Below are 132,742 nucleotides of genomic sequence, written 5' to 3' on the forward strand. Positions count from 1 at the left end.
AAAAATTACACCCTGACAACAGAACACATGTGGAAAAGTGCTTCTTCTGTGTGTTTTCCTGAAGTAGAGCGTGGCACTCGCAACACCAACATCACAGGTTCAATTCCCAGCTAACTGAACATGCGTGAACTGATAATAAATAATAATACTTTAATAATTAAGTAATAATAATAAATGCTCATTCATTTTTTAAGGATAACAGCATCTGCCAAAAACATAAATATACTGACATCAATTCATATATATATATATTTTTTCTTGATTAAATTTTTGTTTCTGTGCAGCTGCCTTTGACCATAAAATATCTGGGTCAAATCAACAAACATCACAATCATATTATTAATTTAATACACACATTCCACAACATATCAGAGTGTTGAAACTGTGCTGGTATGTTTATGAGTCAAAATGAGAAAAAGTCTCAACATGGTCTCATAGTGTTTCCCTGAAATGAGCAATGAAATGTTTCATATTGTCGTCTTTCAAACACTTTTAGGTGAGTAACAGTTGAAGCAGGTGTTGTAGAAATGATGAGAATCACTGACAGGTTAAGTGTGCAGATTTAAATGTCATTAGCGTTCACAGGATCAGTTTGAGTCTCTGCTGATGAAGCAGATCTTTAGCTAATGTAATGTGACGAGCTGGTCTGAGGGTTTTGTGTCTGATAACAGGTTTAGAGTGGACTCGGACAGTCTGACCATCACAGACGTCACAGAGAGCGACGCGGGGACGTACACGTGTATCATGAACACCACGCTGGACCAGGACTCGGCCAGCGCTCAGCTCACAGTGGTCGGTGAGTACTGAAGGTTTCCCGCTCTTTGTGTGCTAACCAAGTGACTAGATCAAGTCCCTAACCTGATTCTTTCAGATACGAGGGATTTTATTGACAGAAAAGCCAACTAAGATAATAATAATAATAATAATAATAATAATAATAATAACAATAAAAACAAGATTAAGCAAACCGTTAAATAAACAGATAAATAAATATTGATTTAAATATTTATAAATATTGATTTATATAATTAATTATTTAAATATGTACAATGATTTAAATAAGTAAATCTAAATTAATTAAAATCATTGTTTTAAATATGTTTTATAACAGATTATTAATATAAAAATAGAAAAAAATATAAAAATAGAAAAAAACAATACAATACAAGGAGATACATAAAAAAGGCTAAATAAATAATATAATGATTTATATAAATAAATCAAAATTGGTTTAAATTTGTAAATTAATTAATAAATAAATGACAGTTGAATTAAAATCAATAAATATAAATAAATCAAAATTGGTTTAAATTTGTAAATTAATTAATTAAATGATTTACAGTTGAATTAAAATAAATCAATAACTAAATTATAAGTGACATTTAAAAATGTATTAATAAAAACTGAAATAACTGAAAGCAAATAAACATCAACAGAAAGGTGCATTTTAGAATAATTTTAGCTGGAAGTGTGTAATTGTCTGTAAATTAACACATCTCTTCCTCACTCCTCTAACTCCTCCCACTCAGAGGCCCTGCCCACTCCCGCGGTGATCCACGGTAAACACACAGCACATCACATCCCATAATGCCCTGGGCTTGTGTGTGTGGTGAAGTTTATGGAGCATGCTGTTGTGTGATCACATTGATCTGTCTTCTGATTTGGCTTTGGAAACATTGTGTACTGTTTTTTTGATCTTTGCGTGTTTTCTGTTGTGCACGGCGCAGGTGCACTCAGGGCGTGTCCAAATCCACTTTTGCTAGTTTAACGGCCAGAAAACGGTTGGCGTTCCCTGGCACATGGTCTAAACAGGTTGTCCCTATTCTATTCTCTTAATGAGTAATGGGTGTTTTTTGGCCGCAACGTGCAATAAACCAATCATAGTGTCATATCCCATTCCAACAATGCGCCTGAACACACCTCTTTTTAAGACCAGCACGCCCATGGGCGCACAAATGGGCGCAAATGCATTTGCTATTTAAACAATGCGGCGCATGACGGGGAAATGAGAACTGCGTCGGGCTGAAACTAGCAAAAACACTTGCACCGCGCCTTGCGCTGCATTGCGCCGGGTGTATGATAGGGCCCATTCTCTTGATTTCCACATGAAGGCGTCTGTTGAGTTTGCATGACTCATCATTTGAATGTGCGTGTGCAGACATGTGGCTGATGATGTCATCACGCAGCATGTGCTTGACTGATCATGTGATCACAAGTTGATGCATTGATTCATGCTTGTTGACAAAAGCATGCTGTCATTAACAAAGCAAAGTGTAAATCCAGGACTCTGTTCTCTGAGATCAACAAACTTGTCAAACCACCATCTCTACAGAAACTTCAGACATTTTTCTACATTAAATTTACAATATCTACCAGTCATTCTCTTCATTTGCTCCCCCAGAATTCTCTACTTCCCAGCTAGACTTTTTACTCGCTAATACATCAGAGTTTGAATAGCTGTATAGTATATAGTTAATCAATAGTTAAATTAAACTCTGTAATTGTATTTGGTCCAATTCCAACACACTTTGTCAAAAGCCTTCTCTTTTTACCTATCATGCACACGATAAGCAAATCCCTTGCTACTGGACTAAAAATAGTTGCTATAACCCCAGTGCTTGATAACACACTGTAACTGTAGACCCATCTCCAAGCTTCCATTTCTGTCTGAAGTATTAGAAAAGGGACGAATTTGTCACATTTGGGCGAACACAATCTGAGTCTGGTTTTCATCTTCTCCACAATACAGAGACTGCTCTTTCAAGAGTAAAGAATGACCTCTGACTCTGGTGCCCTCATCCTTTTGCTCCTCTGATCTGAGTGCAGCTTTTGATATTTTTGCCATTCAGTACTTTTATCTCAACTATCTGCTATCAGTAGATCTTCCCATGGTGTACCTCAAGGTTCGGTTCTCGTTCCATTTCTGTTTCTACTCTGTATATTTCTTCTTGATCAGATCGTTCAGCTTTATCTTTTGAACATAGTAATGCTGATGATGCACAAATCTATCTTACTGTCCAGCCCAAATCTGTTTTTCCTCCCCTTTCCATCACTTCCTGTCTACAAGATCTCAAAGCATGGATGGCTGAAAACTTCTTAAAACTGAACGCTGACAAAACAGAAATCCTTTTAGTAAGCCCTAAATCCCTTATTTCTTCCCAAAATGACATCTCCATTCATATAATGGTGGAGTTACAGAAAATTCTTCACCCATTTTCATGGAATCTTCCAAATTATACTTGGAACCTCATATCTGGCAGCTTGTTAAATTTTGGTTTTCAAAATTGTTCATATACAACCTTTGTGAAATCACAAATATGCCGAAACTGTTATCCATGCTTTCCTCGAATCTGGACTATTGTACAGTAACACTCTGTTTGGGTGTAGACCCACTAAAGCCCTTAGTTGCTTGCAACTAGTTCACTACTTATGCCCTTACATTTAACAAGAAATAAGCTCACATCACTCCCTTCCTTCAGCACTGCACAGGCTCCTATTCTTTCTTGTCCTAGTTTTTAAGCCTTCCATTTAGCACCTTCATATCTTACAGAATTACTACACCCCTACGTTCCTGCCCGCACTCTTAGATCCAGTTCTGAGAATTTGCTTAAAATACTCAAGATCACACTGTTGGTAGGGTGTTTAGCATTTCAGCTCCAAAACAGGAAATCTCTCCACTGTCTCCTCACTCCAGACCTTTAAGACTGAACTAAATACTAACTTATTCACAATATGTTTTAATTGGTTGTTTCTTTTCATTGTCATATCGGTTATTTCCTTATGTGTTATATGATCATTGTCTTACTCCCTGTTCACTGTGTTGTTCCTTGATTGTATATCTGTATTATTTGTATGATGTAAAGTGTCCTTGTGTTTTTAAAGGCACTATAGAAATAAGATGTATTATTACATTTTTATTTATCAGTGTTGTTTGACTCTACAGAGCAGCCAGGAGCACCGACCGATCTGGAGCTAACGGACCTGGTAGCGAGAAGCGTTCAGCTCACCTGGACACCTGGAGAGGAACACAACAGCCGTATCAAGAGTATGACACACACACACCTGTGTTCATCCTTTTCCTGTAAAGCTCTTTGAATTACCTTTGTGTGTGAAGTGTAAATAAGCTTGCGTTCTTGCCGCTTCAGAGTTCCTGATCCAGTATGAGGACGCTCTACATCAGAGCGGCGTGTGGCACAATCTGACAGAGGTTCCTGGAACCAAGACCACGGCTCACCTGAAGCTCTCTCCGTATGTCCACTACAGCTTCAGAGTGCTGGCACTCAATAACGTGGGCTTCAGTCGTCCCAGCATGCCCTCGCGCCAGTACAGGACCAGCCCCGCAGGTACGGCCCACCCGTGTTCACGCTCACACGTGTGTTCACACATATCCGCTCGTCTCTAACGTGTCTCTTATGCCTGCAGCTCCTGACGAGAACCCCACTGAGGTCAAAGGTCACGGCACTGAACACAATAATCTGGTCATCACGTGGAAGGTGAGATGCTGATTATGTCTGGGGATTGTGAAGAGTAATCTGGTGATGTCGTGGAAGGTGAGATGCTGATTATTAGTAGGTAGGTGAGATGCTGATTATTAGATGATGTTAACCCATGATGTTAATTAGAGTCATATGAAATCCCTTTTATTTTTCCTTAATTAGAGTCATATGAAATCCCTTTTATTTTTCCTAAATTCTTTTTTTTTTGTTTTTTTTTTTTTTTTTTTTTGTTTTTTATTTTTGTTTTTTTTTGTTTTTTTTATTTTTTCCATTTTTTTTTTCCTGGATTTTATTCTGTCTTTTTTTTCCATTTACATTTACGGTTTCTGTTTTAATGGAAACACATAATTACATATTTAAAAAAATTAATTACATTTTAATAATCAAAAATCATGTCTAATCAATCAAATTAATAAAACATTAACAATTAAAATACAATAACAGGGTATTATGATTTTTTCAGGAATTGTGTGGTCTGTTTAAATTTTTCTGGATTTATAATTTAATACAAATGTATTATCAAAAACAGAGGTAATCAAATTAGGGATGTTCATTTTAGTTATTTTTCCTAACCAACAACCGACGCTCATTAACCGATTATCAACCATCAACCGACACGATTATTTTAAATTAGAATTTAATTAAAAAGGATCAGTGTCTGTGACCCGTTTAAAATACTAACATTTGTTTTCCCGGGGATTAGTTTTACATGCCAAAAAGCAGCGAACAACAGAACATGAGGATTCACAGCATGGTCATATCACATTACGCACCTGCAGTGCTTCTGCAAGCAGAGAAAAACATCATAAAGCTAGGCTATTTATATATAATGAATAAATAGGCCTATATGAGAAATATATTTTTACTTAAATAATAAATTATGAAAATGAATGAAAAACAGTTTTGGTTCATTTTTGTGCTGCGCGAAAGGAAACCAGTCGACAGAAAGTTTTCTTTAGGCTTTTTTACGCACAAAGATTTGTTTTTATTGTGAATGTAAATTCTAGGTAAGATGGCGCCCCCTGAGGCAGACGTGTTTGCTCGCACTGCTCTTGAATGCCGGTTTTTCTTTCTTGTTTGTTTGTTTTCTGTTTTATCTGCTGTGCACAAATGCAGTGCACTGCTAACGTACAAAAGGCAAGAATTACTGGACATCGTCAATTCAGCCAACCATCTTGAATTTACCGGTTTTATACCTCCGGAGCTACAACACATTAGTCGCTCCCACAGTCACTGCCACCACCCCCAGGAAGCCCCCGAAGCACTGAGCTCGAGCGAGGTAGCTGACCCCAGGAGAACACTCCGAAGACGGCAACACAAGCGAGGCAAGAGGGGAGGGCTTCATGCTAAGCTAAAAGTTTGCGCTAGCTGACCACCGCTACCCAGCCTGTTGTTAGCTAACGTGCGATGTCTGGAAAACAAACTGGACGAGCTGAGAGCAAGGGTTACATCACAGCGGGAAATAAGAGAATGCTGTGCTCTGTTTTTCCCCCGAAACCTGGCTCTCAGAGAAAGTCCCGGAATCCTCTGTTCAGCTACAGACTCACTATATGTGTAAACTGTAATGAAGTAGAGATCAGGTAGTTCCTCACTATCTGTGCTGAAGCTGAGATCGTTCGCCAGCTTAAGTGAAAGTTAACGTGCCTAGCATTTTCCACTCACACATTACACGTCACATCCTGATGTCACGTGTCTTTACGGGACCTTTATGGGTTGTGTGTGAACGCACGCACAGATTCCGGGAAATCACTGGCAGTGTGAATGAACCAAAATCTAACGATTGCCAGGACACATTACCTGTGTATTATCTGGAATCTCAGTGTGAAAGGGGCTAGAGCTTGTGCTACGGAGCTGGCTGATGTACTCACTTCCATCTTCAACCTCTCCCTCAGTCAGAGCATCGTCCCCACCTGCTTCAAGACCACGAACGTTGTCCCCCTTCCCAAGAAGAGCCCCCCGACCTGCCTGAACGACTACAGACCTGTAGCACTCACTCCGATCATCATGAGGTGTTTTGAGAGAGTGGTGCTGACTCTCATTCAGAGCAGTATGCCGGACATACTGGACCCACTGCAGTAAGCATATCGGCCCGCAGGTCCACCTCAGACGCCATTGCTGCTGCCCTCCATATTTCCCTTTCTCACCTGGAAGATAAGGACACTTATATCAGGATGCTCTTTATTGATTATAGTTCCGTCTTCAATACGGTCATCCCTCACAAACTCTGATTGTAAAAACTGATTGTACTTGGACTACACCCCACACTTTGTAACTGGCTCCTAGACTTCCTGGCTGGCAGACCGCAGTCTGTTAGGATTGGAAATAGGACCTCAGACACTGTCATAACAAATATTTGCACCCCACAAGGGTGTGTTCTCAGTCCCATCCTCTACACACTGTTCACACATGACTGCGTAGCCTCCCACAAGGACAACATCATTCTGAAGTTCGCTGATAATACCGCAGTGATAGGACGGATCACTGGCGGGGACGACGCGGTCTGCAGGAGGGAGGTGTCCAGTCTTCTGACATGGTGTGAGGATAACAACCTCACCCTCAACACGGACAAGACAAAGGAGATGATAGTGGACTTGAGGTAAAAGAGGAGAACTCACCAATTACTGTTTATCAGAGAGCTTGAAGTGGAGAGGGTGAGCAGCTTTAAATACCTGGGGGTCCGCATCAACGAGGACCTCACCTGGACACTGGGAAGTCGTGGCCTAGTGGTTAGAGAGTTTGACTCCTTGTTGTGGGTTCGAGTCTCGGGCCGGCAATACCACGACTGAGGTGCCCTTGAGCAAGGCACCGAACCCCCAACTGCTCCCAGGGTGTCGCAGCATAAATGATACCCACTGCTCCGGGTGTGTGTTTACGGTGTGTGTGCATCACTGTGTGGTATGGCAGCACTACTGTAAGGGACCGCAAACGTCTGCAGAGAGTTGTGAAGACTGCTGAGAAGATAATCAGGATCTGTTGATAGTATCTGTTGATAGTATCTGTTTATAGTTTTCTCAAATGAAGAGGCTCTGTGGAGATGAAGTTCATGTGTGAATCATGTGTAAGCCGTTCTTTTGGATGCATGTAACACATTTGTGTTTGTGTTGGGCAGCCTCTGACGCCTCAGCAGGCCAACGGTCCCGGCCTGCAGTATAAGGTCATGTGGCGTCAGCAGGCCATCGAGACGTACTGGACGTCGGTCAGCGTGGCTAATGTCTCTAAATTCGTGGTGTCAGGGACACCCACATTCGTGCCGTATGAGGTGATGGTTCAGGCACTGAACGATTACGGTCCTGGACCCAAACCTGGCGCTGTGATCGGATACTCCGGAGAGGACTGTGAGTGACGATTTTAGCAGTTCAAACAATGCCTTTATACGCTTGTCTAGTGGAACGCTGCTGATCCCACAATGCACCTGTGCAGTTCCGTCGGCAGCTCCGGGTGACGTGCGAGTCCTGGTGTTGAACAGCACGCTAGCAGAGGTGCGCTGGAGCCCTGTTCCACTCGAATCCGTGCGCGGGAGGCTCCAGGGCTATAAGGTACAGCTCTCCTCTCATCATGTGACCAGCTGATACTCACACATTTACATTTATTTTACATTTATTGTTTGTTGAATTATATATCTTTTATAGTTTGTTAATATTTAAAACTATATTTTATTTTTATATTTTCTGTTTAGTTAAAGTTTTTTTTTTTTTTTTTTTTTTTACTTTTTTGTGTTTTTATATGTCTATTTTTATTACATTTTAGTTTTAGTTAATTTATTTTTATTTTTGTACATTAACTTAAACTAAACACATGTGAAATGTTGCCTTGGCAACTAGCTGAAAGAAATAAGTTTAATTTTTTATAATATTTTATATTTGAAAATGTTTTTTTTTTTTGTTGTTGTTTATTTTTGTTTTTTGTGGTTTTATTTTTTTTTGGTTTTAGTTTTAATTATCTGCTGTTAAAAAATAGTTTATAAAGTTCTGAACTTTCTGTCATTGAAAAATCATCTTAAATATTTGTGATCTCAGTATTGACCAAAATAATCATGATTTTGATTTTGATTGAGCAGCAGTAACTCACATTCATGTTTACAAAATGTACATAAATCAAAATAAAATACATGCAAGTAAGTAAGTATGGACAATATATGGATAAATAAAAACTCATTAAAATCACGCTCAGACTAGTGCATGCTGGGAGGATATGGAGAGCAGGTGGACGGTAGAAACCCTTTAACTGAGGTTGCACTGTTGTCCGTGTGCAGGTGCATTACCATCGTGAGCGCAGTTTACACCAACACAGCTCTCATTACAACAAACAGAGTACTGAGATCTTCAGCCCCAACAAAACCAGTGGGAAACTGCCAGACCTGCTGCCGTACAGCATCTATAGCCTGCGTGTGACGGCCTTCAACGGCCGAGGAGAAGGTCCCACCAGTGCCGCGCAGCGCTTCGAGACGCCCGAAGGCGGTAAGAGCAGTGTGAACATTTTTACAACACCCAGCAGAGGACAGGATCAAAACTGCAGACTTTTCCATTAAGGGCTGATATTTAATCAATTTTCAGAGGCATTTTGACCTTTATAAAGGCAACTTTTCCAAACGTTTTAAATGGATGTGTCCCTTCTAATTTACATTTTTATATTTATTTCATGAATGCAATTAGATATAAAAGACATTATAGGGCTGATACCAATCAAATGAAATTTAAAAAACAGGTAGCACAGAATCTGTATCTGAAGTGGCATTTAGATGGATTTACACAGACTCTTTACAACTGCAAAAATAATGTTCTAAATACAAAATATATTACATTATAGAAAATAAAATTGTATGAAATATGAAACTAAAACCACCAATAGGTGGCAACACGTCTTAATGAGTGAGTCATTTATTCATCCTATTCCTTCAAATGGTTGATTCATTCAGGAAGGAAGCAAGTGACTGTCTTTATGTATGAGTCACTGAATCTTTCGCTGAATCGTTCAAGATCAAAACACCATTGTGTTGACAGGAGAACTATTTTGGAGCAAAAACAGTCGAAATGGACAATATGTACAAATGTACCTCACTTGTTGTTAGCTTAAACTTATCCTATGTTTGAATCTACGTGTTTATTAATCATATACCATTGGATAAAGTATTAAAGGGGTCATATGATGTTGCTAAAAAGAACACCTCGGTTACATATGGTAACCCTCGTGCCCTGAAGGAGGGAATGGAGACGTCACGTCAGATAACCGACGAATTGGGATCTCTCCTAGAGAGACCAATTCACTTTGAGTGTAAACTAAACAAGCCAATGCACATTGGCATGCGATTATTGCATCCAGCTGCCGCTGATCACAGTGTGAGTATTAGTAGGCAGCAGATGCATTGCATATTCAGGTTTTTGCTGAGGAGCCGAGCCGGTGACCTGGCTGCTCAGCGGTGGTATAGAAACTGTGGTGAATGGATGGGACGTCTCCGTTCCCTCCTTCAGGGAATGAGGGTTACCACACGTAACTGAGACGTTGCCTTTCAGTCAGTCACTCTCAATGTCACGTCGGATGACTGACGAATTGGGATCCCTAACAAAGGGCAACAGGTCCTGCCCCTTCCAGTGTCCCGTGGAAGCCACCTGCGCCCCTACTTTTTGGCGTAGGCCAGGGCTTACCACAAGAGGACCAGCTACTGCTGCTATGGCACTACCCAATGAGTAAGACTGGATAACACTGGGAAAATGTACCTGTACCACTTGGGACAGGGACGTTGCGGAAGCCCAATACATATATGAACATCCCTTTAGGTGAATATGGAAGATTGGAGGTGATTGTAACCCTCTTGGAATGGCAGAAGTCTGCCGGGGAAACATGGCCTCTAAGGCCATACTGTGGATTTTACACATATGGGATCCACTTAGGTCTCTACATATGGAATCCAGCCCTCTACCAGTTCTCACGGATTCATTGAGAGAGGGCCTGGCGCCGGACGCTCCGCCACGTCTGGCTGCCGAGGGGACGGAGGAGCTCAACAGGGTCTACTATACTGACTCTCTGGAGCGGTTTTAGGATGCCGACCCGAAGCTGGGGCCACTCAGTACTGACGGATCTTCCTCCCCAGAAAAGTTGGCTCACCCTCTGATGCAGCAATCGACATCCAGTCATCGGGGAGAGCCTCAAAAGATACAGTTGGTACCCCTTTGGAGGGTCCAGCCTGCTCTCTCGACAGCTCCACTGGCTTCGAAGTGCCGGCGGAAGGAGGAGCCCTCGGAGACCCACTCCGAGACGGTCATCCTCCCACCCACAATGGGAGCATGACTAGTCCATGAAAGCCACCTCAGCTTGCTTAATGCCCAGACATGAGAAGCAGCGATTGTGAGCATCACCCGGTGCCAGGTAACGACCGCATCCAGAAGCGCACGGGTGGAAAGTCATCTTTAAAAATTTTTAGAAAGATGTTACACCCATGAATGCTCTTTTAGAAATGCTCTTTTAATGTGCTGAAGCGCACAGGGGAGATGGCCGCCTGCAACACACAGGGATAATTGCATGCCAATGTGCATTGGCTCGATTAGTTTACACTCGAAGTAGATTGGTCTCTCTAGGCGAGATCCCAATTCACTGGTCATCCGACGTGGCGTTGGGATTGACCGACTGAAAGGGAACATTATTTTGTGTATTTGGTGTAATGAAATGTGTTAATGTGGTTTAAGGGTCAAAAAACACATTATTTTCCACATACTGTACATTATTGTTTCTCCTCTATGCCCCGCCTTCTGAAACGCATCAATTTTTACAAAGCTCATGGTTCTGAAAAGCGAGGTGTGCTCTGATTAGCCAGCTATCCAGTGCGTTGTGATTAGCCGAATACCTCAAGCGTGTGATGGAAATGTTACGCCCCTTAACATACTGTGATGCGTGTCCCGGTCAGAACACCGGCACGACAAGACAAAAACAATAAAACCCATTAGAAACGAGGCATTTGTTCCATCCAGTGGGGACATAATTACTGATTATAATGACTTATACTGTCTTTTTACGCGTTGCATTGCATCATGCCCCGTAAACATAAAACCATGTCTGCATTTGTGATTGAAGAAACGACAAACAACAAGCTCTACTCTACACTGCTCAAAACACACGTTTGAATCATCAGTGGCCAATCCTTTAAATAACGTACTTACAGACTGTAAGTCAGAACAGAACATTGTAGTTTTCTCTCCCAGGATCTGGATACAGTCCTCCATAAAATGTGCTGCACACATCTGAATATTTGGGTTGAACTGTTCTAGAACAGTGTTGTAAATACAACTTAACCACTAATTTCTAGTTTTCTAGTCTCCACGACATGGCGCCGACGGCAACAGCGAGAATCAAAGTTACACCTTCTTTCTTTTTGTGAACATGTGGGCGGTGTTATGCAAATCTTCCCAAACAGTGACGCAGACGTGGGGGCGTGTTTAAACAAGGTGTTTTGGGGGGGTGTGGACGAGTCTTAACTTTTATAAAGAATATCTCTTTGGGTTTGGGACATTAGTCTTTGCAACTTTAGGGATCTTATCTATTCACGAACAGCTTGTAACACTCCAAAGAGAAAGGAAAACTTGAAATCTCATCATATGACCCCTTTAAATAGTGATGGTCTTAGAAAGAGGATGAATGAGTTTCCGGCTGGAGCCTGTGCCAGTATTTAGAAACTGAGGGCTGATGGCCTCACAGGTAATACTATCATTTAACATGGATGCTGTTTGTTTGTGTTCCAGTTCCAAGCGCGCCGTCCTTCTTCAAGGTTTCTACTTTCGATCTGGACTCTCTGATGCTAGAATGGGGACCACCTTATGAAAGGAATGGCCATCTGACTGGATACACCTTCAAATATCAGACCGGTGAGGAAACCTGCCCATTCACACTGGGTACCTTAACTGCACTGCCTGCCAATAAGAGAGATGCACACTGCAATGATGATCTAGTGTTTCCACAAGCTTATGCAACGTCACAAAATTTATCTCCATCAAGAGTTTCATTCACTGATACCGTTCCTCAGTTATACCATCAGTGGTGGAGTGAACTTCAGTATTACAGAGTTAAAACTTCATAGTTATTGTTTTTAGTGTGAATGCGCCTTTATGATTTAAGCAATGTATGATTTTGCATGTGTTGTACGTGTTTATTTGAGTGTTCGTTCTTGTTCCTGTTGCTCGAGTCAGTTTGAAGCAGTGAACAGAGCAAATGGTCTTTAAGTGTAGCTTATGATTTGGAAAAATAATGTGACCCCTCCCCCCCCCCCACTTTCCGCTCCTGTCCCGCCTCCAGTCAACAGCAAAAATGATTTGGGTCTGCTGGAGGAGCTGGATCTGCCGTCCAATCAGAGCAGCTTCACGCTGCACAACCTCCCTCACAGCACACGCTACAAGTTTTATATCAGTGCCAGAACACAGAGAGGAGCCGGTCCCATGCTCACCGAGGAGGCCGTCACTGTCCTAGACAGAGGTACGTACACTAGATAGGGCACACAGCTGTTTCTGCAGTGTGTGTGAGTTTTATGTGTTTTCTGTTTACTCTTCTACTTCGACTCGTCTTTAAATGTCTCATGTTTGTGCGTCTGTGTAAGACAGGAGAGTCTCATCATACCTGTTTAGTTTACGACAGAAACGAGCTGCGTGTTTTCTGTGTTCATAGTATTTACTGCATGACTGATGTTCAGATGTAGATTTTGGATCTGTCTGAACTCAAACACCCATCATACCTGCAATCAGTGAAATATATAGTCTGTCAACTGTGTTTTAGAGTGAAGCATGGCACTGTGTTCGTTTACACCCGAGCAGCTCATGATCCAGTGTTTTCAGCGTCTCAGTTCTCAGTAAATGCAGCGAACTCAGCATGCACCAGTAATGCTTTATTTTCACATTAGCATAACAGATGATTACAGCATCTCACTATTTGTAATGAGATGTGTTTGTAAACCTGTCTCCCTGCATTTTTCCACCAAAATAAAAGCTTGATGGTTTAACTCCTGCTGGTGAAGAAATTGATTTGTTACTAAGTAAAATAACTTGTATACTTATCGTGAAATTTTATTTTATTTTACAGTGCAGTTGTATTACAATTAGGGCTGCACTCGACTAAAAAAATTTCTGGTCGACCAGTTGTCCTTTATGTTAAGCAGTTAGTCGACTAATCGCATTATATTATATTAATAAACCATAAATCATAGTAATGAGGATTTAAATGCCTATGTAGCGCATGAATAAGGTTGGCCACACAGCGCACCAGCATAAGTAATGATTATGAATGCATCAGAAAAAAAAAAGAAAAAAAAAGGAGTCTGCCTTAACATTTTAATAATTCGTTGATAAACCTGCGTTCGCTGTATTTTAGATGAATTGACAATCTCCTCAGTGGATGCGCCTATATGAATGTTTCATACAGATCACATCACCTGAGAATAGTTGTTTTCAATCTGAATTGGTTAGTTTAAGACATTTCGCTTTCTATATATAGGTCTATTTTTATTATGCCTGAGGCAAGTATACACAGAGTTTCGTTTTATTATTTGACGCGCTCAAGTTCAAAGACTGTGAGACGGCAGAATGCACACGCGCACCCTGTTTGCTTTCATTATTTTACAAAATCAAAAAGTTTTTTTTTTTGTTGTTGTTATTTTGACTGCACACGAATAAAAGAACAGTCTTTCAAGCTTACAAATATGTACAACTCCTTTTGTATGACCAAAAAATGTTAAGTGTAAGTGATCACACACCGCACTTCCTCATTCCGGACAAACACTGAAATAGCGCACATTTTTATAGGTTTATGTTACAGCGAGCGGCCATGTGAAGTTGCTACATATAAGGGGGGCAGCCCTAATTACAATTGTCATTTATTTCTGTCTTGGAGATAATGATAATAACAATACTGTAGCAAATTAGCTAAAAAGGGAAATGTATATAAATAATTGATTAATTACAATTATTTAAATGAGCTGCCAGTAGTAACTGTAGCGGAATTAAATTGCCATCAACTAATCTGTTCGTCCAGCGAACATTTAGTGTAATTTCATATAAACTCTAAGAAAGGAAATTTCCGTGGCCACAGAAAACAACCTTCTTACAGTAGCCTAATAATGCATTAGTCTTAGAGTGGATTAATATTGTATTGGGGCATTTAATTTGCATGGCAGAATCAGAAACTCATGTAATTTATGCACAAGAGTTTTATTAACTAAACACTAACACAAACTAGTCTAACAAACAAACAAACATACAAACATACATTCACTCACATGTGCATAGAAAAGGGGAGCTAAAGTGGATGAATGAAACCATCAGGAAAACCAGAGAATGAAGCTATGAAAAGAGTCAGTTAACCACCTGAGTAAAACCATCAGCGCCATTTATAATAGGGTCTACAGCTTATATTAAACCTCTGTTTCGTTTAGTTAAATGTATGATACTTGTGTTGCCTTAGCCTGGAACGAGCGTCCGAATGCAGTCTCGGATGAAAGTCTTGATGGTTTGTAGGTTCGTGGTGTAGGAGTCGCGATCACCTTCTTCCAGGTTTGAAGAGTTATGAATTCTAAAGATGTCCTGATTCGATGGTGATTGGGAGTTTCTTCCCAGTGGAAAGTGAAAAAGAGCTAAGAGAGACATCAGCTGAGATCCTAAGATCTTTGGTGAATGGAAAGTCAAGGCCGAGGCCTGGCAGGAACTAAGGGTGTCCTTAGAAGACTAGCTCAGCATCCCCATCTTCTCAGAATCTAACAGAACCGCAGACTGAAAGCGGGTCACTGATGTGGTCACTGAAAGTTATTTGACATTAAAGGGGAAATCAGATTTTTGATTTCTGTGCACATACTTCGGATGTGTGCGTTTAGAAAACACTATATCATGTTTAAACTAATGTAGCTTTTAAAATGCATGATTTCAGCGCGATACACATGATAATCAAAACCAAACAGATGTTTTTTGGCAGAGTATCTGAGGTATAACCTGTAAAGGCTTCGCCCTGTTCTGGAAGAGGGGGTGGGGAGCAGTAGCTCATTTGCATTTAAAGATACAGGCATGAAAACAGCGTGTTTCTGCTTCCAATCAAAATTATATAAATGATCTGTGGGGTATTTTGAGCTGAAACTTCACAGACACATTCTGGGCACACCTAAGACTTATATTACATGTAGTAAAAAGGGGCATAATAGGTTTCTTTTAAATTGAGTATTAGAACTTTTTTTTTTCACTCCATTGCAAATTGTAAGTTAAATAATACATTGTCAGTATTTCTTTTTGTCAAACTTTTGCCATTTGACTGCTTTTGTTATTTCAATAAATGCATTAAAGCTGATGCATATAATTTGAAAGATTTTTCTTCTTATTTTGTGAAAAAAACCCTGCAATATAAAGTTTTTATTAATATTTCTGAACTCCGCATCATCAAATTAGCCAGCATTAGGCCCCCTTTTTTTTTTTTTTTTTTTTTTTTTTTACAAATGAGCAGGATTTTTTTTTTTCAAGATCTAGGACTATGCTGTTAGTATATTAAAATTATTTGTCTTATGTCACAAAGTCCTTTGAGAAACACTGTACAATGTGTGTTTTCTTTCATGATTCTCATTTTTTTATTTTTCATTTTTATAAATGAGAATAAACGCCCTTCTTCCTCCTAGAGTAGTGACATCATCACTGGCCCCGCCTCTACACACTAACGTCACGTCATTACGCTACTCACGTAGTGTTTGGACCACTTGTAAACAGTGCTGTTCACTGATCTGGAGGTCAGAGGTCACTGTGATGGGCTGATGATGTCTCTCTGTCTCTCAGTGCCGCCGGTTGCGCCTGCGTTTGGGAATGTCAGCTCGTCCATGAGCAAGGATGGAGCGCTGATCAGCTGGGAATACTGGGGCCCCGAGAAACTCCTTTATGTTGAATATATTATAGACAAAAGTAAGAATCCTGCATGTGTGTGTCGTGAGGATGATGATGATGATGATGAAATGCTGAACGTATACATTCCCATGAGTAGAGCTCCTGTAGTAACTAGTACACAGTCATCTACCCCACTGAACAGATCAACCTCCACGCTAGTTAGTGGTGGTGACCCGTCTGTTCAGCAGGGTACACTGCAAAAAAAAATAATGTTCTTAGTATTTTTGTCTTGTTTGTTTTCCAGTAAAAATCTATAAACATTCTTATATCAAGAAGCATATTAAGAAGATATAAAGTCTTGTTGTCTGATAAATTGATCAAAATTAAGTGCATTTATACTTAAAATAAGAAACTACAGGTGAATAGGGTAAAAGTTTTTGCTACTGAATATCATATCACCATACTTCCCCAGTTGATTAATCACAGTATGTTATGTTTTCTGAAATGTTATATTTAAATATGCACTAATTTGCAAATATTTACCCAATTCTGATCATTGCAAAGGCAGGTTAAAAGTTCTTGTTTGAATTTGTTGAAATTTTAGAGTTAAACATTTTTACAGAGGATAATTTGTATTAAATCATAATAACAAAAATATTTTCACCATGTTTTAAGAATAAACTCTTATATAAATCAGTGTAAATGAAATATGAACAAACCCTTCAGTAAAAACCTTCAGAATATAGAGAGGAATAAAACTCTAAGTTTTGGTGTGTGTTGGTGCTGCTGAAGTGGAGAAACAAACTCATTGTCTGTAAATATATACATTTTGATAATGTTTTTAGAATTTTTTTTTTTTTATAAATCAGTATGAATGAAATATGAACAAACCCTTCAGTAAAAACCTTCAGAATATAGAGAGGAATAAAACTCTAAGTTTTGGTGTATTTTGGTGCTGCTGAAGTGGAGAAACAAACTCATTGTCTGTAAATATATACATTTTCACAATGTTTTTGGAAAAAAAAATTGTATAAATCAGTATGAATGAAATATGAACAAACCCTTCAGTAAAAACCTTCAGAATATAGAGAGGAATAAAACTCTAAGTTTTGGTGTGTGTAAGTGCTGCTGAAGTGGAGAAACAAACTTTAAAAAATATGGATTTTAATTGAAATCTTCAGATGCAGATACAGTGCAATAAAATAAACACTTGAATATCAATTTGGACTTTTCATTCCACTAGTCTGAAAAAAAGACATGTTATGGAAGCAAAATAGACCAAAATTGACCAGTGCATGCAGTGTCTCACTTAAAAACAAGGAAAGAAAAAAGCAAATCAGGAGAAAAAATTGTGTTTTCTCTTTGAATTAAGTTTATTTTTCTGACCTCATTGGCAGATATTCCTTGTTTTAAGTTTAAACACAATTTATTTTGACAACATCTTAAAAACCTTCTGATCTTATCTTATGTCATTATACCGTACATGTACCTTATATACTGAAAAACAAGACAAAACCAGTTTTTGCAGTGTAGTTCACCAAAGGGTTGTAACAGTTTAGTTGTTTTTTTAGATTATTGGAGAGCAGAATTAACTCCAGAATGACACAGCAGGTGTAGAGAACTAACTTACCCATATTTAATAGTGAGGACGCTGAAGTACTTCCTGTTGTGCTGGAAATCCTCAGGTGATGAAGACTGGCACAAAGAGAAGGTCAACGGCTCTCAGTTCCACGTTCTTAAGGGTTTGAAGAAAGGTTTGGCCTACAAGGTGCGTGTGGTGGCCCGGGGTCATGATGACCGAGCGGTTCATCACTCTGAGGAGCTGTTGGTTAAGGTCTCAGGTGAGGCTTCATCTCAGCCTCAAGACCTTGTGGGATCTTTGACGGCTGTGATGCATTACAGCCGTTGTGTTGAGATGTTGAAGCGCATGACGCATGTCTGTATGTCCTGCACGAGTCCGTCTGTGCTCATAATGTGGTTCAGTTGTTATTGTTTATTTATCGATCAGCATGATTGATTTTCTTACTCAGGATTTTGGAGTTGTTTTCCAGTACAAGTATCTCAACATTACATTTACTTGAGATGCAAAATTAAGATATCTTGCTTTCTGAAAAATTCTAAAAAATATATCAAAATTGAGTTATGTTGTATATATGAGTTATGTATATATTTCTGATCCCTTTGGCAAATATTTTGTCCTGCTTTCACTGTGAAACATTTCTCAGAATGTCTGCATTATGTCTCAGGTAAATGTATCTTGATATAAGAATGTTCAGATATTTGTACTGGAAAATGAGGCAGAAATGCTGATGAAGAACATTATTTCTGCAGTGCTGGTCGAGTTTCCCTCTCCGTGTTTAAGCTTTGTCTCTCATGACTGTGTTGGTGGCGTCTGATCTTCCGTGACTCGTTGGAGTCTGAATCGAGCTGTTTAAAGCTGAAGAGTCTACACGTGTCTCATGCTCCTCCTCCTCCTCTTCCTCAGCGATGGTGAGTCCGCAGGTGGACATCGCCACTCAGGGCTGGTTCATCGGTCTGATGTCGGCCATCGCTCTGCTCATCCTCATCCTGCTCATTATCTGCTTCATCAAGAGGAACAAAGGTGGCAAATATCCAGGTGACTGTGACTTTATTATCATTAATAGTTTTGATTAATATGTTGAATTTGACTTTATTTTTATATTTCCTCTTCACTTTAATTTTATTTAAAGTTTTAGTAGTTTTATTATTATTATTATTATTATTATTATTATTTTCTTTTTCCAAGTATCCATATGACATACTAATACCATATAGAAATTGTTACATAAACTCAGTTCTTTCTGATGCATTTCTAAGAAAACAATGCTTCTTATCTTAAGTCATTTGAATCTTTAGACATTTACACTAGAAACAAGACAAAATACTGGAAGAACATGTTTAATCTGAGTGTTAACTCATGGGTGAATGATGTGTCTGTGTTGTTTGGACTGTAAATGCCTCTGTGTGACTCTGATGTTCGTCTCAGTTAAAGAGAAGGAAGATGCTCACGGAGACCCAGAGATCCAGCCCATGAAGGAGGATGATATCACGTTTGGAGAGTACAGGTGAGAGAGCACTGTCCTGACCCTTGACCTCTGACCGCACCAAACCCACCGATCCGAGAAGGAGTGCAGATGAGTTCTTCTCCCCAACATCACCTTCATCTTCTCCTCCGATGGATCTGCTCTGCTGCTGGTGGTCTGATGCAGATCCTGCGGGACTCCATCATGTTCTCATCTCCAGGATGATCGGCATCAGTGAACTTGATGATCCAGCAGCGTATTTACTGTATCAGAATATAGTTCTGCATCCTTTTCTTCCTTGATCCAGAATAATCCTGCAGATGTTAGTTTCATCTGAACTGAAGCTGCCAGTTTGCCATTTAAAGTCTATTCCTGCTTTATTCTGCACGCATGCGGGAGACGAATGAATGCACTTTACTCCTGTTGAGCAATATTCTTTTATATTCCCTGCTTCATTAAATTATTTCCTTTTTATACGCTGATTTTGGACATTATTTCAGATGTTGATCTGTCCTCAGCACACAGTGGGAAATGATGTGAATCTGACAGCTGCTCTTCACCTGACACACACAGGAAGTCATTACCGGCATTTTAGGCAAAAATATTTACAAAAAAAATTATAAAATTTAGATTAAATGTATATAAGTCCCCATGAGATTTTAAATGAATATTTCAAAAATATATATATATATATTTTTTAATTTTTACTTGAAAAAAAGTAATCTGATTATGAAACTTGTGTTACTTGTAATGCATTACCGTCACCACTGAACAAATCTTTACCTTGAATGCAGTGTACAGTAAGTCACTGTTTGCCAGATGCAGAATATGTGTGTGGATTACAGGATCGTTCAGTCCTTGAATGATAACACTATCCAAAACAAACTCACACAGCAGTAAAATAATCGTTAATGAATCAGAATCGATTCAGCTGCTCTGCGTGAACACCGACTCATCGGATCCACATGACCGCTCTTAGTATGTGATGTTTAGTAGCTCTGAATCGCATCTGCAGCGCTAGTTTTCCATGACGCTCGTGCAGACTGAGTCGAGATAAGAACACTCAGGAGTCGCTGGCGTTCGTTCCTCCCGTTGTCTGTAAGCGGCAGTCGAATGTGGGAAGGTAAGCGGGAATCTGCATGTGAGAGGAGAAAAACACAACCATTCCAGGATCACACTTCTCGTGAACCGCTAACACACGTACATCATCTCCACCACGAGAACATCAGTGAGAATGAATCACGGACAGAGTAAGGGGCCGTTCACACAGAATGCATCTTTCCATTCCATTGCTCTATTTTCCTTTGTTTTTCTATGTTCTTGCAGCGTCTCATACATGAGCTCCGTGTTTTTATGAAGCTGCGTCAAGTTAAAAGAATTTTAGGAGTTTCGTTGGAAGTGTGGCTACATCCATTCATGATTCATGTATGATTTGAAGTTTTTTTCAATCCGTTTGTGCTTTGATCGCGGCTGATGGGCTTTATTCATGAAACACCAGCAGAAGAAGTTTGTCCAGTGAATCCGATTTGTTGAATGATTCGCTCAGGACTGAGTCAGCTGGTGCTTCAGGAATCAGGCTTTGTTATGTCATGATGATCACGGCTTGATCAATCTGTTGTCATCTTCACGCTTCAGATGCTGAGATATTGTTTGCTCTTCATCCGTCTTTATTCCTCTGATAGTTTCCCATGATGCTTTAATGCTTGTTTTGAAGATCTGGCAGGTTTTGTCTCTCATGCTGTCACATGTCTGTGATTGCACATGTGACGCCGGTCCTGCATGTGTCCATCTTTTGAGTTTGATTTGCGTCATGATTCACCTGCATGTGGTTTTTCTCCTAGTGACGAGGACCATAAACCGCTCAAAGGGAGCCGAACTCCGTCCGGCGGAACCGTTAAGCGTGACGGCAGCGACGACAGTTTAGTCGACTGCGGAGACTCTGGAGACACGGAGTTCAGTGAGGACGGCTCGTTTATCGGACAGTATAGCGGGAAGTCAGATAGAGACACGACACACGACAGCTCCGAGCCGCCGTCTCCGGTGAACGCCATGAACTCATTCGTGTGAGATCCGCTGATTCTGAAGTGGACGCCACATCACATATACAATTTCAATTATGATTTATTTAAAGGAATAGTTCACCCAAAAAAGAAAATTTGCTGAAAATGTATTCACCCTCAAGCCGTCTGAGATCAGGATGAGTTTGTTTCTTCATCAGGTTTGTAGAAATGTAGCACTGCATCAGTGTCTCAGCAATGGATGCTCTGAAGTGAATGGGGGCCGTCAGTGAGAGGCCAAACAGCTGATAAAAACATCACAATAATCCACAAGTAATCCACAGCACTCCAGTCCATCAGTGAACATCTGGAGAAGACAAAAGCTGAAAACACATCCAGCATTAAGATGTTTTTAACTCAAATACATAGAGTCTATAATCCATAATAACACTTCCTCCAGTGAAAAAGTGTTCTGGTGTGAATCAGGAGAGAAATCTGCACAGATCAAGCAGTGTTTAAACAGCTCTGAACAAATATGTGTCTGGATTCTGATGTGAGAGACAACAGGAGATGCCATATTTTAGCCGGAAGCTAAGATTTGTTCTGACGGCACCCATTCACTGCAGAGGATCCATTGGTGAACAAGTTGCTACAGTTCTCCAAATCTGATGAACAAACAAACTCATTTATATCCCAGATGACCTGAGTGTGAGCACATTTTCACTGTTCGTGATGTGACAGCAGTATGCTAGTATTATATTACGAACGCAGCTGATGTATCCATGCATGAAGACAATATTTTCCTATTCCACTGAGAGAACTCTGATTCAGAGCGGTAGAGACGCTCTCGCTGTATTTCAGGGCGCTGCTGCACTGTTTAACGTTCAGCTAATGACAGGCACAGACTCTTTTGTAGCTGATGTCAGGTGCTTCCCGAGCGTTCATCTTGACCCGCATGTGAACCTGTGCAGTTCCCATAGCAACCCAGACCTGTGATGCTGAGAGGAACCTGATCATGACGATGCTTCATCTGCGAGACTGTAAATGTCAAAGATGAGTTCAGTATGCTAACGGAGGATCATCGTCAGGCCAATCCAAGCACGTTTAAATATTTCTATGGAGTGAATCCCACACTGGCTCATATTTCAACCCAAAATAAAAAGACAAATATTTGAAATTATATTTTACATAAAGAAAACAAAGCCTGTTTTTAGAAACATTAATATATATATATTTTTTTGCAATATGACATTATGATAGCTAAATATGTTTTATTCAAAATTCTCATCAATGGAATTCATACCCATCATTATAATGGAAAGAAAAAAATTCTCAATGTTTCTAAAAATATGGTAATTTTGATGTGTAAAATATAATTTGTAGTTTTTGATTTTGGGATTTTTAATGTAATTCACTCTATTTACACTTTGCCTTGATCAGTTTTTGTAGATCTGCTCATCAGAATGAACAGTGTGTGTGTGTGTGTGTGTGTGTGTGTGTGTGTGTGTGTGTGTGTGTGTGTGTGTGTGTGTGTGTGTGAAAGAGATTGCTTTCTTCATAACTTGCATCAAGTTTGAATTTGAAATGTTAAATGTTGTTTTGTAAGATATTTTGTTACTGTAAATAAAGTGAGAGTTTGTGTGGCTTGAGAACTGAAGTGTAGGTCAGGCTTGTGTGTGTGTGTGTGTGTGTGTGTGTGTGTGTGTGTGTGTGTGTGTGTGTCAGCAGCAGTATTTATCTCTTCTTTCATTCAGACTCTAATGTAGTGTTTCTCTTCATTCTCTCAGTCTTTATAAAGGGATTTTGTACTTTAATCTCAGAAGTGTTAGAGATTTACTAACCTCATGTCTCATTTTATTCAAGTTTCACTGGATGATATTTCAGCCTATACATATAATATTCATAATAATATTGATTGAATAAATGTATTGCATTATAGTTCTATTTTCTGTTTGTGTCTTTTCTGAAGCTCTGATCAATAGCTGACTGTAAGAGATGCTGTATCCCATAATGGTTTCCAGTGTGACAAATGAACAGAAGTTTTGATCAGACTGACATTTTTCCACCAATTTTTACGTAAAGATGCAGAATAACTTTATTTGATGATGGGCTGGACGCCACTCTGCTGATGCCATGGTCAAGTGTTCATTAGCCAGCTCACAGAGAACATTCTGAACAAACATACAGTCATAGAACATTTGTTCAAAGGTCTTTAGTTCTCAAAACATTAGCACAAAAATGTTATTTATACATCATTCATGGAATGTTCTTTTGAAACATTTTAGTTTGATGTTTAACCAACATTTTTGAATGTTACTACTTGTTTCAGAGAACATTCCAAAGTAACATTCCCATAATGTTGGAAAAATAGAATGTTCCCTTAAAGTCCCCCTGTGGTGAAAATCAAGTTTTTTTTATGTTGTTTATTTGTCTTTATGGTGTTTTTAATATGCTTTTAGACAAACCATGTGCCGATCCATTTATCAACACCACTGCTGTGTATTTTCTCCTTAAAACTCTAGTTTCCCAAAGGCAGTCACAGAAATGCGGTTTGAAACAGCCTTTGTTTTGCTACGTCACAAAACTCAATAGCCAATCGCGTCAAGGGATCCTATCCTTAGCATATCATTAACTGTGCTGCAAAGCAGAGGTCTAGTGAGAAGGCACCCAGGTTAATCTGGTAACGGTTATATTTTTCTGTAGATGTTTCACTAACTGTCAATATTTCCCCCTATTTTCATGATGTCATGTGCTGTTAGTGCTTATTATTTTTATTAAGAACCACAAAATTGAATAATAGCCCGCGGCAGCAGTAAGTAGTCTCCTTACGTTGAGCATACCAGTTTATTTCTGGTTCAAACACATATGGCTTGATTAAACCAATATTTCCACTTGCTATTGTATGGCGTTTACTACAGTTGAGCAGTGAATCAGGAGGCGCTGGCTCATGACTGGCTGCTGTGTGACTGAGTGGAGGCGGGGCTAAATTGCATATTCATAGATCAGCGTACAGTAAATAAGGCAATGGTGTAGAGTTGCATTCAAGCTATTTTAAGGCATGAGAAAATTTTCACAAGAAAAAAACATTTAAATATGTCATTTTGATGATCAGAGATGACTTTTACAGGTTTTTTTTTTTTTACTACAGGGGGGGCTTACATCTGCATGACCAAGGGAAAAAGACAAACATTTTTGAAACATGACCATTCAGAAATAATATTTTTATAACATTATGGGAAAAGATAAACTATATACTATAACATTATGGGAAAGTTAGCAAAACATTGTTAAAACATATTTTCATAAACTGGAATTCCCTTTGTAAGACACGAAATGATAACTCTATCAAAACAGATGCCATGCAACAATACAATAAACTTTCTAATCTGAAGAGAACATCTCAAAGAAAACCAGGTATGCATTTATTTTTATTTTTCAAATGGAACCCTGGAGCACAAAAACAGTGTCAATTTTTCGAAATTTAGATTTAAACATCATCTGAAAGCTGAATAAATAATCTTTCCATTGCCATCGTTGGTGTATGAATGAGTGGGTGAATGTGAGGCAACTTGTAAAGCGCTTTGGTTGGCCATGGTTCTGTTGAAAGCGCTATATAAATGCAGTCCATTTACCATTTTGTTAGGAGGACAATATTTGTCTGAGATACAACTATTTGAAAATCTGGAATCTGAGGGTGCAAAAAAAATCTAGATATTGAGAAAATCACCTTTAAAGTTCAAATTAAGTTCTTAGCAATGAATATTACTAATCAAAAATAGTTTTGTTTTGATATATTTACAGTGGGAAATTTACAAAATATCTTCATTGAACATGATCTTTACTTAATATCCTAATGATTTTTGACAAAAGAAAAGTGTATAATTTTGACCCATACAATGTATTGTTGTCTATTGCTACAAATATACCTGTGCTACTTATGACTGCTTCTGTGCTGCAGGGACACAAATGTGTAATTGTGTTAAACACATTGTGCTCATAGAACACACTTTATAGTTGTTTGTGCTACTACATGTGCACATAGACAAGTTTATTCTTTAAAACACATTTCCATTTAATCTTTTTGCAGATGCTCTTATCCAAAGTGACTTACAAATGAGAGCAATAGATGCAATCAGACCAACGAGAGAACAGCAACAGTATACAAGTGCTATAACAAGTCTCAGTTAGTCTAGCACAGAACACGTAGCTGTGTTTTTTTTTTTGTTTTTTTTTTCAAGAATAGAATATAATAGAATAGAAAAAAAAGGTAAGAGCTAGTATTAGTTGGTCAAGTGCTGGCGAAAAAGATGTGTCTTTAGATGTTTTTTGAAGATGAGTAAAGACTCAGCTGTTCGAATTGAGATCTGGAGGTCATTCCACCAGCTGGGAGCAGTCCAGGAAAAAGTCCATGAGAGTGATTTTGAACCTCTTTGGGATGGCACCACAAGGCGTCGTTCACTTGCAGAGCGCAAACTTCTGGAGGGTGCATAAGATTGAACTAGTGAGTTTAGGTATGTTGGTGCTGTGCCAGTGGTCGTCTTGTAGGCAAGCATCAGTACCTTGAATTTGATGCGAACGGCTACTGGTAGCCAGTGTAACCTGATGAGGAGAGGAGTAATGTGAGCTGTTTTTGGCTCATTGAAGACAACCCTCCCTGCTGCATTCTGGATCAGTTGTAGAGGCTTGATAGTACATGCAGGAAGGCCCACCAAGAGAGCATTGCAATAGTCCAGTCTGGAGAGAACAAGAGCTTGGAAAAGAAGTTGGGTGGCTTGCTCTGACAGGAATGGTCTAATCTTCCTAATGTTGTATAAGGCAAATCTGCAGGACCGGGCCGTTGTAGCAATATGGTCTGTGAAGCTTAACTGATGATCCATCACAACTCATAGGTTTCTGGCTGTCCTGGAAGGAGTTATGGTGGACGAACCCAGCTGTATAGAGAAGTTGTGATGAAACGATGGGTTAGCTGGAACCACCAGCCAGTTCAGTCTTAGTAAGGTTGAGCTGAAGGTGATGGTCATTCATCCAGCTAGAAATGTCAATCAGACAGGCTGAAATGCGAACAACTACCGTTGGGTCATCTGGTTGGAATGAGAAGTAGAGTTGAGTGTCATCAGCATAGCAGTGATAGGAAAAGCCATGCTTCTGAATGACAGATCCTAATGACGTCGTGTAGATGGAGAAGAGAAGTGGTCCAAGTACTGAGCCTTGAGGAACCCCAGTAGCAAGAAGTTGTGACTTAGAGACTTCACCCCTCCAAGACACCCTGAAGGAACTACCTGACAGATAGGACTTAAACGGGGGAAGTCGTGGCCTAGTGGTTAGAGAGTTTGACTCCTAACCCTAAGGTTGTGGGTTTGAGTCTCGGGCCAGCAATACCACGACTGAGGTGTCCTTGAGCAAGGCACCGAACCACCAACTCCCGGACGCCGCAGCATAAATGGCTGCCCACTGCTCCGGGTGTGTGTTCACGGTGTGTGTGTGCACTTTGGATGGGTTAAATGCAGAGCACTTATTCTGAGTATGGGTCACCATACTTGGCTGTATGTCACGTCACCTTTCACTTTTTAAACCACAGGAGTGCGGGTCCAGAGATGCCCATCTTTCTGAGGGTGGACAGGAGAATCTGGTGATTAACGGTGTCAAAAGCAGCAGACAGATCCAGCAAAATGAGTACTGAGGATTTTGAAGCTGCTCTTGCAAGTCGCAGGGCTTCAGTAACCGAGAGCAGGGCAGTCTCAGTTGAGTGGCCACTTCTGAAGCCAGATTGGTTGCTGTCCAGGAGGTTGTTCTGTACAAGAAACATAGAGAGCTGGTTGAACACAACTTGCTCAAGTGTCTTTGCAATGAATGGAAGAAGGGATACCTGTCTGTAGTTTTCTAGAAGTGCTGGATTTAGAGATGGTTTCTTCAGCAGTGGGCTTACGAGAGCCTGCTTAGGGAAATGTTCCAGAGTGAAGAGAGGAGTTGATAATGTGAGTAAGTGAAGGTATAACTGAAGAAGAAATCGCTTGAAGGAGGTGAGTGGGGATCGGATCAAGTGGGCAAGTAGTAGGATGACTGGACAGGATAAGTTTGGAAACGTCCGTCTCTGAGAGGGGAGAGAAGGAGGAGAGAGAGGGTGCATTAGTCGTTGTGAAGTTATAATCAGTCTGCGGTGTGGAGAATTGGTCACTGATGGTTCTTGTCTTATTTGTGAAGAAAACTGCAAAGTCATCAGCTGTAAGAGTCGATGGAGGAGGAGGTGGAGGAGGAAAAAGAAGAGAAGAGAAAGATTTGAAAAGTGTTTGAGAGTCAGAACAGTTGTTAATTTTGTCGTGGTAGTATGATGTTTTAGTAGTGAAGACGTTTGCAGAGAAGGAAGAGAGGAGAGACTGATACACACTGAGGTCGGTAGAGTTTCTTGATTTAAGCCATTTCCTCTCTGCAGCCCTGAGTTTAGAGCGATGTTCACGGAGTACATCGGACAGCCAGGGGGCAGATGGGGTGGTGCGTGCTGGTCTAGACGACAGTGGGCAAAAGTTGTCCAAGCAAGAGGTGGAGCAAAGAGTAGCACTGTTCATGTCCAGAGCTGAAAACTGAGAGTGTGAAGGAAGTGAGGATGAAACCACAGAGGATAGGCGAGATGGAGAGAGTGAGTGTATGTTGCGTCGAAAGGTGACCTGCGGAGGAGTGTGTGCCATGTCAGGAGTAAGTGTGGAGTTAGAAGTGATGAGTGGAGCTTCCCAGTTGACCTGGTTGATCTGGGGGATGATAAATGACTACAAAGTGGATTTTAACAGGGTGGGTTATAGTAATTGCATGTGATTCAAATGAACTGTTACCTGTAAGAGATGGTTGAAGATCAAATTTCCATTCATTTGAGATAAGGAGACCAGTACCCTTCCCAGTCGTGCGAGGGGTGTGGAAAAAAGTGAAATCAGTGGAGAGGGCTGCAGGAGTGTCAGTGTCTTCAGATTTGATCCAAGTCTCAGTTAGGGCCATGAGGTTGAGACCGGAATGAGTAGCAATAGATTAAATAAATTCTGCTTTGTTAACAGCAGACCGGCAGTTCCAGAGACCAACTGGAATAGAGAGTAAAGTAGTAGAGGTCAGAGGGACACGCCGTAGATTTTTGGGATAGGCCTGCCTCCAACGTACAGTGCGTGCTCTCCGAGTGTTAGTAGTAATAGTAGAGATTTGAAAGCACATAGTGAGTACAATTGACCTAAATAAATATTTGAGAACAAGCTGTACAAAAAGTAAAGAAAGGGGAGTTGCGCAGGTAGAGTCGATAGTCTTTACACTCGTCGGTCTTCACACGAGGAGGCTTCACACAAGGGCTGCCGCGGTGAAAATAATCAATTTTATTGAAGTCAGCTGGCCACGCCTTACTATTTAGCAAACCGAAACTGGGGAGTGCCGCGATGGGCAAACACGAGAACAAACGCGACTTGAGCACGTATTTACCATGGTCAAACACAGTAAGTGGAAAAAAGTTTCCTAGCAACATGATTGCTTTGCTGTAATGTTGCTTTAAATACTTAGGTAAAAGGTTGTAGATGCTATGCATTCTAGACCATGTATCTTGTGTGTAAATGAGAATACAGTAACTGTAACACTGGAATTATTCAGCAGTTTCAAGCTACATGTGTGACTGTGTTGAATTTGTTTGTCATATAGCTGCATATTTCTTGATTATAATAATAATAATTAAAATAATAATAATAATAATAATAATAAAACTTTTCAACATTTTAAGTTGAAGTTTGCTCTGAAATAACCTTTCATGGGAACTTAATGAGAATGTTAGAAAAACATTCTAAGAACAAATTTTTGTTAGCTGGGTGCTGTATACAGCTTTCTGTTTCACATCACGTGTAAGAGAGAGTGCAGTGCACAGTATAAACTGTGTGTGTGAGTAAGTGGGGGTTATTTTGAGATACTGAGAGAAACACAAAGGATTCCAGAGACTTGTGAAGCTGTAAAAGAGAAAATCACAAACGCGCAGTGAGTAACAGTGTGTGCAGAAGCTCATAGCGTGTTTATTTTAGTCTTTGTCATATTTCCAGTGTGGAAAGAGAGAGAGAGCCATCTGTCGTGTGTGTGTGTGTGTGTGTGTGTGTGTGTGTGTGTGTGTGTGTGTGTGTGTGTGTGTGTGTGTGTGTGTGTGTGTGTGTGTGTGTGTGTGTGTGTGTGTGTGTGTGTGTCCTCACAGTGCTGGCACACACTCTGCCGTCTGTTATCTGAACACAAGTGATTTTATCTGGTTTCAGATAATTTTCTGTAGGATTCTCATAGAATCATCAGATGAAATTAAACTGTAGCAGCTGTAGGTGTTCTGATGATGATGATGATGATGATGATGATGATGATGCCTGTAGACAAACACCCAGCAGACATTCATGTATGATGTCAGGAATTATTTGTGTCACTAAATGTCAACAAAATAATGAAAATAATTCAGATTTCAGAAGTTTTAGGAGCTGAATGTTTCTCTTTCTAACCAATTATTCTAACTAAACTTTCTTTTTTTTATCCTGAGATCCTGGCATAGATATTAAAATGTATGTTCATTATAAAAATTTGATGAATTTCTGTGACTCATGAGGAGAGGCTTCCTCATATATCCAGATTCTTCAAACAACTACAACAAAACCAGATGTTGGGATGGTACATTAGTATAAGAAATATCTTTTCAATTGTTTTAGCTCATTTTCATGCATGTTAAATAATTTTACATCATCTTGAGGGCCCCTAGTGGCCCTTAACCCCTGGTTGATCAGTATTACTAGTACTAGTGTTTAATTATCTGTTTGTTGAAGTTCTCCAGGTTTCTGTCTCCATCTAGTGTCGGATATTCACACACCAGCACCACCTCTATATAAATGAATACACTCAGATGCAACAATCATTTATCATACTTTTACATTCACTTCAATGCCATGAGAGACTGGATGCTTTCAGCTGATTTCCTCTTGAACTGTCACCAGCTGAACTGCAGTGTCAAACTATTTCAAATCTAGTCAGTTAAGCTACAATCTCCATCATAAAGCACAACGTTTCCATCGAACATGTATTTTGAGCTGCAGCTTGTCATATTAATGGGTTAGTTTACCCAAAAATGAAAATGACCCCATAATTTACTCACCCTCAAGCAATCTTAGGTGTATACAGTGGTGTAGTCTACGTGATATGCAGCTACACGACGTGTTCCCACTAGGAAAGGTCAAGGATTTGCGTATACACACTTTTCATAAACATAAATATACCCCAAAAAGCGTGCAGATATGTAACATCATTTTGTGACAGACCATTCTCAAGTTCATTCATAAATTCACTGTGTCTGTGTTGCGAAGACCAGACTTTTTGATAATCACGCGGTTTCTTTTGACAACTTGCTATTGAGCAACTCTTGCGCAGCACTGAGTGTGCAAGCTTGAAATGAACTCATGTGAATCACTAAAGGAGATATGAAATGATTACACTCTTTCAGTGTTTTCGTAAGCCTGCCCCTGAAGCTGCTGACACTGCAAACAGATGACAGGAACGTTAACATTACAGAAATGACAGAAAATGAGCCAGATAAGGCTGATATTATCCTATGCAGTACAGAAAACGAGACTGATGCTATCGTAGCGTTACCTGGTACATCAAAGTAGCATATATACGTTATCATTAACATAACTGTAACAGCAGGGGATTGTCAGCAAGTAAGAACAATGAGTGATTTAAATAAACAAGTTACTTGTCTTACAATGTCTGACTGTTACAGTATTGCCTGATTTTGCTCTATTTTGTCAACTAAAATAGTTTCAAACAAACTCACACCTGAGCCGCTGCACATCTCCATTCAAACAAAGCGTTGTTTCGTTTATGAATGAAACTCTGTTTTTAAATGAATCATTTCAACGAGTCAATTCATTTATCCATTTATAAAGACAGTCACGTGCTTTGTTCCTCGAATCAACCATTCGAACGAATCAATTAAATGAATGATTCAGTGATAAAATCAGTAGGCTAGTTTTAGTTTCATTTTTAAAGTATCATTTCAGTTATTTAAATCATTGAATATTTCTATACTCAATTTTATATTTGAACATTATTTTCAACATGAATTTATGAAGTTAATTGCACTCATGCAGCCTCTGAGCCTCATTAAATGTCTGTAAATACCTACAAGCCACGTTTGTGTTCTTCTGTGCCACCTCTGTAGTGCAAAGGAATTTTGTTAATACTGATTTTATTGCATTGGTATCCTATTATTCTTGTTCTATTGTTTTAATTAGAAATTTTGAAAACAGCTTATAAAAATACACTTTTGAATTTGACAAAAGATAACAAGTTAGAATAAATGCCCCTGTAAATCACTTTAAGGAGTCCAATATTACTTTGTAAATGGGAAGGCTAATTTTTGTTATTGTTCAGAAGGTGCTCCTGCATTTTTTTCTGTGATCCTAATTTTTATTTATTTTTTAATTAGCAGCACAAGTGCTCCTAAAAATAAAAGTAAGCACAGAGCCCTGTTTAGTGAGTGTGGTGGTGCAGAGGTGCTGCTCTGGGACGGGTGACGGGTGAGAAATCACAGTATACTCACTACAAAACACTACACCACTGGGTGTATATGACTTTCTTGTTTTAGACGAATCCAGTCGGAGTTATAAGAAATGTCCTGCTTCTTCCAAGCTTTATAATGGCAGTGAATGGGTGTTCTATTCAATCGGATGTTATATCTCAGGCATGTTTGTTTGTAGCATGTGGATACTCAGTACTGATTGGGTGAATTCATGTTTTGAACAGTTTATTGTATAGGTAGTTAATCTCCGCTCTAAACTAATGTACAGTAGGGGGAGACTGGGGCAATCCTTTTTACATTTACCTTCATAACTCAGACTACTTGAAATACACTAGTCATCTTTTGACACAAGAAGTAAATATAGTTGCACTATTTAATAATACAACTGATATGTTTTCACTAATAAGTACAAGACTATAATATTAAATTAAATATTAGAAATGAGAGTGTTACAACTGGCCCCTTGGTGGACAAAATAAGTCATATTAACCCACTGTATCACTTTACTGCTGTAGTATCTAACAGTGTTACTTAAGATTTTGTGTGTGTGTGTGTGTGTGTGTGGTTTAACTTCTTTTTAGATGTCAGGCATCATATGCATTCAGAAAGCAAATATCTACTTCTATTTTTGCAGAAGTCAAGGCAACTATTCTAGTGGGAACTAGATTTTCATTATTTTATTTTACTTAAATATATTAATCAGCTGTCCAGAACAGTCTTTAACCAAACTTTAATGAAATGGTACAAGATACCCATATTAACAGAATAACTCAATGAGATCATGTGGAGATTATATTTGTTGTATTTTTTAAAAGATTTAAGAGCAACACATTGTTTAATGTGTAAGACTAATGATTTGATTTGCCATACTGACTGAAACTGTTAAACTCTCGTCTGATTCACAGGCGCTGGGATGGCAAGACACACAAGACAGCCAGACCTCAACATTTTCTTTTGTAGACTTCTTTCTTTTCCTCTTTTATTCCTTTTCTGCAGAGATCTTTTGCTTTACACTAGAGGAAGATGTTTTGTTCTGCTCCTCTGGTGAATTCAAGTCTTCCACAGTCTCATCCTCATTTTTTTTTGTGTACTTCTTTCCTTTCACCATTTTTTCCTTTTTTGCAAAGATCTTTCATTTTACTTTGGACGAAGATGCCATCTCCTGCTCTTCCTCAAGGGAATTCCTGACAGGTGTGTCTGTAAGAATTTCAGTCGTTCTCCTTTTTCTGGTCTTGGTGGTCTTCCGGGGCCCTGCCTCACCAAGATACAGTAGGTGAAAAGTCCTCATTGATCAAGGAAGATGTTCCAGCAGCAGGCCTGGTGGAGGTAATGGGACTTGGCCCAGTGGAAGTGGTGGAGACAGGCCTAGCTGTAGGTTTGTTTAAGCCGATGTAGGAAGATGTTCCAGCAGCGGTTTGGGATGTATGGATGGATTGGTGAAGTGGGTCAATTCCTCGCAAAGACATGTGGGAGTGATGATTGCAGAGGATCAGCAAGTGTATGGTTTTTGGGTTTGGAAGTGGAATATGGAATATATTAATTTTTTAATTCTTCATGATTTGTTGTTTGTTGGTCTACAGCATCCCTGATGTAATGAGGGTGGAGGTTCACCCTGGGGACACAAAGTGTGGAGGGATTCACTGCACATGCCACAGTGACAAGTGTTCCACGCTTGCTTTTGGCCTCTTCTGGCAAGAATCTTCTCCAGTTTCTGGACAGTGGTGACCCCCGTCTCATCCATATTCCAGATATCCTTGGCAGTGAAATTATGTTTTTGAAATAGCTCTGTCAGATTGTTGGTTTTATTAAAATGTGTTGCCCTAGCTTAATTGTGTCAATCTCAGGGAAAGGTTTGGGTGCCTGTTCAGGAAACCATCTAACCAGTCCGCCCCAGCCGCTCCGTGCTCCTCCCATGACTTGGGCTGCTGGCAGTTGTGAACCTTTGCCAGTTCATAAGCAAATTTGTGAATCTGCATTAAAGCATTTTTGTACATTAAAAAAAAAAAGTAAACGTATATAGGTTACAGTATGCCAACATAAACTAAAAATAAACTGTTCATAATCATGAAACATAAATCCAGCAATCTATTATCTTACCTCTTTGGGACTTAGACCCTAATATAAGTCAGCAGCCCTGAGGAGGAACTCGAACAGTATGGCCTTTTGCTCTGCTGTGAACGCTTTACTGTCCTAGATGTGCCCTCACTCACTTCTTAATAAAGTGATATAAAGTCACATGGCTTTGCTGCTGCCCTCACTGACTTCCCCTGTGCAACTTCACTGGCAGCACTCTCAAACAGTGACTGTGGCTGGAGTCCCCATCCGTCTTCCTGGGCCTGAATCTAGGCATAGTTTACTGTAAAGAAAAAAAAATCATTGGTTCTTACAAGTGAAATAATAATTCTCTTTGGTTCTGCTGGGTCTTATACAGTCACACCACTTTAAAACCACTATACAAACTGCCAATGAAAGGAACTTTTCTTTTATCAGACATATAATATTCACACTTTCTGTAAGACAAATTATTTTAGTGCTTTTGATTAAAAAACAATAACTAGATTGTGATTAAAAACATGGTTTTAAGTTTTTATAATGTAATAATTTCACAGTTAATCTCTAAATTAATGTAGAAAGAACATAAAGACTGTATATTTTAATATCACTGAAACTAATACAGCATTATGGCATAATTGTGTGTGTTATTGATCTTTTGAGTGAGAAAGTCGATTCTCGATTCTGGCGCATTTTTATATGCTCACGAACATGACGTTCACAGACAGCGATGGTTTAAAAACATTTGCATGAAAAAGAGCGTGATCATGTCATTTAATGCTAGCCAAAGTATTACAGAAAAAATAGATGCTGCAATTAACACGTTAAACTGGAAAAAGATATTAATCACATGTGTTAACATTGACAGCACTTTATTTTATTCAAACAATGTATGTTAGGCTAATTGATTATATTTATATTAGAACAAACATTTATTTTAATAAACCCTTTTAAAATGTATTTTTACATTTTAAGTTTAGTGAAATATATTCATTTTCTAACAGAAAAGTATGTCAACACTGAAAAAAAGGTGCTTACACTGGGCCATGTGGTGTTTGGTAAGCCCCTCCCCCCTTAGTTACTGTTGCTAACTCGGACAAACAATCTTGTTGCTAGAGTTGATAACTGTCTTACAATGACAGCTGTAAGTGTAAAAATCTTGTCCCAAAATTTTTTTGGTATATTTTGGACACAGAAGGGCCACCATCCATTCATTCATTAAATACAGTATCTCACAAAAGCGAGTACATGCCTCACATTTCGGCAACCATTTTATTATATGTTGTCAAGGGAGAATACTATAGAAATGAAAATTGGATATACTTTAGACATGTCAATGTGCAGCTTGTATAGCAGTACTGATTTACTGTCCTCTAAAAATAACTCAACATACAGCCATTGTCATCTAAATAACTGGCAACAAAAGTTATACTTTGGAATAGGTTCTGAACAGATCTTTGTGATATTTCAAAACATACTGAAATACTCAAGCCACGAATTTTGTCATTGAGCGAAGGTGGAGCGGGAAATGCCGAACCCTGAGTGGAGTGACTATTGAATGCTTGGAGTGTGTTGCCGCTCCACTCCGCTCACATACCTATGTGTGGGTTTGTGAATCATTTGATTCAGATCGGGATCTTCTAAACACAGAAGAAAGAAAGAAAAAAAGCATACACAAATACAAATCCCTTAAAGGGATAGTTCACCCAAAAATTAAAATTAGCCCATGATTTCCTCACCCTCAAGCCATTCTAGGTGTGTACGACTTTCTTCTTTCAGACGAATTCAATTAAAGTTATATTAAAAGTTGTCCTGGCTCTTCCAAGCTTTATTATGGTAGTGGGTGGATGTTTCTGTTCAACTGTCCAAAAAGCACATCCGTCCATCATATAAAGTGCTCCACATTGCTCCAGGAGGTGAATAAAGGCCTTCTGTAGTGAATCAATGAGTTTTTGTAATAAACATATCCATGTTTAAAACTTTATAAACCGTAATCTCTAGTTTATGCTAACTGCCATACGTGTGATCATTCAAACAAGGTATACATCCAAACAACAACTGCAACACAGCAGTATTTATACACTGAGTGGAACCAATAAACTAATGCGTAATTATGGAAACTAACAAGGGAATGGGTGTGGTAGAATTAGTGTCCATGGTAACAAACTAGGAGCAGAGCAGCAGGGAACATGAGGGGAACAAGGAAACAATAGGCACACAGAACTACGTATTAAAAGTCCTTGAACACAGAGACCAGAAACACAGACAAGGATCGTAACAACAGTGTAAGATCCGGTGAGAATATGCTAGTTTCATGAAAACCAACGTTTGTTTACATTCTAAGTCTTCTTGGCTTATATCGAAATCCTACCACATTTTTCTTTACAAATCCTTTTCAGTATTTCTAAATTGTGTCCAGAGTTGTGTTTTGTTCTCTCCACTGCACGTCCGCATTCGTCACTTCTCACCGGGGCATGTGCTACACCTTCCTCCCACATCATCCGCTGGACTGGAACAAACTGAAAACTGAACTGGAATGAATGCACGTACGTCAGTTAGAGGTAGCTGGAGATTATGGTTTATGAAGTTTTAAATATAGATATTTTTCTTACAAAAATATGCATCAGTTCACTTCAGGAGGCCCGGTTTCAGTCAAGCAGAGTACATCAAAACTATTATCTGTGATTATTTCATTTACAATAACTGCTTTGGGTGTGAGTGATCTAATGTTTATGAACCCAAACTTTAAAAAATGTTTTTGTTCATTTATTTTAATATTTTTCTGGTTTAATCAGATAAGATTTTTTCTAGATCCTACATTAAATTTATATTTTGACCTCACTATTCGGGGAACAGACACAGTCTTAATAGATTGGACAGCGCAAGTACTTCTATTTAAGTGGGGTAGAACAAAAGCCATCATAGCAGTTATTTGAGAATTGACTTACTAGTCAAATGGAGCGTAGAGTCCTGGAGATGTTGTCCGAGAGCAGCTCCGCTCCGACTCTGCTGGGGTGCAAGGCCATCAGCGCGAAAAAGCCTAAGTCGCTCCCAGAAAAGATTCCGATTATTAACAAAGAGCAGTTTCTGTTCTTTACACCATGACAATAACCATTCATTTAGAGCAAGCGCTGGTCTGTGTGCAGATCAAACCTGTATCCTGCATTCGTGTCCTCGTCGATACGTGGGCAGCGGTCCTGACACGATGATCGTCGCCGCGGGCGTCGTGCTGCGAACCGTCTCGATCAGGCTCCTGAAGTCCCTCTTCAGCGTCTCCGTCTGCCGCTGCGTGTTGTCGTTAACCCCGGCGTGAAGCACGACCGCTCTGGGGCTCTCGTCGGCCTTCAGGATCGCGGGTATCTGCGCAGAAACATCGAGAACACGAGCACCAGGGAGACAGTGAGTGTGCACTTTACCTTCGGCTAACGTAGCACGGATGTGTCGGACGATGGAGTCTCCGACGATCACAGCGTCACGTTCCGCCTGCCTCTGCTCCAAGACCCAAAACTGCTTCTCCATGGCCTCCAGCTGCTCCAAATGCAGCTCGAACGTGTCGTCACCTGCACTCAAAGGTAGACATACATCCGCCATTAAAGCGAGTAACAGTGAGTAAAGCAATGGTAATGTGTGTGAATAGAGTATTAGCAATGCATGTGGGATTAGCGCAACCACGCTGGTGATGCTAACGGGCTATAAGCTACTAGCGGACTCGGGAAATCAAAATAAAACTAGTGATAACAAGGCGCTCTGATTGTTTTTGTTGTAGAATACGATAGAGCAGTGGTTCTCAACCACATTCCTGGAGGACCCCAACACTGCACATTTAGCATGTCTCCTTTGTCTGACACACCCATTTCAAGTCTGTGAGTCTCTACTAATGAGCAGGTCACCTGAATCAGGTGTGTTTGATTAAGGAGACATGCAAAATGTGAAGTGATGGGGGTCCTCCAGAAATGTGGTTCAGAACCACTGCGATGGAGGATATATTCACACGTTATAGAAACAAAAATGATGGTGTATAAAATAGATTTTAAGATTAAAAAAATAGACAATAAAAATTAATGTGATGGAGCTCAAACTCAAGACACATGGCAGCAACAAACAGTAAAAGTGTAGTAACCATGCTTTTTTTTTTTTGTTGTTTTTGTATAACCACAGTTTTACTACCAAAACCACGGTTAAACTATGGTTAGTGTAGTAAAACCATGGTTAATTTGTGGTTACCATGGTTTAACTAACCATGTTTTTGAATAAAGAGATTAAAGAGATTTTGAACATAGAGACATAGAGCCCTGTGTTTTTCTGAATGTCATCTATTTGTTCACATTGTCTTTAACTCTGCAAAAAGTGTTGGGATGTGTCCCAGTCTCCCCTACACACTCATTTTCCTTCATGGTCTGTATGGACCCCCTGAAGGAGCCCGTGTTTAAATCTCTCTCTCTCTGCTCTCGGTGTCTTAGCAACATCAAATTAGAAGTGACCGCTCGGCTTCTGTGTCGTCCAATCACGCCTCTAGGACGCTCGCTGCTTTTATTGCTCTGTTTGAAGTCCATTCAGTCATGAATAGATTCAGAATCACATTATCGCAGCGTTGATTGTTGTCATGACGACTGACCTCAAGCCCCCTCCTCCCAAACGATTACCCCACCCCCACATGGCTCAGTTACCCCGCCCCCTCCAGGGACTTGTGTGTGTGTGTGTGTGTGTGTGTCAGGTCTCCATCTTAAGACATTTAACCTGCTCATGATGGACAGAAGAAAGAGAAGCTTAAATGTATAAAAGCATGTGTGTGGCTCCTGAGGATTTGTTCAGTGAATCGTGAGGATTTGCTCGGAGATCAGTCACATTCATCTGAGCGTTTGGTGGATGATGAAAGTGCTGAAGAATCTCTGGAATATTGATGAATGAATATTTATTAAACATGAATATTTATGAACATCATCTGTTCTTAGATTACATTCTTATATAAACATATTCAATAATCAAAGGGTTAAAGTGATAGTTCATCCAAAATTGATCAGTCATCATTCTCTCATCCTCATGTCATTCCAAATGTGTATGACCTCCTTTCTTCTGTTGAACACAAAAGAAAGGTATTTTAAAGAATACAGCTGACGGTAGCCATTAACTTCCATAGTATTTTTTCCATGCTGTGTAAGTCAAAGGCTACCGTCAACTGTTTGATTAGTAACGTTCTTCAAAATATCTTCTTTTGTGTTCATCAGAGGAAAGAAACTCATACAGGTTTGTAACGACATGAGTGAGAGTAAATGATGACAGAATGATCGTTTTGGGGGTGAACTGTCTCTTTAAGCAGCATCTCTTGTGCTTTCATATAAATTAAGGTTATTGATCTGGTTTTCGGGGTGATTCTTCACTCTGCTGATGAAGATGATGATTTATGTTTCTGTCTGATTCGTGATTGGACGTGTCCTGACTGGGGTCTTCATGTCTCCTGCTGATGGTGTGTTATATTGATCGGACACTAATGCTCTCTCTCCATTTCACTCCTGCCCCCATCAGACGGATTAACGCTCCCCGCTGGATCGGGGGGCTGTGAGCGGGACAATGCCGGTCCTACAGCAGAATGAGGGTCTGAAGATCCCGACACACACACACACACACACACACACACACACACACACACACACACACACACACACGAATTCTGCATAAGATTCATGAAAACCACAGCAAAAACACGTTCATTTCCATCTGGGTCCTGAGGATTTATTTGTTTAGAACAGGTGATCTGTCATCATTGATCAGTTAGTTAAGGTCAGGTAATAGTTTAATCTCATTTAGAGTCAGTGGTAAACTGCATCAGTGTCTGGACATGATCATAATGAGCCCATCTTAATTAACCGTGACCTTTGAACTGGTGTGTGTGTGTCTCTTCATCTTTATTTGCAGTGATGGGACTGACAGCAGGATAAAACTTGTATAACAATATTACTGTCTGTCTACTGGCTGCACTACTGCAGACCCAGCCAACAACAAATACATTCTAACAATGTTTCGCTAACATTTACATTATGTTACAAAGACTTTATTTTAAATGTACAAAATTTATATTTGTATATTTAAAAAATAAATAAATAAATAAATCCTCTGGTGTAGTTCAGTCATTTTTTACCCCCCAAATTTTACATTTTGTTTTTTGAGATTTTTTTTTTACTGAGTTACAATGGTATGAAACTTGGTAAAGATTTTGGCACTTGCTATGTGAACACAAAAATAAATCATGGATGCAATTTGAAAAGGTTAAATGGCCCTGAAACACACTTGAATGGTTAGCAGTCAAAAATGATGTCACTGGAAATGAATGAGGAGTGAATTTGTTCAAGTAGAAACCTTTGGTATTGCACCCAAACAAATACTTCCTTTTATTGTTATTTTTTGTAATATCAACCTCAAATTTGGAACACAACTTGATTAGATTTTAATTAGATTTATGCCTTTGATTTTCTTGCAGTTTTAGAGTGAAACATGTTTTGGATAATGTATATTTCATATAATAGTGTTTAACCGGTAATAAAAAGGGTCATAACTCTTCCATAAATATTATTTAGTACTATAAAATCCCCTATAAATACAAAAATATTCAATAAAAAAATATTATCAAACCAAAATATAGTACATTAATTTAATTGAAAAAAGTATGAGAACATTTTGAATCAAGCAGTAACATACATTAGGTGAACATCCAACTAAAACATTTCAGAAAACGCTCCATGAACAACTTATAAATTATGTTTTGAGAGCATTCTTAAAATGGGATAGACAGATAGATAGATAGATAGATAGATAGATAGATAGATAGATAGATAGATAGACAGACCAGATAGAATAGATAGGTAGGTTGTTTTTTAGTTTGTTAGATGGTCGTGTATATAGGACTTGTATTATTGGCTGACAGCTGAATCTGCCAATCAGCCCATTTCCGCTGCTTCTTCACGTGCGCGTCACCGCGTACTGTCCAATCAGGTGCTCGAGAGAAACGCTTAGCGCTGCGCTCGAGCCCCGCGCTGTCAGTCCGCCCGGCGACGCGCTGCGAAACGGGAGCGTCAGCTGAAGGTGAACGGACGGCACAGTCGCATCCGCAGGTAAGAACCGCGCTTTTACTGACGCTGGATGTGTGCGAGGAGACGCGCGATGCTGCGAAAATGCACGCGCTCTGTGAGGAGGAGAAGGATGATGATGCTGATGCTGAGACACACACACATGTACTGCAGTGCAGACGCGCGCGCGCCTGTTTGACGAACACTGATGCTTTGCTTTGATTTCTGTATGGAGTCAGTCGCGCGTTCACGCGAACCTGTGCGCGCGTCTCATCGCTGCTAAAAAAGGCGTTTATGAGGCATTAAAGACGCATGAAGCATCAGACAGGAATCACATTGACAGGACTGCTCTCACAGGGCGTTAGAGAGCAGGGTTAGATATGATACAGGGCGTGTAGAGAGACGTAGAGCCTCTCTACTCAGCATATCTAACCCTACATGTCTACATGCGTGTGTGCAGTCATGTGTGAGACTGTATGCCCAGCCATTACCATCAATACAAACATGCAGCAGCCAAACCTCGCCTAAATCTACCTCATTTTAAAGTTACTGATATACTTTTATAGCTTAGATTTTTTATATTATCTCTTTTCGCTGTAATTTTAGTTAAAGCTTTTGTGATTTTATTTTTTATTAGTTTTTGTTTTATTTAAATATGTGTAGTTTTTTATTACACTGAAAAACAAAACAGTTTTCACTTCGAAATTGCTAGTAAATTTCACAAATAATTAAATAAGAAATGGCAAGGTAACATGTTGAATTTAATGTGAAAGTTTGAAGTAGAGAATGAAATAGTATTTTCTTGTAAAATGTACTGCATTTTTTTAAATTCAACTTAGAAAAATAGTGTGGTTTTGATTTTAGTTAGTTTAGCACTTCAAGCTAAACTTAACAAAAATGTTTCATTTTTTTTTTTTTTTTTTTTTATGGTTTATTTTTTAGTTTCAGTTAACTATAATAACCTTGTGGAATTAGCTTATTAATTATTCAAACATAACAGCTAATGGTAAGTCGCCAGCAGCAGACCTTTCAATATTCCTATTTCTGTTAAAAGTAGTCGTGTTTATTAAAATGATATGCACTTTGGGTGTTAAAATTCCATTTTGGCGCTGATCATGTGTTTGTTAAGCAAAACGCCATGGATTCAAGAAAACACTTTGACCAACAACAAAAGGTAAGAGTCTGGAGATATTAATGTGGCGCTGCTATATATGAATTATATATAAATATGGCTAGTCATGATTCTCTGATCATGGTGTGTGGTTTCAGAGGTGGCTCATGGTCTGGGCTAGAGTTATGACTAGTTCAGGAATGGTCTGGGTGCAGTATCATGTCCTGGTGGTGTTTAATTTGAGTCTGTTCTGTGGGTTAATCAGCTTCCACATGAAGGATCCTGTGGTTCTGGCCAATCACAGCGTGACTTGTCCTCGTGTCTGTGATATCAGTCTCCTTGTGTTTTCCTCAGGCCAGTTTACCCATCAGCCCCGGGCACAGGGTCTCCTCAGGACGGCTGATGTGTGTGTCCGTATCAGACTCAGATCAAGTCAAAAAGAATGCAGAATACACATTACTTTCAGCCTTTGAGTTTACAAGTCTTTAGTTGACAGTAAATTTGTTTGAATGATTTAAATGATTATTTTTTTTTCATTTACAATAAAACTAGATTGCATGTACAAAACACCATAGTATTGTAAGATATGTAACGATTCATTTTACAGCACCTTCATGAATTTAATAAACACAAAGAAATGGTACATTGACAACGCATCTGATATCGTAAATATGAACTTGAACGCACCTATCAGGATACACAATCCGTGTGGAGAGGTTTGACTGAACAGACTCTGTAGACTCTGATGTTCACGTCTACTCATGAGGTCTCTGAGTTTGGGAGGTTTTCAGCAGATTTGCTCTGTATTTCTACATCTGAAGGCCAGAGGAACAGTGCTCTTCTCATTCAGGTCATCAGGTGATTTCACAAGCACTGAGCGGTCCTGCATTGATGGATGCTCGACCAGACCATCACCTTCATCTCATCTTCATAATATACTGTGTAAGAAACAGAAGCAGGGCACTGTATGTGTTTGGGGTCTGTAATACAACATGAAAAATATCATTTGATCAATCTGTCAGGGAACTTTTACTGTCATCATCATCAGCAGCAGCAGTGAAATTATTTACATGATGATGACGCTCCAGATTCAGCTCTGGAAGATGACAGATGATGAGTTATTCAGTAAAGCGATCCTCTCAAAGCTGCAGTGTGTCAATCCTGCAGCATCAGTGATGAACTGAACACTAACAGTCCTTCAGTAATCAGTGTTTTAGTGTGTCAACTCTGTGCTCTCGGCTCTGAGACTGCGCTTCCCAGCATGCATCTGTGCAATCAGTGTCCGGCTGATGGGGGGTGAATCACAATAAAGCCACTGGAGTTTGATTGACAGCTCTGGCATTTAATGAGCAGCAGGAGACGGACCGAAGTGATGCGCGTTTACTATCATACACATACACACACACTCAACAGGACACTGACTCTTAATGCAGAAACACTTAAACAGAGTTTAACCTGTGTGTGTTTCAGTGTTTCATGTTCAGCATACATATTCACACAGCTCTTGCAGGTTAGTCAGCGATTCCAGCGGCCGGATCGATTCTTACTAATGGAATGGAAGGATTACATACACACACACACACACATACACACACACACACACACACACACACAAACACAGTCTGATGTAATCAGTGTTGTTCTTTGTGTAGTCACACACACACACACACACACACACACACACACACACACACACACACACACACTGCTGTGGTTTAATTGAATAGTGTGTGTGTGTGTGTGTGTGTGTGTGTGTATTATTTATTTATGTTCTTTGTAAGTCAAGAAAGATTGCGTCAAAGCAACTGAACAACATTAATTAGGAAAACAGTGTGTCAATAATGCAAAATGACAGTTAAAGGCAGTTCATCATTGAATTCAGTGATGTCATCATGCAGCTCAGTTCAGTTTAAATCGTATCTGTGCAATAATTTGCAATCAAGTCAACGATATCGCTGTAATGGAAGTGACCCCAACTAAGCAAGCCAGAGGCAACAGCGGCAAGGAACCAAAACTCCATCGGTGACAGAATGGAGAAAAAACCTTGGGAGAAACCAGGCTCAGTCGGGGGCCAGTTCTCCTCTGACCAGACGAAACCAGCAGTTCAATTCCAGGCTGCAGCAAAGTCAGGTTGTGCAGAAGAATCATCTGTTTCCTGTGGTCTTGTGGTCATCTGAGACAAGGTCTTTAGAGGGGATCTGTCTCTGGGGCTCTAGTCCTGGTCTCTGCTGTCTTTCAGGGCTGTAGAGGTCATTTCTAGGTGCTGATCCACAATCTGGTCTGGATACGTACTGGATCCGGGTGACTGCAGTGACCCGCTGACTTGGATACAGACTGGATCTGGTGGCTATGGTGACCTTGGAATAAGAGAGAAACAGACTAATATTAGCGTAGATGCCATTCTTCTAATAATGTAGCAAGTACATCGGGTGTTATGGGAAGTGTTCCCGGTTCCGGTTTAACTAATTAATGCAGCCTAAAAATCCTTTAACTGATTTGGATATTAGAAGCGTATTAGTGTGCTGTGTGAATGTGCTATGTTAAATCTTGCAGATTTAAACTGCAAGAGTGTGTCTGCCTCCCGAACAATGTAAGGTAGGTTATTCCAGAGTTTGGGAGCTAAATAGGAAAAGGATCTGCCGCCCGCAGTTGACTTTGATATTCTAGGTATTATCAAATTGCCAGAGTTTTGAGAACGGAGCGGACGTGGAGCACTATAATGTAACAAGAGCTCGTTCAAATACTGAGGTGCTAAACCATTCAGGGCTTTATAAGTAATAAGCAAGATTTTTGAAATCTATACGATGTTTGATAGGGAGCCAGTGCAGTAAGAACTCTAGCTGCTGCATTTTGGACTAACTGGAGTTTGTTTACTAAGCTTGCAGAACAACCACCCAATAAAGCATTACAATAATCTAACCTTGAGGTCATAAACGCATGGATTAACATTTCTGCATTTGACATTGAGAGCATAGGCCGTAATTTAGATATATTTTTGAGATGGAAAAATGCAGTTTTACAAATGCTAGAAACGTGGCTTTCTAAGGAAAGGTTGCTATCAAATAGCACACCTAGGTTCCTAACTGATGACGAAGAATTGACAGAGCAGCCATCAAGGCTTAGACAGCGTTCTAGGTTATTACATGCAGAGCTTTTAGGTCCTATAATTAACACCTCTGTTTTTTCAGAATTTAGTAGTAAGAAATTACTCGTCAACCAGTTTTTTATATCGACTATGCATTCTGTTAGTTTTTCAAATTGGTATGTTTCGCCGGGCTGCGAAGAAATATAGAGCTGAGTATCATCAGCATAACAGTGAAAGCTAACACCGTGTTTCCTGATGATATCTCCCAAGGGTAACATGTAAAGCGTGAAGAGTAACGGCCCTAGTACTGAGCCTTGAGGTACACCATACTGCACTTGTGATCGATATGATACCTCTTCATTCACTGCTACGAATTGATGGCGGTCATATAAGTACGATTTAAACCATGCTAATGCACTTCCATTAATGCCAACAAAGTGTTCTAGTCTATGCAAAAGAATGGTGTGGTCAATAGTGTTGAACGCAGCACTAAGATCCAATAGCACTAATAGAGAGATACAACCACGATCAGATGATAAGAGCAGGTCATTTGTAACTCTAAGGAGAGCAGTCTCAGTACTATGATAAAGTCTAAATCCTGACTGGAAATCCTCACAGGATGCCATTTTTCTCTAAGAAGGAATATAATTGTGAGGATACTACCTTTTCTAGTATCTTGGACAGAAAAGGGAGATTCGAGATCGGTCTAATTAACTAGTTCTTTGGGGTCAAGTTGTGGTTTTTTTATGAGAGGCTTAATAACAGCCAGTTTGAAGGTTTTTGGGGACATACCCTAATAACAATGAGGAATTAATAATAGTCAGAAGAGGATCTATGACTTCTGGAAGCACCTCTTTTAGGAGCCTTAGATGGAATAGGGTCTAACATACATGTTGTTGGTTTAGATGATTTAACAAGTTTATACAATTCTTCCTCTCCTATAGTAGAGAATGAGTGGAACTGTTCCTCAGGGGATCTATAGTGCACTGTCTGATGTGATACTGTAGCTGACGGCTGCATGGTTACAATTTTATCTCTAATAGTATCGACTTTAGAAGTAAAGTAGTTTATAAAGTCATTACTGCTGTGATGTTGGGAAAAGTCAACACTTGTTGATGCTTTATTTTTCATTAATTTAGCCACTGTATTGAATAAATACCTGGGGTTATGTTTGTTTTCTTCTAAAAGAGACGAAAAGTAATCAGATCTATCAGTTTTTTAATGCTTTTCTGTAGGATAGGTTACTTTCCCTCCAAGCAATACGAAATACCTCTAGTTTTGTTTTCCTCCAGCTGCACTCCATAGGGTTGCTCTTGCTCTCTTTAGGGTTACCACGGTGTCAGACTGTTTTCCTTAACCTTCCTTAAGCATAAAGGAGCAACTGTATTTAAAATGCTAGAAAAGAGAGAGAGAGTGTGTGTGTGTGTGTGTGTGTGTGTGTGTTTGTGTGTGTGTGTGTTTGTGTGTGTAAGAGCTCTAGATTTAACTGAGAGCGGCCTGAACTAACCGGCACAACGTCACAGTCTTTTATATGGCTGCTAGGGCAGGGTTTCAGACAAAATAATCAAGTAACTAGCCATTGGCTCCTACAAGAAAAAAAACTTGTCGAATTGTTTGGTTTTTTTAGGTACCACAGAATAAACGTGTTTTATTTATTTTATTATTTTATTTTATATATATATTTTTTATACATTTTGACATTTCAATCATACTGTCATGTGTTTGTCTCATCTTTTCTTGACTTTATCGGCATTTTAATCTATCTTGTAGATGGCTTGGTTACGTATGGTAACCCTCGTTCCCTGAAGGAAGGAACAGAGATGTCACGTTGGATGACCAACGAATTGGGATCTTGCTTAGAGAGACCAATCTACTTCGAGTGTAAACTAAATGAGCCAATGCACATTGGCATGCTCTACATCAGTGTGGAATGGCCTGAAAGCACATCACCAGCTACAAGACTCCATCCCTTAGCACTGAGGCCAATCAACAACTGGCTGAAGACCTGAACGAGTTTTACTGCAGGTTTGAAAAGCAAAAGCTTGGTCTGACACCCCACACCCACTCTGACCATCTTACAGCACAGCCATCAACACCCTCCCCCTCCTTCTCTCCCTCCCCCATTGTTTCTCAGCCTGTACTCAAGATCTGTGAAGAGGATGTATGCAAAGTCTTCAGGAAGCAGAAGATAAGAAAAGCCAAAGGCCCAGACGGTGTCTCTCCAGCCTGCCTGAAAGCCTGTGCTGTCCAGCTATCATCCATCTTCACATTGATCTTCAACAGATCCCTGGAGCTGTGTGAAGTCTCCTCCTGCTTCAAACGCCCCACCATCATCCTTGTACCCAAGAAACCAAAAATCGCAGGACTTAATGACTACAGACCTGTTGCTTTAACATCTGTGGTCATGAAGTCATTTGAGAGACTGGTGCTGGCCTACTTGAAGGACATTACTGGACCCTTGCTGGACCCCCTGCAGTTGGCTTACAGAGCAAACAGGTCTGTGGATGATGCAGTCAATATGGGATTGCACTACATCCTCCAACATCTGGACAAACCAGGGACTTATGCATTGGAGCTCTTCAGTGCTGCATTCTCTCCCCACTGCTCTTCTCCCTGTACACAAATGACTGCGCCTATAAAGATCCCTTTCTCTTACTCTCTGGAGCAATTATAGCAAGCCGACCTGAACCCGGGGCCACTCAGTGCTTCTTCCCGTTTGAGGTAAGAACAAAGGAGGATACCGGCTCCACCCGAAGGCTACAGAATCTAGCGAATGTGTTGGGGGTTGCCCAGCCCACTGCTCTACAAATATCTGTCAGTGAGGCGCCACGAGCCAGCGCCCAGGAGGATGCAACACTTCTAGTAAAGAACACTTCTAGTAAGTGAGCTCGCAACCTGAGCGGGCAGGGCACACCCTGTGATCCAATGAACTTTAAGGGTGGAGGGAGACTGCACGACTCTGATTGGGCATCTTCGAGGATCTTCTCTGTGAGAAGAACACCACTCGACAAACAGGTTCCACTTCCAAGCATAAGCATCTCGTAGACGTGATGTGAAGTGATGGTGTCAACTACCTCTTGGGGTAGTCACAGAACCACCACATCCCACCCAGGGACCAGACATGAAGTTTTCCAGAGGTCTGGATGTGGGTGCCATAGGGGGCTCCGTCTCAGAGTCAGTAGATCCTTCCTCAGAGGAATCGGCCAAGGAGGAGCTGTCACGAGGAGCATTAGTTCCGGGAACCAGGTCCGGGTGGGTCAATAGGGCACCACTAACAGGACCTGCTCCTTGTCCTCCCTGACCTTTCAAAGTGTCTGTGCAAGAAGGCTCACTGGGGGAAACGCATATTCGCGAAGGCCAGCTGTGTGCCAGTGTCTCCATGCCGAGCGTTCCCTCAGTCAGAGCGTAGAACAACTGGCAGTGAGAGGCTTCTGGAGAGGCAAACAGGTCTACCTAAGCGGCTCAGAAATGTCTCCAATCAGCTGGACCGTCCAGGGATGGAGTCGCCATTCTCCCAGGAGCACAGCTCGAGACCGGCTGACCGGTTGAGCAGCCCAGGAATGTGAACACCACAAATGCATCTGACTCCAAAAGAGGAGGTGGCGGGTGAGTTGTGACATGCGACGGGAGTGCAGACCACCTTGTCGGTTGATGTATGCAACGGTCGCAGTGTTGTCCGTGTGGACTAGTACATGCTTGCCTCGTAAACACCCCTTGACATGGATCAAGGCAAGGTGCACTGCCAGCAACTCTAGGCAGTTGATGTGCCAGTGCATTTGGGGCCCCGTCCAAACCCCTGACACTGCAAGTCCATTGTACATGGCCCCCAAGCTGGTGGTTGAGGTATCCATGTGAACCACAGCATGCCTGGAGACCTGGTCTATGGGCACTCCTGCCTGGAGAAATGCAAGGTCTGACCATGGGGTGAAGGTTTGGTGGCAGGCTGGTGTAACTTAGACCCATTGAGTGCTGCGTTGCCACCCCCACCTCGGGACTCAGCCATGGAGCCAGTGATGAAGCGGTCTCATATTAAGCACCCCAGCGGTGTGACTGCTGCCGTAGTTGCCATATTCCCCAGGAGCCTCTGAAATTGTTTCAGTGGGACCGCCAACCTGATCTTGAATGTATTCAAGCAGTTCAACACCGACTGATCACGTTCCTGCGTGAGGCGTGCTGTCAGTTCGACCGAGTCCAATTCCATACCGAGAAAAGAGATCCTCTGTGTCAGGAAGAGTTTGCTCTTTTCCCAGTTGACCCGAAAGGCCCAACAGGCTGAGGTGTAAAAAACACCAAGTTCCTGTGTTCGCACAACTGATCCTGAGACTAAGCGGGTATGAGCCAGTCGTCGAGGTAGTTGAGAATGAATTGCCTGTCCTCTCAGGGGAAGCCAGCGAGTCAGGCTGGGTAGCACTAGCCAGGCACTCAGATACTGTGCAAACAGGACCAACGGAACCCCCGCCGTACCTGCACTTTTAGTATCAGTGATGTAGTTTTTGTTGATATTTTGAATTAGATTTTATTTTTATATTTTGTTTTTACTTTCATTTTAGTTGTCATTTTTATAATTAAAAAAAATTAAATATAATGTCTACATAGTTTTTATAGTTTTAGGTTAATTATTTGTGCTAATTTTAGTACTTCAAATTAAACTAAACTTAAATTTAAACTAGCTTAAATGTAAGTTTTCGTGTATTTTGTTTCATCTAACTATAATGTCTGTAATAACCCTGACTGAGATGTTCCTCCAGGATCTTCTGTGAGGTTGAGATCTGCTGTATCCTGACACAGATCAAGCGAATGCTGGGAGTGTTTTTGTGTAAATGGGTTAATTTATCTGTGATATTGAAGGGCAGAGCGGCTCATCTGGATATTTTTAGCAGCTGAAATGCAACAGAGGCCTGAAAGGAGACATGAGCCTCATTTAGCAGTCAATTACAGAGGATCAGAGGCTGGTGGAGATACAGACACTTCATTATTATCAGCCCTGATTCCTCATCACCTGCTCCTGTCAGCGAGTAATCAAGAGTATGATGTAGATCAGCGATTCACTAAAGTTTCTTCCAGCTGAACCTCTTAGGTTCAATATTTCAGTAATTTAACAACACATTTGCATGTTTACAGTTCTCAGATGTCAGCTAATTGTCACGTTGATAAAAGTTTTATTTTCATTGTAAAATTATTTATATTAGAGATTGGCCAATATATATCATGCTATTTGCTTTTTTTGCTGCACTACATTCAGTTTTCCAGCATGTCACATTCACTTTATGTGCATTGTATGTAAAAATCTCATTCCTTTTTTTTTTTTTTTTTTTTTATTATAAAATATCTGGTTTCATTCTTGTTTTTGTTCATGCTTTACAAGAACCAACTAACACCATGAGTTACAGTACAAATAATGATGTCTTAAATTCTTCACTTTCAAATGTTGAAACCTCAGACTCCGCTCATAGAGATGGACAGGAGAAGAGCAGAATCACTGATGCAGCTGGTAAAGATGGGAGAGTCATTATTCAGAGGAGCTCCGGCCTCATGTCTGGTGTTCCTGCTGGAGTGCTGCGACTGTGTCCATCATGCTGGTGTTTAATATCTGAGTGCTGGGCGTCTCAAACCAACCTGTTCTCCTGCTCCCTGACCTGCGCTACATCAAGGACACGAGAAAGAGTCTCGGAGAGCAGAAAGATAAGCGTCTACAGGAGCTTCAGCTGCCCAATCTCTGGCCTCGCATGGCTGAACTGTTTTCAGATCGAAGCTTTCTCTCTGATGGCTGCGACTCAAGAGCACAAATGTACTGAAGAGCACAATCCCATTACTGGTGAAAGAGCAGGAAACACTGACCCCACACACACACACAGCGACGGTGCCACGGGGGAGCAAATACATAAATTAAAAGTGAAATGTTTTTATTTTGGTTCATTAAAAATGCTTATTTATGTTTTGGGTGTTTATTTTTTTTTTGATTCTTATTTTTGTTTAGCGTGTTTGCATTAGTATTCTTATACTTGGCTTCCCAGAGCAACAAAGTCTGGGCCAAATCTGGCTTCATTCTGGCATTTTTTTCACAGTCTTGATTTCAAATGTTTGTGATTTTTCTTTTTTATTTGTTATGTAAGATAAATTCTGACAATTAAAACAAAAATCAGGCTTGTGTAGCTAATTTATGACATCATACTACTTTCTTTGTTCAGAAACGGAAGTATCTTAAAATGTTATTTGTGTGTAGTACTTTTCATATTTTTAGTAGCTATACAGCAAAACTACAGTGCTTCCAGTAGGCTATTTTATGGAGCGGTCAACACTGGCATGCAATCAGTTGACAAACACCCTATTCATATATTAAACTAGGCTTTATGTTATTAAATTGTATATATAAAATTATTTTATTTACAATTTTCATGTTTGTGTTTTTCCTGTTTTATTCGTTGCATCTGAAAATGACTTTATCTAAATATCTACTATAGTCTACATAATTTGGATCAAATCAATATTCAGAAAGAAGTGCCGTTATAATTTTCGAAGCAGTGTTGGGCAAGTTACTCTGAAAATGTAATCAAATTACCGATTACTGATTACTCCTTTTAAACGTAATCATGTTACTGTTCTGATTTCTTTATTTCAAAAGTAATTAGTAATTAGTTACATTTCTAGTTACTTTACTTTTTTCTCCATTAAATTTATGAAATCCCATCATAAATATTTGTTATTAAAGCATCAACATTCACAGAACACTGTTATTTTTAACTAAAGCAGGTGGCTGCTCTGTGCATGGTTTGGGAGAATGCCAACAAAGAGTGCTGCATTTATAATCTCTAAAAGACATATCAGTTCAACACAATCTCACAAATCTCTGTTATAAATCAATAAATATATGCTTAATGAATCTTTCACAATGTCTACAATTTGTGTGTTCTAATAAGAGGATTCATTAGCACGCAAATTTCAGCACTGCGTTGTTCAGCTCTGCAAACACGTGTTATAGCCTAAATAGAAACTGTGCATATGCTTGCAGCGTTTATATTGTTTAGATTTTATGTTAGTTCATGTTGCTTTTGTGCAATAGATGAATAACAGTTTATTTGTTTTAGATATTTTATGTTTAGATATTTCTATTTTGTGGGAGTCCTATGAATCATTTTATTGTCCCGCATCCCGCAAACACATGTGTGTCTGCACTATCAAGTGTTGTCTCGCGCCTCGCTCTGTAGCGTCGGGTCTTGCGGGAGCAGGTCTCTAATCCACTGAATGCACTTGACTCGACGGTGCATAAACTACATCCTTATAACGCGGCAGTAACATATCGAGACCTCGGCTTGTACCTATACTCTAATTACTATTTTGACAATTATAACACGTTAAATTACTTTGTTACTAAAAAAGTAATCAAATTACAATAATGTGTTACTGCCCACAACTGTTTCAAAGTGAATTAAAGTTTATTTTTCAAAGTGCATACCCCCTCACTTTGTGTGCTCTAACGCTGACCTCGCACACACACACACATTCATGTTATATTTCCATGTTTTGTTGGTTTATTCCATGGCCGTTATAGTTTTCTACTGTACAAACTGTATTTTCTATCTCCTTACTTTAACCCTACACCTAAAGCTACCCCTCACACTAATCATTCTCAAAACAATTAATTCTGTGTGATTTATAAGATTGTTTCCTCATGTGGACCAAACAATGTCCCCACAAGGTCAAAACTGACTGATATTACTATACTTGTGGGGACATTTGGTCACCATAATGTAGTGAATACCAGTACACACACACACACACACACACACACACACACACACACACACACACACACACACACACACACACACACACACACACACACACACACACACACACACACACACACACACACACACAACACAACACTGGTTCACACGCTGCACACACACACACAAAAGATTAAACTCAGTGTCTCGTTGTTGTTTTCTGGTAGCATCATGGTGAATCCCATGTTTACCGCAGTACTGTGTGGATTAGGGATGTAATGATTAACTGCGAGCCGGTTGAAAATCGATTCAAATATGTGGCGATTCAAATCGGTTGAGATGCTAAACAAATCGCGGGGCAGGAGTTTATATGAATGTGTGTCTGAGGGGAACTTACTTTCTTTAGAAAAGTTTAGATGGTATTTTTTCTTTTCATCTTGCCTCTGTATGAAGCATATTAAAGTTCATAAGTGCAGCACTGCTTTGTTTACAGCGGTAACCAAGGAAACGCTTTAAGCTCCACCTGCTGGCAGAGAGTGAATCTGCGTCTCGTTCAGCTCGTCTGCTGTTTCTGTTTCATGCAGATATTTTTTATGTATAGTTTCACAAAACTGAAGTCAATCCATTCTGTTTTTGCATCAGATTTCGAAATTATACAATTATTTTAGTTTAAAAGCTGCTCATGTTGCATGTATGCAGCATCTTTAATTGGATCATGATTAAAATGCAGTGGTTGCCTCTAATTTTAAATCAAAATCGTGAATCGAATCGAATCGTGAGGTGATTGAATCGTTACATCCCTAGTGTGGATTGATGTGTTTGAGAAGGTTTGATGGTCTCCAGCTGTCAGTGTGTGTTATTGATTTAAAGATGGCAGTGTTGTTGAGTGATTCAACACTGGTTTGCTGAAGTGGTTGACTAGCAGTCCGTTGTGTGAATTAAAGATGGAGGCAGATTTGATTCTGTTGAGTTGATGGTGTACTGCACTGAGCTTTTACTCTGGTATTGTGCTGGTTTATACCACAGTGCATATGAATATACAGATTTCTGTGGGCAGGACTGATGATAGTCACACTTGACTGACAAATAATGAATAGGATTTTCCATTTATCTGTGTTTTTGTTTTTTTTAATGTGTGTTTGTTGGTGGGTGGGTTGCTGGGTGAGTATGAGTTTTATATGCTTGTGTGTGTGTGTTGGAGGCGTCTGAAGAGCACATTGATGTGTGATCATTAGTATTCTAGCGAGTGAAGCAGCAGGTCTCTGTTTCATTCTGGATCTGCTCAGGTTTTACAGAATCACTCTTACAGCTGAAAGCAGGACGAGAACGTGACCTCAGACTCCTGCCAGCTCTCTCTCTCTCTCACACACACACACACACACACACACACTCACATCCAGCAGGATCACAGCATCAAATGCAGGACTCACTCAGGGCAGGAGGACTTTCTATGGGTGAGTTTTTATTAGAATAGCCTGATGAATGTTCTCAATCACAGCAGCACATTCAAACAGATCTGTTCTGATTTACTGTCATTAACAGACGTTCATTCTTCTGCTTTATATGAGCTCCATTAATCATGAGGGAATGACACGTGATGCAGAATGATTCACACATGAGCTGAGATACAGCTCATTAATGTGGTGTATTGTCAGATCTCAGGTCGGCTCATACAGTGCATCAGATGTTGGATTGTTAACGTGTGTGTGTTTGATTGAAGCTGAGACACTGTTCCAGATCTGCATGTATTCAGTGTTGTAGAGCTTCATCTGCATGTTCCCGATGTGAAGATTATTCCAGAAAGTAGGCAGTGTGAGTCCTGCTTTAGGACAGATTCGATAGCATCGCATTCATACAACAGGGTTCCCAGAATGCATTGCAAAATGAAAAATAGTCCAATCTACTATATACTTGTTACAGAGAGACTGAGACGAGTGGCGTGCGGATCCATTCGCAAAGCTTTATTCTTAAACATGGTCAAAACAGGCAAGGGTCAGACAATGGCACACAGGTATATCGAGGGCAAGACAAGAGTAATCCAGCGGGCGTGGTTGATCGGCGGCTAACAGTGTCCAGAGGGCTTGACAAGAGGGGTCATCCGATAACATGAGCAATAGTCCAGGCAAGGTGCAATAGTGATGTTACATATGACACTGGAGCTTCAAAGCGCGATTCGAGTAAGCAGCGCAATTTCTCACGAAGCTGTGTGCCGGAGCGCGTATTGTTTTCAGAGAATCATGTGATCAACGAAAAACGAATCCTCACTTTCTGTCCAATCACGTGTGCGTGTGGAATATTTGAAACCGCAGATCTTACTTTACGAGTAAGTTTTCATTCAGATTTATTCAATTACATTTTTAAATACTCAGTCATACAATTAATATGAAGAATAAAAATTATATTTGGCATATGCAATTCATATATGTGTACATTCTTCTATTACATCATATTGATATTCATATTGGCATTTAATGCCACAGTTTAATGGGTTATTTATTTTATAAGAGAGAGAAATTCAACAAACAAACACTGTTAGGCTTTTATTTGTGCATGTAACATGAGTCGATCTATGGAATGTGTGGTCGCTGCTTCATCTGTCGGAGGGTCTTTCACAGGCTTTTGGATTCTATATGTTTTTATTAACCACCAGATGGCGCTGTTTTTTCACACTCCAAAGCTTTGAAACTTTTCCCGAAACAGTCAGGTGAAAGCCTCAGTGCTTCATGAGGCTTCATTTACCCATCACTAATGTGCAAACACAGTCCGAACGGCAAGATGAAAAGGATAATCCAAGACAGGCTAATAATTCCAGGGCAGGCTGCTGACAGACAGGATGAGATAAACAGACTGGAATCAAGACCAAACTAGATTCAGAAAACTAGGACAGGAATCTAACTCCATAAAACACTACCACTTAGAGAGTGACAAACGCAAACAATACTCAGCAGTGAATGGTGGTGTGAGACTGATTTATATATTGTGTGTTATTGATAGCAGCTGCCAATCACACACTGGTTTCAGGTGAACTTGTGATTAGTGCAATGGAGCATGGGAAATAGTCCAGGGTGATGTGTAACAGTCTGTGTGGTGTGAGAGTCAATATAATGTGAGGGCGAACTCTGGTGGGTGGAAGGAGGATTCGTGACAATACTCCTATACTACTAAACTGATGGACTACTTCAGTAAGATCTGTTCATGTTTCTGAGAGAGTCTCTTCTGCTCACCACAGCTGCATTTATTTGATCAAAAATACAGAAATATTATTACAATTTAAAACAGCTGTTTCCATGTGAATTTCTGTTAAACTGTAATTTATTTTTGTGATCAAAGCTGAATTTTCAGCATCTTTACTCCAGTCTTCAGTGTCACATGATCTTCAGAAATCATTCTCTAATATGATGATTTGCTGCTCAAGAAACATTTATTATTATTATTATTATTATGTTGAAAACAGTGCTGCACAATATTTTTTTATGGAAACTGTGATACATTTTATTTTTCAGGATTCACAGATGAACAGAAAGTTCAAAAGAAATATATAGTTCAATCATGAAACTCTAGATGGCGCTGGCTGATGGGGTGTTAACGTAACGATATTCAGAGAGTTAAACGACTTGGCACAAGCTGATTGGTTCATGCTGCATATGCAGCCAATGAGCTTACTGCCTTACTTTTAAATTGCTGGCTAGCGTTCACTTGAGATTCCTGGAGCACGCTTTCAGAGTTCTCTGAAACTCAACAGCTAGATAAGTAAACGGTTTTCACTCTGATTTCAGTGCTTTATTGCGTTCGTCAGATGGACATTTTTAAACTAGAAAACATACAAGTTGTAAAACTACGTGCAGGTTATTCGCGTGAGGAGTAATTACTAAGCATGCATTGTTCATATAACAGCAGTGGCTTTAGCAGCAGCAGCAAGCAGCTTTCCTAGTTCATGTATGTAAGAAAACAACGTCAAGCGTCACAGATTTTAGAACAGTAAAGTGAATTGGGGATAACCTTTTTTGCCCGAAATCTCCAAAGCTTTTAATATCTTCTGTGGGCATTCATTTCTACATTAACCATGAACGGATCACTTTCAGATGCACACCTCACTAGTGGAGTCGGTTTGCAGTTAGTGTTTCACAGTTTTAAGTCTCAGATGCACACCTCACTAGTGGAGTCGGTTTGAACAGCCTTACTATTTTAATGAGCAACAGAAAACAATATACCCGCTCATACATGTACTCGTGCCACATTGCAATGCACTTAAGGCTGATTTATACTTTTCACAGTTTTAAGTCAAGGTGGACCTACACCGTAGCCTGACGTGCACCTCTCCAAAAATCTAACAGCGCATCAATTCTACATGGACAGCAAGCGCTGCGATTGGTCTGCTAGAACCCCTTCCTCCATATGTACTTGAGATTGGTGTGTGTTTATAATGTGCACTTTAATATATATTTAATGTTACATCTTCTTATATAAAATAAAACAAAGCAAAGAACAAGTGTCTTTTTATTTATTATACTAAATAGCATTATACATCAGTAGTTGTCCGCGACAAACAATGTTGATCTGCCATGGTACAAGTCCTTATGGAGACTGAAAGAATGGCATATCTTCTCCTGTTCCGTTGCTGTCTCCTTTGTGTAGTTTTAAATAATTTAATGAGTGAAAGAATGCCATATCTTCTCCTGTTCCGTTGCTGTCTCCTTCGAGGCGCTTCTTCTTCTTTTGTCGTGGTACTGTGGGTAACACCAGCAACATGCCCGTGGACTTTGGATTTTGTCGTTTTGCTTGTGTTTATTGAAGTCATAGCTGTTTGCATGTGTACTGAAGTTTAAATGAGTACTAAAGGGATAAAGGATTTTCCGTAGGTCCAACGCAGAAGTATAAATCAGCCTTTACTCAGAAGAGGGAGCACTCATTCTAAAAGGGGCCACATCTCTATTTCACTTGTTACCTTGGTTCCGGGATAGTGAAGAGTTTATTATAAAAGTCATGTTAAGTGATAGTTTAAAGGTAATTAATCATGAATTTGTTTTAAATCTAAAGATGCTACTAATAATAAACCATTTCTAATTGCATAGCTATTCAGATTGCAAGTTTTGTGAATTTTAATAGCAGCAGCATGCATGGCAAAATTCAGATACAATGTTGAAAATATTAACAGAAGTCTGCATGGCAGTCCAATTATCATTGTTGCTAATATAGCAGCGGCAGCATAAAGTACATTTAGTTGCATGAAATTTCAGTGATAAGATAACGCTTGGATGGTAGTGATTTTTAAGTGAATTTTTATTTCTTTGCTATTCAGTTCAACAGGATTTATAGAACTTTTAAAAGTGAAATAGGCATTATTTGGTTGTTTGGTTATTTAATAAAGGGGCAGTAGCTATTCTAAGTACTTTTGTGCAGCAGTATGCATAGTTATTCAGATTGCAATGTTAACAAATTTTAAAGCATGCATAGCAAATTCAGATGCAAGGTTAGAAAAAATATTAGCAGCAGCATGCATAGCAAGTCAGGTTGTTATTCCTAATATAGCAGTGGCTAATGTAGAGTGATTTAGTTGTTTAGTTTTTTGTGATTTTTCAGTGGTGGGTAATTTAGGATATTTTAATTGTTTTAAGTGTTTATTGCTTTGTTTTTTTTATTTTGCTTACTCAGGTTTCGTGCAACAGCAGTAGATTATGCTTTGCAAATTCTGATTAAATATTACAACCGCTATAGCTTGCACAATAAATTTCTACTACAAAATTGTGAATATCTTTAACAGCAAGAGCATGTACTTTAATTCCGTATTGAAATGTTAGTGAATATTATCAATAGCAGCACCAGCAGTAGTAGAAGTTTTCTTGCGTTGGCTGTATTGCACTGCACACCTTGTGGACTGCTTTATCTATCGTACCTATGCCGCTCGTGTCTGGTGTAGACACTGTGTTAGAGTAAAATAGGCATTCTCCTAGCTACTCATATTCCAATTAATGGAGCTCTCAGCAGTTCAGTCTCTTGTGCAGTAGCAGCAGCATGCACAGCATTTCTATGTTGCAAATTTTAATTTAGACACAATATAAAAGCAGTCAACTGCATTTAAATAAAGTCACTGTAATGCCTTGCACAAGATCATCTTGGAATGAGCCACGCATTTAGCAATGATGTGTTCATACAGTGCAAACATTATTGTTCTTAATATGCGATATAAATATTTTAAATTCTCAAAATAAATGAGCAGCTGCATCTGAAGCAGAATTAGTCCTGGGCATAGGACACCACAACGATTTATTCTTTTGCCAAATATTTTGTTAGCTTATAAGTTAAAGGTAAGTATTTCCATTGCAGTAATGTTGATGAACGTTAATGGGAAAAAATTACAACTCTTGCATGACAAATTGCTGGGGTTTAATTCGTCTGACAGCCTGCATTGTGATTCCTGTTTGTTAATGACACACATAGTGCACGTTTCTACCTAGGTAAGTTTGAGTTATTGGCTCAGACACACATAGTTATTTAGGTCATTAAGGGTGCATCACCCAGGTTCACATCGTTAAGCCACTAGTTAATTTATCTGGGGTCCATTAGCCCAGAAACACATTTAACCAGGTAATTATTTTGTTAGCTTATTAATAAGTCAAAGGTAAGTACAGCACTAGTTCACTAGCGTTAAGTCATTCGGCAAAGCTGGCCCAGGCTCACATAGATAGCAAACACACGGTCTCACGGCTCTCTGGAGCAGCAGCAGTACATATGTCTTGGCAATGGATCTAGCAAACATGGGGGGGGGGGGATGTCTTGGCAATGGATCTTCTTTTTCTGTGGGGTTTTATCTTGTATATTCCTTCTGCCTTATAGGGTGTTTAATTGTTTTAAACTTTTGTTTCTTCTTCCAGCTTTGTTGGGGGTTTTATATGCTATTTGTACTTTTGTTTCTTCTTCCAGCTTTGTTGGGGGTTTTATATGCTATTTGTGCAGCAGCAGTATGTCTTAAATACTGCCGATGCCGGTGCCGATATTAACTCGAAAAGAGCCGATTTATAAGCCGATATTTTGATTTTGAAAATAACTGGATATTAGACCCATTTCCTATAAACTACACTTACACAACATTCAATAGTAAAATATCTGCCTGTTCTATGTATGTGGGCTGTATAAACCATTTTCCAGAAGGGGATTATGTTAAAAAAAGCCTTAGATTACAGTCTCAATGACTAAACAATTGCACATCAAAAGTATATATTTTTTAATGATCAAAAGAACACTGCATTAGAGGAATCTTTGCAGAAGTAGTCCCACAGCGTTCACCTTTTTCAGCCATCTGTAGGGCAGAAAGAGAGACAGAGAAAGAATAAGCATGTGTATTAATAATATCATCATGTATCATTACTCATGTCATCATTAGAATTATAATAATAATAAACAGGGATCTCCTACATAGGCAAAAATGAGAAATATAGAGAAATATATATATATATATTTTTTTTTTTTTTGTCAAGCAATAGGTATTACCTATTACCTACTTATATTTAACTATATTATTACAACATTTTCCTGTTATGTCTGTAAAGCTGCTTTGAAACAATCTGTAAAAAAAGAAGAAAAAAAGCGCTTGTTCAGCTCACATTTATTTACATGTCCCCTCTGGTTTAATCGTTTCTGACGCACCTACTGTAGTTACTGTAACTACACTATATTTGCTCTCACAGACACATTCACAACGGACCCGTATATCTTCTCCTCTTCTCTTTGTGCAGTCTGAATCAAAACATCGTCATGCGCTGGCGAACGTAAAGTTAGCCTACTGTTACCGGAAGATTACGGAATCAATTCGAAGTTGAGATGGTTAACGTTAGTGTCATGAACACACCGCTGTCAATTTTGAGAAGAACCACCTTCAAACAAGTTAATAGCAAGCATTTAAGGGGCATGCTAAAAAGGAAGCTATGTTAGCGTTAGAATAACGTAACAGTTGTTGTTTTGTCGAGGCACGCTGTACATAACTTCTAGTCATTGACTACACGCGCCCCCCTGCCACAGTTACGCGGTCATTATGTGGGAAAAACTGCAGATATATTTAGAATAAGTTAAACGCTAACGTTATAGTTTGACCTCTTATTAACGTTCGCGCTCTTCCACTGATAAACATGGTATTAGCTTTGTGGCTAATCTAATATAGCAATGCATTAGCGGCTGTAAGTGATGTTACAGAATATTTAGAAGTGATGATAGGACCGTTAGCTAGAACTACCACACTGTTTTTATATACAGTGTATGAACTAAATCTACAATCATTTCACATGACGAACAACAGACTCGCCTTCAAAAGAGTACATCTCAGTGGCTCCGCTGATAGCTTTCTTCTGTAGTGGATTTCTGGCGCTGTTGTCAACTGGGGAGCTGCAGAGCTCCCTCTGGTGGTGGCAAACTATGCAACACTCATAACATGAGTGAAGCATGAGACTCTGTTTCTCATGTTTCATCGGCCGTTATAAACGCCGATGCCGATTTAAATGCAATTAGCTCATATCGGCCGATAATATCGGCCGGCCGATATATCGGTCGGGCTCTAATGCATTTGCAGTAGCAAGTTCCTGTACTTGCTTGCAGCAGCAGCAATTCAGCAGCAGCAGCAGATCTGTTCCGCCAAGACCAAATACATTAACATTGTTAAGATGTAACATTGTAAAACAGTCTGAGAGTTGTCATGATTGAACAGCATTTATTTAAATAGAAATCTTTTGTCACATTATAAAAGTCTTTACTGACACTTTTGATCAATTTAATGAGTCCTAAGATAAATAAAAGTGTGAATTTCTTTAATTGAAAAAATAAATAAAGAAAATAAAATAAAATAAAAATTTTTTAACTTTCTGTCTGTCTTTGTCTTTTCCAATTGTGAATCCTGAAAAATAAAATGTGTCACGGTTTCCACAAAAATATTGGGCAGCACAATTGTGTTCAACACTGATAATAATCAGAAATATTTCTTGAGCAGCAATATTTTACTTTTAAAAACATAATGTGTAGAAACAAGACAGATAATGTAATGCAAGTACAAAATAATCTATATACAGATACAATTATGCAAGAGAATGTAAATCACACAGAAGCAGAACCTAATAAATATTGTAGTAGAAATGGTGTTGGGTATTGCACATTTAATTCCATTCAGTTCACATTTATTTGTATAGCGCTTTACACGATACAGATCATTGCAAAGCAGCTTCACAGAAAATTCGGTAGTTTTGTATGTTGTCTGAGGGGTTAGCATCATCTCTTCTCGGGTGTTCGGTCATCTCAGATCTTTATATGAGGCTGGATCCAGGGTGAGGCTTGTGTAATTCCTATTTACCCCGTAGCAGAAACAGAGATGGAAATAAAGAAAAATTAGCATAGCTGCTGTTCCAACTAAGCAAAAAATGATGTGTTCAACCCAAGCAAAGGAATGTTAATGTGCATTTGATCAGATATAACCAGTAGCGTACCATGGGGTTTCAGTCAGGGCCTTCAGTAAGCAACTGTAAACTACATACCCTTACACATCTATCTTACACATCCCTGTAACAGCTAACACAGCCATATGTATATAATTAACATATTATGACGTACACAGGCTCTCAACTACAATGACAGCTGATCAACAATTTCAACAGTAGGCTGGGTGGGTTTGGTTTAGATTAAGTTTAACTACATGGATCAGTAAAAGTAATCCACCAATACTTGGGTCACTATGAACATTCTCAAAACTTGTTGTGCTCGGTGATAGCTGTTAGCCACTCATAGTTGCAATTTTTGAAATGGCGCACAAATCCTTTGTTAGCGAATTCAGTTTGAGTAGTTTATAATTTCTCAGTTATTCCTCTTTTGTCTGCAAAAGAGGCAAAAGGCATTTAGTAGATCGGCAACAAGATCTGGTGGAGGCGCCGGCGACTGCGGCTGTCATTTTCTTCTTTTCATTTAATTTCGCTTTTATACTTTGGAAATTCCCAACTAAATGGGGCACAGTGTTGCCAAATTGGGTTACTTAAAAACTGTTGCCGTGGGTTGTTTTTCATGCCCGCTGGTTGAAGCGACCTCAATAAAGTGATATTTAGCCCCTGGAATATGAATTTTACCAGGGGAACCCAGCCAAAAGTGTGTATTTTACTCCAGGAATGCAATTTTTAACAGGGGACCCCTCAAAACGAGATTGGGCGGGTTTTGTCGAGAAAAACCTGGCAACCCTGGCTGGGGGTAGCACTGGGCACATCACTAGACCCAGAGGGCGCGCTGTCATTGAACGCCAAAATGTGATTGGTTGATGATTCTGACACTAATGCTCGTTATAAATCAGATGCGACATCTTTGAACAAAAGGGAAGTGTTATCTGTAGACTTTTTTTTTATGTAGGATACTCCAGTTCAACCTCAACGAAACTAATCATAGGCAAATTTGTGGACATTACACAAATGAAAATGATACCTAAATAATAATAATAATAATAAAAACATTTTTCACACAATTGTATTTTTTTGTGACGGCCCACCACTGGACATAACTGCAGTACAAGATTATGAGATGCATTATTTGAATGCTTGGCTAAAGAGATGTGTCTTTAATCTAGACTTAAACAGAGGAAGTGTGTCTGAGCCCCGAACATTATCAGGAAGGCTATTCCAGAGTTTGGGAGCCAAATGTGAAAAAGCTCTACCTCCTTTAGTGGACTTTGCTATCCTAGGTACTATCAAAAGTCCAGTGTTTTGTGACCTTAGGGAGCGTGATGGGTTGTAGCGTGGTAGAAGACTAGTTAGGTACGCAGGAGCTAAGCCATTAAAGGGTTAGTTCACCCAAAAATGAAATTTAGTCCATAAATTACTCACCCTCAAGTCATCCTAGGTGTATATGACTTCTTTCAGACGAATCCAGTCGGAGTTGTATAAAATACTGTCTTTGGTCTTTCTAGCTGTTTAATGCCATTCAGCGGGTGTAGTAGTGCTTCAGTCCAAAAGAAGTTAAATAAAAAGTGACCATTCAAAAAAAATGGTCTGGGGGGTGAACAAAGGACTTTTCGTAGCGAATTGATGCATTTTTGTAAGAAAAATATCCATATTCAAAATGTAATAATCACTTTAATGTAGCTTGTGCCAACAGTTGTACATGGAAGGAGCTCTGGGCGGATGACGTGTGGAGGTCAGCACTGTGCATGCGCCGGTGAGTTTCGTGAAAACCAACGTTTGTTTACAGGAGCAAAGTAAGGTGATTTTATTTTACTTTAGCAAAGGAAAACCAGTCTCCTCTTGGCTTATATCGAGTTCTCCAACATTCTTCTTTACAAATTCTCATTTTGTACTTCAAATTAGTGACCGCTGTTTTGATCTCTCCACTGTGTTTCCGCGTGTGTCTCCTCTGAGCAGCGCATGCACAACGCTGACCTCATACGTCATCCGCCTGGAGGTGCTTGCATTTATAACACTGAGCGCAAGCTAGATTGAAGAGATTATTACATTTTAAATATGGATATTTTTCTTACAAAAATGCATTAATTTGCTACAGAAGGCCTTTCTTCACCCCCCGGAGCTGTGTGAGACAATTTTTTTTTTTTTTTCTTTACTTTTTATTTAACTTCTTTTGGACTGATGCATGCAACACCCGCTAAGTGCCATGAAACATTTAATTTAATTGAGATGATTCCACGTTTAAATCTTATGATATGGTATGATCTAAACCATTTTAAAGCCTGCCCTTGAATGCCTGTATATTTTTTTGTTTTTTATATGTGTGTGTGTTGTTATGTGTTGTGTAAAGCGGAGCAAAGACCAAGTAAAACTAGTAATGAGATGCAGCCTTGGTCTGACACAAGAAGCAAGTCATTTGTAATTTTACTTATTGAACAGTGTGTATAATTTTGTGGATGTATTTACATTTTAACATCATCATAACAATATGCTGGGGGTTTTTGTGCTGTGCACATATTGTTATCTATGTAGGGCACTTCATGCTATCTTGTGAATATAATTACTACCATAATCATTGCTGCAGCAGAACTGATGATATTCTGATCTCAAACACACACGTTTGGCTGATCTGAAGTTAGAGGAAGTGTGACGGTAGCGTGTGGGCAGCACAGGACGTTTGAGCCACATATTATGGCATTATGTAAATTGTGTTTGTGTTTATTTCTGATGTAGCCGTTAGCGGTTTCGTTGTTAGCTGGTGTGAGTCAGATCCGTTTGATCAGATTGAGTCTCGTTCTGATTGTCAAATGGATGTCTGAATGTCCTGTAAGCTCATTGCTTCTGCTGAGATGCTGATCTTCATCTCACGCTCCATTAATCAGACAAAGATCTCTGTGCACAGAGTTTCATCGATTTCAGCTCATTGTAATGCTTTTCTTTTGTTTGTCAGCAGAGTGTATCAGTACAAATCACTTCCAAATTAAGTTTAACAGTAGCATACAAACTTTTACAGACTGACCTACCATGACCTAACTTCTGTTTGATTGATTGATTTATCCATTCATTCATTCATTCATTCATTTTAAATTCTATTTATTTATATTTAAAATGAATGCATTTTAAAATGTTTACATTTTGAAAAATGACTTAGGTGTGATTTATATTTTTGTTTGATTTATTTATAGGGTTAGTTCACAGAAAATGAAGATTACCCCATGATTTACTCACCCTCAAATTATCCTAGGTGTATTATATAACTAGGGCTGTAGCTACCAAATACTTTAGTAATCGAGTATTCTATTGAAAATTTCATTGATTAATCAAGTAATCGGATAAAATGTTTTTGCTTAATTAAAGTGCAATATTAAATATACAAGAGAAAATAAGACAGGTCTCTTAAAATTAGCAACTAATTGGTTTCCTTTTTTAGAAAAATCAACATTTTTATTTTTTTAAATAAACATTTAGTTACTACCTATTGTTTTACTGTCTCTACTTGTACTGTGAACAATGACTGTAGGAGCCAATGCGTTAATGTCAATGTATTTTGGGTTGTCACCACTTGGGGGCAATATGTGCACATAGGGTTTTTAAGTCGGTGTTTCATTCACGTAGAGGAAGCAGGCTTGGTGCAGGGAACGTATATAGTTTTAACCACACTTCGGCAGTTAGCTGATGACTCAATGACAATAAAGTTGACTGAGATGAATTAAGTCCATTTAAGTGTCATACATTCTGGGTTTAAAATAAAGCATTTGCTGAGATGCAAAAACAAATAATAATAAATACATTTCAAATGACTTTTTTTTTAAAGTATCAAAACAAAGGCATACATTAAATAAATAAACAATACAAAAACATTGCCTTTAATTGTGCAACTTAACTTTCAAAATGAAAAGTTTCAAAATCTACAGCTCAGGCGTAGCATAAGCCTTTACTGTCTTCTTCTTGGAATGCTTTGTGGCATTATACGTAAGGGGAAATCCAAAGACCATTGAAAGCATATTACCTTATTCATTTTGTTAATAAAATTCAAAGTTTAATATAAGTGAATTTGTCATTGTACAATTTTTTTTTCTGCAGCCTATGTTTTTAGGGCCCGAGCACTGCAGTCTGAGGATCCTCTTGGAATTGCTCCGTTTCTTCTTCTTCTTCTTCTCCAAAATGAATCGCATTGTTGAGGGCCTAAACATGCTCCAAAACTCACAAAACTTTGCACATGCATCAGAACTGGTGAAAATTTACATCTGATATAGGTTTCAGAAGTGAGTGTGGCAAAATGGCTTGATAGTGTCACCTGTAAAATTGCAACGGAGTGCGCCTCGGGCTACGTTTTACGTACATGCATGAAAATCAGTACAAACGTGTAACACCATTACCTACAAAAAGTCTCCTGGTACAAAATCATGCTATTAATGCAGTGAAGTTACTGTAACTCAGGCATGCAGTGTCCAATCTGCCTCAAACTTCACAAGTTTGATTAGAGTCCTGGCCTGAAGATATCTACATGCTCATATTTGGTTATAGTACTAGCGCCACCTACCGGCAACAGGAAGTAACATGTTTTACACTGTTATACACTATTAGCAACACAGTAAAATATGCCATTGTGTGCTAAACATGCTAGAAATATTCTCAAACATGCTAGCAACACTTACTAAGTGCTAATGCATGCTATTAATACTATGAAACATGAAGTTGTTGTAACTCATGCATACAATGGCCAATCTGCCCCAAACTTCACACGTTTTATAAGAGTCCTGGCCTGAACACATCTAAAGGCCAATATTCAATTATAATTATAGCGCCACCTGCTGGCAACAGGAAATATCTTGTTTCACACTAACTTAAACATGCAATATCCGATCTGCCCCAAACTTCACATGTTTGATAAGAGTCTTGGCCTCAAGTCATCTTAAGGCCAATATTATATATGTGACGAGACACTTATCCCACGAGACGAGACATGGGTGAATCATAAGCAATAGTTAGTAGGAGTGTGGAAAGAGTTTTTAGTGAGATTTTTTTAAGAAATCCTCAATGATGAAATATATAGGGGAAAATAATATTTTATTCAACTGAAAAACACAAAATGCAAAAAAAAATGTAGGAGCATTTTGAAATCAACTTGTGCTTTATGAAATTAAACTTCTATTATATAGAATATATACTTGTTTTTGACACTGTTAACCACCAGATCCTCCTGTTATCCCTACTGGCAAAGGGCATCTCAGGAACCGCACTCCAGTGGTTTGAGTCTTATCTCTCAGATAGGTGCTTCAAAGTATCTTGGAGAGGTGAGGTGTCCAAGTCACAACATCTAACTACTGGTGTGCCTCAGGGCTCAGTTCTTGGACCACTTCTCTTCTCTGTCTACATGGCATCATTAGGTTCTGTCATTCAGAAACATGGCTTTTCATACCATTGCTATGCTGATGACACTCAAATCTACCTCTCATTCCATCCTGATGATCCATCGGTAGCTGCTCGCATCTCAGCTTGTCTAACAGACATTTCTTGCTGGATGAAGGACCATCACCTTCAACTCAACCTGGCCAAGACAGAACTGTTTGTGGTTCCAGCAAACCCATCGTTTCATCACAATTTCACCATCAAGTTAGGCACATCAACCATAACTCCTTCAAAAACAGCCAGAAACCTTGGAGTTATGATTGATGATCAGCTGACTTTCTCAGGCTACATTGCTAAAACTGTCCGTTCCTGCAGATTTGCTTTATTCAACATTAAGAAGATCAGGCCCTTTCTTTCGGAACATGCTGCACAACTCCTTGTTCAAGCTCTTGTTCTGTCCAGTCTAGACTATTGCAACGCTCTCTTGGCAGGTCTTCCAGCCAGTTCTATCAAACCTTTACAATTAATCCAGAATTTGGCAGCAAGATTAATCTTTAATGAGCTGAAAAGAATACGTCACACCTCTGTTTATCAATATGCACTGGCTACCAATAGCTGCTCGCATAAAATTCAAGGCATTGATGTTTGCATACAAAACCACCACTGGCTCTGTAATTATTTATCTAAATTCATTACTTCAGACTTATGTGCCCTCTAGAAGCTTGCATTCTGCAAGTGAACGTCGCTTGATTGTTCATCCCAAAGAAGCACAAAGTCACTTTTACGGACTTTTAAATTAAATGTTCCCTCCTGGTGGAATGACCTGTCCAACTCATTCCGAGCAGCTGAGTCCTTAGCCATCTTCGGCTTAAAACACATCTCTTCCATCTTTATTTGAAGATGGAAACATGCAATGAAACATGCAATGTCCGATCTGCCCCAAACTTCACATGTTTAGTAAGAGTCCTGGCCTGAAGACATCTACATGCCAATATTCAGTTATAATTATAGCGCCACCTGTTGGCAGGAGGAAATTTGGCACAAATATTTACCATTTTATAAGCATATTGCCCAACGTTCTCTGTTCTCCTATGGCCACCAGGTGGCGGTAAGCCCGGGTGCGAGGGCCCTTTCATCACTGCTTGCAGCTTAAATATTTTTTTTTTAATACTATAATAAGCCACAAACTAAGCATTCATTTTAAAGTAAGGGTAAAATCCAAAAACCATTTATTTATTTGTGTTACAACGCGGGTATACGTCGGTGTTATTCATTCTGTTCAAAAAGTTTTATGCTTAATATAAGAGACTTTGTTAATGTAGTACCTATTGCTGATGTTTTTTTTTTGTTTGTATGTTTTTTCATTAGGAGTAATATTGAATCAACCTTAAGCATTAATTTTGCTCCAAGAACAGGAAAGGTCTAACGATCAAAATAAGCGCTTCAGATGTGAGTATGTGAGATTGGTTGCTGCTGAGGCAAGATGGTCTCGCTCTTTCTCTGCTGTCTATTTGCAAAGGCTGTAGAAATGGTCATTAATTCTTAATTTGGGTACAGCACAGACATTTTATGGGTAATAATATGATAAAAACGTCATTGCAACAAATGATTTTTAAGTCAGTTTAATAAGTTGAAACAGTCAGTTTGATTCAGCTTAACTGTTTGCTGTTCCTTATTGTCATAGGCTTAGGATATTTTTTTTCAATTCATTTTAATGAATATTGAAATTAATAAAATTAATTTAATTGTTTTTTTTGTTACAAAATGTTCATTTATTTATTTTAAACACCGCAACCCCCCCCCCCCCCCCAGCCACCCGATTTTTCTCTTGGGCACTCTATTTGTGGCGGCACTTCCCCCGGGGAAAAATATGCTATATATAAAACAGCAAACTTGCTTATTGTAAATTCACATTCATTCTCTGCCAGCAGGAGGTGCATTAGGAGCGGCAGAAACAGCAGTTTCCCCGGTAACAGCAAAGATTAAATCAAAATGACATTGAAACTTTTCTAAAGACAGTTCCCTTCAAAGATACATTCATATAAAAACCCTGTGCCGCGTTTTGACTTTGAAACGTGCAGAGGTCATGTTTATTAACAGAGTCAAAGCATTTTGGAAAATCTATTTGTGGCAGACAGAGTTGATATTGTGGCAGGCCGCCACAAATAAATCAAGGAATGGGAAATCCTGGATGCTGCGGCATGGATGACGTGCTGTTGTGGTATCAAAGCTTGATCTTGCAATGGAAATTTTATTTCATTGGAAACATTGGACGTCGTTCTCTTTATTTTTTTGTTTTTTTATTATCCTTTGCTCATCGCTATTGTTATTGTTCCCTTCCATTTGCAGCCTGCACAAACCAGCGCCATCAAATCAAAACACTGCTGACGCCTTGCGTCTCCGTCCGCTTTGTGGGTGACGTAAACGCGTTGTGTCACGTTAAAAAAATCATTGCGAAAGAACCTGCCGTGAGCTTTAAAATTAAAAGATGCTTCGAGGCAGAGGAATTTGCCTCTACCATTTTTTGTAATTGAATCATTTCAGCCCTATATATGACTTTCTTCTTTCAGATGAATCCAATCTGAGCTATATTAATAATGTCCTGCTCTTTCAAGCGTTATAATGGCAGTGAATAGGTGTTATTTTTCAATAGTCCAATAAAGCATGTCCGTCCATCATATAAAGTGCTCCACACGGCTCCGGAGGACGAATAAAGGCCTCCTGTACTGAATCAATGTGTTTGTGTAAGAAACATATCCATATCCAATAAATATCCATATCCAGGACGTAGGTGTAGCGTAAGGTCTGGTGAGAATGTGCTAGTATACCGCAAGAACCAAGTTTTGTTTACAGCAAAGCAAAACCAGTCTCCTCTTGGCTTTTATCGATATCCTTCGACATTTTTCTTTACAAATCCTCATTTTGTGTTTCTAATTCATGACCAGTGTTTTGTTTTGCATTCGTTATTTCTCATTGGAGTCCCTTTCTCTTCGTAGCTTTCTTTAATCATGCGTCATAATTAATACGCATGAGTTAGTGAGCATAAGGTAGTGATTAGAAGCTATAGAGTTTTACACATGGATATTTTTCTTACACAAACACATCAATTTGCTTCAGAAGGTCTTTATTCAGCCCCTGCAGACGTGTGGAGCACTTTATATGATGGATGGACACACTTTTATTTTGTTTCAAAATCTCAACACCCATTCACTGCCATTATACAGCTTGGAAGAGCCAGGACAATTTTTAAAATAACTCCGATTGGATTCGTCTAAAAGAATAAAGTCATATACACCTAGGATGCCTTGAGGGTGAGGAAATCATGGGGTCATTTTCACTAACCCTTTAATTTCTAATTATATTTAATTTTTTTAATTAATATTTATCTTTCATTTTAAAGCCTTTGGCTTCAGATTGATTGATTTGTTTGTGTGTTTATTTTAAATGGTATTTATTTATATTTATTTTAAAAAAATTTAAAGTTTTGAAAAAATGATGTCTGTGTGATTCATTTATTTTACATTATTTACTTATGTATGATTACTATTTTTGCTGAAGGTTTCATGTCCATCAGTAACATGTTGGTGTTTTCAGACTCTCTGAACGGATCTCATCGATGTCTGGATAATTTGAAGCATGTTTCTTTATATTGCGTGTTCATTCACTCTGTCTCTTCGGTTTCCTCTTGTCTGGGAATCTTGTGTAATGGATGATGATCTACAGTTTAATGTCTGAGTCGATTCAGCAGGAGCAGCAGATGTCTGTCTCAGGCTTGTTTGCTGTGTTTCTGTCGGCTCTTAAATGGATTTCCTGTTATAGTTCTGAGTGTGGGTGGCGTGTTTGTGTCTCGAAGCGTTTGCTGTAGTGATTTCAGTGATTCTCTGCTGACGGCAGCCATTACGGATCCGCAGCAGAGCGTTTGTGATGCAGGTGTCGGTAGGTTTCACACACACGTCTGTAGTTACTGATGCTGATCATCTCAAAATGATTTCTTGATCAGTCAAACATCCAAATATCAACTCAAGCTTTTTTTTTTTTGAGAAAATGTATTTATTTTTTTAACAGATGCTGTTATCTAAAAAAAGTGAAAGTCGTGACATTTGCCAAGTATGGTGATCCATACTCAGAATTGGTGCTCTGCATTTAACCCATCCAAGTGCACACACACAGCAGTGAGAAGTGAACACACCGTGAACACACACCCGGAGCAGTGGGCAGCTATATATCCAGCGCCCGGGGAGCAACTGGGGGTTCAGTGCCTTGCTCAAGTGTACTTCAGTCATGGGTATTGAGGGTGGAAGAGAGTGCTGTTCATTCACTCCCTCCCACCTACAACTCCTGCCAGCACCGAGACTCGAACCTGCGACCTTCTGGTTACAAGTCCAACTCTATAACCATTAGCATTTTCATTACTTTAAATAAAAGAAACTTTAACTGAAATAAAATAAAATATAAAAAACTTAAATGTATGTTATTTCAACTCATTTTCATTTAGTTTAAATAGAAGTACTAAAATAACAAAAAAATAAAATAAAATAAATAATAAAAAATGTATAGACATTAAAAAATAACAAAAGCATGTCAAAATGACTAAAATGATAACTAAAATGAAAGTGAAAACAAGATATAACAGTAAAATCTAATTGAGAATATGAGCAGAAATGTCAGTGATGTTGAATGAGAGAGTACAGACTCAGTTGAGCTGGGGTGTGTTTTGTTGATGAAGTGTTGTGTGAATCGTGTGTTTGTGTGGTACAGTAGCTCATCTGTGTGTGTGTGTGTGTGTGTGTGTGTGTGTGTGTGTGTGTGTGTGTGTGTGTGTGTCAGATGCTCGTGCCAGTCTCCACAGCCACTCATTGTAGAGTCTTCACTGAAGAGGACACACTTCACTATGCCAGAGCGTCACACACACTCAACACACACTGTGTTATGTGTGTATGAGAGAGAGAAATCAGTGTGTCTGATGACAAGGCTCTGCGTATAACAGCTCTTTACTCTATATAAAGCTGGATGAATAAGTATGCATACAGACGTTCACTCACAGAAAACTATACACAGTATAGCAAATCCCAACTGTGTGATTAATTATTGTCCAGCTCTAATCTGCTAATGTGACTATACGGCATGAAGATATTTGATATTATAAACTTTAAAACCATGATTTGCCATGAGCTGCTTTGAAGTAACTGGATTATCTCAGATATTTGATTTATGTTTATTGATTTGGCAGGTATTTCATCTACATAAGTGATTTTCTACTGTTTTGACTCTAAGGCCCCTGATTTTCCATAACAATATTTGTTTATAGTATAGTGTATGGTTTATCTGATTCATCTGCCCTGACCTAACCCTAAAACTAAAACAAACAAAGAAAGGAAGGAAGAAATAGAAATTAAATATATAATATGCCCCTTATATATATATATATATATATAAATATATATATATATATATATATAAAATATTTATAAGTATATATATATATATAAAATTATAAGTAAATAATAATAATAATATAATAATAATATAATAATTAATAAAATTTAAACTTCAAATAAAATATACAAAAAATTCAGAATGATGATTTCATAATGTACTAGCTGAATGAAATAAACTAAAATAAATAATGTAGACGTTTAAAAAAATATCTGTCTGGTTCATTTGCTGAAATGGCACAGCATTGTTTTCAAAACTTTTTATTTATTTTGTTTAATTTACAGAAACTAGCAGTGTCCCTGGGATTCAAATAACTAAAATAATTATAATTATTATAAAAAAAAAATAATACCCTTTCAGAAGATTTAAGAGCTTCTTCTTTTTAATCAGTGAATCTGGATGATTTTTCGAGTCATTCCTGATTTACTGGATCAACATTAAGGATCAGGATTTTTACAAAAAATTTAATATTTGATCAAATATTTTAGAGCTTGGTATAGCTATGCCATATCAGGTCTAGAAAACCTATATTAGAATATTAGAAACTAGAAATTCTATTTTTTTTTCTCTCTCAACACTGAGAATCCTGGTTCTTCAAAAAAGAAAAAAGAAAACAGTCAAAAAAAGTGAAATAAAATAACAAATATCTTGTTTGTTTTTAGCTGTTTTAGTGTATTTTTGCTGTGTAAGTTATACGTTCATCTGCTGTCAGTCACTGAGCTGCAGGACCCATCCGGAGAAACACTGTGAATCTAATGAAGAACAGGTGCCGTTTATTCATGTTTGCTGTGATTTATGCTGATGGCAGTGTTTGCTCGTGACCTTTGCCCTTTGTGTGTGTGTTTTACTGTGCGGTCTCTCCTCGACTCTATTTGCTAATGAAATGTGGGGTTGAGCTCTGAAGCTATGAGGCGATGTAATGTCAGGTGTTTTTCATGCAGCGATCGTGTGGATTCACAGTAATGTAGTGCTCCTGTGTGGCGCTGCTTTCTGACAGTCATGGTGTTTGAGTCTCTAGTGCTGAAGCATGCAGGAGTATTGATCTGAAGACACATTCTGAATGTGGCTTTTATTCACAAAGCATGAAATGAAAATCTCCTCATACTCCCAGAATTCCTAGAATATTGTAAGTATGTGGACAGAAGCGTCATTGATGGTCACATGACACTGTGTTCAATGTCTAGTCCAGTATGTGATGTGTGTATCTGATATTTAACCCGTGTGAGGTGTGTTCATCCAGTCTTCAGTCTGTCTGTGACCCAGATCTGCTGCTCTCTGAAAGACACTCGACACAATAAACACACAGACGAAAGGCTCAGGAACTAGGACACGCTGCTGGTTTAGTCAGGAATAACCAGTTAGACTCCATTAACCTTCTATATTTGTCACATACACAGAGACTGAGGTCAAGAAGTCTCTTCTGCTCATTTGATCAAAAATACAGAAAGATGTGAAATATTACAGTTTAAAATATCTGTTCAAATGTATTTTATCGCTATGATTAAAAGCTGGATTTTCAGCATCATCACCGATGTTCCCTCTAATTAGTTTTTTCTTCTTGCTGAGCAAAACTTTTCTCTATTGGGCGAACATTTCTGCCACCTGAGCAAAAACATTCTTTATATCAGACCTGTACAGCACACACATCAAAAAAAAAAAAATTATATTTGATTTGACCCTTCATGTAACTAAATGATGCACATTTTAGGTTACCTGAGAAAACATAGCTGTGTTGCCAAGAAATTCTATTAAAAATTATTTGTAATAATATAATGTAATATTATATTATGTAATGTATAATAATGTATTATAATATGAAAAAATTAATCAGATGTTGCTCATGAATTCCCTTTCTAAGGGTCAATCATTTCTTAGGTATATAATATAATATAATATAATATAATATAATATAATATAATATAATATAATATAATATAATATAATATAGAAACAAACCGAAGCATTTAAACTGAGATCTGTAAGCTACAGTAAATATTTTTAAAAAATATGAACGTGAATTCTGATATGGTTATCTAAGTAGAGTTTAGAGTAGTAGAGTTTGCACTGTTTAAACTGTAATAATATTTCACTGTTTTTAATGTATTTAATTATGTATCACATAAATGCAGCCAGAAGAGACTTCCTTCAAAAACAAAACAAATCATACAAATCTTAATTATTCCAAACTTTTGACCAGTAGTGTGTATACAGTATAATACATAAATGTAGATAGAAAACAGAATATAATAAACATAACAAACCGAGAAAATACAAAGTAAATGTACAAAACCATATATCATGGTGTGAAGCATCACGAGTTCAGAATGATGATATAGGAGATTCACTTTGACCGTTTCATGTTGAACATGTTGAACAAAGTGCCTTTATTTACTCTACATGTACATATTCATGCTGCAGTAAAGTGACACATTAGTTCATGCATTTCCTGGGAGCTGAACCCATGACCTTGTGGTTGCGAGCTGCTGTTTGAGCTTGATGAATGCCTTACCCATCATGCATCTGGTGTCCTGATGAGGGCTTCATTAGCGTGAGAGCCGCTCCGCTGTCCTTCAGACGCGTCCTGGAGCTAATCTCTGCTGATCTCAGATAGGCTCCGTCCATCTTCGTCCGTTTGTTCAGGAGACAAAGAGGATTTGGGACAGTTGGCAGCGCTCATGCTTTTACAGAGGACATAAGTGATTCTGTGGCCTCATGGGACGCCAGACGTGAATGATGAGGGTGTGAGAGCCTGTCGCTCCAGACGTACCGCGGTAATACTGTAGTTTACTGAACCTGAGTGCTGTGTGAATGTGCCGATCACGTGTGCTTCACGATCATGTGAATCACGTACTGCAGATCGTAAAAGAGAGTGTCTATGTGTGCGTGTGTGTGTATACACACGCACACACACATACAATTTTAAATCCATGAAGTATATTTGTATTATAGTTATATATATTTTTTAAAAACTGTACTTGCAGTTAATATAATATGAATGAAAAAAGACACTTAAGTGACTAAAAGAGTCTGTTTCTTAAGGAGTTTTAAAAATGCACATTGTAATAATGTCAAATTAATTTTTTTTTATTTTAAAGCACATTTTAAATCATGATGTTTAAATAATGTTTGTCATGTTTTAAAGAAGTACACGTATGCTGACTAACATACTAGAGCACATGGAAAGCTCTTGATTATCATTTAACTGTAGTGTGGTATTTGATATTACATTTCAGATTTTATTAACTGCAGCTTCATCATTACAAATTTACTTGAAAACTTGCTGCCTTTCATTTTTAAGTATAATCAAACTGACAGCACAAGTCATTTTAACTTTTATAACATAAACTTTTTTAATTTTTAATTTATCTAATTATATCAAACTGACTTTAAATCTTGTATAACCTAATAAAATAAATTGAAATTGGCTAAAAAAAAAATTGAAGAGTTAGAGTTGAATGATTCTTTATCATATCATTTACAGTGTATATTTAAATACAGACAGGTTTCAATAGAAATTACATTAAAGTATATTGTATTTTATCATAAATGCTTATCTGTACATTCAGCAGCACCTTAACTATATTTCAAAGACTATAATAGAATTAGGAAATTACATATAAAGATGTGCTACTTAAGTTGGTCAGCATTTTAAATGCAATTAGTTGAACTACTGAGTAGATTTTTGACTCAGAAACACTCTACAGTTCAACTAATTGCATTTAATACAAATTTAAACTGTAATTCATTTTCATTTAATTGTAAATAACATGCAATTAAATGTCCGAAAAACATTACATTCGATCCACACTTAAATATGTTAACTAAAAGCTTATCATTTTTTGTAATAAGCACTCTTTGTAGTAAAAGTATGCTCTTTTCACAAGGGTGACTCTGTTAATAGTTCCTGAGTGTGATGCATTTCAGTCTGCAGCTCTGTGTTTGTCTTTCAGGAGGTCATGTGACCTCTCAGAAGGCCAATCACATTACAGCATCAGCATCAATGATATAAAAAACAAAGTAAATGTATACGAAACACGAAGTATATCATGTGTTATAATGTACAGATCATCTTGCATCAGTGTGCAGTGTCCTGCTCGTGACCCCGCGAACCCTGTGTGTACAGTAGCATCTGTTCCCTTTCAGTCGGTCACTCATGATGTCACGTCGGGTGATGACCGACGTATTGGGATCTCCCCAGAGAGACCAGTCCACTTCAAGTGTAACTAAATGAGCCAGTGGACAGTGGTGCATCACTACTGCTCTCCCATTGTCAAGTGATTGCAAAAAAGATGAGTGCGGGTGTTACGGCAATCACAGCGATGGTCGCGGTCTCACAAGGAAAAAAAGAGAGATCATCCTTCGTGGAGATAGCCACACTAGGAGTGTGTGGTGGCTAGCTCCCCTGCGTGCTTCAGCACTAAAAGAGCAATCTCTAAAAGAGCAACTCGGGGGATTGCGCCTTTTTAAAAATGTCTTATCACCTGTGCGTTTCTGGATGTGTTTGTTTCCTGGCGCCTCAGGACAGTCACAATCGCTGCCTCACGTGTCTGGGCATTAGTCAGACTGAGGAAGCGTTCGTGGACAGTGCATGTTCTTCTTGTGGGGACATGACGATGCACGATCTGGTCATCAGGTTCCTAAGGGGGGCCAGGTGGTTAAATCCTCCTAGGCCTCACTCCCTACCCTCTTAGGATTTGGCATTGGTGCTAAGATCCCTACAAACTGCCCCATTCAAGCCTTTGGAGTCAGTCGAGTTGAAGTTTCTTTCTATGAAAACCGTACTCCTGACTGCATTGGCCTTAATCCAAAGGGTGAGAGACCTGCAGGCTTTTTCGGTCGACAAATTGGGCCTTAAGTTTGGCCCAGCCGATTCCAGTGCAACACTGAGACCCCGGCCCAGCTACGAGCCAAAGATTCCTACCACTCCCTTCAGGGACCAGGTGGTGAACCTGCAAGCACTGCCACTGGAGGAGGCAGACCCAGCCCTAGCTTTGCTCTGTCCTGTACGTGCTCTGCGACAGTACGTGGATAGAACTCAGAGCTTTAGGACCTCAGAACAGCTCTTTGTCTGTTGTTACGGTGGACAGCTGAAGGGGAAGGCTGTCTCCAAGCAGACTATGGCCCACTGGATAGTGGATGCCATCAGCCTGGCCTTTGAACCACAAGGTGTGCCACAAGGGGTGTCACATCATCCTGGACGCTGGCTCGTGGTGCCTTGCTAGCAGACATTTGTAGAGCTGCAGGCTGGGTGACTCCTAACAGGTCTGCTAGGTTCTGTAGCCTATTTGTCGAACCGATTTCCTCCTGTGTTCTCACCTCAAACAGGTAGTGGCACTGAGAGGCCCGGTTCAGAGTCGGCTTGCAGCGTCTTTAACGCCTAATTCTCTAGAGAGTTCCCTGACCAGGCAAACCCTGTCGAGTCCTCCAGCACTCCGGCGGCCAGACGTAGCAGAGCTTCCAGCGCCAGGCCTTTCAGCCAATGGATTCCTGAAATCTGGTGTGAGACTAGTGCCCATATGAGTGACCCGGTTGGGATCCCATATGTGTATGTCCATGGTGCAGTTACTAGGGCCGTGTTTCCCCTGGCAGATCACATTCTGCTCTCTCTAAATGATGCAGCCATGAGCCATCTCAGAGACTTCCATGTGCAGTAGGTCCCCTCGTGGTTACTCCCTCTGGGAGGAGGTGACTCCACAGTGTGTCCTCTTCCAACTGGAAGGGCATGCTTTTCCAGTGTTATCCAAGTCCTACTGTTGGGTTGCTCGAGGAACAGCTGTAGTCGACCTTCTCTGTGTAGAACCCGATTCTATAGTCTGCCTTATAGGAAGGATTAGGAGGCCTACACTGGGCACTGGAGGGGCAGTAAGTATGATGAGGGCTTCTCTGGAGGGGCAGCACTGACGTGAAGTCAAGAGTGACTGACTGAAAGGGAGCGTCTCGGTTACGTATGTAACCCTCATTCACTGAAGGAGGGAACGGAGACATCACGTCCCGTTGCCACAGTTGCTGTACCACCGCTGAGCTTCCGGGTCACCGGCTCGGCTCCTCAGTGAAAGCATGAATGAATGCAGTGCACCTGCTGCCTCTTATACCCACGCTGGGGGGTGTGGCAGCCAGATGCGAATTCTGCATGCCAATGTCCATTGGCTCGTTTAGTTTCACTCAAAGTGGATTGGTCTCTCTGGCGAAATCCCAATTCGTCGGTCATTACACGCCGTGACGTCTCCGTTCTCTCTTTCAGGGAACGAGGGTTACATACGTAACTGAGACGTTTGTGTCCGTCAGAATCATGTCTGTCTGAGAGGACCATGAATGCATCTATAGTGTGACCATGACGCGATCTTCTGGATGGAGAAGTCATTGTCTGGACTCGTGTGTGTGTGTGGGTGTGTATGTTTGCGTGTATCCCTCAGCTCAGCGTTTCTCATTGATGCGCTGGTTCCTGGAGGACCGCGTCTCTGCTGTTCAATGCTGTTATTATTGAAACACATTGTTCCAGCTGAAATTGGTTGGTTATGAACACAAAGCACTTTAACACGCTGAGTCAACACACTTACAGCACTCAAGGTCAGGCCCGTTCTGCTGGAGAAACCACCAGATTAGTGTTCAACTTCATGATTAATGATGTTTACCACCACTTAAAAGTTTGTATTTTTAAAGAAATTAATACTTTTATTCATCAAAGACACATTAAATTGATCAAAACAGTGACAGTTAAGACATTTCTAATGTCACAAAAGATTTATATTTAAATAAATGCTGTTCTTCTGAACTTTCTATTCATCTGTGAATCCTGAAAAATAAAATGTATCACGGTTTCCACAGAAATATTGTGCAGCAGAACTGTGTTCAACATTGATAATAATCAGAAATGTTTCTTGAGCAGCAGATCATCATATTAGAATGATTTCTGTAGATCATGTGGGATTTGATGATGGAGTTTTTTTTGTGATTATTTTTCTGCGCATCACAGAAATACATTACACTTTAACAGAGATTCACACAGAAAACAGCTGTTTGAAATGATAATATTTCACAGTTTTTACTGTATTTTTGATCAAATAAATACAGCCTTGATGAGCAGAAGAGACTCTTTTAGAAACATTAATACATTTTACTGACACCAAACGTTTGAACAGTTGTGTGTGTGTGTGTGTGTGTGTGTGTGTGTGTGTGTGTGTGTGTGTGTGTGTGTTTGTGTTAATTCTCCACAGTTCACATCATATCATTCCAAACATACACAACTATTTTCTTCTGTGAAAAGATGTCTATTTTTTTTTTTGTAAATGTATCTTTTTTTTTTTGTCATCATATCATTCCGTGTTCTTCTGGTCATCTGAAAAGCAAAAAAGCGTATGTGTGTGTGTGTGTGTGTGTGTGTGTGTGTGTGTGAGGAGGAGGACCTGGTCATCTGTGGTTTACTCTGTGAGTGTAATGTGTGTGTGTGTGTGTGTGAATGTGTGTGTGTGTGTGTGTGTGTGTGTGTGTGTGTGGTGTGTGTGTGTGTGATGTGGTTGTGTGTGGTGCAGTGTGTTCTGCTGTGAGTGTGTGTCTGAGTGTGTGTGTGTGTGAGTGTGTTTGTGTGTGTGTTTGTGTGTGTGTGTGTGTGTGTGTGTGTGTGTGTGTGTGTGTGTGTGTGTCTCTAATGGAATGATCCAGCAGGAAGCAGAAACAATCACCTGTAATGTGGATGTATTGTGAATGTGTGTTGAGTGAAGGTGCGGGTGTTTATGTGGTGTTTGTGTCGTGTTTGTGAGCAGCGCCGTATGAGGTCATTTACTGATATTACACTGCAACATCAACTAAACACATTGTACCGCGGTATTCTCTGAGGATCCATGTAAATACCACAGCTTCATGTGTCAGTGCATGGAGTCTGGTCAGCAGTGGATGTGTGTTCATAACACTGAGACATGCTGGAGCTCCAGAGGAGACACACATCAAACATCTGGAGTCTCTGCCTTCATTTGAGATCTTACAGAGACTCGTGTGTGACTCTCAGCTCTTCTCCTTTATCATTTCCATTCATTCAGCTCGTGTGTGTGTGTGTGTGTGTGTGTCATTGTGAGGAGATTTGAATATTAAATAGCTGATTATCATGGTCATGTGACTGTGTGTGTGTGTGTGTGTGTGTGTGTGTGTGTGTGTGTGTGTGTGTGTGTGTGTGTGTGTGTGTGTGTGTGTGTGTGTGTGTGTGAGAGAGAGAGTGGTTGAGATCTTAGTTTGAGCTTGTGGAGATTTGGTCGTCTCACATGAGAAGTGTTGCTAGGAGACCGATCACATCCCGCCTGTGTGTGTGTGTGTGTGTGTGTGTGTCATAATCCAGCTGCTGTGTGTCATCTCGCTGAACTCACACTCGTCGTGTCACTGCTAGTTAGGGGACAGTTTACCCTTGCCACTAATAACTGGCTGATGTTGATCCTGACAGCACAAAAGCTTTATTATTTATATTATATTTAAGATTTTTTTAATGTTTCTGACAGAAGTCTCTTCTGCTCTACAAAGCTGCATTTATCTGACAAAAAAAAGGTACAGTAAAATTGTGAAATATTATTAGAATGTAAAACAGCTGTTTTCTATGTGAATCTCTGTTAAAGTGTAATTTATTTCTGTGATGTGCAGCTGTATTTTCAGCATCATTACTCCAGTCTTCAGTGTCACATGATCTTCAGAAATCATTCTAATATGATGATCTGCTGCTCAGGAAACATTTCTGATTATTATCAATGTTGAACACAGTTGTGCTGAACAATATTTTTGTGGAAACTGTGATACATTTTATTTTTCAGGATTCACAGATTACACATAAAGGTCAAAAGAACAGCATTTATTTAAATAGAAATCTTTTGTGACATTATAAATGTCTTTTCTGTCACTGTTTTGATCAGTTTAATGCATGGTTTTGCTGAAGGAAATGTGTCTCTGCATCAGCATGTGTTTGTGTGATTGTGTTCCTCAGGGAATGTCTGAAGATCTCCTGTAGTTGATGATCGTTGGGTCGTCCAGCCCAGAGCCATGAGCCACTCGTCCTGCTGCGTCCTGCTGAGCGTCTCGCTCGCGCTCTGCTGCCGCCGTGAGTATCAGCTCCAGCTTCACTCACAAGACACTTCTGATTTACACTCATTCTTTATTTGATTTGTCTTATTTCATTTTTTTTAAGTTCAATAAATCTACAGTATTTCAAAATACAAATCATTTTTGATAACATTGTTAAAATGTTTTTAAAATATGTAAAAGTTCATAAAAAGCATGTTTCCAAAGTATCATAATCTCAGAAGTGTCCATAATATCCATATTTTTGTGATAATCCAGCATGATATCTCTAATCTGAACGCGTCAGTCACTCATTCTTCACACAGTAAGATGTTCTCATACCACTCGTACTGTAAATCAGTCAGGCAGAAATAAAGAGATCTGGGATGTTTTTGGGTTCAGAATGAACCAGGCCTCAGAAACTCATCAAGCATCTACAGATGACGTGTTTTTTGGGATTCTCTTTCAGTCTGGTCAGTGTGCGCTGATTTCCCAGCAGTCTTTGGAGGTGAGTACAACACAGATACAGTCTCAGCTGTGTGTTTACAAGCTGATTTAATCAGGTTTATTTCATCTCATATCATCCAAAAATATGAAACCACCTTACATTTTAAGTTTAGACAAACATCTGGAAACCTGGTTAGGACACGCTGAGACATTACGACAGTACTGCTGAAGAACAGCTGTCATACACAATAACATAATTATTATACACAATGTTACGTATTAACTGAAAACACATAGGCTGAAGCCGTTTGACAGGGGCCTTATGGAATCGGTTTTATTTTTTATTTTTTGGATATTTTTTTCTTCCATTTTAATTTTTCTGGATTCCATTTTAATGATTTAATTTAAATTGTAATAATTCAAAAGGGCATGTCAGATTAATTAAAATCCTACAAAATTTTAGGTCCCTGTGAAATCAGTTTTATTTGGGGTTTTCCATTTATCAAGTTCTGGATTTCGTTTTAATGTTTTAATTAAAGTATAATCATCAAAACAATTACATTTACATTTCTGCATTTAGCAGACACTTTTATCCAAAGCGACTTACGGTGAATTCAGACTAACATTTTTTCACCTAACATCAAAAGCATACATATGACATGTTTTATTCTTTCAGAATTTCTGCATTGTCTGTTTTAATTTGTCTTGATTATTTTACATAATAAGCACGATAATCATTGCATAGCATCACTAAATTTAACTGATACAGAAAGACAAAAAGAAAACAGTTAATTGAGACCTTTAAACATAACTGAAAATGACACCGCTCATAAAGTATTTGATGGTTTAGAGTGAAGTATTTGTTCCTCAGCTCCAGTGAAGTGTGTGTTTGGTGTGAATCTGCTGTGTTCAGTGAAGATCACAGGCGTCGCTAATAAAGACACGGGTTGAGGAGCAGGGCATTGTGGGAGATCAGAAGATTAACCGTCTCTGACAGCCCCCACCCGTTCTCCATCAAAGCCTCGGGAGCCTGTTTGATTCCTGGAGAGACTTTGATCTCCGTGTGACTGCACCTTACAGATGCCTCAGCCACGCCCCTCACTTCAGGAAACACAGACGAGCTCATTCTCACAATCATCCTGAAATCACTGAGTTCAGCCGCTGCTGGCAGAAACAGCTCCAGTCCAGCACTTTCATGTGAAAGCTGCATTTTGTTTCCATATGTGATGATATTGTGACATTTTCAGATTACTGGATTAATTATTGGCATCAGATTTTTAGTGACGTTGACCCCGGTAACATACTTTGATTGTCTGGTGACATCCAGCGGCGATGGTTGCTAGGCTGTGACAGGACAGGGATTCTCTGCTCACACACACGTGAAATATTCACTCCAGAGGCTGTGTTTGACTGGACGCTGAAAGAGCTGCAGGTCGCCGTGGAAACTGGGTCAAAGGGTCAAGTGTAGGTCGCAGGGTCACTCAGACACTGCAGTAACATGAAACATCAGCATAAACGCAGCGGTGTGATGGATTATGTCAGGCTTGATTATTTCATTCCTCAGAATCTCACTGAGTCAGTGTTATTTTACTAACATTGTGATAATATTATATGTATATTTTGATTTTTATATCTTCTGTTACATGTTGATTTTAGTTATAGTTTTAGCAATTTGTTGTATTTTTGTCATTTTTATTAGTTTAGTTGTTAGTTATTCTATTCTTTATTTTATTCTAGTCTATTGTAGTTAAAAAATTGAAATATGTCTATAGTTTTTAGAAATTTTAGACAGTTTATACAGATTTTATAGTTTTAGTTTTTAATTTATTTAGTTATATTAGTACATCAAGGTAAACTAAATGAAAATGAGAAATGTTGTTTTTAAAACATTTTTTTAATTTATATTTTATGCTTCAATTAATATTTATTTTATTTCAGGTAATGCCTTTTGTGGTTTTAGTTTTATGGTTAAATTAGCTTTGGTTAATGATAATATAAGAAAAATAGATGTGCATGAAGAAAAAGAATGTTAATTTCTGTATTCTTTGTTCTGAGTTCAGTAATGCAAAGCCCCTCATATATTATTTAACATGTCAAGTATTCATACATCATGAGATAATTAGATTTATTCCCTTTAACCTATGCTGATTTAAATAAAAAATTAAAATGCAGCACATTAATGTGAATTGGGGGATGTGAAAAATAATGTCACAATGAAAAAAAAAAAAATCAAATGTTCATAATCATATGCTTGGGTTTTCTTTGAACAGATGAATGTGATTTCTCTTGTTTTGCTGAGTTGACTCAGGTCACCGTGTTAGTGGTTTGATTGAGTGGTTTCAGGATGAGTTACCAACATCAAATTATGAGTGAAGTGAAGCAGCGCTGCTCATGAATAATATCTGATCAGACAGAGACGAGACAGCAGCAGATCAGATGAGTTTCACTCAGTCAGCCTCCGTCAGTTTCCTCATCACTCATTTACTGTATCTTCAGGAATCCAAGTCATTTTTATCATCTGAAGTATGCAGAGACTGATATTAATGTCAGGAACATCAACACACATTTAGATTTGTGCTGAATGAGGTACGCAAGGTACAGTTTCACTTTAAATTAATTCGTTTAGGCTTGGTGTTCATAATAAATATATTTTATAATAGATGCTACTATAATTCATGTTTGTTTTATGATTATGTTTTCCATTCCTGTTCTGTTCTGAATATGGTCGCACTGAATTGATTTGAGAGGAACTAAAATACTTATCATGTCACAGTTTCATTTTATTAATTATTTAATTTTTTAAAAGTTGCTTCTTCCCCTCAGCAATTTTTTTTTCAGAAAATTGAATTTTTGAGTTTGTAACTGTATTTTATTGGTTTTTTTTTTTTTTTTTTTTTTTTTGCAATTTTGAAGAAAGTTTTTTTTTTTTTTTTTTTTTTTTGGAATTTTTATGAATTTTTTTTTTTTTGCAATTTTGAAGAAAAAGATGAATCACAATTTTTTTTAAAAATTCCATGGCAGAAACAATTAAACAAAAAACAGAATTGTGATATGTAAACTCAGAATGACAAGAAAAAAGTTAAAATAAAATCAAAATTAAACCCCTTTTTTTTTATTCCGTGGTGGAAACTATAACTTCCATAAAGTTTTTTCATGAATTGCAGTGAAGCTCTTTAGATTGGTCCTCACCAGAGTGGAATCATTGTTTCAGTGTAGTCTCTGGTTTGATGTGCCTGCCGTTCACAGTAAAAACTGAATTCTGATCTATGCAGTATTTCTGCAGGGATTGTGTTTCTCCATCACTGAGGATGGGATTTTCTCTGGCTGTGAGTGCAGGATCAGACAGTGATCAGATGCGAGCCTGTACTTCCTGTGACATCACATCCTGTCATCCTGATGGCCTTCAGAGACACGCTTGAGATGTTCAGATCATCTCAGTCTCAGTCTGAAGCTGATAGGAGGCTCCACGGAGACTCCAGTAAAGCATTCAGAGCTCAGATGTTTCTCCTAAAACTAAGAACAGACCCAGTGAGTCACTAGACATCACCAAGACTTTATGATCTTGAGATCCGGAGGAGCGTCTCCTGCTGTCTGTGTCTGTAGGAGAAAGTGCTGAGATCTTCAGGAGGTTTGCTGTGATGATTGGTGTTCATGAGTTATTCATCAGTGTTAATCGCACCGCGTCTGTCTCTGATGACTGATATCCCAGCATGCACTGATGGAGCATCGGAATGGACTGCCTTTACTTTCCTAATGCTGCTCTTATTATGCATAATTCATCTTCATAATGTTTCAGTCTCACTCTCTCTGTCTCTGAAATGAAACTTCTGATGTTATCGATGGATGGACAGTAATATGAACTAATGTTAGCAATCCAGTCCACTCTTCATGTTCCAGTCAAATTTGTATCAAGTGATATTTTTATGTTTATAATTTATATATTTTTTGACCACATGAACAGATACATTAGAAAAATTACACCATTAAACATAAAAAAAATCTCAATACAAATTTGACAAATTTGACTGGAACATGAAGAGTGGATTGGATTGCTGACATTAGTTCATATTACTGTCCATCCATCGATAACATCAGAAGTTTCATTTCAGAGACAGAGAGAGTAAGACTGAAACATTATGAAGATGAATTATGCATAATAAGAGCAGCATTAGGAAAGTAAAGGCAGTTCATTCTGACCGCTGGCATTAAAAGAATAATGTCACAATGAAAAAAACAAAAACAATGTTCATCAGTATAAGCTGAGTTTTCTGAGTTTCTAATGTAAACGCTGCTCTGTGCTGTATTGAATCGTGTGTTTTCTCTCTTTCTGTCTCAGACGAGTCGTCAGGATTTGGGCCAGTGTTTGAGGAGCAGCCCGTCGACACCATTTACCCTGAAGAGTCTCCTGAGAATAAGATCATGATGAGCTGCAGAACACGAGCGAACCCGCCGGCCTCATACAGGTCACACGCACACCGGACACTAAAACACACAGTTCACACGCTCATTTATGTCAGTAATTCAACTCAAATTGTGAAACTCATGTATTAAATAAATTCATTGCACACAGACTGAAGTAGTTTTAGTCTTTGGTTCTTTTAATTGTGATGATTTCGGCTCACATTTAACAAAAACCCACCAATTCACTATCTCAACAAATTAGAATACTTCATATACTTCATAAAAAAAACTGTTGTCCTTCTGGAAAGTATGTTCATTTACTGTACATGTACTCAATACTTGCTAGGGGATCCTTTTGCTTTAATTACTGCCTCAATTTGGCGTGGCATGGAGGTGATCAGTTTGTGGCACTGCTGAGGTGGTATGAAGCCCAGGTTTCTTTGACAGTGGCCTTCAGCTCATCTGCAGTGTTTGGTCTCTTGTTTCTCATTTTCCTCTTGACAATACCTCATAGATTCTCTCTGGGGTTCAGGTCTGGTGAGTTTGTTGGCCAGTCAAGCACACCAACACCATGGACATTTAACCAACTTTTGGTAACTCCTGCTGGAAAATGAAATCAGCATCTTCAAAAAGCTGGTCAGCAGAGGGAAGCATGGAGTGCTCCAAAATTTCTTGGTAAACGGGTGCAGTGACTTTGGTTTTCAAAAAACACAATGGACCAGCAGATAACATTGCACCCCAAATCATCACAATTTGAGTTGAATTACTGAAATAAATGAACTTTTCCACGACATTCTAATTTATTGAGATGGACCTGTATATATATATAGTATTTTGCTATACTACTTAATGTTTACAATATTCAGACATTATAGGTGGATATGACTTTTTATAGGGTTAAGATGAGAAAATGATGATCCAAAAACAATCTAAGTTTGACAATAATAGTTCAGTAATCTTCTTTATTATTCACTCTATCACTAAAATAGTTCTGTGACAGTGCTGTAGTTCATAATTCACATTAAAAAAATAAAATAAAATAAAAATCACACTTTAAAATTACAGGTTAATTCAATGTAAATTATTAGAGCTGAAAACTATATATATATGATTACTTTTTATTTTTTATATTTTCCATTTTAATTTTCTATAAATTTAATATGTCTAATGAAAAAGTGGCATGATATCTTGTTATGTAGATTAGAGCTGAAGGAATAAAAAAATTGTATGTATGATTGTATATAACAGTATATTATATATATATATATATATATGACTTTTTTTGTATATATCGGTATATTTCAGTTAATGTTTTTTTTTGTTCCTTTTTTTTATTTTCAAATAATGATTTTTAAAAATGCCTTTACTTTTAGCTATAATAACCTTGTTGCATGGTACTTCCAAAGTGGGATATGGACAGTATTTTAAGGAATGATGTGTTCAATGTCCATTAAGTGATATAATCACGGTATCATGTCTATTTTGGGGGCACTTCAGTCTAAAATCATTTGCTAAATCTCCTTTATCATTGATCATTATATTTATTTAGATTCATTCATTGTAGAACTTCTGTAATTAATGTATCAGCAATAATCTGATAAATCAGTCTCAGTAAAGGCATTTTGCATCAGTTCTGATGGTGTGTGTGTGTGTGTGTGTGTGTATGTGTGTGTGTGTGTGTGTGTGTGTGTGGTGTGTGTAAGGCTGAACAACACAGAAATCGTTATTGGAAATGACGATCACTACAGTCTGATGGGAGGAAACCTCGTCATCAGCGTCCCTGACAAGAGCAAGCATGCTGGGAACTACTCGTGTCTGGCCAGCAATGAGTTTGGGACGCTCGTCAGTCAGAAAGCCTCTGTTCAGTTCGGATGTGAGTCGCTCTTATAGAAGAGCTCTAGTAAAGCTGCCCTGAACGGCCTGTTGCCTTACACACAAACACACACTCTCTCTCTCTCTCTCACACTCTCTCTCTCTCACTCACACACACACACACACACACACACAAAGCAGTTATTGTTCTGAGCTTGACAGATATTAATTTCTGCTGTCAGACGTCTGAAGCGTTTCTGCGGTTTCTGCTGAATTATGACTCTAAAGTGTCTTCTGTGCAGTTTTACTGCTGTTATGTGGTGAAATTGATGTGCGAGTTAATTAAATTCTATATTCTATATATGGTGTTGTCCTGTTTAAATTATTTTGGGCAATATTTTTATTCAAAAATTGCATTAATAGACATTTTCTCCTGGAAAAATATTCACATTTTTACCAAATGTGTAACTTTTAAAAATGTAACTGGTTATTATTGCTATTTTATATACATATATATATATATAGATATATATATATATATATATATATATATATATATATATATATATATATATATATATATATATATATATTATTATTATTATACTCAGTTCATTCAGTATTATTGTTATTATGATTATTTTAAATTTGATTACTCTTGAGGTTGCCATGAATCAGGGTTATTACACATAACTAAAACTGAAATAAAATCTCCATCTTTTGTTTTAGACTTGGACATGTTTTCCACGGATGAGCGGGAGGCGGTCTATGTAAAGGAGGGGCAGGGGGCAGTGCTTCTGTGTGATCCGCCTCCACACTTCCCAGGTTACCATGGCACCTGACTCTATGGATTGACAGTCATTTGTGAGTTTGACTGACACATTTGCATCATTTCCTGTCTGTGATCTCTACAGCGGATCTGTTCTTCCGCTGGATACTCAATGAGTTTCCGGAATTCATTTCTCTGGACAAGCGGCGCTTTGTGTCTCAGACCACAGGGAACCTCTACATCTCCACTGTACGAGCCTCAGACAGTGGGAACTACTCCTGTTTCGTCTCCAGTCCATCCATCGCCAAGAGCGTCTTCAGCAAGTTCATCCCGCTGGTGCCCATCGCCGAGCGTGAGTCTGTTTATCATCATCTTTCACTGAAAACATATATTAAAAAAGTATTTTCCCCTTTGAATTAGGTATATTTTTATCAACACACTGGCAGATTTTATTTAATTTTTTAAGTATGAACTCCATTTTTCTGAAAACAAGACTTTATATCTTAAGTCATTTTGCATCTCAAGTAAATGTATCTTGATTTAAGAATCTTCAGATGTATACTTACTAGAAAACAAAAATACTGAAGGAGAAAATCTTTTTTGCAGTTTAAATCAAGGTTATTGGTATAGATGTTTTAAACCCATTTGCTTTTAACACCAGTGTAGATACTACTATTTTTACTATTTTTACTAATACTGTTTTTCAGTTTCTGAATAAAATGTGAGTGAGGCTTATGCAGAGGTACTGCCAGATGATAAGAGTGTTGTTATATCTTCCGTGGTAGAAACCACTTGATAGTGTTACTGAGTGTAAACTGACAGCGAGGAAGGAACAGCAAAGATCTGAAAGAGAAAACAAACTGTCTGTGGTTTCTGAAGTATTTCTGAGTGAGCTGGTACTTATTTTAGATATGTTCAAGCTCAAATAATCTCTTCAAAGAAACCTGCTCCACACACACAAGAATGTACTCGGTTACTAACGCAACCTCGGTTCCCTGAGATACAAAAATGAGTACTGCATCTGCTTAAGATGCTATGGGAAAAACCCTTTTTTCAATCACACAGTGAAACTGCACGGCCATTGGTTCTACATAGCACAGCTGGTGGCCGAGGCATCCATGAATACTACAGCATGCCTGGATACCTGTTTCAGGGGCACCCCTGCCCGGAGAAACCATGGATCTGAACACGGGCTAAAGGTTCTGCAGCAAGCCGGTATAATCTGAACCCAGTGAGTACTGCATCGCCACACCCACCTCGGGACTCGTCCATGGAGCCAGTGCTGAAGTGGTCTCATATGGAGCAGACTGAGCGGAACTACCGCTACAGCTGCAGCCATATGCCCCAGGAGCTTCTGAAAGAATTTCAGTGGGACCGCCTTCCTGCCTGATAAAATCTTGAGGCAGTTCAGCACTAACTGAGCACATTCCTGGGTGAGGCGTGCTGTCTGGCTGACCGAATCCAACTCCATGCCTAGAAAAGAGATCCTCTGCGTTGGCACGAGTTTGCTCTTTTCCCAGTTGACCCGAAGACCCAACAGGCTGAGATGTCTGAGCACCAGGTCCCTGTGTGTGCACTAATGATCACGAGACTGTGCAAGTATGAGTTGAGAATGCGCATCCCCTATTCTCTCAAAGGAACAAGGGCTGCTTCCACGACTTTGGTGAAGACGCGAGGCGACAGGGACAGCCCGAAGGGCAGGATCTTGTACCAGAATGCCCATGCACCCCAAAGCGGCTCCACCATTGAGGGTGGTGAGAGTGGAGGAGCTACAAGATTTGTTTTGGGCTGTAAAAGGTGCCTTCCATGATCTTGTAAGCTCCTCATGCACCTCTAGAAAGAATGGAACCAGAGGGGAGCACTATAACCCAGCACGACCTCTACTGAGAAACCACTCTCCAGCCTCGAAGGATCGGGACGCGGTGGAGGATTCCACACGAGCCCGACATTCTCGACAGCCCGTAAAGCATAGCCATTATATCTGGGTCTTGCTCGGGCAATGCTGTCACACCCGAAGGGTGCAACACAGCTGGGTCATCATCCTCAGAGAGAGAGAGCTCGCCCTCCGATGCAGTGATCAACATCTGGTCTCTAGGGGGCGAACTAAAGGAAAGAGCCGGCTTCCTCCACCCTGTAGAGGGGCCAGCACGTCCCTGCGGTTGCTCCACCAGCTGCGGAGTGCTTAAGGGGTGACAAACTCCCTCTGGGGAAGCTGTCACCGTGATCCTCAAAGCACCTCTGACTCCACCAAACACAGTGCCGCCCCGATTGCCGGGACGAACACTGAATAGCGGCAGAGACAGGGACAGGGACACAGCCACGTTTGACGAACCAAAGTCTTTTGTGCTCATGCACCATCCACAAACTCTTGCTCAGCGTGCTCAATGCCCAGACACGTGAAACAGCGATCATACCTAGGCGCCAGATGGGACATTTAAATCCCAAGGAAGAGTATGCTAGCATGATAGCGTCTATTATCAATCTAGAGAGTCTTTGCTTTGTGACTGGATGCCCTTTGGTGCTGTTACCGAAGTTAACAAAGAGTTGTTCCAACTGTCTTAAGGGTCAGAATGCTGAATATAGATTCTTAGAGCTCTGAGGGGGCAGAGCAGTGATAATTGTCTGTCCTCTTCAAGGAAGCGCAGAGAGCGTAATGACTTGTGCTCTGAATAGAGTGGAGAGCACCTTGGGTACGTAACCATGCCTTGGTTTCAGGACAACCTTAGAGTCGTTAGGCCCAAATTCCAGGCAGGCAGGGCTAATGGGAAGTGCCTGAAGGTCCCCTATTCGCATTACAGATGCTAGTGCCAGGAGCAGAGCAGGTTCAGCAACAGTAAACAAATGTTGGTAGACTGTAGCGATTCAATTTGCATTACCGATGCTAGTGCCAGGAGCAGAGCAGGTTCAGCGACGGTAAACAAATGTTGGTAGACTGTAGCGGTTCAAAAGGGGGCCCCTTCAGTGCCCTCAGCACAGTGGGCAGATCCCATGAAGGGACAGTTAGGGGGCGAGGAGGTGAATGTGATTTCACCAAGTACAACATGTCCCTGGATCAGCATCCTTGTTGATCCTGGAACAACATTCCTATCAACCAATCAGAATTGAGGGATAACTTTTCAGGAAATATATGTTTTAGGCTTATGATCAGGGTTAGGTGCTTCTACTCCCTTGTTAAACAGCTATCATTTCACACTGATTTTAGGAATAAATTATGGTTAGGGTAAGGTTTAGGGGTAGGGATTGGGTTAAGTCTATATTTTTGGACAGTTAGGTTGAACCAGGATCAACAAAAGCTGCTGAGTCAGCGTAGACTTAGGGCGACTAGAGGTAGCAGCGGAGCTGGAGTGCTTTGGCCGGAAATTTTGCATAGCTTGGGATGATTTCTGTGCCTCCGTGAAGCGCTCGGCGAATCCTTCGACTGCCTTTCTGAAGAGGTCCTTGGGGGAGATCGGAGCATCAAGGAAGGGGACCTTATCTGCATCCTTGATTTCCATTAGCATCAGCCATAAATAGCGCTCGAGCACCACAAGGCTGGCCATCGACCTCCCAATCGTCTGAGCGAAGGTCATACTGGCACGCAGAGCCAGGTCGGTTGCACTCCTCAGCTCCCTAAGGGTCGCTGGTGTTCAGGCCGGACTCATCCGAGGATGCGTGGATCTTGGCCTGAAAGACCTGGAGGACTGCCATAGAATGAAGCTCTGAAGCCACCTGTCCAGCTAAAGTGTAGGCGCGTCCAGTGAGAGATGAAGTAGTCCTACTAGGCTTTGACGGATGAGCGGCCTTTACTCTCCAGCCGATAGCCATGGGCAGGCAGAAGTGCACAGCCACTGACTTGTCCAGGGGAGATGGCTTGTCATACTCCTTTTCTTCAGCGCCGTCGATAGAGGTGAGGGCGGATGAAGCGAAGTACAGAGGCGGGCGGAGTAGGGAGCTCGTCGTGGACCTCCTGGAAGAATGGAGAGAAACGCTGACGAGGGGCCTGACGGCGACCCCCGGCAGGAACCATTAATCCAGATGGCTGCGGGAGGGCTCCTCTGGTGGAGACAACTCTAAACCCAGCTCTTCAATCGCTTTCGAGAGGATATGGAGAAGCTTGGCATCCATCCTTTCTTTGGTGGCACTGGGCATGGATGATGGCAAGGGGGTGGGGTTGGAAGAGTATTGGAAGAGTATGGGAGAACTCTCTCTCTGGGGTGAGGGTGGGGTACGTGGGATCTGGACCTTTCTGAGGTCACTCGCAGCTGGACGCTCATGTCCTCTGCCCCGCTGTTTTTCCTCACAGATCCCTGGGAGGAAGAAAACTAGAGGGCGAGAGGGGCGGAATCGCTCTCTGAAAAGAAAGCTATACACGAACGTAGAGAGGTGAGACTGAAGTTCTTGAAGTGAGAACAATCAGTTCCCGTGAGCACAGCTTCTGTGTGGGATTTCCCCAAGCAGGAAACACACTCTGTGTGGCCGTCATCGGCATGCAGGGCAGACCACACGATCCGCAGTAACAGCCCGGCATTTACAACAATGTCAAGCTCTTTTAGAAAGCTCTTTTAGAATCGCTGGATGGCGGCAGGGGAAATGGACCAGAACTGCTGTGTTGCTGAGGTGGCGGAGAAGCAGGTCAGCCGAACAGTGAGGTCAGTATTGGAGATGGACTGGAGTTGATGGGTAGCTGGGTTAGGGTAGGAGTATGTTGGATTAGTTGATGTAGGATTTGAAGTTTTGGAGTCCTGTGGCGAGCACCCGCTTATATAGCCAGATGTCCCCACCCATTCTGGCGGGTTCTGGCGAGCTTTGTCGCCATAGGCTCGTGCAGCTCCGCAGTCGAGCCAATGGTTCATTTTTATACACTGCACGAACCAATTTTACTGTGGGATTGAAAGAAAGAATTCAGTTCAGGAGAAAAAAGGCTTTTTCCATAGTGTCTTAAGTAGATGCAGTACGAGTGTAGTATCGACAGGGAACAAGCTTTCACACACGTGTTCAGGAATAATAGTCCCCTACTACATATTCCTACTTTATCATGACCTCTTCAGCATGACTGGACGGGATGAGTTTCTGTGTAATGACAGAAAACTGTACAAAATTAATCGTTTCTGCTGTTTAGTCTCAAATAAATGCTCATTTTCAACTGTAGCGAAAGCTTGAGGTCTGAAAGTAACAGTATATTTCAGAATATCATTAACAGTTTATCCTAAGACAACATTGTTTTTTCATGTACTGGTCAGTTTTATTCCTCTCTATATTCTGGAGGTTTTCACTGAGGGGTTTGTTCATAAATCTTTCACACTGATTGATACAACATTTTATTCCTAAAAATATGGTGAAACTGCGTTTAATTAAAGGTGATCAGTTTGCTTCCCCCCTTCAGCAGCACTTACACACACCAAAACTTAGAGTTTTATTCCCATTTCTATAAGGCTTTTACTGAGGGGTTTGTTCCTATATCATTCACACTGATTTATACATTTTATACATAAAAACATAGTGAAAATATATTTGTTATCTGTCTGTTGACAGTTTTTTTTTCTGATTTATGGAGTGATAAAAAGAGAAATCTAAAATCCCTCTGTAAAAACCTTTAATTCTAATATATCAACAAAATCAAGCAAGAATTTTGAACCTGGATTAATCCAACGTTCAGATTTATTTTCTGTAAATGCATACAATTAGTGCATATTTATCTAAGAATCGCCTGATTTTCATATTTAAACATGACATTTTAGAAAACTTGTAATGTAATGTACTGTGATCAGCTGGTGAGGTATGGTGATATCTGTTAGTTATTTATTTTATCCTATTCCCCTGTGCTGTCTTGCTTTAATTCCTCATGAACATTTAATATCTAAAGCATGTGTTTAATATTAAAGTTGTTTGTGACTGTCACAGCATTATGAGCGTGTTGAGTCGAAGCGCCTCAGAGCTGATAAACAAACAGGAAAGACTCGCTCGTTCTCCTGGAAGGAAGAACGAATCCATGAGGACCTCAGTCATTCACTGCCGTCTCATATCTGCTCTCTATCAGGTTCTCTGAGGAAATATCCCGCTGATATCAAAGTCAAATCTCCAGACACTTACACGCTGCTGGGGCAGAACGTAACGCTGGAGTGCTTCGCGCTGGGAAAGTAAGAAAAACGCCACACAGATGACTTCTCACTGTTTGCAAAGCAGCATTTCAGTCATTTCCTCAAACACTTCATTATTCAGCACAATTTTCTGCAAATATTTCAGTTTGATTTGATTAACATCCAGATTTCACTCAAACTGCATTTTGTAGATCATTTCAGCTTTATGCTGTATGTGCGTTCTGCCTCTGCTCTATAAAAACGCTTTTAAAGCTTTTATAAACTTACATTTGTCAAAGTACAAATGGAGAAAATCCTCTACAGTATTAACTGACACTGATACAATCTTCAGTATTCAGAAAAGCATCAGTGACATCACTGTATTATTTGCATACTGAATTACCACTCGATGGCTTTCTTGCATGTATTTTATACTGAATTATGATGATTTCTGTATATTTCTTAAAATGTTCAAATTAAGATCAGAGACATCATATTCCATTACAGTTGGATATCTGTCTTGAGTTGTTTCTGTTTAGTTGCAATAAATGTTCGTTTGGGATTGAAGAGGAAGTTTGAGGTCTGAAAATGACAGTATATCTTATAGTACAGTACAGTGAACTCATGTATAAATCAGAAACAAGTGTTTTTCATGCACTGCTCAGTTTTGCTTCCATAACATGGTCTTTTTCTGACTAATGGAAAGAAAACATCCAAATAACACATTTAAGTGTTTATTTTATAACACTTTATCTGTTTACATCTATAGATTTCAATCTCAGTCCATATGTTTAAAGAGTTTTTTCCTCCACTTCAGCAGCACTTACACTAAAACGTATTCCTCTCTATATTCTGAAGGTTTTTACTGAGGGATTTCACACTGATTGATACAACATTTTTTTCCTAAAAACATGGTGAAAATGTTTTGTTTTGTTTTTTCCAAAATCCAAAATCTGTGAAATTCAAAAACTGTAATATGTCAACAAAAGCAAACAAGAATTTTGAACCTGGTTTTATCCAATGTTCAGATTTATTTTTCTGGAAATGTATGCAAATTAGTGTAGATTTAGTTAGATGATGCAACATTTTAGAAAATAATGTTTCCTAATTCAAAACAATGTTGCAGTTCTTAAAGTAAGTGATCAGCTGGGGACATCAGTGGCATCAATGTAATATTTGCATACTCGATTACTGATTGGTTGTCTGTATGTTTTTTTTTTTAACATTGATTGTGTTTAACAAGCGGTTCTCACCATGTTATATATTGTGTGTGTGTGTGTGTGTGTGTGTGTGTGTGTGTGTATTCAGCCCCATCCCTCAGATCCGATGGAGGAAGCTGGATGGTGATCTGCCGGTCCATCGTCATAACATCAGTATGGCAGGAAGCCTCCTCCATCTCTACGACATCCAGTACGAGGATGAGGGTTTGTACGAGTGCGAGGCCGACAACTCCAAAGGCAAAGACAGACACAGAGTGCATCTGTATGTGGAGGGTGAGAGTCACATGACCTCATGAACACACCACAGCAAGACATTACTGAGAAGAGCAATGCCATATTCCTACAGGTTTATTCTGGATAGTAGAGTGTGTGTTAGAAATATGATCCCTCAAAAACATAAGAATAACAGTCACACTTTAGTTTGGGGACCAATTCTCACTATTGACTATTAACTCAGACTTTTGGCTCAGTAAACTCCTAATTTCCTGCGTAGTAATAATTAAGAAATTAATTAATAAGTGTTACCACAATACCAAAAAAAAGTTCAATTCTTAATGTTTTAGGATGTGTTCAAAAGCAAGAATAGTCCTGTAAAGCACTGCTAGTTTACATCAGGGTTTATAATAGTTAACTGAAACTAAAATGATAAATAATAATAATAATAATTACTTGAATTTAAATTAACGCTAACAGAAATAAAGTATAAAAACCCTTTTTTTTAGTTGACAAGACAGTGTTTTTCATTTTCATTTAGTTTAACTTGATATACTAAAATAACTAATATATAACAAAATATTAATAAATGATACTAAAACAACACTTGATCATGTTTGTGTTTTCTCAGGAGCTCCTGAATGGGTGGAGAAGATCAGCAGCTCAGAGAGAGACATCGGAGGTGATTACATCATGTCCTGTCTGGCCAGCGGGAAACCCAAACCCCACGTGCACTTCCTGAAGAACGGACGAATGGTACCACTGACGTCTAATTTATAATTTTTCATTTCACACAAATTCAAGCATTTAAAATCAGATCAACTGAAAATAAATCTGCATTTGGCAGGTGCTTTTAATTAAAGTGCTGTTTTTACATTCAGGGTTTTATACATTCAGTCAGTTCATGTTGCTAGCTTCATGCTGTACTCTTTGAGCTACAGGAACGCCACAGTCTCCCTATTTTGATGTCAGTAAAAATATAGAACATTGTCCCAGTCAGAAAAATGCATTTAGCAAACTCCTCCACTCCAGCAGTGCATGTAAATAGATGCAGCAGGTCAGTGTAATGAATGAGCGTGCTGTGATGCGACCGGACTGCTGGCTGTGTTCCCGTCTGGAGCGAGGCCTTCCCATCATGCTTCTGGTTACATAACAGTCACGACACCAGATGGTGCTGATCCCAACACCTGAAGTGTGTTTACAGTGTATATCACAGAAAGAGCCTCAGAATGCAACTTCTTACAAAATAATGATGCCATACAGGTGTTAGTGTCTTTAGTCAAAATAACATTTATATTAACTCTTAAAATGTTTTTTTTTTTTTTATTTACTTTTATATTTATATATATATATATATATATATATATATATATATATATATAATTATGGTTTTATTTTATTTTTTGATCAAATTAATAAATAACCAAATATATTTATTTATTGATTTGTTTGTTTTTGTATTCATTATAATTAAAATGTATTTGTACTGCATTATTCATTTTGCTTGTATGCTGAATTGTTTTTTTTGTCATTTTATGATTTTATAGTATTTTTTATTATTAAAATCTTAATAATAAAAAATACTATAAAATCATAAAATGACAAATAAAACAATTTTATTTCTATTTACTTTATCTAATGAAATTAATTAAACAAACAAATACAAATTTGCATTAAATCATTATTTATTTATATTTTTTACATTTATTTGACTTGTATGGACTATATATAAATAGAAACACACACATATACAGTGTGTGTGTGTGTGTATATATATATATATATATATAATGTTATTATTTAGTATTTTTTAGGGATTCTATTCATTGATAGATTTGAGAGGCTCATGATAATCAGAATAAATATGATGTTGATGATATCTGATGAAAGCGGTCTTGAGTTCTGATGGATGAATCTGTTCTCCTCTTGATTCTCTTCCATCAGTACGCCAAGAACCATGAGTTGCATTTCACAGACCTGACCTTTGATGATTCAGGGATGTATCAGTGTATCGCTGAGAACCGTCACGGCACGATATATGCCAACGCCGAGCTCAGGGTGTTCGGTGAGTATTCATGGTTTAGTATTGCAATTTGCTGTAAAATGTGTTTCTGAGCTTAAGGACTCAAATCTTGAGGAACACTGCTAGTTCTTCCACTGAATGTGTTGTTTTCTTAGCCAGCGCTCCTTCGTTTGAGTGGAACCCCGTGAAACCCAAACTTCTGGGGGCCAAAAACGGGCGTGTGGTGATTGACTGTAAACCCCGAGCGGCGCCGCGGCCGAGCATCTCCTGGAGCAAAGGAACCGAGCTCCTGCACAACTCCAGCAGGTCAGAGGTCACGCAGAGGTCATCTCACAGGTCGATGCTCTCTCCAGAGCCGTTCATACTCAGTCTGTCTTTTATGATTGCAGGATTTTCATATGGCCAGACGGGAGTTTAGAGCTTCTGAACATCACTAAATCAGATGAAGGAAAATACATATGTTTTGCAGAAAACGACCGAGGCCGAGCGAACAGCTCCGGATCGCTGTCAGTCACCGGTACGACACAGAAACCAAACCCTAACATCAGGACATCCTGATTATTACTCCTGTGTTTGTGTTGGCTTAAGAAAGACAATGTACTATTCACCCTGGCAACCAGCAACACACAGAATACCTTAAAAACTGCAGAGTAAAACTCTAAAAAAACACCCAGAACATTCTAGCAACTGCATAGCAACACCCTAGCAACCACCCAGAATATTCTACAATACCTAACAACAACCTAGCAATTCCCTAACAACCACCCAGAACATCCTAGTAACCGCATAGCAACCTCCTAACCTAGCAACCACCCAGAATATTTTAGAAACTGAAACTAACACCCTAACAACCATCCAGAACAACTTAGCAACACCCTTACAACCTCCCAGAATACCCTACAACATCCTAGTAATGCCCTGACAACCACCCAGAGCACCATAGTAACTTCATAGCTACCTACTAGCCTAGCAACCACCTAGAAATCCTTAAAAACTGCAAAGTAACACCATAACAACCATCCAGAAGACACTAGCAACTGCATAGCAACCAACCAGAACACCCTAGAACCTGCATAGCAACACCCTAGCAACCACCCAGAACATCCTAGCAATGCCCTAATGACAATCCAAAACATCCAAGTAATTGCATTGCAACACTCTAGCCTAGCAACCACCCAGAATACTTCAGAAACTGTAACGTAACCTGCTCCCTAACAACCACCCAGAACACCCTAGCAACTCCATGGCAACCATCCAGAACACATCTGTTTGTCTGACAAACAGAGTGAATGGCCTGAAAACCTTCTAACCTTAATCTTTAAACCTACTGCGAACTGTCTTGCTGGGCTTTTTCTCAAATGAACCGCACAGTTTGTAATCGTTGAGTTTGTATTTGTAAACACATCTCACTCCTGCCCTCTGCTGCCACAAACACGCGACTGCACCTCTGCAAGCGAGAGGCGTTCTCCTGAAATCATGTGTCCTGTAGAAGCGCTGGAATCAGAATCAGTCGTTTGTTATCTGTTTGTTGTCAGAGTTTATCGTTGTCTCTCTTCAGACGCCACGAAGATCACTCTGGCTCCGTCCAACGCTGACGTCAGTGTGGGCAAGAGTGCCAGGATGGAGTGTGCCACGTCACATGACCCCACCCTCGACCTCACCTTCATCTGGTCCCTCGACACACACGTCATCGACTTTGACCGAGACAGAGAACATTATGAGCACAAAATGGTGAATTCAGTTCCTCATGTTAAATCCTGTTTAATACTGATTTTTTTTTTATTTAGTTTTAATGAATCAAGACTCTTCATTAATAGTACCATAGTGGATCCCTTAACACAAAAAAACAGTAACTATAATGACAACTTTAACAATAACTATAATTATAATAATTATAATAACTATAATGATAACTATAATTCTACTTTTTATAGTATCTATAACAATTAGTATAATGATAACTATAACAAAAATAATAATGATAACTATGATCATTTTGATAACTAAAACTATAAGTCAAGTCACCTGTATTTGTATAGAGCTTTATACAGTACTGGTTGTGTCAAAGCAGCTTTACAGAATCAAACAGGAAAATAGATTGTCAGTAATGCAAGAAGACTATAACGAAGTCATTTTTCCACTAAAGTCAGTTCATTGATGATCCAGTGATGTCATCCTCCAGTTCAGCTCTCCTCCAATAGTGTCTGTGCAATCAGTCAAGTGTCCCCAACTATGAAAGCCAATGGCGACAGCAGCAAGGAACCAAAACATCGGTGACAGAAATGGATAAAAAACCTTGGGAGAAACCAGGTTCAGTCAGGGGCCAGTTCTCCTCTGGCCAGATGAAACCAGCATGGCGTGGTTTAATTCCAAGCTACAACACAGGTGCAGAGGACTTGTCTGGTTCCCGTGGTCTTGTGCTGATGGTTGTCGAAGTGATGAAGTCTTTGCAGGGGATCTGTCTCTGGAGTGCATCTAGTTGACGGTGGTCTCCTCTGACATTCAGGGCTGTAGAGGTCATCTCTAGGTGCTGATCCACCATCTGGTCTGGATATGGACTGGATCTGGTGGCTACGGTGATCTCGGAATAAGAAAAGTGACATGACATACAGCCAAGTATGGTGACCCATACTCAGAATTCGTGCTCTGCATTTAACCCATCAAAAGTGCACACACACAGCAGTGAACACACACCCAGAGCAGTGAACACACACACAGCAGAGAACCATTTATGCTGCGGCACCCGGAGAGCAGTTGGGGGTTTGGTGTCTTGCTCAAGGGGCACCTCAGTCGTGGTATTGCTGGCCCGAGACTCGAACCCACAACCTTAGGGTTAGGAGTTAAACTCTCTAACCATTAGGCCACGACTTCCCCCGCAACATTAACCACCCTGGATTTGAACCCATGACCTCAGAGGTTCAGAACCAGCAGCTTAGCAGAGTGCGCCACTCAGTCGATGCTCAAGAGAATGAAAATACTCTTGAAGAATGAAAGAGACTAATATTAGCATAGATGTAGCGAGTACATCGGGTGTTATGGGAAGTGTTCCCGGTTCCGATGATTTTAGGAGACTAATATTAGCATAGATGTTACAAATTAGGTGTAATGGATTTGAATATTAGAAATGTGTTAGTGTGTTATGTGTAAGCCAGGTTAAAGAGATCGGTCTTTAATCTAGATTTAAACTGCAAGAGTGTGTCCCGCAGTTGACTTTGATATTCTAGGTATTATCAAATTGCCAGAGTTTTGAGAACGGAGCGGACGTGGAGGACTATAATGTAACAAGAGCTCGTTCAAATACTGAGGTGCTAAACCATTCAGGGCTTTATAAGTAATAAGCAAGATTTTAAAATCTATACGATGTTTTGCCAGTGCAGTGTTGACAGAACCGGGCTAATATGATCATACTTCCTGGTTCTAGTAAGAACTCTAGCTGCTGGATTTTGGACGAGCTGGAGTTTGTTTACTAAGCGTGCAGAACAACCACCCAATAGAGCATTATAATAGTCTAACCTTGAGGTCATAAACGCATGGATTAACATTTCTGCATTTGACATTGAGAGCATAGGCCGTAATTTAGATATGTTTTTGAGATGGAAAAATGCAGTTTTTCAAATGCTAGAAATATGGTTTTCAAAGGAAAGATTGCTATCAAATAGCACACCTAGGTTCCTAACTGATGACGAAGAATTGACAGAGCAGCCATCAAGTCTTAGACAGTGTTATTACATGCGGATATTTTTGGTCCAACCTTTGTTTTTTTTGTTTGTTTGTTTTTTTTCAGAATTTAGCAGTAGTAAATTACTAGTCATCCAGTTTTTTATATCAACTATGTATTCCATTAGTTTTGCAAATTTGTATGTTTTATTAGGCCACGAAGAAATATAGAGCTGATTATCATCAGCATAACAGTGAAAGCAGTAATGATATCTCCAAGGGTAACATGTAAAGTGTGAAAATCAATGGTCCTAGTACTGAGCCTTGTGGCACTCCATACTGTACTTGTGATCGATAATGAAACTATAACAATAATTATAATTATGATGAAAGTATAACAATAATTATAATAACTATAATTATGACTATAATGATAATTCAACAACAATTATAATAATAACTATATCGGTAACTATAATGATGACTGTAATAATAACTATACTGATAATTATAACAATGCTTACTATTATGTTTATAACTATAACAATGACTATATTGATAACTATGACAGTAACTGTAATGATAAATAATGGTAAACTTTACAATATCTATAATGATAACTATAATGATGATAACATGATAACTGTAACAATGAAAACTATAATGGTAACTGTATGGATAATGTAACAAACGATCACTATATTGCTAACTATAAGAATAACTGTAATGATAAATGTAACAATAACTATAACGATAATTATGAGAACTGCAATGATAACCATAATGTTACCTTTAATTATGATAACTATAATGAGAACTGTAATGATAACTATCATGTTAACTCCACCAATAACTATACTGACATCTGCTGGATGAATATTTGAAAGTGATTCCAGCGATATTGTTCCTCTGTGTCGTTATCGTCATAATCTTGGTGTGGATGCCGCTAATGTCCCAACTGTATGGTTATAGTTATCCTTATAATTATTGTTCTTGGTGTGAGCAGTGTCTTGTGTGTATTGCAAACATGAATTAAACGTATTAATTGAAATAATTTTTGATCAGGATGTTAATCAGGATGGTCAGACCGGGACGTCCAGCTCAGAGCTGTTGATCAGTAACACCCAGCTGAGACACGCTGGACGTTACAGCTGTACGGCGCAGACGCCGGTGGACAACGTCACAGCCTCTGCAGAGTTGGTGGTCAGAGGTCAGACTGAGATTCATGGGATCATTCTCCATTTTATCTTCAATTAAACCTGAGCGGGACGTCACAGCTGATGTTTCCCATATCCCAGATTGTTTCTACGGAGCATGTTGAGTACATCATCATCTCCCATGTCTCCTTATTCTCAGGTCCTCCAGGTCCTCCCGGTGGTGTGCGTGTGGATGAGGTGACGACCAACAGGGTGAGGGTGATCTGGAGTCACGGGACGGATAACTTGAGTCCCATCTCCAAATACACCATTCAGTACAGAGATGTGCGAGAGCAGCAGGAGTGGAGAGAAGCCTCCACCTGTGAGTACATCACCACACATCACTGTAGTGATGAGACATATGTGTGTGTATAATTAATATATTCATATACTTTTCTGCACATTTAAAATGTGCTGTAATCCAGTGATTCTGTGTGTCTTCAGCTCCAGTGAATGTGGAGGGAAATGCAGAAATGGCCTCCGTGATCAATCTGACACCATGGACAGAGTATGAGTTCAGGGTCATCGCCACCAACACGCTGGGCACTGGACCGCCAAGTGACCCCTCGCCCAAAATCACCACTAGAGAAGCCAGTGAGTTCCTTCTGTCCTCATCTGAGGAAACAATCACCTGCGTTTTACTGCCATTAGTGTGCTTGTTTACCCAGCTATCACATTCGGCCCATTTTGACCTTGAAGCAGAGCATAAAAAATTCAAGGTTTTAGTACAGTAAGCAAACTTTAGAAATGAGTAAATGCTATCAAAATACATATAATTTATTAATTTTTTTCTGATTACTTCTGTGAAATCCATTTAGCCTGGCTACCACATCTCACATCTTTAGGACTAGATTCTGCTGATAAACAACACTGTAAATACACTAAACTGGAATAACAAATGATCTATATCAAAAGAACAGAGCGAAAGTTCAAAGACCAAACTAGACCCTGGAGCACAAAACCAGTCTTAAGGGGTATATTTGTATCAATAGCCAAAAATACATTGTATGGGTCAGAATTATCAATTTTTCTTTTAAGCCAAAAGTCATTAGGATATTAAGTAAAGATCATGTTCCATGAAGATATTTTGTTTTTTTCCAACTGTAAATATATCAAAACTTAATTTTTGATTAGTAATATGCATTGCTAAGGACTTCTTCTGGATAACTTTAAAGATGATCTCAATATTTTGATGTTAGATTCCAGATTTTCAAATAGTTGTATCCCGACCAAATAGTGTCCTCCTAACAAACCAAAGATCAATGAAAGCTTTCAGATTATCTCAGTTTTGAAAATTGACACTTAAGACCGGTTTTGTGGTCCAGGGTCACAAATAGTCTGGATTTGATAAAGGACAGAGGATTGAAAAAGTCCATATTTCACTCTGCTGCCAGCTATTGATGAACCATTGCAGCATGGGACTGAGAATCAGTTTTTACAAGTGAAAGGAATATATTTTGTTTGAAAACATTCCAGACTAATATTGATGTTGTTTTATTAGAAAATTTAGGTTTCGTAAATCTGGACTATTTTTGAGCAGTTATGAGTTATAAGTTTAAACACAAAAAAAATGATATATTAATATGATATAAATGATATATTCACATAAAATTGATCATCAGTACTGAAAAGTATCACAGTATTTTTGCGGTAATTCATGTATAATATGAAATTTCAAAGAATTTCTTGCTTTTAATTAGTAAAAAAGGGGGCAAATGTAGTAAAAACATGGTAATAACAATCAAATTTAAAACATTTACAGGTTCCCTCATCAATATATGCATTCATCCATCAGATATTATGCCATTTTAGTTGAAAATGATCAGAAGCTCACGTTGCGTTACGTTACTTTAATAAGCTTATGTTCTACCAGCTCCATGCATTAGTATGTTTAAGTCAGTCGTCACTAGTACTATTGTTGATAGTGATCTGATTAAACCATCAGTATTATACATCAGTGTGTTAGTCATCCAGGGGGTGGAAACCACCCACAACATACAGTAACACCACTGGACTCATTATAGTAACTAGTAAGCAAACAATATTACTGTAATGTCTGTCATTATTCAGTGTTGGACTCTCTCTCTCTCTCTCTCTCTCTGTTCATTATTCAGTGTTGGACTCTCTCTCTCTCTCTCTCTCTCTCTCTCTCCTCTCTCCTCTCCTCTCTCTTACCTCTCTCGCTCCTCTCTCTCTCTCTCTCCTCTCTCTCTCCTCTCTCTCCTCTCTCTCTCTCTCTCTCTCTCCTCATCTCTCTCCTCTCTCTCTCTCTCTCTCTCTCTCTCTCTATCAGGTCTCCGTTCCTCTCTCTCTCTCTCTCTCTCTCTCTCTCTCTCTCTCTCTCTCTCTCTGTAGGGCCTGTTGTGGCTCCGTCAGACATCAGTGGAGGAGGAGGAACCAGTCGTGAGCTCACCATCACGTGGACGGTACAGTGCTCACTTTCCAGACCAGTGTCATTTGTATTCTAGAAATAAGAAGAATCCCTCTCTAAATGCAGTTCTCTCTTTCAATTTCACATAACACTTTACTTTGTTTTATCTGTGTCATTTGATTTTTTCAATTTGGTTTAAAACAGAAAAAAAAGGAAAAAAAAAACAAAAAAAAACAGTTGATTGTGACTGGTAAAAATTTAAGGCAAGCACTACATTACATTTACATTTACATTTAATATTTAGCAGACGCTTTTATCCAAAGCGACTTACAAATGAGAACAGTAGAAACAATCAGATCAACGAGAGAACAACAACGGTATACAAGTGCTATGACAAGTCTCAGTTAGTCTAGTACAGAACCAGAAGCAAGGTTTTAGGTTTTTTTTTTTTTTTTTTCCTTCCCAAGAATAGGATAGACAAGAAAAGAAAAGGTAAATGCTAGTATTAGTTGGTCAAGTGCTGGCTACAGATAAAACCATTGTTTTGTCATGCATTTGTCAGTTTTACAATTTTGGTCTATTTTCCAGTTCTATTTCTTTATTTTTCATTCACACTGATTTATACAATATTTTATTCCTTAAACACATTATAAATGATTCATTTGTATATTTAAACAAAACATTTCAGAAAACGTGTGATGCAAAATGTATGATTTGAATGTATTGTGTTGAATCTGCTGGGAGATTTATATTAGTGGAAGTGTTTACTCTGTTCACCTGTGCTGTCTTGATGTGGTTTGCGTCTGCAGCCGGTCCAGCCGCAGTACTACTACGGCAGTAATTTTGGCTACATCATCGCATTCAAGCCTCATAACGACCCCGAGTGGATGACGGTGACAGTGACCGATCCTCAGGCACAAAAGTACGTCCACAAAGACTCGAAAATCCCGCCGTCCACCAGGTTTGAGGTGAAGATGAAGGCCTTCAACAGTCAGGGCGAAGGGCCGTTCAGCGTCAGCGCCTTCATCTACTCCGCTCAGGACGGTGGGTGATGCACCGCTGCAGATGTGCAGAATTAAACTATGTGAACTAGTGACCTCACTGACGTGTGTTTCCATCTCAGTTCCTGCGGAAGCTCCCACCGTCATCGAGGCGAGGACTCTGTCGGCCACTGAAGCCGTCGTGTCCTGGGTGCCTGTACAGCTGCAGACGGTTGAAGGATACCAGGTGCATTAATGTGGAGGTGGTTTAATGGTTGCATGTGCATTTGCGTAAGGTTGAGGGATTCAAGGTTCTTTAGTTTAATTACTGGTGTATTTCCTGGTGTCTAAAATTACCAGCAGGGTTATTATCTATTAAATACAGACCAAAACTGAAACTATAAAAAACATTACTTCTCATTACTTGCACTGCAATGTTAACTTTAGTAAATTACAATACATATATATATATATATATATATATATATATATATTATATAATTAAAATTAAAAATGTAAAAAATAAAGCCTATTTTTAAATATGAATAAAAACTGTGACCGTATGTTAATTTCTGTCCTGGTGCGGCTGTTCTCTCTCAGGTCCGGTACTGGAGGGAGTCGGTGGAGAACGAGGCGTCTGCCCAGCGTGCTCTGGTTTCCAGTCGAGAAAACCACACACGTCTGGACAACATGAAGCCCAACTCACATTACCTGATCGAGGTGCGGGCGTATAACGGCGCCGGATACGGACCCGCCAGCCAGCGCCACAAAATCTACACCAAGAAAGCACGTAAGTCCCAAAGGAGTCCAAACACAGGTTTTCACATTGGGGTGTTTTCAAGATTCAAGATTTTTATTTGTCACATACACAATTATATAGAGCATATATAACCAGCAGTGAAATGTGAGTAGGATACATTTTTACTGTGTGAGGATAAAAATGAGTAAATGTGACATTAAAAATAAAAAATTGGCATTTATGTTACTGTTATTTTCTGATCTGATTGTGTTTTTCTCAGCTCCTAGTCGGCCTCCAAAAATCATCGGCACAAAGATGAACTACAGCGGCACGACGATCAACATCGCCTGGGAGCAGGTGGAGCCGCTGGCCAACGAGTCGACGGTGGAGGGATATAAGGTCAGAAAAACTCACAGTCACTGCATTTACAGGAGACGATGCTTCGTTTACCTGCTGCTCAGTGTCTCTGAATGTGTGTGTCTTACTGGATTCATGGAGTTCAAATTTACCATGCATACAAATAGCTCATTAAATGTTGATTTAGAGGATTGACTCAAAGCCTGCAGAAACATGTGGTTTTGGATGGGTTTTCTGTCTTTCTGTCTCCCCTGCTGCTGCATGAGTCAAACTCAAGCCACCGATGAGCTTAAGGATGCTTAATTAGTGCTGTCAGCTGATTCACAGCAACGAGACACCATAAAAACCCTCCGTGTGTGTGAGTGATGAGGGAATGAGAAAGTGTGTTTGAAAGAAAGAAAGAAAGAAAGAAAGAAAGAAAGAAAGAAAGAAAGAAAGAAAGATTTCATAGATTTTGTCTGTTGTAACTAAAAAAGTAAAAAAAAAAAAAAATCTAAATCATTGAGATGTTTTCATTCAGTACAGTACACACCCACAGTTCAAAGCAGATACTATAGTAGAATCTATTTCTTTTGGTGTAGATCACTTTGGATACCATGTCTGTGTCATGCACTTTCTAAATTAATAATGAACGTGTTCCCCTTGACAATTGCATCATCAGTTTTGAATACAAAAAAAAATTCTGTCTGCTTTACCGCGTATTATAAAATTTAAAATTCAGCCTCATTTTATGCAACTGTTTGTATTTCAGGTCAAGTTTTCTGTCTGATTTTAATCGTATTTTTGTATTTCAGGTCAAGTTTCGTATACATTTTCTGCAAGAGAGTCGGCTGTCATTCAAATGAACCTTTAACAGTCCCTTTATAACTCTGTGATAATATTACAGGCCAAATCAAAACTGGAAACTGATTTATGGAGCTGATTTCAGGTTACTCAAGAGGTTGAATGTGGACAGAATGCTCTAAGACCCTTACAAATACAACAGTGTTTCTGATATAATCTGCTGCTAGTGTGGCTATCCATCTGGGTTTGCATTGTAAAAGTCCCATTTTGAAATACCTTGTTCATTTAGGCAAGGCAAGGCAAGGCAAGTTTATTTATATAGCACATTTCATACACAATGGTAATTCAAAGTGCTTTACATAAAAGAAAGTAAAATAATCATGAAGAAAAATAATAACAAAAATAAAACAAGCAATTTTAAAACATAAAACAAGCAATTTTAAAACATTGGAAATGATTTAAAAATGGACTTATTTAAAATGAATTTAAAGATCCTAATGATCTGAGTTCTCTGTTAGGTTTATCTTCAGTGAACATATCTGCAATACATTTTGGTCGTAGTTGGTTGTTTGGTTTTTTATAGATTAGTAGTAGTACTTTAAAATCAGTCCTAATAACTGGAAGCCAGTGTAAGGACCTGAGGACTGGGGTGATATGCTCAGATTTTCTGGTTCTAGTCAGAATCCTGGCAGCAGTGTTCTGGATGAGCTGCAGCTGTCTAATGGTCTTCTTGTGAAGGCCGGTGAGGAGATCATTACAATAGTCCACCCTGCTGGTGATAAAGACATGAACAAGTTTCTCTAAGTCTTGACTGGAAACAAAACATCTAATTCTTGCAATGTTTTTTAGATGATAGTATGCTGATTTAGTTACTGCTTTGACATGACTACTGAAACTAAGGTCTGTCTCCAGAATAACACCAAGATTCCTGACTTGATTTTAGTTGTTTGACCCCTAGAGTCAAGGTATGCATTCACCTTAAAAAATTCATCTTTGTTTCCAAATGCAATAACTTCAGTTTTTTTCCGTGTTTAACTGAAGAAAGTTCTGGCATATCCAACTATTAATTTCATCAATACATTGGCAGAGGGAGTCAATGGGGCTGTAGTCATTTGGCGATAAGGCAAAGTCTAAACCTGGGTATCATCAGCATAGCTGTGATAGGCAATTTGGTTCTTTCTCATTATCTGACTTAGTGGGAGCATATACAGGCTAAACAAGAGCGGTGGTAGAATTGAGCCTTGTGGGACTCCGCATGTCATGGATGAGCGGTGCCAGAATTGCTCTCCTAGACTCACATAATAACCTCTCCCTTCTAAATATGACCTGAACCATTTGAGTACCATCCCAGAAAGCCCGGACCCAGTTTTCCAGTCTCTCTAGTAGTATGTTATGATCGACAGTGTCAAACGCAGCACTGAGATCTAGAAATACCAGCACTGATATTTTGCCAGTCAGAATTTAAGCGAATATCATTTATTATCTTAATGAGTGCTGTCTCTGGGGTTTGATGCAGTCGGAAACTACCAGCGCTGGTAAATTTACCAGCGCTGACTTGATCCGGACGCTCATTTGTCCTCTTTTTAAGATCACTTTTTATACTTTATGCACTGGTATATAATAAATAAAATAGTTAATAAAGTTAATATTATGTGACAGATATTTTAGACACAATATTGTCACTGTGGACTGTTTTGCTCTATTTGACCAATCGCTGCAGCACTGATCAACAGGGTGGGGTTTCATTCCTGAATTATTCAGTGTTCATGAACTATCAAATTCCTTCTTTATAGGCAAGAATATGCCCCCAACAGCACCTCCTTTGTCCATTTTTAACTTGATATTTTCTAAAAGAAAGCAATTTGCTGTCTCGGTAGAGTGGTTGGCTCGAAATCCAAATTGTATTGGGTGCAGTGTGTAAGGGCTACTATTAAGATGAGTTAACAACTGTTCAGCAATACATTTCTCTGCAATTTTGGAAATAACAGGCAAAATGCTAATAGGCCTGTAGTTACCCGCCTCAGTCAGGTCCTCTGATTTACAAACCAGAACAACAATGGCTGACTTCTAGTCATTTGGAAACTTCCCTTCTTTAATAGGGGCATTAATTAACTTTGTTATTGGTCCATTAAATAAATCTGCATGCCTTTTAAGAAAGATAGAATCTAATCCAAATATATCTTTAGACTTGGAGGTTTTAAGAGAGTTCAGAAATGTATCAACTTTAGATTCGGAAACCTCCATTAGAGACAGGGCAGATTGAGAGATGTCTATCTGTGGTGTAACCAAAATTCCAGTATGATTAATGGGCACTGTCAAATTTACAGAATTCACAAAATAAGAATTAAGAAGGGTTGCAGTTTTTATTCTATTAATATACTACTCTTAGTATTTTTAGCATATCTTTTTATGGCAGAAATAGCAGTGAAGGAATCGTTTGAATTTATTAATTCAATGATTTAAATCAAAGATGCTGTGTGATTTGCCACCACCAACTGGCTTTTATAGATTCATTTTTGAAGTATCATTTCATAGTTCAGTATATTTTATATTTAAAACATGGATCTCCTAACATTATGCTGTTGTAATTGCAGTGTAAATGCATTCATGGCATCTCTGAGCTGCATTAAACAGGTTGTATAATCCATCTAAAAGCCACCTCTGCTGTGCAAAGGTGGATGTTGTTGATATCAATTTTATTGGATTGGTATTAGCCCTGTAGTGTCTTATTATTCAAACAGCATTTATTGAGTACATTTAAGAATTTACAAGAAGGATGACACAACTTTTCTAAGATGCCCCTGGAAATCAGTTTAAAGGGGTAAATATCGCTTCTTAATGGAAAGTTTATTTCTTTTTGTGATCAACTTTTTGTTTGTTTTAATTAAACAAAACAACATTCATTCAAACAAAACAAACAGGGAAGGGGGAGCAACAGACACATCAATAATATAACAATCTGAAAAAATATATAGAAAAAATTTTGGAAGAAAAACATTGCCATGCATCTATGTTCATTCGTGCTGTTGTACATTCACAAGTCACTATTTTAAGGAGGCTGTGAATCCAAAGTGTTTTTTGCATACATGTACGGAGTAAACCAATTTTGTATTATTTTCTTCTTTGCAGCTGTAAAACCAGCAAACAACATTCTCTTCTTTAATCAACTTATACAGCAGTTGAGAAGACATAAACATGGATTAGATGTGTAATCAATTTGTAGTAAAAAGGATAAAACAGAATTCACATGTGTCCAGAGGTTGACAATTGGACATTCCCAAAACATGTGGAGAAAACTACCTGATGATACGGTGTTACAAATATGACAGTTAAAGGTCGATTGCAGTTTCATTTTAAACCTCTTGTAAGGAGCTATGTATGCTCTATGGATGACTTTGAACTGGATAAGACGATGAGCCAAGTTTTTAGAAGTTAAGATTAGATTAGACCACACCCTCTCCCAGTCGACCAATAAGTCAAAACCTGATGATTCACATATATGTTTAATAGAAAGAGGCTTTGCAGTGTGATCACTAAGTTTACTATATATTAAAGAAACTGGTGGCCGTACAGAGGATGGTGCGATCCAATCCCACATAGGATGAGAGGAAATGGGGGATGCCCAGGGAACTCCATAGGCCCTGAGAGCAGAGCTGTCAGACTCTGTTCTGTGTTTTGTGTATGTTTTGCTCCTACTGACCCATTTTTTGTCATTATGTTGATTTCATTCAGGGTGTTCCCCATTTGTTTTCATTGAATCCAGGTGTCTAATCTTTAGCCCAGTCCTTTCAGTTAGTGTTGGTCCGGTATTGTTTATGTCAACTCCTTGTGCTATGTGTGATTCCCACAATATGAATAAATTCCTTGGTTTAGTACTCCTAGTCTCCTCGTTCCTCACTCTGTGTTCCCGCACAGTAGCAAATCATGACAAAAGCGTAATTTAAAAAAATACAAAATATGATGATGCTGGTAAACAAAACTTAGTTCTTAGTTCTTGAAATGACCAGAGTCCTTGGTTATCATATAAGTCACCGCAAGTGTTTATGTCCAGTGTAGACCAAGAGGGCTGGACAAATGGCCAATTTCCACATAAAAAAATTATGTTGTGCCATAAGGGTGTGGTATTACAAAATTTGAAAGGTCCTCCCATCAGGCATTCCACCCTTTTCCAGATTCTAATAGAATTGGCCACAATCCTATTAGTGCCAGCAAATAAAATATTTCCTGTGCCAGCAAATAAAATATGTTAGAGCCTATGTGGTTTAAGCTTATCAGCTTTGATTACTCTCCATTAAGCTTTAGACGGAGGATCAACCCAAATATGAAGAGCCTTAAGATGAAAGGACAAAAAATATAATGAAAAATTTGTTACAGCCAATCCTGAAAGTATAGGACGCTGCAATGTTCTGGGTCATTTACCATTCCAGATAAACTGGGAAAGTATGGAATTGATCTCCTTAAAGTAACCTGGAAAGGGGGGGGGGATTGGGGGCGGTAGCATAGAAAAAAGAAAATGAAGCTGAGGTAACAAATTTATTTTGACGGTTGAAGATTTTACCTTGAAGAGAGATTTTAAGATTATTCCAACTTTGAGTATCACTTCTGATGAATAAAATGTTATTAAAATTGTTTCTGGCAATTTTATAAATTTCTTAATATATGGTGATACCCAAACAGATTATAGAATCTTTAATAGGAATGAATGACGGGATAGGGAAGTTAAGCTAATATTACCAGTTAAGACTGATGCCTCAGGTGAGTAGTAGAGTGTCTTAGTCATAGTAATGTAATGTTCACCGAAACCAAAACATTGCAGAACTGCCCACATATAGTTCCACTCTAGCCTGTCAAAGGCTTTTTCTGCAAAAATCGAGTACATGAAACAGCTGACGCATATTATCGGACGCGTAACGCCCCTTAATAAAACCAGTTTGGTCCTCTTTGATTAAGCTATGAATTACTTTCTTCATGGGAGAGGCAAGAGTTTTAGCATAAACTTTTAGATCGCATGGGATGAGTGATACTGGTCTGTAGTTAGAGCAATCTAATGGATCTTTACCCATTTTAAGAAGCAATGATATCAAAGATGTTTTTTGGGCTCTGTAATATGTACCATAAATGATTGCAAAATTAAATGAATCAAGCATGACAGTCCTTACCACATCCCATATTTCTAAATATAATTCAGGAGGAAGGCCATCTAAGGCCATCTTGCCTTTCTGAAGACTTTTTAGTGCTTCATGGAGCTCCACCAAACTTAAAGGGGCCTCCAAAGAGTCTTTATCCATCTGTGTGATCTGAGGTACTTCTAATTATCCAATTACTCTCTACAAACTGACTCATCAAAATCGTTTACAGATTTGTGTAAAACCCTTTTAATATGTTGTTAATTAACATAGGATTTGTGGTTACCTGGTCATCCAAAGATTTTATTGCACTGATGTATGCCTCAGACTCACATTCCCTCAGCCTGAGGGCTATTAAGTGGCTACCTGTAGGTCTCTCCGATTCAAAATAATATTTTTGCCTCGTCCTATGTAAAATAAACTCTGTCTTTGATTGTGAAAGTAAGTCATATTCCTGTATCATGGAGGACAATCGTGTAGCTTGTTGATCAGAAAGTTTTTGTTTTAGTAAGTTTTGTAATGATTGGATCTTATTTTCTAATTGTGCAAATTGGCGGGTTTTCGCTTTGGCAAGAGCAGAAGAAAAAGATATACAGAATCCTCGTATTGCACACTTTGTCGTTTCCCACAATATCTGAGGGTCTACATAACAAATCATTACTAAACAATCAGAAAGATCATAAAAAGGAGTTTCTCGAAATTAATATATCTTGTAAAGATGCCATCTAGGGGCCTTGGTCTTAATGTTGGAAAGGTGAACATTACATAACACTGCAGAGTGATCAGACAATAAAATTGGTAATATAGAGATGGAAGAGTTATTAAAATTAGAGATGGGCTGAGAAATATGTAATCTATCCTAGAGAAAGTCTTATGTCTATTAGAAAAAAAAAAGTGAATCCTTAGATGTAGTATTCTGGATTCTCCAGAGATCGATTAAATTAAGTTCTGTGATAAATTTATTCAGTAAGTTAGAGGATGGGTTAGCTGTAGTGTCAGGGTGAGATTTATCCAGTGCAGGATTTAAGACAGATTTATTACGTAATACTTGTTTTGAAAACGTGCCACTTCGCATTGTTTTAAATGGGACTCTTGTATCAGGGCACAGGAAATGATCGATTTATGGTGCAAATATTCTAATATCCTGGTACGTTTAATAGGAGAATTTAGGCCATTCACTTTCAATGATAAGATATTCAGAAACTGCATTGTGTGCTCGCAATACCAAGATTGTCTACGTGAAGAGAAACAAAAGCAATACCATACTGCCAGTGACGTGTAGACGTTAGTATGTATCCTAGATAGATACCAATCCACCTAGTTGCATAATCTTTTTAAAAGAAAAGCAAAATAAATAAAAGTATTGATGTCTGTTGAATGGCATATAAAAAAACAAGAAAAGGGAACAACAAACAACTATGTACAAAAGCCAAAGCAGACCGCATATTACCGAGAGTGTAGGTCTGCATAAACAAAAGAAGCACATATTGATGGGTGTCCATTCCACTTCAACCCAAGACATGTCCCCAAAAGGCCCACTGAGCCAAAAGCTTAGAGATCGAACCTGCTCTCCATTAGCCCGAAAAATAGTAATAATAAATAAAAATTAAAATAAATAAAATAAAATAAATCATTATTATTTACCAGTCAGTGGACGAGCGTACAGGACAGGGGCAAGGTTCCAAAAAGAAATTAACAAGTGTCCATGGCCACCTTGTTATTGTCCTCTTCAGGGCAGTTAGGGTCACCACAGACCTCATCTTGTTGAGCTGAAATGGAGACTGTAGCCATGGCCTTCCCACTGCTTTGTAGCGCTTCAGAATGTCTTCTGTGACAGTATAGTTTGTTCTCTTATTGAGATTTGGTGAGTGTGTAAAGTCGTTTGGTCTCCTTTGTTACATAGTTTAATTACCACCGGATATGTGAGGAAGGGCTGCAGACCAAGTACTGTCATCCTCTTCAAGACTGGATTAAAACTCTTTCTCTTGGTAGTTGTGGCTGGACTAAAGTCAGGAAAATATAAAAGCGCGACATTGTCCTGCGTATATTTCGCCGTATACGCCTGAGTTTTGAGAATGCAACGGACGTGGAGGACTATAATGTAACAAGAGCTCATTCAAATACTGAGGTGCTAAACCATTCAGGGCTTTATAAGAAAGTTAATTTCTGTCAGTGGTTTAGGAATTTTTTTTGTTTGTTTTGTTTTGCTTTAATCCTGGATTCACTGAATCCTGTGCAAATTGTGTGACCCACGTGTAAATCTTGTTGTTTCTGTCAGCTCTTGATGTTGTGCTGTTGTCACTCAGGTCCTGTACAGGCAGGAGGGGCAGCCCAGCGGCATGCTGTACACCACAGTGAAGCAGTCCATCGATCTGCCTATGAAGAAGGGCGATTATCTGGTGGAGGTGCGCGCACACAGCGAGGGAGGAGACGGAGCTGTCGCACAAGTGCGCATCGCAGGTAAAACCACATTTACATTAGTGCATAAGGACATTACAGTCCATTAGGAGATTCTGGTGATGCTTTTAGAGGGGTCACATATTGTTGTTTTTATATGAATTTATGATTTTTGATTATGTTTTTATGCATTTTTGAATTTTGAATGTGTTTTTGTTAAAAATAAATCACACTGTATTCTAGGTCACCTGAAGCAGATGAGGGATGATCTCATGAACTGAATGACCAGCAGATGGAGCCGTTAATCACAAAACACACAGATGATTTAGTGTGAATGAACATAATCCTGATTGAAGATAAAAATACAAGTTGATAGTTTGTAATGCAACTCCATCAAACTGAGAAGCACAAGAGTATCATAATAATTACATGTAGATTAGATTATAGGTTCAGTTCTGAATGAACATAATCCTGATGGAACATAAATATATAAGACAACAAAAAAGTAGGTGAGAGTTTAATTAAAAGTAATGCAACTCAATCAAACTGAGAAACATGACAATCATCATCTTTACATTTAGATTGTATTAGATGTTATTGTCCTTTTTGTATTTTTCTCAGCAGTGATACACAAATAACATGAACAATGACATGACAATAAAAAACAGAGATAAAGTTAATAAAATATAGCTGAATTTAGAAAAGAAATTAAAACAGATTTCCAAGCATAATATTCTACTAGACAAATTTATAGTTATTTATTTTGCAGATGCTTCAAAGTAACCTACAAATGAGGCAAATCTTAAGCAGTTTAATGTGGTATTTAGGGGTCAAGCTACCCATAGAACCGCTTTCAGGAAAGTTATGAAATTTGGCACATACTGTAGATAGAGGACCGTCTCAACATTAACAACAACAAATTTGGAGTCTCTAACTCAAACTCTCTAGCGCCACCAACAGCTCAAATTTGCACTCATTTTTATGCTAATCATTTCTTAACTGTAAGGGCTAAAAACACATCTTTTTCTACAACAAATTTTTTATCAACAAATTTGGCTAAGAATGTGCCAAAATGGATGTAAGGCTATAACTCAGCAACACTTTATCATATTCAGACCAAACTTGGTACATGTTAAAACAGCCAAGACCTGAGGATCCATGAGCCATTTCAGCACAGCGCAACCTACTGGTCAAGAGATAGAAATAATTGACATTTTTACCTATAACTTCTGAACAGTTTGGCCAAAACTAATAATTTTGATCACTTTTGATTAAGAGTAATGAGAAAAACACAAAAGTCAAGTCACCTTTTTAGTGCTTTATACGAAGACAATAGTGCATCATCCAGCTTAATTCAGTTCAAGTTTGAACACTAAAAGTGTGTCAGTGAGTAAAATAAGAGAGTTTTGTGATGTTTGTGTGTGTTTGTGCAGGTGCAGCCATTCTGCCGTCTCCATCTCTTGGCTTCTTCTGGCTTCTCCTCACGGTTCTGTTGAGTTTGATTCTCTGAATGTAGTTTCATCCTGATTGAATGAAGCTGAACTCTCACAGGATGAAACCCAACAATATTCAGAGTCCACGCGGCTCTGGAGAACAGAAGACTGGAGATTCAGGACAGAGTGTGTGTTTAATGTCTGAACGGTTCAATATGCCTTACAACATCTGATCTCTTAATGAGCGCTGATTGGTCAAGACGGAGCGGAAACAGGAAGTGCTGCTGTGAGACTTCCTGTGTGTTTTGGTGACAGATCAGCGTCTCACGTTTTTCTTTATGTCATTGTCAGATCAGTGGCTTTCTTTTATTTCTGTGGACGGATACAGTCAAAGCAAACCAACAATTCACATTCAACTCCATTCAGCATCCATTCACTTTTAGAGGATTATTATATATGAAATAATTTATAAGATAATCATCTATTCAAGATTTTTAGATTTTTTAAAATTAGGATATAATTTTAAAATCTGTCTTGGGTTCAGGTGAGGAACGTCAGCGGCTGAATGAAAATGGACGTTTGTGTTTGAGTTTGTGTTCGTTTACGAGCTTCAGTCTCAGAAATGTTATGAAATATGATCATCTGATGATACTGCAAATGCATTTGTGTTATAGAGAAGCAACAGTGTGATTTAATGTGATTTCACACTGAACACCTCCTAGTGAACACCAGTGCTGGATAGTCACTGATTCCTTGTAATCAGTTTCCAAAAATGCAGTACTTGAAATCAAATTATATTACATTGTAAAATGCTCGTAATCAGATTACAGTTACAGTTTTTATGGATTACCTGATTACAAATTATTCACACAATGGCATTACATTATTTATAGTTTAGTTATTCTCATTTACGAGATGAATAATTACACAAGTTACGAAACACTGCCGATGTATAGCTGACAGAAATATTTCAAGCCTGGAAGACTTTGTCCTTGTCATTGCTGTTTTCACGTTTATTCGTTTTTAACCTCTCTGACCTAAAATATTTACTTGAAGTCCCCCTGAGATTTACAGTTAATATTTCAAATAACTTATTTGCATGTTCTCAGATGTCGGTTAATGGTTATATATTTGATTTCATTTAAAAGTAATGCAAAATGAGTAATCTAGATTACATCACTGACTACAATTTTCGTCATGTAATTTGTAATCAGTAACAGACTAGAGTTTGTAAGTAATCTAGCCAGCACTGGTGAACACAGATACATTGAGTTATAATGCATCAAATTCAGTTACCTGGTAAAAGTTTCATAAATATTAATTAGGTTTGTTAATATCCACATAACAAAAGCAGAATCATGATCACACTGATTCTTGAGCACAAAACCACTTTTGTTTTGACTGTATCATTCAGATCTGTGTGTCATTGGCCAGGTGATTTGTGATGAACGTCATTTAACGTTGTTTTATTTTCATAATAACATTTGTTGCAGTCGCTAACTTTAAATGATGCTTGAACATTTCAGTCGGTTTATATTCACAAAGTTTCATCTAGTGGTACAAAAATAATCAGTTTCATACTGGAGTGTTTGCTCAAATATATGAGTTTACAGTCTGTTAACTCATGCGTCTGTACGTCACATGCTCCTTTATAAACAGATAATATGATTTGCCATTCATCTGGTGATCTGTATATTTTGTTTTATTGATCAGGATTTGAAGGTTTGGCTCGTCTTTGAGAAACTCTTTCTTAAACATCAGTATCAGATTGTTTGTAATGAAGCGGAGCAGTGAATTCATGTGATTTGATGTGTTTGAGCTGAAGTTTCTCCTCATTTAAACCTCCACTAAGTGCTTTTGCTCCTTATGTTCGTCTGCGTGAGAGAGTTTTGCCAAATGCATGGATGCCTTGAGCTTTAGCGGCCTGCAGTTATTCAGAGGCCAGATGCATGATGGGATTGAATGGACTGATTGTCATACTCATTGGTTCAGTTCAACGACAGGTCACACTCTTTAACTAGATTGTGTAGATAAGACTAACCTGTCAGTTATTACCTGCTTCATTCAACTCAGTCTTCAATTAAACTTTATAGAGACCAAACAAACATGTCTGCTGTGTGTTTCTCGCTTTAGTCTTACCTTCACATCCTCTTCCTTATCATCTGTATGTTTCCAGCATTCGGTCTAGATTAAACATTTTCGAACATTTCGCATTAGTAACCCAACCTTAACTAAAAGTGTGTGATGAATAACAGAGCAAAATGGGTCTCACTCATACATGATTTTCCAAATGAAACTACAAACAGAGGCTTACTGTCTCATCTATGTGAAAGAGTGTGAGATTTAATATTTTTGTTGAAATATGGACGTCTCTATTGAAAAAAATTCATTTAAGAAATGAGTGTTCGATCTGTTGTAGAAGCTACAAAATACTGTAGAAATTAAGTGTCAGTATCCATTTCAAAGAAAGTCAAAGCGAAAGATAAAACTACAAATACTAATACAGTCAGATGTGCAGATTCCAGCAGGAGGAATCATGGTTACTCTTTTCAAGCTTTCTAGTTTATAATCCTTTTAAAATGTCAAAGTTTGTTTTTCAGCCTCACACGTTGCAAAGTTTCGGGAATGACGTCTGCATATTTTTGCGGGATTCGCTCTTGAAGTAGCAGTGATTTACATAGTGATAACCATATGTGACAAAATATGTGAAAATGTGCATTAAGACTAGAGCACCCTTACTAATTTCAGAAATCAAGTCAAGTCACCTTTATTTATATAGCTCTTTTAACAATACAGATTGTTTCAAAGCAGCTTTACAGTGTCAAAATAGGAAAATAGTGTGTTAATGCAAAAGGACAACACTCAATTTTCAGTTAAAGGCAGTTCATCATTGAATTCAGTGATGTCATCATCCAGCTCAGTTCAGTTTAAATAGTATCTGTGCAATCAAGTCAACAATATCGCTGTAAATGAAGTGTCCCCAACTAAGCAAGCCAGAGGCGACAGCGGCAAGGAACCAAAACTCCATCGGTGACAAAATGGAGAAAAAACCTTGGGAGAAACCAGGCTCAGTCGGGGAGCCAGTTCTCCTCTGACCAGACGAAACCAGCAGTTCAATTCCAGGCTGCAGCAAAGTCAGATTGTGCAGAAGAATCATCTGTTTCCTGTGGTCTTGTCCTGGTGGTCGTCTGAGACAAGGTCTTTACAGGGGATCTGTCTCTGGGGCTCTAGTCCTGGTCTCCGCTGTCTTTCAGGGCTGTAGAGGTCCTCTCTAGGTGCTGATCCACCATCTGGTCTGGATACGTACTGGATCCGGGTGACTGCAGTGACCCTCTGACTTGGATACAGACTGGATCTGGTGGCTACGGTGACCTCGGAATAAGAGAGAAACAGACTAATATGAGCGTAGATGCCATTCTTCTAATGATGTAGCAAGTACATTGTGTGTCAGACGACCACCGGGACAAGACCACAGGAAACAGATGATTCTTCTGAACAATCTGACTTTGCTGCAGCCTGGAATTGAACTGCTGGTTTCGTCTGGCCAGAGGAGAACTGGTCCCCCGACTGAGCCTGGTTTCTCCCAAGGTTTTTTTTCTCCAATCTGTCACTGATGGAGTTTTGGTTCCTTGCCGCTGTCGCCTCTGGCTTGCTTTAGTTGGTGACACTTCATTCACAGTGATATCGTTGACTTGATTGCAAATTATTGCACAGATACTATTTAAACTGAACTGAGCTGCATGATGACATCACTGAATTCAATGATGAACTGCCTTTAACTGTCATTTTGCATTATTTACACTGTTTTCCTAATTAATGTTGTTCAGTTGCTTTGACGCAATCTTTTTTGTTTAAAGCCCTATATAAATAAAGATGACTTGACTTGACTTGTAATTGGAAGTTTTCCCAGGTTCAGTTTACCTAATTAATGCAGCCTAAAAGTCCTTTAACGGATTTGAATAATAGTAATGTGTTAGTGTGTTGTGTATAAACCAGGTTAAAGAGATTCTTTAATCTATATTTAAAATGACAGAGTGTGTCTGCCTCCCGAACAATGTTAGGTAGGTTATTCCAGAGAGGCTTAATAACAGCCAGTTTGGAGGTTTTGGGGACATATCCTAATAACAATGACGGATTAATAATAGTCAGAAGAGGATCTATGATTTCTAGAAGCACCTCCTTTTGAAACTTAGATGGAATAGGGTCTAACATACATGTTGTTGGTTTAGATGATTTAAAAAGTGTATACAATTCTTCCTCTCCTATAGTAGAGAATGAGTGGAACTGTTCCTCGGGTGATCTGTAGCATACTGTCAACGTTAGGATCAACGCATGCAAAGCTCCGGGTCCTGACAACATTCCTGGGCGTGTACTGAGAGACTGCAACAGAACTCACTGATGTCGTCACAGACATTTTCAACATCTTGCTTAGTCAGGCTATTGTTCCCACATGCTTCAAAGCTACCACCATCATTCCAGTCCCGAAGAAGCCGTCAGAGAGAATATAGGGTGGCTTGTGTCCAAAAATTTGATTGGTGAGGGTCATAAAAGACATCTGTTTTGTACACCTGTTTGGACCCCCACCCCTCCCCTCCCTGTACAGCCCCCGTGTGTGACCTTTTTATGAACCTAAATGGAATTTGGCGGGGAGGGAAAAGTGTTTTTGTGTGTGGGGCCATTAAAAACTGTTCAAAACTATGTGCTTTAAACTTTAAAATGTGAAAACGTGAAAATGGTATAAGGGAAGTTTTTATTAAGGTTTACATACACAATGCATTTCAAGAAAATGGTTATAAACATAGACGAAATAGAAACAGTGTAATGATCATTTTTTGTCCCCAGAAAAAGAGTAAAAAAAGGTTCAAGGTATTTAAGAGTTGTTAAAACAATTTAAAAAGGTGTTAAAGTTTGTTACAAATTAAATAAAAAAGAAAACTAGGTTACTGATTATCTATCTATCTAAAATAAACAACACGTGAGTCAAAGTTTGTAACATTACAATTTAAAAAGGTGTTAGAGTTTTTTAGGAGTTAGAAAAGAAAACTAGATTAGTGGTTATTTATCTAAAACAACCAACCAAACAAACAAAAAAGCATCAGATATGTGCGTTAAACAATATGTGAGAGTCAAAGCTTGTAACATTACAATTTAAAAACTATTTAGAGTTTGTTACGAGTTAGAAAAGAAAACTAGGTTACTGGTTATTTATCTAAAACAAACAAACAAAAAAGCATCAGATACGTGCGTTAAACAATATGTTAGAGTCAAAGCTTGTAACATTACAATTTAAAGAGGTGTTAGAGTTTGTTAGCAGTTAGAAAAGAAAAGAAAACTAGGTTACAGAGTTTTATAGCATTTGTATCTTACCTCAAACTAAAACAAAAAAGAAGCGAACGTAAAGCAAACGGTAGTTTTTCAATGTTACAAATCAGGAAAGTTAGCGTTTTGTCACGCCTGGTGAAAAGTTAAAACAAAAGAAAAAAGAGGTATGTATTTACACTGATCTAAAAGAAAACGCATCAGACGCAGTCGTTAAAACACCAGCACAAGATACTTGTCAAAACTATGTTGTACTCTACCACTAAATACAATTTTAAAAATCGAGACTTTGTTACTGACGGAGAGTTAAACAAAAGAAATAACACCACACAGCAGAGCTTATGATGTCTCCGGTGGATCGACCTCACGCGCCGCTGTCAAACTCAGAATGCGCTCAGGAGAGCATGGGTCAAGCCACGCCTACAGTCCTGCCCCTCTAACGATAGAGAAGACACCACGCGCAAAATAAATGTAAATATATGTTAAAAGAATTAAAGTAACGTTTTTAATAAATATACACCATTTCTTAATTGGTGAAAACGTTCTACCTGTTTAAACATTAGACCAATGTTTTTTACTTTAAAATGAGGTTAGTCTATACGATTTTTCGTCTAAACAAAAGTTCTTGTTGGAAAAAAAGTGTTTGTTTTTATTTTAATTAACCACTCACACTAATCTAAGTCTAGTCTAAATCTAGACTAAATCCTTTAATATGTCTTTTATTTTGTCAATATTAACTTCTGGAATTAAATTTTACATTCATAAATGTAAGTTTTTCAAAACTCCCCCATGATTAGTGTTGTTTAAAGAGGAATTTGTAATGTATTTGGAGACGTTAAAAGGAATGAAAGTCCCAAAACAAGATTTTTGTATACTTCATTTGAGGGCTTTGGTTTCTTAATGTGAAAATCTGTTACTCCCCTACTTTTTCTTTATATTTATTTTATTTTTTCTTCAGTGTTGTTTATTTATTTATTTTACATTTATTTTGTTTTATGATGTACAGAGTGTGAACGAAAATTGAGTGTAATGTCAGTCAGTATTTGTAAATCTACCAGTAATGTATGTCTTTCTGTGTTAATGTTCAAAGCATTGAAAAAAAAAAAAACACCCACTAACAGTCCCCCTAACACCTCCCTAATAACGCAGGCCAAAAAGATAGATTTAAATGTATGTTAAAGAATTAAACAAAGTAACGTTTTTAATTAAATAGACATCAGTTCATAATTGATGAAAACATTCTACCTGTTTTTAACATTAGACCAATGTTTTTACTTTTAAAATTAGGTTAACCTATACGATTTTTATTTTTTTCGTCTTAACAAAAGTTGGAAAAAAAAGTGTTGTTTTCTTTTATTTTAATAAGCCACTCACACTTACTTTATTAGCCTAAATACTTTAATATGTCTTTTATTTTGTCAATATTAACTTCTGGCATTGCTATATCAGTTAAAACTTGCGTATAGACATACAAAAAGCTAACTGGAATGAAATGTTTTGGAAAGTCTTTGATTTTCTTGCCATAAGACTTGTTATCAGTTGAAATAGATGTAGAATGTCTAAACTTTTACAACATTACACATTGCTATATCAGTTAAAACCTGTATATGCATACAAATATTAAACAGGAATGAATGTGGTAAAATCAAGATGGGATTTTCTTGCCATAAGACTTGTTATCAGTTGAAATAGACGTAGAATGTCTAAACTTTTACAACATTACACGAAAGGCTAAGTATTTCATCTCAAGTAGTGCATCGAAACGCGTCTGGGGACTGTGTGATTACTGGCGCGGCCATATCAGCGAAAGGTATTTTTAAAAAGATTGTAAAACCTCTAAAGGTTTTCAGGGGTTTGCAACTCAATTGTAAACTAATTAGTTTTGAGGGGGTCTGGCACTGTAAATGGTGGTGCTGAGGGTCGGCTAAAGCTTGACATTGTGTGTTCAGTGATCAAAGGGTGACAATTTAAACTTTATGAGGTAGACCTGTGAGCGTGAGGTTAGCTGAAAGTTAATTTATTGGTCGTAAGGATTTTGGTTTTATGATTGTTTTAACAAGACAGACTATGGTATATAGGAAAATGTTGTTTATTTAGTTTATTTTAGCTACATTTATAAGTTACATTTATAATTTTTATTAACCCGTAGATCTTTCAACCTCAACATAATCGTACTGAGAATGCAAACAAGTACACAAACACAAGCATACAATCACAATCACAAACACACACACACACACACACACACACAAACAAACGTAAACATACAGAAAACATGAACATGCACACAAACAAACACAAACATACCGACTAAAACTTACAATCAAACACAAATATACACCCAAACTCAAACAAGTACACAAATATACAAACAAACAAACTAGGTCACAAACACAAACATACAAACATAAACATACTGTATAAACACACATACAAACATAAACCACAAAACACAAGCATACAAATGCAAACATACAAACTAAAAATTACAAACAAGCATACAAACGTAAACAGCAAACACAAACATACAATTGCAAACATACTGTACAAACAAACATACAAACTAAAACTTACAAACAAACAAACACAAATATACACTCCAAACTCAAACAAGTACACAAACAAACATACAAAACATACAAACGTAAACCACAAACACAAGCATACAATTGCAAACATACAAAGATACAAACTAAAATTACAAACAAACACAAATATACACCCCCAAACTCAAACAAGTACACAAACATACAAAAACAAACTAGGTCACAAACACAAACATACATGCAAAAACAAACACTTACACAAACACATACACAAAAACACAAACATACTGTACAAATAAGCATACAAACGTAAACAGCACACCCAAACATACAAACATACAAACCTAAAAATTACATTAACAGGCATACAAACGTAAACTACAAACACAAACATACAAATGCAAACATACAGAAAACATGAACATGCAAGCAAACAAACACAAATATACCCCAGACTCAAACAAGTACATAAATATACAAACAAACAAACTAGGTCACAAACACAAACATACACGCAGAAACAAACACTCACACAAACACATACACAAAAACACAAACATACTGTACAAACAAGCATACAAATGTAAACCACAAACACAAACATACAAATGCAAACATACAAACAAAAATTACAAACAAGCATACAAAACATAAACAACAAACACAAACATACAAATGCAAACATACTGTACAAACAAACATACAAACTAAAACTTACAAACAAACATACAATACAAACCTCCAAACTCAAATAAGTACACAAACATACAAAACAAACAAACTAGGGCCACAAACACAACATACAAACATAAACATACTGTACAAACAAGCATACAAACGTAAACAGCAAACGTAAACATACAAATGCAAACATACAGAAAACATGAACATGCAAGCAGACAAACACAAATATACACTCCAAACTCAAACAAGTACATAAATATACAAACAAACAAACTAGGTCACAAACACAAAAAGACCTATATTAGATTGAAAATGTGTTGTCATAAGTTTTCTTTGAAACCAAAAGTGCTTCTTATACAAGTTGCTACAAATGTCTCACAGAACTTTTACAACAGATTAGACTTTCTTTCTCACTTTACAATTGGCGTTGTTAACCATGCTGTTTAAAATAGTTTAAAAAAAGTATTCTTTTTAGCTTTCATGTCGGATTCATGTCCGCACTCAAGTGTTTTTAGTAAGAGTCCTGAGACAAGTGAAAATAGATGCTTGAAAAGACTTTTCTCTTTAAGATGTTTTTAATGACAGACTAAATGCTTTAGATTGTTTAAAACAATTGAGTTTATGCATTTCTCTTGAATATGTATACAGTGACCGATGAGTACATGAAGCAGAAGAAACACATAACCTCATAAATGCATTGTGCTTGATGTTAATCAATTATATAAAAAAGACTTAATTGATATATCATATCTTACTATCTTTTCAAAACACAATAAACATTCTTATGACTTTTAAATGCGAACAATCGGTTTTGTTGGAAATTAAAATAAAATAAAATAAATAGATTAATAAAAACATAGTGTTATGTTTCATAGTTAGAATGCTTATAGTTTGTAGTAAAATCACATATTTAAGCTAAAACGTTTTTCTTTCAAACACTCTCATGCACCACGCAGTTTTCACAGACACTCCTCACAAACTGCCAACAAGGTCCTTAAGTTCTGTTTTAACATTTAGCTGTAGCTGAGACCCTGATGGAATTATTTTACGCACAGTTTTGGGAAGGTTATAGATTACAAATTACCCTATTTAAAATCTAAAAGGTAGTGTAACTCTTTCAATTTCTTTAAAAAAGTAATGTAACTGATTACATTTGATTACATGTTTTAAGACTTTTCTAAATATGTAATGTTTTCAACCGTTAATCTTTTATAACATGTAAACCGGCCAGGGTTAACATTACACTAGGACTCAACAACTAATGACTGTCAGACTTTTAAAATCCTTCATCACTTAAATTAGGATTGTGATAATTTCATTTTAAAGCACAACCACCACTAAATCAGATTTGCTCGGAGATTGTTCTGAGATTAAATACATATTTAAAAACACAACAAGATAGTTTAATAGCTATGATACTGTTTTGAAATCAAGTTTTTGCATAGCTATGACGGGGAAAGCCCCCGGCATCTAACAACGGGTTGGTAAAACAGTTCAACTTAATAAATAAATATACATCACCCAAATAGGAAATAAGCATGTGTCCTTAACTCCTGAAACATCTGTGTCACATATTTTAGAGCAGTCAATGCAGTTTATGAAATATATCAATTAAATCTGCATGTGTGTGAAAAATATTCAGACGTAACCCCTCTGTAATCGTTAACACTTTCATAATTAACTGCGATTTAATTATATTTTTTTTTCTCAGTAACTGTAACTGATTACAGTTACATTTATTTTGTAATCAAATTACATAATTTAGCTATATGTAACTAGTTGCTCCCTAACACTGTTTATGCATTATTACAATAATAGATGGTGAAAGAGTTCATTAACCTCTTTAACGTTAAAAATGAGGACAACAGCACTTAACACTAGTTTGGCAAACAAGGGTTTTCTCATAAAACAAGCCAGACCAAAGAAAATTATTTGGTTTCAGGATCACACGAATCCTAACGCCTAATGCTTCACAAGATAACATAACAACGGTTGTTCTATTACAACATAGCCAGCACTTCAAGCCTGTTTTAGCACATGTATATCGTATTATTCTTGAATATAATCATCTAGTCTAAATATGATATCGTATTATTCTTGAATATAATCATCTAGTCAGGGGGTTCAACTGAACACGTTTAACTAATACCTCATTCAAGCGCTGTAGACCTTCAGGTCAGGGAACTACAATACCCAGCATACACCCCAGACTTCAAACATGGCCGTCGTGGATCCATAACCCAAATTACTCATACCGTAAATGGCTGTGCTCTAAATCATTGGTCTTCTGATTAAACGCATGCTCAGATAACCTATATAAAAAGACGCACATTCCACACTTTTTGTAGTGTATACGCTCCTTCTATGTTGTGATGTTACAAACCCATTTTTGTGATACGTTTTAGTGATGCAAAGTCCGATTCACTTCTGCAAAATGAATCATTTGGACAGTTCGGTTCAATGAACCGATTCAATGAACTGATTCATAGGCTCCTTAAGTCATCTCGCAGTTATGTCAGTACACATTTTTTCTTCTAACAACTCAGTGTCATTTTTATATCAGTGAATCATTTAAATAAAGTTAACTGTGTGAACACATATTGGTGGTCATTGTCTTTTGTTCATTTAAGTTAATGATGTTTGTGGTCACAGTTTTATGCACCGATCCTTTGTTGTTTGTTTAGCTTAAATATCAGTTTTTAGTCAGTTACAAAAGTGTCAGGTATTAAGTTTATTTGTATTTTTAACTAATTACGATAGAGTTACAGGTTTCGGGTATTTGGGTGCGTGCAAGCGGTGAAAACTTAAATGTGACAGACGAGTGTGTTAGCTGCTCAAACAGTCCACCGCATGATCTTTTTTTAATATATTATATCTTGTGATATTTTGATAAATTATGTAAGTGTTCATTAAGATGCTGAAATTAAAATAAGCGTACAAATATTCATAATTCCATAAGTAGCCTACAATATACCCGCTAAGTACAACTAAATTGCTAGAGTTGTGAGATATAAACTGCAATGTTTTTCATAGCGTTACACTTTGAAACCAGAACGGTATGTTTCCATAACTTTGTTAGCTCTTTCTGTTTGAATTTGTTTACCGCAGTTTCACCATTCTTATCTTATTTTCCCAGCTAATTGTAATTGTTTGGTCTTGCGCTTAGGGCCTTATACGTTTTGTTTCCTAGTTTTTGCTGTCACGTCAGCGGGGCCTCTTTGTTCATACAAGTCAATATTTCTGTGAATTTGGTTATTAAAATATTGCTTTAAACCTCGTCTTCATTCGAGACGTTTACTTAACATCATTATATTATCCTAGTTTATATCAGATATAAGATACAAGATCATTTGTTATTAATTATTATCCAACCTTTTAATCATAAACCAAAACATCACGACTGACTTGAGTGAAACATATCTTAGGCGTGACCTATGTTTATGACTTCCTGATGACAGCCCCCCCGCCCCTGTACACCATACAAGGGGTGAGTGTAGGTCCCATAGCTAAAACCAACAACGTCCGGCTGATAAGCGCTACAGTTGCTGCGCTGCGAACAATAAACAATACAATAAATCAATAAACCGGAAATTGAAACAGAAATTCCACTGGACCGTCGTGGATTAAAACAGTACATCCGCATTCTAGGTAATGGCGACAACATTCTATATTGATTAGGGGACAAAATTTATGTCTTGGAAAGAATCGAATTCTGAAAAATTCTTCTGACGCAGCACAAACGCACCATGGAGGGTAAATGGAGTGGCGCTGCTGAGGTCGAAGAAATGGAGTGCGCCGCGGGAAAAACCTGTTTTAAAAAAGACATTATTGACCCTGTTTTTAAACTACACTACAGAGGACAAATGATCGGTCTGATGCATAAGATCATCACGGCGAAATGCGACCCAAATCACGATTATACGGCCGATAGGAAACAGGAAAAAAATCTCAGTAACCAAATAAAACGTGTAAGAAGCCTGAAATATACATGGCCTGATTTGACGAGCATGTTTGTAATGGGGGGAGACCCTGTGCATGTCACTACACGAAAAATTCTGGAAGTGATTGTCTGAATGTGAAGATGAGATGGACATTAATGACGTTCTCTATCTGTGTACATCTGTAACAGATCAATGTGTGCTGTTGGGTTCCAAAAAATTATGATTCTATGACCTGTGAAATTGTTGCATCGTTGATTGATTTTATATTGGAGCAAAACATGTTAATCTGCAGAGACTTTCTATTCTTGCTAGATTGTCTGTAATGGCATAAGTAGTGTTTGTTTTTAACGGCAAATTTTATCAATTTCTTCACTACTTCGATGTATGCATGTATATTCAACAATATAGTGTTGAAATAAAAGATTGATCCACGTCACTCATTATTCTGTTCTCTGAGTTCAGAAACTTTTTTGTTTGTTTGTTAACAATTTAATAATAATTAATAAGAAACGATCTTGTATCTTATATCTGATATAAATTAGGATAATATAATGATGTTAAGTAAACGTCTCGAATGAACACGTGGTTTAAAGCAATATTTTAATAACCAAATTCACAGAAATATTGACTTGTATGAACAAAGAGGCCCACTAACGTGACAGCAAAAACTAGGAAACAAAACGTATAAGGCCCTAAGCGCAAGACCAAACAATTACAATTAGCTGGGAAAATAAGATAAGAATGGTGAAATTGTGGTAAAAAAATTCAAACAGGAAGAGCTAACAAAAGTTATGGAAACATACCGTTCTGGTTTCAAAGTGTAACGCTATGAAAAACATTGTGGTTTATATCTCACAACTCTAGCAATTAAGGTGTACTTAGCAGGTCTATTGTGTTGTTAGGGTATATTGTAGGCTACTTATGGAATTATGAATATTTGTACGCTTATTTTCATTTCAGCATCTTAATGAACACTTACATAATTTGTCTTAGTGTCTTTCGATGGTATATTTTATTAAAAGATGATGCGGTGGACTGTTTGAGCAGCTAACACACTCGTCTGTCACATTTAAGTTTTCACCGCTTGCACGCACCCAAATACCCGAAACCTGTAACTCTATCGTAATTAGTTAAAAATACAAATAAACTTAATACCCTGACACTTTTGTAACCGACTAAAAACTGATATTTAGCTAAAACAAACAACAAAGGATCGGTGCATAAAACTGTGACCACAAACATCATTAACTTAAATGAACAAAAGACAATGACCACCAATATGTGTTCACACAGTTAACTTTATTTAAATGATTCACTGATATAAAATGACACTGAGTTGGTTAGAAGAAAAAATGTGTACTGACATAACTGCGAGATGACTTAAGGAGCCTATGAATCGGTTCATTGAATCGGTTCATTGAACCGAACTGTCCAAATGATTCATTTTGCAGAAGTGTATCGGACTTTGCATCACTAAAACGGATCACAAAAATGGGTTTGTAACATCACAACATAGAAGGAGCGTATACACTACAAAAAGTGTGGAATGTGCGTCTTTTTATATAGGTTATCTGAGCATGTGTTTAATCAGAAGACCAATGATTTAGAGCACAGCCATTTACGGTATGAGTAATTTGGGATATGGATCCACGACGGCCATGTTTGAAGTCTGGGGTGTATGCTGGGTATTGTAGTTCCCTGACCGAAGGTCTACAGCGCGTGAATGAGGTATTAGTTAAACGTGTTCCAAATTGAACCCCCCCTTTGTAAAAACAAAAACAAAATAAATAATAAAAAACATATTTAGACTAGACGATTATAATCAAGAATAATACGATATACACGTGTGCTAAAACAGGCTGGAAGTGCTGGCTATGTGTAATAGAACAACCGTTGTTATATTTATCTTGTGAAGCATAGGCTGTTAGGATTAGTGTGTTCCTGAAACCAAATAATTTTCTTTGGTTGGCTTGCTTTTATGAAGAAAAACCCTTGTGTGCCTCAAATAGTGTTAAGTGCTGTTGTCCTCATTTTTAACGTTAAAGAGGTTAATGAACTCTTTCACCCATCTATTATTGTAATAAT

The 132,742-nt window shown here is 38.5% G+C and overlaps 2 protein-coding genes across 5 annotated transcripts in view; both read left to right on the plus strand.

Annotated features, from left to right (window-relative positions):
* Positions 1-21,597, plus strand: part of LOC109066829 (neuronal cell adhesion molecule-like) — a 70,410-nt gene extending 48,813 nt beyond the window's left edge. Inside the window, exons 14-28 of the mRNA XM_042715946.1 lie at positions 672-796; positions 1,530-1,559; positions 3,944-4,045; positions 4,146-4,343; positions 4,423-4,493; positions 7,606-7,831; positions 7,917-8,032; positions 8,749-8,953; positions 12,227-12,349; positions 12,777-12,953; positions 16,277-16,399; positions 18,007-18,162; positions 18,807-18,938; positions 19,329-19,407; positions 21,207-21,597. Coding sequence (XP_042571880.1) covers positions 672-796; positions 1,530-1,559; positions 3,944-4,045; positions 4,146-4,343; positions 4,423-4,493; positions 7,606-7,831; positions 7,917-8,032; positions 8,749-8,953; positions 12,227-12,349; positions 12,777-12,953; positions 16,277-16,399; positions 18,007-18,162; positions 18,807-18,938; positions 19,329-19,407; positions 21,207-21,432 — 2,089 coding nt within the window. The 3' untranslated portion in view covers positions 21,433-21,597. The remainder of the gene's footprint in view (positions 1-671; positions 797-1,529; positions 1,560-3,943; positions 4,046-4,145; positions 4,344-4,422; positions 4,494-7,605; positions 7,832-7,916; positions 8,033-8,748; positions 8,954-12,226; positions 12,350-12,776; positions 12,954-16,276; positions 16,400-18,006; positions 18,163-18,806; positions 18,939-19,328; positions 19,408-21,206) is intronic.
* Positions 21,598-40,948: 19,351 nt separating this feature from the next.
* Positions 40,949-120,272, plus strand: cntn1a (contactin 1a). Of its 4 annotated transcripts, none has more exons than XM_042715844.1 (24): positions 40,949-41,075; positions 82,114-82,227; positions 82,657-82,695; positions 86,971-87,099; positions 88,735-88,908; positions 89,577-89,672; positions 89,762-89,968; positions 95,633-95,732; positions 96,981-97,165; positions 97,737-97,861; positions 99,050-99,170; positions 99,284-99,434; positions 99,518-99,645; positions 100,687-100,859; positions 103,851-103,995; positions 104,142-104,303; positions 104,426-104,575; positions 106,337-106,407; positions 107,162-107,396; positions 107,476-107,579; positions 107,933-108,122; positions 108,352-108,470; positions 116,644-116,797; positions 118,168-120,272. In XM_042715844.1, the coding sequence occupies exons 2-24, from the start codon at positions 82,170-82,172 to the stop codon at positions 118,242-118,244; spliced, it is 3,093 nt and encodes a 1,030-aa protein (XP_042571778.1). In that variant the 5' UTR covers positions 40,949-41,075; positions 82,114-82,169; the 3' UTR covers positions 118,245-120,272. The 4 variants fall into 4 exon arrangements, with proteins under 4 accessions (XP_042571778.1, XP_042571780.1, XP_042571781.1 ...); XM_042715845.1 differs by lacking the exon at positions 40,949-41,075 and adding an exon at positions 54,293-54,407; XM_042715846.1 differs by lacking the exon at positions 82,657-82,695.
* Positions 120,273-132,742: the final 12,470 nt, after the last annotated feature.

This window comes from Cyprinus carpio, chromosome A25 (assembly GCF_018340385.1).
Source record: "Cyprinus carpio isolate SPL01 chromosome A25, ASM1834038v1, whole genome shotgun sequence".
Taxonomy (NCBI): Eukaryota; Metazoa; Chordata; class Actinopteri; order Cypriniformes; family Cyprinidae; genus Cyprinus; species Cyprinus carpio.

What these genes read in the sequence shown, in the direction of transcription:
- cntn1a (XM_042715844.1), top strand. Translation starts at nt 82,170, where the DNA reads ATGAGCCACTCGTCCTGCTGCGTCCTGCTGAGCGTCTCGCTCGCGCTC. An exon ending in TCCTGAAGAACGGACGAATG is followed by an intron (nt 97,862 to 99,049) that starts GTACCACTGACG and finishes CTCTTCCATCAG; the next exon opens with TACGCCAAGAACCATGAGTT. An exon ending in AATCACCACTAGAGAAGCCA is followed by an intron (nt 104,576 to 106,336) that starts GTGAGTTCCTTC and finishes CTCTCTCTGTAG; the next exon opens with GGCCTGTTGTGGCTCCGTCA.